The sequence below is a fragment of the Haematobia irritans genome, chromosome 3 (genome assembly GCF_050003625.1).
Source record: "Haematobia irritans isolate KBUSLIRL chromosome 3, ASM5000362v1, whole genome shotgun sequence".
In the NCBI taxonomy this organism is placed as follows: Eukaryota; Metazoa; Arthropoda; class Insecta; order Diptera; family Muscidae; genus Haematobia; species Haematobia irritans.
In genome coordinates, this window is record NC_134399.1 from 190,326,593 (window position 1) to 190,470,771 (window position 144,179).

Sequence of the window (144,179 nt, forward strand, 5' to 3'; positions counted from 1 at the left end):
GGAAAAAAACTTGGCGTTTAGGTGTGGTTCACATTCAACATCGGCCCCTACAATTTAACCACCCTTTATATAAATTGACAAGCCATACATGTTATATTCAAAGTAGGTGAAATCTCACTTATCTTGTAAATATGATAAGAAAATCCCTCCTTTTAGGGTCTGTGCATGTTACTGCTTTAATGGCACATTTATTCACTCGCCAGTGCGTAATTAATGCAAGTCCGTCCTTATATCGAACCTTTTGAACTCATGCCAAAAAATGCTGCACAGCAGCCTCGTTTTGCACTTACTTCTCTACGCAGAGCGAATAATATGGCGGACTTTTGTCTCGACTTTGCTCTGATCATCGATTCTGGTTCTCTTATCTAATTCAAGAGTTGTTGTTGTTGTAACAGTGTATTGTGATTTCATCCATTTTTATGTTATACGCTTTGGTACTTCAGCTTGTGGCCAGATCGAGGAACTCTGCGACTAAGGTGGGATGCGTCCAAAGTGATCTGGCGGTAATTCCGGTTTGGTTTAGCTGGGCAAGAGAAAAGATGACGCGTGTCGTGTGGCCCTTGGTTGCAAATTGGACATACGTCAGATACGCTGCTATCAATCACTGATAAGTAGGAATTGAGGCGGCTGCCTGATCTTAATTGGTCTAAAACTACCCTAGTCTGCCGTGGGAGGTCTCTTTCCGAGAACAGGATTAACCTTGTAGCTTCTCACCGCTTCAGCTACAGTATCCTTACGAATCCTGTTCAAACCTGCCTGGTACGCTGCTTGATCTAGAGGTTCTCTTTTGTAGCGCTGGATCTCGCGCTCGAGATGATGTATATCAACCCTTAGTTCAAGAGTTAATATTGTTGCTATTAACTGTCGATCTTCTAACAGGAAGGTAGGCGTTAAACTTGGGAATAGGAGAGTGGAATTGCTTTCGGAAAAAATGGAGTAAAGTAGGTATCAATCGTCTACTCAAGTTTCCTGGTGTTTGTGGACAGATCTTTATCATGAGACATGATTTCATTATTTGCTGGCGATTTTTGTTTACGTAAGGGAATCTGTATTCCATCTAACAGAGTGTGTTCATACATCCAATAATAGGTTTTCCAAGAAGCTAACGATAATTTTTTTTCCTCCATATTTTAACTGAAGACAGAAGAATAATCGGTCGTTACGATCCTCCTAAATTTTATTATGAAAGTTTATGAAACTTTTGCCATTAGACGACTGGATTGTTTTGGGACAGGTAAGGGAAATCTTTTCGCCTAACATCACAGTCAAACATCATTTACATCTTGATTCATATCATTTTATACAATTATGGTTTTGATAAGATACCAATTCTACGCAAAATAAAAACCAATACTCTTTGTTCTGGTCTTTTTTTCACAATTTATTCACACAACTTAATGCTAATTACAATCGTATTGCATTATTATTATTATTATAAATAATCGTTCTATATGACCGGGTTTATTGGATCGTCCATACGATAATTATTTTTCTAGGTATGTATATATTTATTTATTTTTTTTTTTTTTTGGTAAAGATAGGAAAGTTAGACATAATGATAATTATTTTCGTAAAGATAAGCTATTGTTTGCTATTCATATACAGTGACAAAAGGTGTTTTCTTGTTTTGGTTGTTCTTTTATTTATTTTACTGGAAAAAAGCTAAAGCTACCTTAATAGACATACAAAGAAATAATTTTCTATTGTTCTATTTTGTATTATCTTTTGTTTTACATACAAAAACATTAAAGACAAAAGTTATATGCAGAATAATTATCTTAATAAGAAATTTAACGAAAATTAAAATATAAAATATTAACAAAGAAAAATTCATATAGTAAATGTTATACATATGTTTTATTAATAAGTTATCACATAATTTGTTATAATCTAAATGAAATCCCATATACGTTCTTTCCATTTAATTTTCTTTTCGTTTTGGTTTGCTCTTTGAGAAGTGATTCATACGTTATCATTCAAAAAATATATATACAAAGTAATTTTAGATTGTAAAATTTTGTATACAAAAATTCTAAATTGTTTATAGCAGTGTTTTTTTTTTCTTTGGGGATGGATTCATTGCTTAGCTATGGTATTTTATTTCCCTAGGGAAGCAACTGAAGGACCTTTTTTAATATGAGCCATTCCATAATATTTTGATATTTGCAGAGCGATTTGTTCTGTTTCGGAAGCGCCTTACAACATAGGTTGTACCCATTTTAATGGTCCATAGTTTTTTCATATTTAATTGAAAATTCGGAAAGTAGGCTTTTTTAGTGACATTCTGTGAATGTTAAGTCAGCTGATGGTCTTAGCAGCCAATGCTACTTTTCTTTTTTATCACACATTTACTGTATGATTAAAATAAAAAATAAATAAATAAATAATTCCATTCCATTCTACCATCCAAAAATGCTAAGTCGGCTAAGAGTACTCTGGAATGAGGACATCGATATTTAAGTTTTTAAGTACCCTCGATTTACGTCGTGATTGGTTCCGGAATTTGACGACGTTAATCGAAACGACGTAAACCCAATTAAAAATTGCTAACACCCTGCAAGCATTTGGGTGATTGTTTTATCGTCTTTCGCTAAAATGTCACTACTTCGGATCGCCTGGAAGTTTTCTGGTAGTAAAAAAATCTCAAGCACAACAACAATAAAAACAACTATCGCGTGGGGTGTTTCCGTTTCGAAACTAAATCGACTCTAAAATCTAAACATAGATTCCATACGACATAGCGAATTTTTCCGTAGCATCTCTTTGAGAGTACATGTGTGTAAAAAGCCACTATCAGCCAATGAGCGTGGGTAGCACAGAGAGAGAGCCTCTGACTTGAAAACGAAAGGTTCCGAGTTCAACGCTCGGTGCGGCTGATCATCATATTTATTTTTTAAAAAATAACTATCGCTTTTTTTTACTTCTTTCGGTCATTGGTTTGATTCCCTGAGAACACTATCGCGTAGTGGGACATTTGTTCCCGAACGGGGACACTAACTCGATAAGAAAATGATATCGCCTTTGAAAGTTATATCTTCCAGGGCGAAACTACTTCGATACACTTTCTATAGAAAATGTTTGCAGGGTGCTTACTCCTAAGTCCTAAGTCCTAAGTCCATTTATGTATGTGTGTGCGTGTACATAATAGACAACTCCAAAAATAGAGGTAACTCTTACCGAACAAGTTTGTTGTTCGGCAAGAAGTTTAGAAAAAAAATGTTTCGATGTCATCATCGTTGATATTTATTTTACTTATGGAAGGCATTTCTGATAAAGTGGGCAAAAAAATTGACGACGTAAATCGAATGGCGACTTAAATCGAAGTTTGATGGAAAAATAAACTTGACGACGTAAATCGAAACAACGTAAACCGAGACGACGTAAATCGAGGGATTACTGTATAACAAAAATTTGCTAGTACTTTTAACTGTCAATTTTGCGAACAATGCAAAGTTTCTTAAATAAAATATAAAATGTTACTTCCTCTTTTGTCAACGTCAGCCTAAATATCCACATCGCCCAAAGGATGGTTAAATAACTCTACTTTAAAAAACTGAAATCTACTTGCCTATCAAAGAAATCATTATCTATGACTTCTCGCTTTTTAGTTTGTTAAAAGAAAGTGGTCTGGCACTTTCTGCCATGTTTAAATTTTTCCTTTTATTACAGAAAGTCAGTCCCACACTAATTTCGTAAAAAAAACAAAATCGACTTTTTGTCGTCATTGTTTTAACAGTTTTGCGTCAGTAAATTTCACGAAGTAGAAAGATTGTGAATTTTAGCTCGAATTTTGTCTTATTCAAAAGGCGACTACAAATCTTTTCAAAAAAATAAAAATTTCTCAAAGCAATCGCGAAATCGGTTAATAGCATCGTCAACATCTAAATTTGTACATCTTTCTAAGTCCATTAGTTGGTTTTTGGCCAACATCGATAGATTTTAGATAACATCAAGAATTTTTTTTGACAAATATGTTTTTTTTCGAAAATCTAAGATTCAAAAGTGAAACTCGAATTTTGAATAACTAAGTTTTTGTTTTGATGGAGAAGTTTGGCCTTTATATATTTAAAATTTTGACTCATAGAGATTTGGTTTTTTGAAATCGAATAATCCAATTTCCATATAGGTAAGAGTAGCCTAGTCGCAAGGTAAGCTTCATAAAGCCAAACTTATTCCTTTTGTCAATATCGCCATCGCTTTCGAGAACTGGATACATTTATTGTACTGACCCACATTTACCTGAGCTCCGTTAGTACTACGTTAGCTAACGAACTTTTAAACCGCACTATGGACATATCTGTCATCTTGTCTATATATTGCATATGTCAGTTAGAAACTTAACTGCTGAAAATTTTTCAGTTAAAGTTAACCAGAGAAGATATTTGCAATTTATTTTTTGTTAACTGGCAGTTAAAGCCTAACGGAGCTACATGGCCAATTGGCCGTGAAAGTAATTTGCAGACAACTTCTGTTCGGTTAACTTTAAAGGTGGGTATTAAGATCGTGTTTCTCGAGCCGATAAATTCGAAAATAAATCAGTGAAAAAAGTATAAAATTATACCTCTTTGATGTAAATTTTATTAAAACTTAATGGGGAATACACCAAAGCAACTTGTCACAAAGTTTATATTTTTTAATGGATTATTAGAGAAAAGTAATAGTCAAAAATTGCGATTTTAGCGACTAAACTCGAACTTAATACGTAACATAACTGAAAAATATTTAGCAGTTATTAACGTTGGGAAAATATTACATGCGCTTTGATATGGAGTGGCTCATATTGTTATTATGTGGGTCCAGTTACTTTTTTATGAAATAGACCTGCTATAATTTATAATTAATACGAAAAAATCATATTTTAAACTTATCCTAATCATTTCATTATTGGCACCTCGATCAAAAACAATCACTACTCAAAGACAAAGGCTATCGGTTAATGAAGGTGGGAAATTGGCTTTATACAAAATTGGCCTTATACAAAATGTTTCATTGATTGCACTATGAAATGTTTTAATTGGTATTTTATTTTTATGAAAAACTGAATAAGATATTCCAGCTTGCTCCAAGTAATTTACTGCTTTTAATTGTTTTTATTTGTATATTAATTTGTGAAAATAAACGCGTGAACGATAACTTAAGGTCCCAGCTGCTAATTTCACAACTTTATCATACGATTGTCTTTGCTCAAAGATAAAAAAATCGGAACCACCTCCTCTCTGGTTTACGAAATCGCAAAATACATAAATTTTCCTCAATTCTTATTATCCGAATCACAGTGATACGAATGTTTTTTCATGCTATTCCTATGGATAAAGGATTAAAATTGAATAAATTTCTTGGCAAAAGATTAAATTGTGTAGAAGTTATTGAAAATTTTGCATTTTGCGAATTCGTTACGCACAACAAGGAGTTAAGTATACATCATCTATTCCTACCCGTTATCCATTCTTCATTTATCTCTCTTTACTTTGGTATATGGGACATTATTACTTTAGTAGTTGAGGAAACAGTTGAGACAGTTTTGTTTTTTTTTTTGTTATGCCCATCACACTCACTTTGCTCAACCACAGCATGAACGAGAACCCTCAGGCACTTGGGAATTCATGTCGTCCGTAACATCTTGTGAATCTTCCACTATTAAACGTCTTTGGCCAAATTGTTGATGGGCTGTTGCCCTTTGATTGTTTTTGGATGCATGTTGTACCATAAGTCTTGTCAATTCCATAAATAATTCATCGATGTTTTCATTGTTTTTGGCTGAAGTTTCAAAATAATGAGCACCCACACTTTCCGCGTAGGCGATGGCATCATCTTCGGGCACTGTCCGTTGATCTTCCAAATCGATTTTATTGCCAGCAATAGTTAGGATTATTTCAGAGCCCAACATTCTTTTCAATTCCTTTACCCAATTTTTTACCTTTTGAAAGGAATCCTCATCGGTGATGTCATACACTAGAATAGCACCATGTGAGCCACGATAGTAAATGGGGCCAAGAGCATGAAAACGCTCTTGTCCAGCGGTATCCCATATGTTTAGTTGCACTTTTGTTCCATTGTCAAGGTTAACCTTTTTGGTAAGAAATGACGCCTGCTGCGTACTGATGTGTTGACTATTAAATTTGTCCTCGACGTAACGACAAACAATGGAGGTTTTCCCAACACACCCTTCACCCAATAGGACCACTTTAAAATTGTATTGCGTTGGTTTTTGTTGTTGGTTGGAATTGGACGTCGTCATTTTTGTGTGTAACGATGATTTTGCTAATTTGCTAATCTCCTTGAAGGTTTACATGGATGTTGTAAATATTTGCTTTTTAACTAATTTAATTATTTTTGTATTGCTTGAAGTCTTGTATCTTGTATTTTGACAACAAATAGTGGTCATTGACAGTTGGTTTGTGGGCTAGTGGAGATTTTACCTATGGTGTATGAATAACAACTAATGCAAATGCAACAACAACGGATTTGACACCAAAACAATTTGACAGTTCCCCAGAGACATCTGGTGGCAGATTCATTTATTTAATGTCAACACGAATGTACTTGTTCACTCTTTAATAGATGGCGCTGATTGAAAAATTAATACAATATCAATAGGCCCTACACACCTAACTTGTTTAACAGGAAGATAATCCAACTACCGAGTCGCACCGCCGGTTTTATTTCATCCCAAAATACTTTTTTTACTTATAGGTGGGTACTAAGTTCGTGTTTAGCCGCTAAAATCGCCAAAGTGAAAACTAAATCAGTAAGAAAAAGGCGTAACATTATACATATTTGTTGCGGATTTCATTATAACTTGATGGGGAATAGCCCAAAACAAATTTTCACAAAGTTTGTATTCCTTAAAATTCATTATTAAAGGAAAGTAATCGTTTGCAAAAATGATGCACAGCAGTTTGTATGTAGAATTAATTTTACAGTTGTTGGCATTCTTTTAATTTGATTTTTAAGGACAATAATGTAAGTATTATGATCAGTTTTCAAGCTGGCTTTCATCTTATATAAGCACTTCAAAACTAGTCGTTTTCGCCATAAGGCCGGTATGCACCTCTAACGAAAAATTTCATTCCCATGAGAAATGCATTGCTATTTATGCTAACGAAATTTTCGGTAGCGTTCAATTTCGTAAGCTGGTACGCACCTCTAATGAAAATAACAGGGTTGTCAAAAGCATATTTGGGCAGCAAACATTTAATTTATTACAATCATTGTGTGCGTAAAAGTTTTAAAAGGTCTGTAAATAATAAACAATTTATTTGAGGAATATTTGGAACATATATTAACAATTTTTAAAAGCGATTAGCTGATTTAAAATTTGTGTACACAGCCCTGTTTTTTTGTTGTAGACTTAAATAAATTTTTGCTACCGAAAATTTCGCTAGAGGTGCATACCGGCCTATACTAAAAAACAAGTTCAAAACACAAGTTTTCATTTTGGCATTATGGGCAAAATTTGTTTATAATTTTAGCATTATGGACACAATTTTTTTTTGGTTCTTCTTTTGTTTGAACCCACCACCCTTTGCATGCAAGGCGGACATGCTAACCATTGGTCCACGTGGCAAACAAATGTATGTTTCTGTTAAATAATGTTTTGTTTGCATCGGCTCGTGGGCGCCGAAGGCTATGCTATATAAATATAACTTATAACGATAATTGCCTATTGATGACCATAACAGCTACTTAGCCCAGTGAATAGAGTGTTGGCTTACAAACTGTATGATCCTCGGTTCGATTCTCCGTCCAGGCGAAAGATAACATTTAAAAAATTTATAAAATTGAATAATTTCTTCAACATTATTTGTATTACAGAAAAGGTGCTAAGAATTAAAAAAACTCGTGGAGGTGAGAAAAATGCGAGGGAATATACAATTGGGCAGAAAAAAAATGTTGAGCACAATATTCTTTGGGAGAAAATTTTTCTAAGCAAAATGTTTCCAAACATATTATATGAATAATTTTGTACCTCTTGGAAGACCAAAATTCATCCGATTCAGTTGATATTTGGTACGTGGTGTTAATATATGGCCTCAAACACCAATGCAAAAATTGGTCGAAATCGGTCCATAATTATATATAGCCCCCAAAAAACCGATCCCCAGATTTGACCTCCGGAGCCCCTTGGAAGAGCAAAGTTCATCCGATTCGATTGAAATTTGGTACGAGATGTTAGTATGTGGTATCCAACAACCATGCAGGAATTGGTTCATATCAGTCCATAATTATATATAGACCCCATATAAACCGATCCCCAGATTGGACCTCCGGTGCCTTTTGGAGAAGCAAAATTCATCCGATCTGGTTGAAATTTGGTACGTGGTGGTAGTATATGATATTTAACAACCATGCCAAAAGTGGTCCAGATCAGTCCATAATAATATATAGCCCCATATAAACCGATCCCGAGATTTGGTTTTGGAGCCTCTTGGAGGAGCAAATTTCACCCGAGTATTTGGTACATTGTGTATATGACCGTTAACATCCATGCCTAATTAGGTCCATATCGGTCTATAGTTATGTATAGCCCTCAGATAAATCGATCCCCTATGCATGCAAGGCGGTCCATATCAAATTCATAATTCTATATTGCCCCCATATTTCAATTTTCATGTCGATTCGTAATTATTATTAGACTTACGTATACATAACTTTTTTGTCTAATATATACCACGTATGGACTAACTCACAATTTAGAAAACGATGTTAAGAAGTTTTAAAATACCACAACCCAAGTAATTCGATTGTGGATGACAGTCTCTCGTAGAAGTTTCAACGCAATCCATGGTGGAGAGTACATAAGATTCGGCCGTATATACTTGTTTCAATTACACTTTCCACATAAAACCACGTGCCACGTGCGTGAAAAAATAAATTAACACAAAATCCACTAATTCCGTATTCTCCGTCCATTCCAAGAAACAATCAACACACGACTGACGCGCAAAATGAAAATCGTGTGTACCTGCTCAATGTTTTTATAAAATTATTTTCGCTGCAAAAAAATTAAAAAAATTAAATGGTCACGAAAATAACATACATGGTTTTTTGCAGGGAAAAAGGTATTTTTATAGGTTACGTATAGAAATGTCTAGAACCATTACATGGCCATAAACATGCATAAGCGTAGGAAGGCCTCTGGGGAGGGGGCTTAGACCCCCCCAGAAAAATTTTAGCCCCCCCAGAATTTGAAACTCTATTTATGATTTTCCATTTTTCAATAAATGTCAATAGTTTTTTTAATTTTTATAAAAATTAAACAAGTATATACAATCGCACAAATTTCCGCTAAAGACTTTCATGAACAATCGAATTACTTGGGTTGTGGTAGCAGTTGCCGATGGCAATGTTTGAAGTCAGATATTTATGAAATAAAGCTGTGGTTGAACTTATGATTGATTTAGTTTAGTCATTTTAATTAAAAAAATAGTAATTGATATTAAAACTATTCTTTCATAAATTAATATCTTAATAATGCTGCGAAAAAGCGTTGCCAAAAAAGTAGTGAAAATGTTCTTTTTTGGTCTAGAAGTGGTGCAAAATTGGCGGAGAAGCAATGAATGTAATATGAGCTTGTCATAGGACAAATGTCCACCGTTTCAACAGCCGTTGCAATGAATTTGCATCACTTCTTAAGGTGAGATCCGAATTCAGTGTTTTGAATGTGAATTAAAAATTTTTTTCCCAAATAAATAATTTTTATATTGTTTTTATGATTTTTAATGCATTCTGACGCTTGTTTGAAACGTTTTTCCTGGAATAATTGCCAAAATTATCGATTTTTCTATAATGGATTTAGCAGTTTTGTGGCAAAATTTGAATAATTTGTACCAATTTATTTATTCTTACTCTTTTTTTAAACTATTTGAAAAAAAAAAGAAAACAAAAAATTACACATTAAAATATGAAAAAATTAAGTAAAAGAACTTCCTGTGTAGTTAAAATAATTGAAGACATTTTTGGAAGTACTTTTAAAGTTGTTCCTTTAGAACAACTCAAGTGTGGAACTGGGAAAAGTGTGGAACTACTTTTAGTTGCTTTATTATAAATTGTTTGTCGAGTTATTTTGATGTCTAATTTTTTATTCAATTTTATGAAATAAAACATTAATTGAACCTATAAGTTCAGTCTACAAATTTTAGCTAGGGGGGCTATAGCCCCCCCTAGGAAAATTGTCTAGCTACGCTAATGTAAACATGTAATAGTTCCAGACATGTCTATACGTAAAAATTGGATGGTCAGGTCACAAGATTTTTCCGACCATTTAATGGTCTCAAATTCTATCATTTAAATAATAGAACATGTTTGCGGCATTTGAAACCCTTTTAAATGCTTATTGCCAGCATATATTTTTCTCCGCTCGAAAATTATTTTTACAGAAACAAAATACATGGTTTTCGCAACAATTACATACTCTAGATAAGCATTAAATGGATGCGGCAACCATGTCCAAACATGTTTTTTCTGGGCGTGTAGTTAATCAACTCCATACCATACTGGAATTAATTAGTACTGAATTTTAATGTCATTCAGGATTTTCAACCGAAAAACATACTCTGCAATTATAAATATGTTTATTGTCTCATGCACAAGTACAATTTTGTTCAGTAATACTGTCCTTCGAAAATGCTATTTCGTGTATGTCAAAATATTAGCCTACCCATTAGACATGCATGTGAGACATTAATAAAAAAGTTTACACCATCAATAGTTGTGCATATTATTAAAAACTAAGTTAGTTTTAAAGCATATATCCATTAGTCTCAATTTTTCATTGTATATCCAAAGTGTCGAAAATATCACAGGTATAATTTATGGAATTTTTATTCTCTTTTTGCCGTACACAAGGCAATACACGCATAAATAATTATCATTTTAACAATCCAAATAATCGAAGATGATTCAAAGCTGTTCTCTGTTAAAGCCAAAAGTCTTTAAACCATAGATGGAAAATTCTCAAAATAAGTATTAGCCTATATTTGAAGATAAAAAATCTCAGTTAATTTACAGGTTATTTCTTTAAATCAAATATATTTTTCTTTACTTTGAAGAAAATTTGCCTTACATGCGATTTTAACGGTGGGATGCATATTCCAATGATTCGTGTTCTAAATTTAATTAAAATAAATTTTAAGCAAATATTATTAGCTTACTTTAAAATAAAATTTCTTTATTTTAAAGAAATTTGATTTCGAAATTTGCGTGTCCTAAATATTTGTGTGTCCTCCATATTTTTTTATAACAGATAATTTTCTTCAGTGTACCTAGCAAATGTGAGCAATTTTGTTATTCATTTATAAAACAACCATGTTACCTAAAATGAAGTTCAAAGTGCATATTCGTATGGGACACTATTTAAGGGCCTCACACGCGACATTGGATGCCATACTATTTTTTTTTAATTACGATAATTGGCCGGTTTCTTTTTTGAACTAGATGCAACATATGTATGAACTATCTAGAATATCGTTTCTCTAGCAGCCGAGTGACGCCCAGAGATGGTCTGTATCAAACTTTTTTAGGTTTGCGACTGTCGCAAAGTTGTAAACGTCGTAAACGTCACATACGCATCGTAAATGTAGAAAAAGTAACAAAAGTCGCAAACTGAAAATACTTTAGTCGCGTCAGCTAGGCAGCGAATTCGTTGATATCCAACACGATGGTATGTGTGAAGAAGTTTTATTTCTTAGGAATGGTCATAATTTTCGGTTTTAGTCCCCACATTTTCCCTATTGTCTCCTGGGGGCTAATCACGGCATTCGATATCGAGAACTTTTGATCGAAATCTAAAGTTTTCGGATCGCGGGATTGATCGACAATTTTTTCGATTGGTAAATTGCAATCGTAAAACATTTTTCACTTGTTTTTTACATTGTTTTCGCCATATAGGAATAGTAACTATATTAGTTTTAGTTCGAGTTGTTGCTAATTTGTAGTAAATTTACATATAATTAACATATTTTGAATATTTATGACTAATGCAACTCCAATAAATTAAACAAAAATTGGTTATAGTCGAGTTCGGGAGCGAGCATCATAGCTTGGCAGAGAACTAAAGGGTGATTTGTTAAGAGCTTGATAACTTTTTTTAAAAAAAAAACGCATAAAATTTGCAAAATCTCATCGGTTCTTTATTTGAAACGTTAGATTGGTCCATGACATTTACTTTTTGAAGATAATTTCATTTAAATGTTGACCGCGGCTGCGTCTTAGGTGGTCCATTCGGAAAGTCCAATTTTGGGCAACTTTTTCGAGCATTTCGGCCGGAATAGCCCGAATTTCTTCGGAAATGTTGTCTTCCAAAGCTGGAATAGTTGCTGGCTTATTTCTGTAGACTTTAGACTTGACGTAGCCCCACAAAAAATAGTCTAAAGGCGTCAAATCGCATGATCTTGGTGGCCAACTTACCGGTCCATTTCTTGAGATGAATTGTTCTCCGAAGTTTTCCCTCAACATGGCCATAGAATCGCGAGCTGTGTGGCATGTAGCGCCATCTTGTTGAAACCACATGTCAACCAAGTTCAGTTCTTCCATTTTTGGCAACAAAAAGTTTGTTAGCATCGAACGATAGCGATCGCCATTCACCGTAACGTTGCGTCCAACAGCATCTTTGAAAAAATACGGTCCAATGATTCCACCAGCGTACAAACCACACCAAACAGTGCATTTTTCGGGATGCATGGGCAGTTCTTGAACGGCTTCTGGTTGCTCTTCACTCCAAATGCGGCAATTTTGCTTAGCCATTCAACCAGAAATGAGCCTCATCGCTGAACAAAATTTGTCGATAAAAAAGCGGATTTTCTGCCAACTTTTCTAGGGCCCATTCACTGAAAATTCGACGTTGTGGCTCGTTAGTAAGTCTATTCATGATGAAATGTCAAAGCATACTGAGCATCTTTCTCTTTGACACCATGTCTGAAATCCCACGTGATCTGTCAAATACTAATGCATGAAAATCCTAACCTCAAAAGAATCACCCTTTATATAAAGTGCACATGCTAGATCGATACCCAAGAGTTTGTGATCAACCAATTACCTTACCATTCCGTGACAACATAACGTTTCTGGACCATCTTGTAAAAATAGTGAATGATGAAGGCTTCCATTGGCAAAAAGTTTTAAGACGGCAGACAATTGTAAAGCGAAAAAATTGACTTTGACGTACCACCAAAAATTATTTTCCATTTGAACGCCTCCTTCGTCAGCCGAAATCGTCCATTGAGCCTCCAAAGGTGACTTTCTAACAGTGCACACAATTTCAAACCCATGTACTTACACCAATAACAATGCGCACTTTTATTCCTTATTTGTCGCCGAATTATTTTATATTTATTTCACAAATTTTTGCAGAAACTCACAACGAATGCTGTCAAACTAAATTAAAAAATGTTCAGGATTTCTTCTATTCAAAATTTGGTTTTCTACAGTAGGTTTACGACTTTTGCGACATACGTATTATACCGTCGCAAATGTATGTCGCAAAAGTCACAGTTTGTGACAGGCGAACCCTGGTGACGCCGCGCCGTCAATTAATCAAAAATATTGATTTAAATCAGAAAAATTGTCAAAATTTTGCACTTTTCACCCATAATTGATCAGTAAAAAAATTGCTATAATAATTTTGTAAAAATTTAGCTCCGAAAATTTGAATGAAATGTAAACTTAATATAAGATTTGTTGTACAATTAATCTCATATCCATTCAGATAACATCAAATTGATTTTAAATGTTGTAAATGACCCCTCATTTTTACCAAAAATATACTCAAAAAGTAAAAATATTTCTAAACAAATATAGCAGAATTTTAGTTTTTATTCAATAACACACTAGTATAATCAACCCAAGAAATTGTTTGAGAACAAAATTAAGAGATAAAATTTCTTTTGGCGTTTTGGTAGAAGAATCCCTAAATTTTAAAAATATTGCCTAAATTTTAATTTGTTCAAATTTATTTTTTGGTTTTAGTCCAAAACCCACCATCAATACCTACAAAAAATTTAACTTGACTAAAATCGGACCTCTCGTTCGTTTACACCATCCAAGTAATTTAACCCCATTTTCGACGAAAAAACCTTAAAATTCAAATATTTTTTAAAAATAGTTCTAGTCAAATATAGTATACATTTATTTTTGTATTCGAAGCTTGGAATCATGGACTATTGAAAACAGAAATTAGAATAAAAATCGGAGCACGTATTTTTTTGCCGCTTTCGAAGCACTTTGCGACGGCTTCATTGTCTAGTCACGCTGCCGCAACTAATCACGGTTGCCACAGTTGGTAGAATTCTACCAAAAATGGTAGATTTTTTACTGTATCTAATTATACTGTATGGTAGATTGGTAGAATTCTTGATGTTTTGGTAGATTTTGAAAAAATATTCGTCTGCAACTAAAGGTGAGTACTATGTTCGGTTTTCGGGTTGAACATTACTTTCGCGATTACTTTTCCTGAAATAATCAAAATTATAAATGAAACCAAACATATTCTCATAATGTCTTACCGAAATTTAGAGGAACAAAAAACCGCGAAAATTTCAACTTGAAAAACAAACACAGTACTTCTTTAAGAGGTACACAATTTTTTTATAGAAATCAAAATTTCAACAAAATTTTCGACTAAATTTTCTAGAGAAATAAAATATTTTTTTTTTTTTTTTTGACAAAATGTTCTATAGAAATAACATTTTGGTAAAATTTTCTATACAAAATAAAATTTTAACAAATTTTCTACAGAAATAAAATTTTGAAAAAATTTGTACAAAATTTTCTATAGAAATAAAATTTTGACAAAATTTGATATAGAAAAAATTTTGACAAAATTTGCTATAGAAAAATGTTGACAAAATGTCTATAGAAATAAAATTTTGACAAAATTTGATATAGAAAAAATTTTGAAAAAATTTGCTATAGAAAAATGTTGACAAAATTTTCTATAGAAATAAAATTTTGACAAAATTTTCTAGAGAAATAAAATTTTGACAACAATTTCTAGAGAAATAAAATTTTGACAACAATCTCTAGAGAAATAAAATTTTGACAAAATTTTCAAAGAAATAAAATCTTGACAAAATTTTCTAGAGAAATAAAATTTTGACTTAACTTTCTATAGAATTTTTTTTTTGGCAAAATGTTCTATAGAAATAAAATTTTGGCTAAATTTTTTATAGAAATAAAATTTTGGTAAAATTTTCTATACGAAATAAAATTTTGAAAAATTTTCTATAGAAATAAAATGTTGACGCATTTTCTATAGAAATCAACAATTGAACAGTTTTAATAAAGTAACCGCGAAAATTTCAACTTGAAAAGCAAACACAGTACTTATCTTAAGATGTACAAAATTTTTTCATAGAAATAAACTTTTCGACAAAATATTCTATATAAATAAAATTTTCGACTAAATTTTCAATTTTTTTTTTTGACAAAATGTTCTATAGAAATAAAATTTTGGTAAAATTTTCTATACGAAAAAAAATTTTGACAAATTTTCTACAAAAATACAAATTTGAAAAGAATTTCTATAGAAATAAAATTTTGAAAAATTTTCTATAGAAATAAAATTTAGACAAAATTTTCTATAGAAATAAAATGTTGACAAAATTTGATATAGAAAAAATTTTGACAAAATTTGCTATAGAAAAAATTTTTACAAAATTTGCTATAGAAAAATGTTGACAAAATGTCTATAGAAATAAAATTTTGACAAAATTTTCTATAGAAATAAAATTTTGACAAAATTTTCTAGAGTAATAAAATTTTGACAAAATTTTCTAGAGTAATAACATTTTGACAAAATTTTCTAGAGTAATAACATTTTGACAAAATTTTCTATAGAAATAAAATTGTGAAAAAAATTTCTATAGAAATAAAATTTTTACAAACTTTGATATAGAAATAAAATTTTGACAAAATTTGATATAGAAAAAATGTTGACAAAATTGGCTATAGAAAAAATTTTCACAAAATTTGCTATAGACAAATGTTGACAAAATGTCTATAGAAATAAAATTTTGACAAAATTTTCTATAGAAATAAAATTTTGACAAAATTTTCTATAGAAATAAAATTTTGACAAAATTTTCTATAGAAATAAAATTTTGACAAAATTTTCTAGAGTAATAACATTTTGACAAAATTTTCTAGAGGTATAAAATGTTGACTTAATTTTCTATAGAAATTTTTGTTTTTGGCAAAATGTTCGATAGAAATAAAATTTTGGCAAAAATTTTTATAGAAACGAAATTTTGAAAAATTTTCTATACAAATAAAATGTTGACTTAATTTTCTATAGATTTTTTTTTTTTGACAAAATGTTCTATAGAAATAAAATTTGGTAAAATTTTCTATACGAAATAAAATTTTGACAAAATTTTCTATAGAAATAAAATTGTGAAAAATAAAAATAAAATTTTGACAAAATTGTCTATAGAAATAAAATTTTGACAAAACTTTCTATAGAAATAAAATTTTTACAAAATTTGATATAGAAATAAAATTTTGACAAAATTTGATATAGAAATCAAATTATGACAAAATTTGATATAGAAAAAATGTTGACAAAATTTGCTATAGAAAAATGTTGACAAAATGTCTATAGAAATAAAATTTTGACAAAATTTTCTATAGAAATAAAATTTTGACAAAATTTTCTATAGAAATGAAATTTTGACAAAATTTTCTAGAGTAATAACATTTTGACAAAATTTTCTAGAGAAATAAAATGTTGACTTAATTTTCTATAGAAATTATTGTTTTTGGCAAAATGTTCTATAGAAATAAAATTTTGGCAAAATTTTTTATAGAAATGAAATTTTGAAAAATTTTCTATACAAATAAAATGTTGACTTAATTTTCTATAGAATTTTTTTTTTTGACAAAATGTTCTATAGAAATAAAATTTGGTAAAATTTTCTATACGAAATAAAATTTTGACAAAATTTTCTATAGAAATAAAATTGTGAAAAAAATTTCTATAGAAATAAAATTTTGACAAAATTATCTAGAGTAATAAAATTTTCACAAAATTTTCTAGAGTAATAACATTTTGACAAAATTTTCTAGAGTAATAACATTTTGACAAAATTTTCTTCAGAAATAAAATGTTGACTTAATTTTCTATAGAAATTTTTGTTTTTGGCAAAATGTTCTATAGAAATAAAATTTTGGAAAAATTTTTTATAGAAATAAAATTTTGGTAAAATTTTCTATACGAAATAAAATTTTGACTTAATTTTCTATAGATTTTTTTTTTTGACAAAATGTTCTATAGAAATAAAATTTGGTAAAATTTTCTATAGAAATAACATTTTGACAAAATTTTCTATAGAAATAAAATTTTGACAAAATTGTCTATAGTAATAAAATTTTGACAAAATTTTCTATAGAAATAAAATTTTGACAAAATTTTCTATAGAAATAAAATTTTGACAAAATTTTATAGAAATAAAATTTTGACAAAATTTTCTATAGAAATAAAATTTTGACAAAATTTTCTAGAGAAATAAAATTTTGACAAAATTTTCTAGAAAAATAAAATTTTGACAAAATTTTCTAGAGGAATAAAATTATGACAAAATTTTCTAGAAAAATAAAATCTTTACAAAATTTTCTAGAGAAATAAAATTTTGACTTAATTTTTTTTGGCAAAATGTTCTATAGAAATTAAATTTTGGCAAATTTTTTTATAGAAATAAAATTGTGAAAAAAATTTCTATAGAAATAAAATTTTGACAAAATTATCTAGAGTAATAAAATTTTCACAAAATTTTCTAGAGTAATAACATTTTGACAAAATTTTCTAGAGTAATAACATTTTGACAAAATTTTCTACAGAAATAAAATGTTGACTTAATTTTCTATACAAATGTTTGTTTTTGGCAAAATGTTCTATAGAAATAAAATTTTGGAAAAATTTTTTATAGAAATAAAATTTTGGTAAAATTTTCTATACGAAATAAAATTTTGACTTAATTTTCTATAGATTTTTTTTTTGACAAAATGTTCTATAGAAATAAAATTTTGACAAAATTGTCTATAGAAATAAAATTTTGACAAAATTTTCTATAGAAATAAAATTTTGACAAAATTTTCTATAGAAATAAAATTTTGACAAAATTTTATAGAAATAAAATTTTGACAAAATTTTCTATAGAAATAAAATTTTGACAAAATTTTCTAGAGAAATAAAATTTTGACAAAATTTTCTATAGAAATAAAATTTTGACAAAATTTTATAGAAATAAAATTTTGACAAAATTTTCTAGAAAAATAAAATCTTTACAAAATTTTCTAGAGAAATAAAATTTTGACTTAATTTTTTTTGGCAAAATGTTCTATAGAAATTAAATTTTGGCAAAATTTTTTATAGAAATAAAATTTTCTATACGAAATAAAATTTTGACAAATTTTCTATAGAAATAAAATTTTGACACATTTTCTATAGAAATGAAATGTTGACAATTTTTCTATAGAAATTAAATTTTGACTTTTCTATAGAAAAATTTTTTTTGACAAAATGTTCTATAGAAATAAAATTTTGGCAAAATTTTTTATAGAAATAAAATTTGGTAAAATTTTCTATAAGAAATAAAATTTTGACAAAATTTTCTATAGAAATAAAATAGTGAAAAAGTTTTCTATAGAAATAAAATTTTGACAAATTTTCTATAAAAATACAATTTTGAGAAAATTTTCTATAGGTATAACATTTGTGACACATTTTTTATAGATGTAGAATTTTGACGAAATTGTCTATAGAAATAAAATTTTGAAAAAAAATCTATAGAAATAAAATTTTGACAAAATTTCCTATATAAATAAAATGAACATTTTTCGTTTAGTGTACCAAAAATAACACACCAGTACCAAAAAATGATACAAATGTGCTACGTATTTCTGTGTTTACTGTATCTACTTGGCTCTCTCACATTTTGAAAAAAGGCCCAAATGAATATTCACTCCAGCCCTGTATATTAATGTTCATTGACAGTATAACTAAATGGTTTCATTCTAATATCATCTCTATGTATTGCGTCAGTTTGTCGCAGTGATCGAACGACGATTGATTTTCTTACGATACTTTCAGTTTAAGTTAAAGTATTGAATAAAAAATTTGAAACAGAAATTCTTAAGTGCATTGATTGTTTAACATTTTCATATTGTGAAAGTAATGTTTTTCATTTTTGAAAAGGCGGAGTACATAAATCAAACATTGTCGTGATTATCGTAAGCTCAGTAAGTAATCCTAAATCGCGTTAAAAATATTTGAAATAGCTCTTTAATAGTTTTCTATTTTTACTAAACATACGAAGTGTTTTATATATAAAATGGAAAATGTTCTTACGTATTTATCAAAGCCCATTAATATATATTTTACTATGCTCATTTTCAGTTTTATTGTAAAATGGCAATTGAGCCGCTGCAAATGATGTCACTCGATAGTATGATGTAACATGTAGTGTAATGTAATTTGAACATTTGATCTTAAATGTAAATGAAATGTGCACGTTTACAGAGATTTGAAAACGATTCCAATCCACAATAATTTCTCGTATGAACTCTTTTTGTATTCAAACTTGTGTTTATTAAAAATTGAGGATAGGTACCATCTGGCATAATTTTTCCAGCAAAAAAAAAACATCGCCAAAATAGTAGTGAAAATGTTCTTCTTGTATCCAGAAGTGGTGCATTGTCGCAGAAGCGATGAATTTAACATGGACTTGTCATAGGATGTCCACCATTTCAACAGCCGTTGCATTGAATTTGTATCACTTCTTAAGGTGTGAGCCTAATTCAGTGTTTTAGATGTGAATGAATGAAAAAAATTATGTCAAATAAATATTTTTTATAATTTTTTATGATTTGTAATGTATTATAATGCTTGTCTCAAACGTTTGACCCCAAATATTTTTTTGGAATGGATTTACCATTTGTTTCGACAAAATTTAAATGATTTGTACCACTTTTGTAATTCTTACTTAGGTTTTGAAACAAAAAAATTTAAATTACACATTAAAAAAATGAAAAAAGCGAGTTGTAAACAAAGTTAAAGTAAGGTTGGCTGATAAGTCCCCGGTCTGACACATAGATGGCGTCGCTAGTATTAAATGCATATTATTTTTATATAGTACCAACCTTCAAATGATTCGTGTCAAAATTTGACGTCTGTAAGCTAATTAGTTTGTGAGATAGAGCGTCTTTTGTGAAGCAAATTTGGTTATTGCGAAAAAATGGAAAAAAGGGAATTTCGTGTTTTGATAAAATACTGTTTTCTGAAGGGAAAAAATAGGGTGGAAGCAAAAACTTGGCTTGATAATGGGTTTCCAGACTCTGCCCCAGGGATATCAACAATAATTGATTGGTATGTAATACACCCGAGTTTTTCCATTGATATGTGACAATGGATGAAACATGGCTCCATCACTACACTCCTGAGTCCAATCGACAGTCGGCTGAGTGGACAGCGACCGGTGAACCATCTCCGAGGTTTGGAAAGACTCAAAAGTCCGCTGGCAAAGTAATGGCCTCTGTTTTTTGGGATGCGCATAGAATAATTTTTATCGATTATCTTGAGAAGGGAAAAACCATCAACAGTGACTATTATATGGCGTTATTGGAGCGTTTGAAGGTCGAAATCGCGGTAAAACGGCCCCATATGAAGACGAAAAATGTGTTGTTCCACTAAGACAACGCACCGTGCCACAAGTCATTGAGAACGATGGCAAAAATTCATGAATTGGGCTTCGAATTGCTTCCCCACCCACCGTATTCTCCAGATCTGGGCCCCAGCGACTTTTTCTTGTTCTAAGACCTCAAAAGGATGCTCGCAGGGAAAAAATTTGGCTGCAATGAAGAGGTGATCGCTGAAACTGAGGCCTATTTTGAGGCAAAATCGAAGGAGTACTTCAAAAACGATATCGAAAAATTGGAAGGTCGTTATAATCGTTGTATCGCTCTTGAAGGGAACTATGTGAAATAATAAAAACGATTTTTGACAAAAAAATGTGTTTTTCTTTGTTAGACCGGGGACTTATCAGCCAACCTGTTAACTAGGTCCATATCGGTCTATAGTTATACATGATTGTTTTTTAAAATCTCTTTTTTTTGAAAGTTCGTTTCGGTTGTATGAGAAGACATTGATGGCCTGTTCCTGTATATCGAACGAAAGCTTTCTTTCGTATTCCAAACGAAAGAAAATTGATTTTTGTTCTTTTATTTCGAAAGGCAAGTCACTTGATATTTTGTTGTCGATTAATAAACGAACATATACAATAAGTGTCAAGAAAAAAGTAAAAGCATTGTTAACATTTGAATGAATTCTAAGGCCAAAAATTTAAAAATACTCATTTTTAATAATCAATGTATTCTCATACAAACGAATCGAACTTTCAAAAATAGAAAAACCCAAATTCATTCGAATTCGAGTGACAGCCTTTCTTTCGAACTGGTTTTCGTTCGATATACAGGAACAGGGCATGAATATCAAAAATGAGTATTTTATGGCCTGTTCCTGTATATCGAACGAAAGCTTTCTTTCGTATTCCAAACGAATGAAAATTGATTTTTGTTCTTTTATTTCGAAAGGCAAGTCACTTCATATTTTGTTGTCGAGTAATAAACGAACATATACAATAATGGCCTGTTCCTGTATATCGAACGAAAACTTTCTTTCGTATTCCAAGCGAAAGAAAATTGATTTTTGTTCCTTTATTTCGAAAGGCAAGTCACTTCATATTTTGTTGTCGAGTAATAAACGAACATATACAATAAGTGTCAAGAAAAAAGTAAAAGCATTGTTAACATTTGAATGAATTCTCAGGCCAAAAATTTAAAAATACTCATTTTTAATAATCAATGTATTCTCATACAAACGAATCGAACTTTCAAAAATAGAAAAACCCAAATTCATTCGAATTCTAGTGACTGCCTTTCTTTCGAACTGGTTTTCGTTCGATATACAGGAACAGGGCATTAAAATTTTTGTCCTGAGAATTCATTCAAATGTTAACAATGTTTCTTGACACTTATTGTATATGTTCGTTTATTGCTCGACAACAAAATATGAAATGACTTGTCTTTCGTAATAGAAGAACAAAAATCAATTTTCTTTCGTTTGGAATACGAAAGAAAGCTTTCGTTCGATATACAGGAACAGGCCATTAATGTGTCTTAGTTGGTTCTGATTACCGCCTTCCGGGACGCTCTACATTTATGCTCATATACATAATAATTTACTGACAGTTTATGGAAGGAATTTGTATGGTAACAGTACACTGAAAAAATATTGTCGTGAGGTCAAAGATTTTAAGTCTTTAAAATACGAATGCAAATTTTGCTTAACATAGAAAACGCATTTTCTAATATAAAGTTTTTTTGCTTGTCCAAAAGTCGATAAACTTTTCAATGAAGTAATATTGTCCTTATAATTAAGTGATTTCACTTAAAAATGGGTATCATAACATGAAAGAAATTTTTTTTAGGGTAAGGTCAACTTGACTTCAATAATTCAGAAAAAAAACATTAAATTTAATTAAATTGTCTTTAAATTTGTTGTCTTTTTGCATCTTGACTACAAAGCAAAAAATCGTTCAAATTTTAACATTATTTTAAAGACGTTTTTTACTTGAAACATAGCATAATTTATACTGGAAGTCGAGTCTGAATTTGGAAAATAAAGTTGTCGTTAACTCGTTTTTAAAGGACTTTGATAGCATATGAAGAAAAAAAACTGACAAAAACGAAAAATTAAAATTTGCTTCCTAGAAACAGTACACAAAACCCAAATTTAAAAGAGAATTGTCTCCTAAAAGTATCCTTATTTGTATTCTCCGCTTCTTGGACTCGGAACCAATACAAAAATTTTTAAAGTAAAGAGAAAATCTTTGGGACCGAGCATGCCTTTTTTTCAGTGTAGATTTAACGTTTACGTTAACTTTCATGAATATGGGGATTATACTGAATTTTGTAAATTTTTTCACATGCTTTCATATTTTTTTTATCTACACATTTGCATATTTTTATTTCCAATTGTTTCCCTAGAAAAATGTTAAAATTTACAATATGGCATCTCAGTTATGTACGATTAATGAGATTACCCAATAAACACAGGATGAGCGTTTTTCAAATGCAACAACTTTTCAGTTTGAGGGTAAATATAATTTTCAACATAAATTGAACTTGACTTGAAACAGCTCATCTTCAATATATCTTCAAATTGATTGCGAATTACTTCCAATTTGCCCAAATGTTGATGAAATCTTTGAAAAGGTGTTGAAGATAATATGAGAAAACTTTGACAGAGCACTACGCTAAAATGCAACGAAAAAACCATGTGGTTTTCAATACTTATTTGTGCATCGAAGTTCGTGGTCAATTGGAAGAAATAAAAAAATGGAAAATTTTAGACAAATAACTGAATTTACTCCAAATAATTTATAATAATAGGTAAGTGAAAATAAAAAAACATTAAGGAAGTCACTAAATGTATATCTCTTTGCAGAAAACTAAAATTATGGATTCTACGTTCTTGAAAACATTAAAAAGCTAACCGATGAAAAAATGTTGGACAATTGGCTGTGACTGCTTCAAATGGTTTATAATAATTGGTAAGTCAATATGAACAAGTATATACGGCCGTAAGTTCGGCCAGGCCGAAGCTTATGTACCCTCCATCATGGATTGCGTAGAAATTTCTTCTAAACACTGCCATCCACAATCGAATTACTTAAGTTGCGGTAACGCTTGCCGATGGCAAGGTATCTTAAAACCTCCTAACACCATATTCTAAATTGTATGTAAGTCCATACGTGGTATATATTAAATCAAAAAAGATCGATACAATACGTATATAATTCAGTTTGACAAAGTTGACATAGAATTTTGACAAAATTTTCTACAGAAATAAAATTTTAACAAAATTTTCTATAGAAATAAAATTTTCACAAAATTTTCTATAGAAATAAAAATTTTGACAAAATTTTCTATAGAAAGACAATTTTGAAAAAAATTTCTACAGAAATAAAATTTTAACAAAATTTTCTATAGAAATAAACTTTTGACAAAATTTTCTATAGAAATAAAATCTTGGTAGATTATTTTTGGCTCGAGTGGCAACCATGATTATGAATCGAATAAAATTTGAACAAAATTTTCTATAGAAATAAAATTTTGACAAAATTTTCTATAGAAATAAAATTTTGACAAAATTTTCTATAGAAAAAAAATTTTGGTAGATTATTTTTGGCTCTAGTGGCAACCATGATTATGAACCGATATGGACCAATTTTTGTGTGATTGGACCAATTTTGGTATGGTTGTTAGCGACCATATACTAACACCACATGCCTAATTTGAACCGGATCGGATGAATTTTGCTCCTCCAAGAGGCTCCGGAGGTCAAATCTGGAGAACGTTTTATATGAGGGCTATATATAATTATGGACCGATATGGACCAATTCTGGCACGGTTGTTAAAGATCATATGCTAACACCATGTTCCAAATTACAACCGGATTGGATGGAATTTGCTTCTCTTGGAGACTTGGCAAGCCAAATCTGGGGATCGGTTTATATGGGGGCTATATATAATTATGAACCGATGTGGACCAATTTTTGCATGGTTGTTACAGACCATATACCAATATCATGTACCAAATTTCAGGCGGATCGGATGAAATTTGCTTCTCTTTGAGGCTCCGCAACCCAAATCTGGGGATCGGTTTATATGGGCGCCATATATAATTATGGACCGATGTGGACCAATTTTTGCACGGTTGTTAGAGACCATATACAAATACCATGTACAAAATTTCAGCCGAATCGGATGCAATTTGCTCCTCTTTGAGGCTTCGCAAGCCAAATCTGGAGATCGGTTTATATGGGGTCTATATATAATTATGGACCGATGTGGATCAATTTTTGCATGGTTGTTAGAGACTATATACCAACATCATGTACAAAATTTCAGCCGGATCGGATGAAATTTGCTTTTCTTGGAAGCAAATTTCATCCGGGGATCGGTTATATGGGGGCTATATATAATTATGGACCGATGTGGACCAATTTTTGCATGATTGTTAGATACCATATACCGACACCATGTACCAAATTTCAGCCGGATCGGATGAAATGTGCTTCTCTTAGAGGCTCCACAAGCCAAATCTGGGGATCGGTTTATATGGTGGCTATATATAATTAAGGACCGATATGGACCAATTTTTGCATGGTTGTTAGAGACCATATACCAACATCATGTACCAAATTTCAGCCGGATCGGATGAAATTTTCTTCTTTTTGAGGCTCCGCAAGCCAAATCTGGGGATCGGTTTATATGGGGGCTATATATAATTATAGACCGATGTGGACCAATTTGTGAATGTTTGTGAGAGACCATATACCAACACCATGTACCAAATTTCAGCCCGATCGGATGAAATTTACATCCCTTTTAGGCTCCGCAAGCCAAATCTGGGGATCGGTTTATATGGGGGCTATATATAATTATGGACCGATGTGGACCAATTTTTGCATGATTGTTGGAGACCATATACCAACACCATATACCAAATTTCAGCCGGATCGGATGAAATATGCTTCTGTTAGAGGCTCCACAAGCCAAATCTGAGGGTCCCTTTATATGGGGGCTATACGTAAAAGTGGACCGATATGGCCCATTTTCAATGCCATCCGACCTACATCGGTAACAACTACTTGTGCCAAGTTTCAAGTCGATAGCTTGTTTCGTTCGGAAGTTAGCGTGATTTCAACAGACGGACGGACGGACATGCTTAGATCGACTCAGAATTTCACCACGACCCAGAATATATATACTTTATGGGGTCTTACAGCAATATTTCGATGTGTTACAAACGGAATGACAAAGTTAATATACCCCCATCCTATGATGGAGGGTATAAAAATAAAATCAACATTTTAGAGAAGTCACTAAATTTAAATCTTTTTGCAGAAAACCAAAATCTTTGGATGCTACATTCTTGCAAACATTAAGAAGCTGACCAATGAAAAATGAGTGGCTTATCGACAAGAAAAAGTTTCCAGAAACCTTTCAAAGTGCAATTAATATTATCAGTTTAAAATGGATATTTTGTGAATTCCTTCTGCTGGAAATCTATTCTAACACGTGGTCCAGCACGTTCTAATTTCAAATTTTAATGCTGTTTTATGACACCAACTGGAAGGAAATCGAATTATCAATGCAAAAGTGTTTACAAATAATGTTTAAGATATTTAATGTTTTGTTGTTTTGTTCTTATTTGTTGATATGTTAAATAAGATTATTATTTTTCAATTGGTATTGTAGTGTATTATGTACTGTAGTGTATTATTATATATTTTATTTTGACGAAAATTATACAAAATTCATAGAATTTTGGCTTTGACTTTCAATTTGATGTGGGGATATCATTTATACAAATTTTGGTTGAAAAGTAATTGCAACGATGATAATTTATAATTTGACTCGCATCAAAAATTGTTTGAGAAATTATTGAGTAGCGATGCATTTCAATTTGAGGATAACACTTGAGACATTATTGCTAATGTGTTGAAATTTACTGTTGAGGGTAATGTCTGTTTTTTGTTGAGAACGCGATTTTCTCAACAATTTCTCAACTTGTATATTACCCTAATCCTTTGAAAAAATGTTTGAAAAATTGTTGAAATTTAGCATTTTTCAAACGTTTGTGTTTATTGGGTAGTGATACATCAAATCGTACAATCAATTGTACATTTCATACAAATTTTCTGAGCTAAATTTGTGCAAAATTATTATAGCAGCTTGAAATTGATTGATTGTGGGCGAAAGGTTCGAAATTTTGGCAAAATATACGACAATTATTAATATATTTTTCTGATTTAAACCGATATTTTTGATGAATTGGCGGCTAAATTTGAGTCGACTTGTTCGGCGGCGGCTGAAATCGGTGCGCGACTCGGCGGCTTCATTCTCTGGTATATACCTTTTCTAACGACCCACCTTACTACTATGTGAGTATAAATTTGTATATTTGCATTCTTGTCACTATCGAACTATCGAAAGGATATAAGCAAATAACATTAATTCAAATTGGAACAATTACCACAATTTTCTTGGCGTAACTTTTTTGTTCGTCATCCCAATGGAAATGTCCGCTAAGTAAATAATCAAATGTAATGGCATGACGGAAAAAAGCGAATGCTTAAAGTATAAACCAACAGACCGAAATGTACCAAGACCATTAAGTTCGCCCAAGGAGTGTAACACGTTGGTAGTTTAGGTTATGGTGACTGCGAGATAAATGCCTGGGGGAGGTCACCATGGACAACAAAAGTGTTGTTGCTATTGCTCGTTGCTAACCTATTAGTGAGGGTGTTAGAACGCCAGTGGGGTGAAATTGTTTAGACATTAACATCTACAAGCAAATTGACCGGCAAATAGAATGTGCCACAAAAAAACAGTTGGAAATCATTTGTTTGACCTTCTGAGCTTTGCTATGGCAGTTATTTGTGCCGGTTTTTCTTTTTGGAATTTTTCTTTTATGGCCGGCCTTTTTCCGTTCTTTGGAAGCCAAAGGTTAAAATTAAGTGTAAAGTAAATATTAAGGTTAGTACATGGCAAAAAATAATGATTATCGAAAATAATCTACAAATATTTGCCTATGTACACTGAAAAAAATATTGTCGTGAGGTCAAAGATTTCATGTCTTTAAAATACGAATGCAAATTTTGCTTAGCTTAGAAGACCCATTTATAAAGCTTTTTTCCTTGTTCAAAAGTCGATAAACTTTTCAATGATGTCGTATTATCCTTATAATTAAGTGATTTGACTTAAAATGGGTGTCATAACATGAAAGAAAAAAATTTTGGACTAAGGTCAACTTGACTTTAATAATTCAGAAAAATTCTTTTAAATTAATGAAATTGTCTTTAACTTTGTTGTCTTTTTGCATCTTGACTACAAAGCAAAATATCGTTCAAATATAGGACATATTTTTCAACACATTATTTTAAAAGCCAGTGTAGGCTTTATTTGAACTTTGGTATCTCAAATCCAAGGATTAAATATGTGAGTGACTTTAAACATTACGATGTTACTTTGCACTAAAATTGTTTTTCGTTACTTTATGAGTAAAACCAAAGGCAAACCAAAATAGTAAAGTCGTATGTTTTTGGTATACTAAAGAAAAAGTTTACTTGGATCCAAAGATTTTGACCTTCCCTTAAGGATTTTGGTATTGATTGCGAGCCAAAGATGCGACTTCTTTAAAATAAAGACATTTTTTAACGACATTAAATCTAGGATCAATAAAATTAAAATTAGGATACAGTTCTCATTTATCGAATTTTAGTTTTTTTTTGCGTTATATTAATAAATCTATTCATGTACAAACAAATGCCAGTTTAAAAATCCAAATTATAGCTGATACTTCAAAGTAAAAAATGTTTTCTTAATTCCAAAAAAAAAAAAAAAACTTTAAACCAAAGATGCTAAATCCTCAAAATAAGCCTTAGCCTATATTTGAAGCATTTTTATCATAAATCTAAAGATTCAATATTTCAGTTACTTTAAGGACGATTTCTTTAAATGTTTCTTTAAGTGTTTCTTTACTCCCGAAAAGTGTTTTTTTACTCCCATTGTTATTCTTCAGGATTTTAAAAATGATTTGCATAAGAAAAAAATTCGATGATTATTTATACCAATAATTACCTCTGACGAGAGCTTGCATCGGATGATATTTCAAGCACCCGCCTACTGGTTTTATGTTTTGAAATTTTCATAAATTTTTACGGATTTTCTACAGCAGGGTCTATTCTTTTACTTTTTTAAAAAAAAAACTTGCTAAATATTTATTGGGATTTTTTGTAGGGAATTTTAAATTAAAGTGGGAAATTTTGGGGATGAAAGCGTTCCATTTTGGGTACTTTATTCAATGGAATCGAAATCATATCGTTTCCGAAAACATTTTGAAGCATTTCAGCTACGATTATGTTGGAGATGCTGTACGAGTAGTTTTGTTTAGAAATTATCATTCAGTTTATTTTGGCAATGTCGTCAAAAATCTCAATCAAACTTTATTAATTTTTTTTCAGTGTAATTAGTTGGTTTTCCATTTATTCTCTTTTCCCTTCACATACTTACATGTACTTCCGTCAATAGGTCATTTTGAAAATGTTTTCAAAACATGGCACGCCAAAACTTGTAAGAATCGTTCGCACTTTATTACAGTTGTGTGTATGTGTGAGAGTGTTTTTATATATGGATGTCTACTAATGATTGTCCTTAATCGATATCAGAAATCAACAATTTGACATATACAAAACAATCAGTCCTGGTGTTTACATTTACTATCATTTACTACTACTACCACCACCATCAACTGAATGAGCAACAACGTAGCGACAAGGATATGTATGAATAGATGTGATTTGATTTATTGGTCAACCTACAGACACAGACAGCCTTTATAGTTTGCAACCGCATTGTTTACCTTGGCCTGTTACTTTATTGACATTGGGTGTCAGTAAAGACAACACTACGAGTTCATATACCCACTTTTATATATATTTTTAAAACTATTATGATTATTATGACTTTTTAATTATAGTTTTGCTTTCATTCGTTTTCTTTTTGCCTTTTTTTAATTTTTCTTTCTTTATAAATTACATTCTATAAGGCAACGAGTGTGGGAGAATGAGCACACATCGAATCTGGAAATCCTTATAAATGTTAATAGACTCATGGGGAAATCGGTCTTTTTTTATTGATTGCTACAGTTAATGATTTCAATAGTAAAAAATGATGGAAATATTTTTAGAAAAAAATTATTAAATAAACATTTTATTTTTTTTATTTATTTACTTGCTAGTTGCATGCCAGGCTTTTCGAAAGATGACACGTGTTGATAATTTATTACTTTTTGGAGAAGAAAAAATTAGTTAAAGGGAAAGCTTGACTTGTTGAGAGTTTTGATAAAAATTTTCCATAGAAATACAATATTTTGTATAGAAATAAAATTTTGACAAAATATTCTTTGAAATAAAATTTTGACAACATTTTCTATATAAATAAAATTTTCCATAGAAATACAATTCTCTATAGAAATAAAATTTTCTCAAAATTTTCTTTGAAATAAAATTTGAATAACATTTTCTATAGAAATAAAATTTTCTCAAAATTTTCTTTGAAATAAAATTTTCACATTATGTGTTCTAGACAAACAAAATTTTAACAAAATTTGTTATAGAAATAAAATTTTAACAAAATTTTCTATAAAAATAAATTTTGAAAAAAATTTCTATAGAAATAAAATTTTAACAAAATTTATAGAAAAAAACATTTTGACAAAAAATCTAAGACAAGATAACAATGTCCGTCTGTCTGTTTTACGCTACAATCTTGAATAATGAAGCTATCGTGCTGGAATTTTGCATAAACTCGACTTTTGCAGACAGGTAATGTTCGACTAACCGACGCCCCGATATGGGGTCTTGAGCGTCTAGACATCCCAATTTTTATCAGATTTTCCTGAATTTCAAAATCTATAGGTATTTTGGGAGCATAAATATGTGTGCCGAATTTGGCATGATCTGGTCTACATTTTGATATAGCTCCCATTTTGGGTTCATAAACAGGTGTGCGGAAGATGGTGCATATCGGTCTGTGCTTCGGTATAGCCTTCGCGTGGCCCGAACACCTCTAGGGTTATTGTGGGTCCGTAAATAAGTGTGTTGAATATGGTTTGTATTGGCCCCTGGTATAGCCCCCATATAACCCAATCTCCCAATTTGACTTCTTCTAGACATTCGAATTATTATCTGATTTGCGTGAAATTCAAAATGTAGATGTATTTTGGGTTCTTAAATAAGTGTGCCGAATATGGAATGTATCGGTGCATAATTTGGTATAACCGATCTCCCGATTTGAGTTCTTGGGCTTCCAGACATCCTAATTTTTATCCGATTTGCCTGAATTTCAAAATCTTGAGGTATTTTGAATTCATAAACTAGTGTGCGTAAGGTCGTGTATATCGGTCCAAGTTGCGGTATAGCCCCAATATAGCCCGATGCATAGACTTTGATATTAAGGCAATATTTTTCAGAATGTTTTTGTAGGAATGCACTCATTCAAATTTATTTAACAAAAATTATTTTATACTTATACTAATGTATACTGCAACGTTGAATATTACATATTTCACATATCACGCTTTTTTGCTTGTAATAGGTGCAGCACACTTTTATCAGGTGCAAACGAGAAACACGATACCTTTAAAAAGGCATTTACATTTCTTATGTTTTTGTCGTCTAAATTTGGTAAATGCCTCCGAGGAAGGTTACATTTCATTAACACATTACATTGCAAATGTTAAATATTATGAACAAAGGCAAAACAAAACAAGTAAGGAAAGTCTAAAGTCGGGCGGGGCCGACTATATTATACCCTGCACCACTTTGTAGATCTAAATGTTCGATACCATATCACATCCGTCAAATGTGTTGGGGGCTATAAAGGTTTGTCCCAAATAAAGGGTGGTTAAAATTTCAAGGGCCGATGTTGATTTTGAATAAAACACAAACTATTTAGGAAATTATTGTAATTTTATTATATTATAATATATTGGTATTACTCAATTATGTATGGAACAAAATATCGGCCAAATGGGCGCCGCGACCTCGGTGATACACCTTCATCCGATGGTCCAAATTTTCAATGACGCTGAGGCATAATTGAGGTTCTATGCCGTTAATGTGCCGAATTATCTCATCCTTTAGCTCTTGAATTGTTGCTGGCTTATCGACGTACACCTTTTCTTTCAAATAACCCCAAAGAAAAAAGGCCAACGGTGTCAAATCACATGATCTTGGCGGCCAATTGACGTCGTCATTACGTGAGATAACACGGCCATTGAATTTGTTGCGCAAAAGAGCCATTGTTTCGTTAGCTGTGTGGCAAGTGGCACCGTCCTGCTGGAACCACATATCGTCCACATCCATATCTTCCAATTCGGACCATAAAAAGTTCGTTATCATCTCACGATAGCGAACACCATTCACAGTAACTGCCTGACCGGCCTCATTTTGGAAAAAATACGGCCCGATGATGCCGCCAGCCCATAAACCGCACCAAACAGTCACTCTTTGTGGGTGCATTGGTTTTTCGACAATCACTCTTGGATTCTCATTCGCCCAAATGCGGCAATTCTGTTTATTGACGAATCCACTAAGGTGAAAATGTGCCTCATCACTGAAGACGATTTTCTTCGAAAATTGATCATCCACTGTTGCCATTCCTTGGAACCATTTAACACGTTGTTGGATTGTGCATCTCTCCATGGTTCAAATTGAGTAAGTCTGAAATAGAGAAATGTCAAATAAAATTCGGAAAAAACTTGGCGTTTAGGTGTGGTTCACATTCAACATCGGTCCTTACAATTTATCCACCCTTTACATACATTTAAATATCACTCGATCTGGACAGAACTTGATAGACTTCTACAAAATCTATAGACTCAAAAAGTCGGCTAATGCACTAGGGTGGAACACAATGATAGTAAAAAAATATGGGAAAGATTTAAATATGAAGCAATTTTAAGGAAACTTTGCAAAAGTTTTTTTATGACTTATCGCTCGATATATATTTATTAGAAGTAGAGGAAAATTAGAGTAATTTTTACAACTTTTCGACTAAACAGAGGCGATTTTAAAAGGGAAATGTTCGTATTTTGACCATTTTTGTCGAAATCAGAAAAACATATATATGGGAGCTATACCTAAATCTGAACCGATTTCAACCAAATTTGGCATGCATAGCAACAATGCTTATTATACTCCCTGTGCAAAATTTCAACTAAATCGCAGTAAAAAATTGGCCTCTGTAGTCATATGAGTGTAAATGGGGCGAAAACTATATATGGGAGCTATATCTAAATGTAAACCGATTTCAACCAAATTAGGCACGCATAGCTACAATGCTAAGTCTACTCCCTGTGCAAAATTTCAATTAAATCGGAGCAAAAAATTGGCCTCTGTGGTCATATGAGTGTAAATCGGGCGAAAGCTATATATGGAAGATATATCTAAATCTGAACCGATTTCAACCAAATTTGGAACGCATAGCTACAATGCTAAGACTACTCCCTGTGCAAAATTTCAACTAAATTGGGGTAAAACTCTGGCTTCTGGGACCGTATTAGTCCATATCGGGCGAAAGATATATATGGGAGCTATATCTAAATCTGTACCGATTTCAATAAAATTTGGCACACTTGACTATAGTACTAATTGTTCTTCTTGTGCAAAATTTTAAGCAAATTAGGGTAAAACTCTGGCTTCTGGGAGCATATAAGTCCATATCGGGCGAAAGATATATATGGGAGCTATATCTAAATATGAACCGATTTCTTCCAAAATCAATAGGGATCTATTCTGAGCTAAAACACATACTTGTGCCAAGTTTGAAGTCGATTGGACTCAAACTGCGACCTAGACTTTGATTACAAAAATGTGTTCACGGACAGACGGACATGGCTATATCGACTCAGGAGCCCACCCTGAGCATTTTTGCCAAAGACACCATGTGTCTATCTCGTCTCCTTCTGGGTGTTGCAAACATATGCACTAACTTATAATACCCTGTTCCACAGTGTGGCGCAGGGTATAAAAATTGAATCAAAGATTAAAAACTTTCATTAATTTAAAAATTCATTATTTTAAAGAAATTTGTTCATAATATTGTGTACATTGCGTGTTCTAAAGCTAGGTTGCATAGACTTTGATATTAAGGCAATATTTTTCAGAATGTTTTTGTAGGAATGCACTCATTCAAATTTATTTAAAAAAATTATTTTATACTTATACTAAGGTATCTTGCAACGATGAACATTACATATTTCACATATCACGCTTTCTTGCTTGTAATAGGTGCAGCACACTTTTATCAGGTGCAAACGAGAAACACGATACCTTTGAAAAGGCATTTACATTTCTTACATTTTTGTCGTCTTAATTTGCTAAATGCCTCCCAGGAAGGTTACAATTCATTAACACATTACATTGCAAATGTTAAAAATTACGAACAAAGGCAAAAAAAAATGAAATAAATGTCATAGATGTAGGGAAATCTATCTTTTTTGTTTTCACATATTTGGTTTTTTGTTTCGTTTAAAATTACGTCTTTCGTTTGTGCCACAATTCGTGCATGAAGAAAAAAAAAAAAACAATAGAATCGTGGTGAAATTATGTCATCATGGTAGTAAGAAGCTTAGCTAATTTTACTTCTCATGCTATATAGAGATGAATCTTAAAATCTATTATACGTATGATCTAAAAAAAACAAGTAAGGAAAGTCTAAAGTCGGGCGGGGCCGACTATATTATACCCTGCACCACTTTGTAGATCTAAATTTTCGATACCATATCACATCCGTCAAATGTGTTGGGTGCTATATATAAAGGTTTGTCCCAAATACATACATTTAAATATCACTCGATTTGGACAGAATTTGATAGACTTCTACAAAATCTATAGACTCAAAATTTAAGTCGGCTAATGCACTAGGGTGGAACACAATGTTAGTAAAAAAAATATGGGAAACATTTAAATCTGAAGCAATTTTGAGGAAACTTCGCAAAAGTTTATTTATGATTTATCGCTCGATATATATGTATTAGAAGTTTAGGAAAATTAGAGTCATTTTTACAACTTTTCGACTAAGCAGTGGCGATTTTACAAGGAAAATGTTGGTATTTTGACCATTTTTGTCGAAATCAGAAAAACATATATATGGGAGCTATATCTAAATCTGAACCGATTTCAACCAAATTTTGCACGCATAGCTAAAAAGCTAATTCTACTCCCTGTGCAAAATTTCAACTAAATCGGAGCAAAAAATTGGCCTCTGTGGTCATATGAGTGTAAATCGGCCGAAAGCTATATATGGGAGCTATATCTAAATCTGAACCGATTTCAACCAAACTTGACACGCATAGCAACAATGTTAATTCTACTCCCTGTGCAAAATTTCAACTAAATCGGAGCAAAAAATTGGCCACTGTGGTCCTATGAGTGTAAATCGGGCGAAAGCTATATATGGGAGCTATATCTAAATCTGAACCGATTTCAACCAAATTTGGCACGCATAGCTACAATGCTAATTCTACTCCCTGTGCAAAATTTCAACCAAATTGGGGTAAAACTCTGGCTTCTGGGACCGTATTAGTCCATATCGGGCGAAAGATATATATGGGAGCTATATCTAAATCTGAACCGATTTCGATAAAATTTGGCACACTTGACTATAGTACTAATTGTTCTTCTTGTACAAAATTTTAAGCAAATTAGGGTAAAACTCTGGCTTCTGGGGCCATATAAGTCCATATCGGGCGAAATATATATATGGGAGCTATATCTAAATCTGAACCGATTTCTTCCAAAATCAATAGGGATCTATTCTGAGCCAAAACACATACTTGTGCCAAATTTGAAGTCGATTGGACTAAAACTGCGACCTAGACTTTGATTACAAAAATGTGTTCACGGACAGACGGACAGACGGACAGACGGACAGACGGACAGACGGACATCGCTATATCGACTCAGGAGCCCACCCTGAGCATTTTTGCCAAAGACACCATGTGTCTATCTCGTCTCCTTCTGGGTGTTGCAAACATATGCACTAACTTATAATACCCTGTTCCACAGTGTGGAGCAGGGTATAAAAATGCGGTTTCTTTGAAATAAATACATTATTTAGGATGCTATATAACTTTATATCTATACTGATCTAATATGAAAGATTATGCAACATAAATTTTAGGACACACAATTTACCCGACATTAAGAACAAATTACTTTAAAATAAAGAAATTTTAACTACAAGAAGGTTCATAATATTTTCTTCAAAAATTATTTTCGTTAATTTTAAATTGCGCCCTTTCCCTAAAGTCGTATGTCTTTAAAGTAAGGTGAATTTTCCTTAAAGTAAAAATACTTTTTTTTTGCTTGAAAGAAATTATTTTAGCTGCAATATTTGGATTTTGCTTAAAAATGTTTCAAATATAGGCTAAGATTTATTTTCAGGATTTTTCATCTTTGGTTTAAAGTTTTGTTTTGTTTTTTTTTTGTTTTTTTTTTTTGTTTCGAATTAAGAAAACATTTGTTAACTATTTCTTATGAAGTTAGATTGGCTTTAGTTTTATTAAGTTTTATTTTTTAATTGGAGGTTATAATATATTAATATTTTCAAAACACTCCGGAATTCACATCTATGGGCTTGTGGGCTATACCTAAAAGTGGTTTGATATAGTCCATTTTCAATACCATCTGACCTACATCAATAACAGCAAATTCTATCAAGATTCAAGTCAATACCATTTTTCGTTAGTAATTTATACAGACGGACGGACCGGCATCGCTAGATCAACTCATCATTTCACCATGCTTCGGAAAGAATATACTGAGACCAATATTTCTATGGGTTACAAATATAATGACAAAGTTAGCATGCCTTTATTCTATGGTGGAGAGTATAAAATGTATTGGTTCTCCTGTTTTTATAATTTTATAATTTAATCAATGAACGTCCACATTTTTATACCCACCACCTTAGATGGTGATGGGGGTATAATACGTTTGTCATTCCGTTTGTAACATATCGAAATATCGATTTCCGACTATATAAAGTATATATACTTTTGATCTGTGAGAAATTCTAAGACGATATAACATAACCATGTTCGTCTGTCCATCTGTCTGTCTGTTGTAATCACGCTACAGCCTTCAATAATGGCGCTATCGTCCTGAAATTTTGCACAGATTCGTGTTTTGTTTGTTTGAAGATGGACTATATAGGTCCAAGTTTTGATATAGTCCCCATATAAACCGACCTCCCAATTTGCCTGAAATTGGAAATCTAGAGGTATTTTAGGACCATAAAAAGGTGTGCCGAAAATGCTGCCTATCGGTCCATGTTTTGGTGTAGCCCCCATATAGACCGACTTTATTTCTTTAGCTTTTAGATACCGACTTTATTTCTTGAGCTCTTAGATACTGTATTTATTATCCGATTTGCCTGAAATTTGAAATCTAGAAGTATTTTATGACCATAAATAGGTGTGCCGAAATTGGGGTACACCGGTCCATGTTTTGGTTTAGCCCCCATGTAGACCGATCTCCCGATTTTACTTTGCTTGAAATTGAAAATCTAGAGCTATTTTAAGATCATAAATAGGTGTGTCGAAAATGGGGTGTATCGGTCCATGTTTTGGTGTTGCCCCCATATAGACCGATCTCTCGACTTTACTTCTTGGGCTTCTAGAATCCATAGTTTTTATCCAATTTTCCTGAAATTGGAAATATAGCGGTATTCTAGATAGGACCATCAAAAGGTATGCCGAAAATAGTGCCTATCGGTCCATGTTTTAGTGTTGGCCCCATATAGACCGATCTCCCGACTTTACTTCTTGGGCGTCTAGAATCCGTAGTTTTTATCCAATTTGCCTAAAACTAGAAATCTAGAGGTATCTTAGGACCATAAAGAGGTGTGTCGAAATTGGTCCATGTTTTGGTATAGCCCCCATATAGACTGATCTCCCGATGTTACTTCTTGGGCTTCTGGAATTCGTAGTTTTTAACCAATTTGTCTGAAAATTGAATTCTAAAGATATTTGAGGATTATTAAAAGGTGAGTACTGGTCCATGTTTTGGTATAGCCCACATATAGATCTACACAGTCTCACATAAGTTTACATACCCTTGAGGTTTTTCTTTATAACTAAACATGTTTCTTGTTGTTGTTTATAATCCAGACTAAAAAAATCTTCTTGAAAATTGACAGATACTTTGTTTTTCAAATTAATTTGCAAAATCTAAAGCATATATATGCATATTTTATTATATTTTATTAATTAAAGAAAATACAATTTCTTAAACCGTATGTAAACTTGTGTAAGACTGTGTACCTCCCGGTTGACCACAAATAGGTCAACCGAATATGTTGTGTGTCGACCCATATTTTAGTATAGCCCCCACATAGACCGATCTCCCGATTTAAATCCTTGGGCTTCTGTCCTACAGTAGTTTTTATCCGATTTGCCCGAAAATGTAAATATACTGGTATTTTAGACCCTAAAAAATCTGTATCGCATTTTTTTACCGGTCCATTTGCTTAGGCATCGATATAGACCGATTTAACTTCTTACATCGAAAGAAAAACTATTTTGCTTCGGAATGAAATTTTAGACAAACGAAATTTTCCGTTTCGTTAAAGTATATTCGTTTAGAGCAAAATCTGAATTTTTGATATGCGATTCAAAGATTTTCTCTACACTCATAGAAAAAATCATGCACGGCGTGCTCATTTCAAAACGATTCGTTCATGAAAGTGAATCAACACACATGTGGTGTCAAACTGTGAACAGGCGGTGTCAATCTGACAACGATAAAATGACACCATGTGTTGTCAAAACAACAACCAGAGTTCATGTTCTGGTTACGTTATGGTTACGACTTTATAAACAAAATTAAAAAAAAAAAGATTTCCGCTAGCGTGACTCGAACCTGTGTTTTCTGCACCATACGCGTTAACAGTCGCCTTAGCACATTGCACCACCGAAGGAGTTGTCATAATAAAGTCTAACGATTATTTTAAGACTTTTCATGGCCAAAGAAAAACGAATGCCGTTCATGAAATCGTGAACGCCCGTGGACGAAATTGTGAACATTCCGTTTTGATTTTTGGTGAATGTTTCCGTTTCATTTTGTCACCGTCCCTTCATAACTATGGAACGTAATTTTTTCTATTAGTGTAAAATTTGTGTCAAAAGAAAACTTTGCTAGTCTAAAATAGCGTTCCTCAGAAAACTCTTTTTTCAGTGTATAGCAGACGCACTGATCATGAAAATTGCTTAAATAATGGCAGAAAGAATCTACAGATTTAAGATTTCAAATCAAGGCGTTATTTCACCATTTACACGATATGTTTATGATATCTCTAAAACTCAAACAAAATTGGTTCTTATAAATCCAGAATCTGATCTAGTCTTCATAGGTGGAATATTTAAATTTATCTTCGGGAAGCGAACTGGTTGAACTGATTTGCTTGGGAGAATATTTGTCATCAAACTCCCTGAAATTCTATATATTATCAAGTAACCCGCTACGACGAAGAGTTTTCAAAGTAAACTATTATATTTGATTCATGGTGGTGGGTATTTAAGATTCGGCCCGGCCGAACTTCCTGCTGCATATACTTGTTTTGATTGTTCACGTCCTTCTTTTTAATGGGAATTATTTTGGTAATATTTTTCTGTGTATCTATAAGTAACAGGTTGGCTGATAAGTCCCCGGTCTGACACATAGATGGCGTCGCTAGTATTAAATGCATATTATTTTTATATAGTACCAACCTTCAAATGATTCGTGTCAAAATTTGACGTCTGTAAGTCAATTAGTTTGTGAGATAGAGCGTTTTTTGTGAAGCAACTTTGTTATTGTGAAAAAAATGGAAAAAAAGGAATTTCGTGTTTTGATAAAATACTGTTTTCTGAAGGGAAAAAATACGGTTGAAGCAAAAACTTGGCTTGATAATGAGTTTCCGGACTCTGCCCCAGGGAAATCAACAATAATTGATTGGCATGCAAAATTCAAGCGTGGTGAAATGAGCACGGAGGACGGTAAACGCAGTGGACGCCCAAAAGAGGTGGTTACCGACGAAAACATCAAAAAAAAAAAAAATCCACAAAATGATTTTGAATGACCGTAAAATGAAGTTGATCGAGATAGCAGAGGCCTTAAAGATATCAAAGGAACGTGTTGGTCATATCATTCATCAATATTTGGATATGCGGAAGCTCTGTGCGAAATGGGGGCCCGCGAGCTCACATTTGACCAAAAACAACAACGTGTTGATGATTCTGAGCGGTGTTTGCACTCGTAATACACCCTAGTTTTTCCGTCGATAGGTGACAATGGATGAAACATGGCTCCATCACTACACTCCTGAGTCCAATCGACAGTCGGGTGAGTGGACAGCGACCGGTGAACCGTCTCCGAAGCGTGGAAAGACTCAAAAGTCCGCTGACAAAGTAATGGCCTTTGTTTTTTGGGATGCGCATGGAATAATTTTTATCGATTATCTTGAGAAGGGAAAAACCATCAACAGTGACTATTATATGGCGTTATTGGAGCGCTTGAAGGTCGAAATCGCGGCAAAACGGCCCCATATGAAGAAGAAAAAAGTGTTGTTCCACCAAGACAACGCACCGTGCCACAAGTCATTGAGAACGATGGCAAAAATTCATGAATTGGGCTTCGAATTGCTTCCCCACCCACCGTATTCTCCAGATCTGGCCCCCAGCGACTTTTTCTTGTTCTCAGACCTCAAAAAGATGCTCGCAGGGAAAAAATTTGTATGCAATGAAGAGGTGATCGCCGAAACTGAGGCCTATTTTGAGGCAAAACCAAAGGAGTACTACCAAAATGGTATCAAAAAATTGGAAGGTCGTTATAATCGTTGTATCGCTCTTGAAGGGAACTATGTTGAATAATAAAAACGAATTTTGACAAAAAAAATGTGTTTTTATTTGTTAGATCGGGGACTTATCAGCCAACCTGTTATTGAGTAATTATTGTTTTATTTTTTTATTTACTTTTTTACTGTGTTTGTATGTCTTTTTATTTGATATTGCCTTTCGATTTTTTTATTTTATCAAATTATGAATTTTCAACACTTCTGACTTTCAAATGTATAAAAAGTAAATGAACAATAGTTATGGAAATCTTTGTTCGAAATGAGAAAATGTTCTTTAGTTATATAGAAATGTTTAGTGACCTCCTGCTGTTCGAATGACACTGGTTGATTGACCAAATAAAAGAATAGAAAAAAAATCAAACAAAACGGTGTCACATTTTGAACTCGGCATGGCAATGAAACATGTAAAATTTGATTAGCATCAATACACCAACTAAAAAAAACCAACTCATTTTTTTCTCGACTCTTGTCGCAAAAAAGATCCCCCATGCTCTGCACTTGAATCTCGAGGTGATGGAGGTTTCATTAATTTGCCGGACATTCAATTAATTCAACCAACTGACGAGATCATTGCTTTCATTTGGAGAATATGATCATCGTTGGCAATTGATGATGTCCATGATGATCATACACCCTCAAAAAAAAATCGCTTCTTTAACATATGTTCCAAACATATTTTGCAGGAAGCACATATATTATTGCATACTGCCGAAACATTAATATGTTTGTTTTATGTGAACATATTATATGTTTCGAAGCAATTTGAGCCAAAAATATTATATGCTTGGAAGAATTTTTCCCAAACACGATTGTGCTCATTCCCTAACATACTCGTATTTCACTTCCACGAAATTTTTTAGTTATTGGAACCTTTTTCTGTACTACAAATAATGTTGAAGAAATTATTCACTTTTATAAATTTTTTAAATTTTACCTTTCGCCTGCACGGAGAATCGAACCGAGGACCATACAGTTTGTAAGCCAACACACTATCCACTGGGCTACGTAGCTGTTATAGTCACCAGTAGATAATTATCGTTTTAAGTTACATTTATATAGCATAATTTGCAGCGCCCACGAGCCCATGCAAACATAACATTATTTAACAGAAACATACATTTGTTTGCCACGTGGAGCAGTGGTTAGCATGTCTGCCTTGCATACAAAGGGTCGTGGGTTCAATCCCTGCTCCGACCGAACATTTTTTTTTGTTTTTTTTTAATTTACACATTTATATTTATACTATATTATTTTTTTTTAAATGAAACTTCGAAATGTGTGTTATTAAAGATTTATAGTCAGTAACAGTGCTTGATATAAACGAAATTGACTGATTTTTGGATAAAATATTATTTTTTATTGCAAAAATAACAATTTTTTAATAAAAAACTGTTTTTGTACAAAACTTTAAAATTTGGAAGGAATTCAAAAACTAACAAAAGAAGAACGTGGAGTCGAGTATAAACATACATACATAATTTTATAATATAAACATAAATTTATTTAGACGTGAACAGTTTTTTACTAGCATTTAACACCATCGCTCTAAAATTCCTTTTATTTTTCTTTAATAATTCATTTTAAAGAAAATAAACTTTTTAAATTGTTTTAGCTGTAAAACTCGAACTTAATGCCCGCTTTTATATTTGATGGTGTCCGTCAACTCCTCGTGGACTACTTTTTAATAAAGAGGAACTAAAGTTTGTTTTTTTACATTTTACTGTGTAATTTTTCACTATTTCCTCCTTATTTCATTTTACTGTCCCAACTCTAAAAAGAGTATAGTGCCCTTTCGTTATTTTTATGAAGACCCCTGATTTATTTTAACGAAAAATTGTGCCCATAATGCCAAAATGATAAACAAAACACATGTTCACACATGCATAAAATGCTGCTCTCAAGGCGAAAACATATGCAGTTTGTTTTTCAAATGTTCTCTTGGTTCCGAATGTCTATTCTCTTTATTCAAATTAAGTAATATTTAGACTTAAGCATATCAAATTTTTAGCCTTATCATAAAACAGTTTTCCGAAACAACATACAAGCGGTTTCACAGAAATTGTTCTCTTTTCATTCTCTCGCTTTGTTATGTTGATATCTTTCGTCAACCCTCCCGGTTTCCATCTCTATTTCTTTCTCTATACTCTCTTTTTGTCGCTCTCTGAATAAAATATCACAACATATATATGTTTACTCGAAATTTGTTAATTTATATATGTTTACATTCACACATATTATTTTTATGCCCTAAACATAATATATTCTAACATATTAACATAGATGTCCCAAACATTTAGTGTTAGTTTAGGAACATTACATGTTCGCACTTAAATATATTGTGGTTTAAAATCGTGCCCGAAACACATTTTGTTTATATCGGAACATATGAAAAACATATTTTTCTAACAGTGTAGACAATTATTTTCCCACAGTAAACAAAAAAAGAAAAAAAAAAATAGGGGGCGGTTGGGGGACAATATCACAGTACAAACCCGGCGAGAATGGAATATGTATCTCAAAGTGATTGAAAGTGCTCTAAAACCCAACAAAGTGTTAGTTTTTCTAAATGAATCTATTGCTTGTGCATAGAGAATGGCTTTGTAAACAATGGATAATTATTGCGATAATTAGTAATCCACCCATTTACTCGGAATAATTTTGTGAAAAACAAAAAAACTCAAAATTAAATAAACAAATAAATGTAAAATTTGCAAATATCCTAAAGTCAGTCAAAATATTGATGATGTGTGATAGGGAGCGGGGGGCGTAATAATTGAATGGACTTGGCATTCATACTTATACCATTACAGAAGTTTGTGTATGAATGAATGTGTGTGCACATTCGTCTACTAGAGAATGTAGATGGCGTTGTTTGTTGATGTTGTTGCCAGTCTGGTTTCATGTGACATTCGTACACTTAAACGATCTAAACACTACAGCAATTTCTGGATACGATGACAGTTAAAAAAGTTTTGTCATCTTTATATTATCTGTACACAGAGAAGAACGAATAAGATGGGGTGATTATATTTAGTACTGTAGTATGCGTACTAAATTTGAAATTAACACAAAATTAAAAAAATAAATCGGAAACAAACAGAAACACTAAAGTTCGAATCGAGACAACTCTTATTTTATAAATTTTTAGCTAAACTGCATCGACAAAAGGTGATATGACAAAAATAAATAAATATTTTCGAAACATTTATAAGACATAACTATTTCTGTTTTTCACTTGTTAAAGAAAAACTTGTATATTGTAAAATTTACTGCAAATGCATCCATCATGAACTTCGTATGTCACTAAAGACATTATTGCAATTTTGAACTCCAATTTTTTTCTTAAAACTACAAAATTTTCTTTAGCAAGTAAAAAAAAACTTTATGTCTAATAAATTTTCTTGAATTTGTCGAAAAATATTTACTTATTTTTGTGATATTGGCATGATGCCAGCGTTTATAATACTTATTTAAAATTTTCTAAAATATTCAAAATTTTCCAAAATTAACCAAAAGTTTTCTTCCTGGTTTCACTGTTTTTCTGTGTAAATCCATTATAGAAAAATTGACAATTTTTGGAGGTCAAACGTTTCAAAAAAAAAAAAAACGTAAGAATGCATTAGAAATATTACAAAATATTTATTGTGGGCAATGGTGGGCATCCGTCCTACACTGAAAAAAATACCACCAACATTTAATCAATTAAAATTTTAATTCAATTGTAAAAAATATTGAATTAAAAATTTAATTGGTTCAACACATTGTTTAATTGAAACAAAATTCAATCACAAAAATAAATTGTATAAATTAATTTTTTAATTGGAACAATATATTTCTTAATTGACTTTTTTTAATTGAATTTATACTATCATTTCTGTAACTGAAGACATTTCAATTCAAAATTAATTGGGTCAATAATTTCGTCAAAAAAATAGTTTTTTTCCTGTGTATAACAAGCCCGTATTAAATTCATCGTTTCTGAGCCAATTTGGTACCACTTCCGGATCCAACGAGAACATTTTCACTACTTTTTGGGTGATACTTTATTTCATATATTTATATATCACGAACAATTTTCCAATTAAAATCTTAATTGAGTTTTAAAAATATTCAATTAAACATTTTATGGAATTAACAATTTTTTTAACTGAAATAAAAATCAATCACACAAATTAATAGTATCAATTAATTTTTTAATTGATACTATAATTTCTGTGAAGACATTTCAATTAAAAAAATAATTGGATCAATTAATTTCCAGATTGAATCAGAATTTTTTTTGTGTGTGGAGTACAAATAAAATGCAAATTTAACAGATACTAAAAAGTAATAAATGTTTTCTTAATAAAAAAAATCTTTAAATCAAAGATGCAAAACCCTCCATATAAGTAGTAGCCTATATTGGAAGTTTTTTATTTTTAAAGTAAAGATTTAATATTTTAGTTAATTTAAATATAAGTTCTTTAAATAAAAGAAAATTTTTAAATTGAGGAAAATGTGACTTACTTCAAAGGCATATGACTTTAACGCAGAGTCGCAAATTTTAATGATTAGTGTCCGTAATTAAATGATAAAAAATTTAATTAAATGTTTATGAACATTGTTATAAGCAGGGCTGTGGAGTCGAGCCAATTTTGCTCGACTCCGATTCCTACTCCAGCATTTTTCATCAGCTCGACTCCGACTCCGGAGTCGACTCCGGGTAATATAACTGAATCCCATTTTAATACCACTAATTTTTAGTTCTATTGTGGGGGTACCGTAAGTGGATCGAAAAAAGGTCTTAATTTCACATTAGTCTTAATTTCACATTCATTGAAAAATTTGAAAATTTGAGCCATTTCTACAAGTTTTCGACTTAGCAGCGAGTAACAGTGAGCAGATTTTTTTTTAATTTTTGTCTATTAAATAAAATTTTGCAAAATTTTATATAGAAATAAGATTCTGCAAAATATTCTACAGAAATAAAATTTTGACAAAATTTTCCATAGAAATAAAATTTTGACAAAATTTTCTATAGAAATAAAATTTTGACAAAATTTTCTATAGAAATAAAATTTTGACAAAATTTTCTATAGAAATAAAATTTTGACCAAATTTTCTAATAAAAAAAATCTATTACTATAAAATTTCGGCAAAATTTTCTATAAAATAAAATTTTGACTTAAATTTTTATAGAAATAAAATTATCAATAGAAATAAAATTTTGAAAAAATTTTTGTGTAACAAACAAAATTTTGCAACATTTTCTATAGAAATAAAATTTTGCAAAATATTCTATAGAAACAAAATTTTTACTCAATTTTCTATAGAAATAAAATTTTGACTAAATTTCCTATAGAAAAAAATATTTCTGTAGTAATAAAATTTTGAATAAATTTTTTATAGAAATAAAATTTTGACAAAATTTGCTATAGAAATAAAATTTTGACAACAATTTTTATAGAAATAACATTGTGACAAATTTTTCTATAAAAAACGACTTTGAAAAAATTTTCTGTCAATATTCCACATATGTAACAGGTTGGCTGATAAATCATCGGTCTGACACCTAGATTGCCTCGCTAGTATTAAATGCATATTATTTTTATATAGTACCAACCTTCAAATGATTCGTGTCAAAATTTGATGTCTGTAAGTCAATTAGTTTGTGAGATAGAGCGTCTTTTGTTAAGCAACTTTTGTTATTGTGAAAAAAAAGGAATTTCGTGTTTTGATAAAATACTGTTTTCTGAAGGGGAAAAATACGGTGGAAGCAAAAACTCATTATCAAAATTAGTTTTCGGATTCTGCGCCAGGGAAATCAACAATAATTGATTGGTATACAAAATTCAAGCGTGGTGAAATGAGCACGGAGGACGGTGAACGCAGTGGACGCCCAAAGAGGTGGTTACCAACGAAAACATCAAAAAAAATCCACAAAATGATTCTGAATGACCGTAAAATGAAGTTGATCGAGATAGCAGAGGCCTTAAAGATATCAAAGGAACGTGTTTGTCATATCATTCATCAATATTTGGATATGCGGAAGCTCTGTGCAAAATGGGTGCCGCGCGAGCGGCCAAAAACAACAACGTGTTGATGATTCTGAGCGGTGTTTGCAGCTCGTAAAAGCCCGAGTTTTTCCGTCGGTATGTGACAATGGATGAAACATGGCTCCATCACTACACTCCTGAGTCCAATCGACAGTCGGCTGAGTGGACAGCGACCGAAGCGTGGAAAGACTCAAAAGTCCGCTGGCAAAGTAATGGCCTCTGTTTTTTGGGATGCGCATGGAATAATTTTTATCGATTATCTTGAGAAGGGAAAAACCATCAACAGTGACTATTATATGGCGTTATTGGAGCGTTTGAAGGTCGAAATCGCGGCAAAACGGCCCCATATGAAGAAGAAAAAAGTGTTGTTCCATCAAGACAACGCACCGTGCCACAAGTCATTGAGAACGATGGCAAAAATTCATGAATTGGGCTTCGAAGTGCTTCCCCACCCACCGTATTCACCAGATCTGGCCCCCAGCGACTTTTTCTTGTTCTCAGACCTCAAAAGGATGCTCGCAAGGGAAAAAATTTGGATGCAATGGTTGAGGTGATCGCCGAAACTGAGGCCCCTTTTTAAGGCAAAACCGAAAGAGTACTACCAAAATTGTATAAAAAAATTGGAAGGGCGCTATGATCGTTGTATCGCTCTTGAAGGGAACTATGTTGAATAATAAAAACGAATTTTGACAAAAATAAAAACGAATTTTGGGAAAAAAAAATGTGTTTTTCTTTGTTAGACCGGGGACTTATCAGCCAACCTGTTATATGGCCTTAAAATAAAATTAAAAAAAAAAAAAAATAATAATTTCGATTGTTCGAAATATTGCAAATAAATTGATATGGGCATTAAAATGGATCGATCCAGCCCATCTGCTTGTCTAACATTCTAGGAAACATAAAAAGATAGCCGTAATTGGAAGTTGATTTTCATTTACAATCATTCTGTACATTAATCGAATGAATAACGCAATGGAAACTAATTTGCGTAAAAACTTGCTTAGTTACAAAAATGTGAAGTGTTTTTGTAAAAAATTTGGTTTAGCCGGAGTCGAGCAAAATTTTTACGACTCCGACTCCAGCAAAATCTTCAGACTCCGACTCCGGCTCCGGCTCCACAGCCCTGGTTATAAGTGAATTATATTTTTATTTTGAAGAAACTTGTCCATATATTGTGTTAGCTGAGTGTCCCAAAATTAGGCATGACATATGCCATATGTCATATACATATGTATATATATATATATATATATATATATATATATATATATATATATATATATATATATATATATATATATATATATATATATATATATATATATATATATGTTTTTGGCTTGTCAATGAGAAAATATTGTTGGCTTAAATCTAAAACCCCATACACATTACACATTCAAAATCTACTTTAACTAGATTTCAACTGTCAGTTGCCTTATAACAATGGGATTTCAAATCCACTTTTAGTAGATTTCGAGCCTAATGTGAATGAGCTATAATTTTCTTTGTTCTTTATCCTGAAGTCTACATCCTGAAATCTATTACACCGTAGGACCAATATTCCAAGCCATTATGAAGTATCCTCGAATCTATCCCAAATGACCCTCGTAAACATATACGATAAACTCGAGAATATACTACATGCAACAAAGACAGCCTGCCAAGCGAATTCAGTCGTTTTGTTTGTCCGTCCGCCCATTCATTCACTCATTCATTCATGCCCTTACTCACTTCACTTTCTTTTCGTCGTTTGTTTTGTTTTTGTATATACTGTTTTTTACTATTTTACTGAATGCGTGACTATGTTTGTGTGTGTGTGTCTGTGGGTTTATGGATATGTGCAAGTATTCTGTTTTGGACCTCGTCAGTCTGTTGTGGCATGCCGATTAGTAAGCGTTTTAACGTTGAAGAGTTAACTAACGGGCAACAATTAAGAGTTCTCCTCCAATATTTTAGTTTTACTTTTGGGTTTTTTGTTTCGTTTCATTTTGTTGTTGGTGTTGGTGTTACGGTCGTGTTGCTCATATCGGCTGATTTTCACGCAAAGCATTTATAAAGCGTCGAGGACACCGGAAACAGGATACGAAAGCAACGGGCAACAAGCGGTGGCCGGCAAACGTTGACCATCGATCTAATGGTGTGCCATTTTAGCTGACTTACAAATGGATTTAATAGTTGGACGTCCTACATAAAACACCGATACGAGTATGATTTATGAAAATAACATGAAATTGCAAATTACATGAAGTGATATTTGTTTAAAAAAAATACGGTTATATTGTCAAAAACAAAAACATGTTTCTTTTGTAAATAGTATTGCTACTTACTTGTTTGTGTTGTTGTGTTGGTTGTGGTTTTTGTTGCTGGTGGTGGTGGTGCTGCTGCTGGTTATTACGTTTCATTTCACCATAAAAAAAAACACAGCGCATCATATCAATGAAATTTTCATAATTTTGCCAAGTTAATTATACACTGAAAAAAAATTGAATACTTTACGGAATGCAAAACACATGTGGTTAAAATGAAGTTTTATCCACATCATATTTGTTTGATTTAAAAAAAAAAAAAAAAAACAAAACAATATATGAACGTATAAACGGAATATGGTATTAGGAATTTATATTAAAAAGAACCTCAGATGTCCTCCACACTGAAAAAAAATATTTACGTGATATTAAAGATTACGCAACCTCAATTTTAGGATGTGAAATTTATACACTATTAAGGACAAGTTTTTTTAAAATAATGATATTTTAATTAAAAGAAAGTTTATAATCTTTGCTTTAAATTTTTTTTTCATTAAATTTAGGACACCCTTTTTGAAAATTTGCGTCCCTTCGTTAAAGTTGCATGTCTTTAAACTAACAAAAATTTTCCTTAAAGTAATGAAACACATTGTTATAAAGAAATCGTCCTTAAATTAACTGAAATATTGCATCTTTAGATTTAAGATAAAAACAAATCTAAATCAAATATAGGCTAAGACTTATTTTGAGGATTTAGCATCTTTAGTTTAAAGTTTTTTTTTGGAATTAAGAAAATATTTTTTACTTCAAAGTATCCGTCATAATTTGGATTTTTAAACTGGCATTTGTTTGTACGTGAATAGCTTTATTAATATACCGGAAAAATAGAATGAAAATTCGATAAATCCTAATTTTAATTTTATAGATCCTAGATTTAAAGCCAGATAGGTCGCAAAAAAAATTTCCTTATTTTAAAGAACCCGCATCTTTGGCTCGGAATCAATACTAAAATCCTTAAAGGAAGGTCAAAATCTTTGGAACCAAGTAAACTTTTATTATTTTGGCATTGATTCTGAGCCAAAGAAGGAATGTATTACACTAACATGCATAGGAGTAATATGACCACGTCAAACATGTTTCAAGGGCAAAATGTTATTTTTGGACGGGTTTTGGACGACTCAAAAAACAAGTTTACTTGGATCCAAAGATTTTGACCTTCCTTTAAGAATTTTGGTATTGATTCCGAGCCAAAGGTGTACGGGCGAGAAAGACTGTTTTCCATATGTTTGGATGTAAAAATTATATGTTTGGAACTCAAATTTTTTAACACAATATTTTCAAGTGCAAGCATATAACGTTCATAAACTAGCATAACATGTTTGGAACATATATGTTAATATGTTAGAACATATTACGTTTTCGACATAAAATGTTTGTAAATATAATATGCTTAGATGCAAACATATTTACATATTTTAATATAGAAATAGCCAATAAACATATATGTGTTTAGAAAGAGACACCTAGAGAGTATGCTGCAAGTAAAATAATGGAAGTAACCAATTGGCGCCTTAACAATATATCCTCACAAAGAAAATATCAAAGGTAAAACATAATACGTTTGAACAATACACATAATATTTTGTTTGGATCAATCCTGAAAATATATATGCTTGAAGCATGAAGCATATATATGCTTGAAGCAAATGAGTTTGGGGTATATGTTACAGAAGCGATTTTTTGAGGGTGTGTGACTTCTTTAAAATAAGGATTTTTTTAGCGACATCTGGCTTTAAATCTAGGATAAATAAAATTAAAATTATGATACAGATCTCATTTATCGAGTTTTCATTCTATTTCAAGCTATTCACGCACAAACAAGTGCCAGTTTATAACGGATACATCAAAGTAAAAAATAGAATAAATCTTAGCCTACATTTATCTTAAATCTAAAGATTTTAGATAAAAACCTACGGTTTCTTTAAATCAAACACACAAAGATCGGTGAACATTTTATTTCACGTTCGGGACTGGTCAATTGGTCGCCTAGATCTTGCGATTTAAGCTTCTTAGACTACAAGTCCCCTTCAATTGACACATAAGAAGACAACATTGTAGTATTTATTTGTAAGATACACACCGAAGTGTTGCAAAGAGCTGGCCCCCGTCCTGCCCCCCAGCTGGCTACACCGAAAAAAAGTAAATTGTTTTATAGGAAGAATGAATTAACTCGTGCGAAAATTTAACTAAATTGTACTCCATATTTTGTAGCACTTCCTAGAATCCCCCATCGAGTTTTTCCAACTTCCGATGCAGTCCTTTTGGACAAGTCCACAAACATTTCTTCTAAAGAGCATCGCGGGATCCCCCAATGATTTTTTTCCACTTCCGATGCAGTCCTTTTGGACAAGTACACAAACATTTCTTCTAAAGCGCATCTTGGGATCCCCCAATGATTTTTTTCTACTTCCGATGCAGTCCTTGTGGACAAGTATTAGAAAGAACGCAATCAGGCTATTTTAAGTGCAAATTTTGAACAATTAAATTTTACAAAATAATAGAAAACTAATAAAAAAAATTAATAAAAAAAGTAAAAAAATAATAATAAAAGAAAATAAATTTCATCCCCGCTGGGATTTGACTTTTTCGCTTCCATGGAAGTTCTTTTGAGAAGGTTTTGCAAATTACGAGAATTTTTAATTTTTTTGTTGATTTTTAATGGAAAAAATATATTTATACGAAAATATATGCCGAAAATAAAAAAAAACGATGCATAACATAAAAAAATATTTTTTAGAAAAATGTTTGATACAAAAATTGCCGCTGGTGAGATTTGAACTTGCGTTTCTTATTTTTTCGTTCATACTAATAAAGAACATCTCGAGAAGCAATTAGAATGTTATTCCTTGGTGTCGTATTACGTTCATATCACAAACATTTGAATTGACATTTCGACGCTTTATGTTCAATGGCGTTTGTGGCTGAGTGTGCTAAGGCGTTCTGTTATGGTGCCTGCAAACCCCTGCTCGGAGCGAAAAAGTTTTCAAATTGTAAAAATTAGATAATAGGAAAACAAGCTTAGCTTCATACATGAAATTTTTAAATTAATGTAACTTAAAATTGAATTAAATAAATAATAAAAAAAAAAATAATAAAACATATGGATGAAAAAAAGTGAAATTGGTTGAAAACAATTTTTTTTCGCTTTTTAAATTCCTTCATTCAATTTAACTTCCAGGGCACAACTTCTAAAGCAATGCAAAGGATCCAAAAAGGGAGTACTTCCGTCCTATGACAAGCCCATGTAAAATTCATGATCCAAGTTCGCACTACTTCCGGATCACAGATTGGGGATCCAAACTACATTTTTGGAAGCTCTTTTTTGCTGGGATATCTTTCTGTGTGTTGAAAATATATGCACTAACTTATAATACCCTGTACCACAGAGTTGCGCAGGGTATAATTAAGCAAAAATTACAAAAAGGTTTTTTAATTCGTAATTTTAAAGAAATGTGTGTATGTTTATATTAAGTCAGCATCAATATTTTTTCAGTGCGGAATCAATATCAAAATCCTTGAAGAAAGGTTTAAATCTTTGGATCCAAGTAAATTTTTTTGTTTAGTGTATAAATCTCTATTTTAAAGAAAATTAGTTGTTTGTTTGACTATAGTAAAAACAAGAGTTATACACTGAAAAAAATAGTGAACACCAAAAAGAAAAATTTTGGTTAATTTTAGTAAGTGATTATTTTTAGAAAATTTTAACTCCACCGAAAAAAATTTCACAAAAACTTTTCCAAATAAAATCTTAATTGAGTTTGAAAAAATATTCAATTACAAATTTAATTGATTCAACACATTTTTTAATTGAAACAAATATCAATCACACAAATTAAGAGTATCAATTAATTTTTTAATTGGATCAATTAATTTTTTAATTGATATTATCATTTCTGTGATTTCATTTCAATTAAAAAATTAATTGGATCAATTAATTTCGTGATTGAATCAGTTTTTTTTGTGTGTAAACAAAAATTAGTAAATATTTTTCGACAAATTCAAAAAAGTTTATTAGACATAATTAATTTTTATTTCACTTGTTAAAGAAAATTTTTTAAATTGAAGGAACAATTGGAGTTCAAAATTCCAAGTATGTCTTTACATTTCAATTAAAAAATTAATTGGATCAATTAATTTCGTGATTGAATCAGAATTTTTTTTGTGTGTAAACAAAAATTAGTTAATATTTTTCGACAAATTCAAAAAAGTTTATTAGACATAATTAATTTTTATTTCACTTGTTAAAGAAAATTTTGTAAATTGAAGGAACAATTGGAGTTAAAAATTCCAAGTATGTCTTTAGTGCCATGCGAAGTTCAAGATGGGCGCATTTGTTGTAAAATTTACAAATTTAAAGAAATAATGAACTATTTTGTGAGAATTACGAATGTAGCAAATCTTTATGCTTCATAATAATATTTTCCCGTTTTTTTTAATTCATTTAACTAACGTACTCAAAAAATTATTAGAGTAAAGGAAAATTTATCCAAAATAATAATTCCATGAATTAAAATAAAGTTAAATTGGCTTTAGTGATATGGAGGGTTCACTTTTTTTGAGTGTAGTAAAACAAATAATCAATATCAAAATCATTAAAGTTGAGCTACATACCATGCGTTAATGCGTCCGCTGATTAAAGAGTTGAATTTTCTCTATGAAAGCAAAAGTTTTTTTTAGAGTGCTTCAAACGCACGGATTAACGCATGATATGTAACTCAACCTTTAGTGTAAATACAATATCTTTGGAGCCGCACTGTTTTTTTTTCAGTGTAATAATTCGAAATTCAAACCAGTTGCAATGAGTCGTCCCAAAATTGGACACTTTGAAAACCGGACACAGTGGACAGTTTGCTGGAGTCGATTGCTATATTAACACATTAAAATTAGCCTCTAATAACACTGAAAAAAATGTTTACGTGATATTAAAGATTTCGCAACCTAAATTTTAGGATGCGAAATTTACAAAATATTAAGGACAAATTTCTTTAAAATAATGAAATTTTAATTAAAATAAAGTTTATAATCTTTGCTTCAAATTTTTTTTATTAAATTTAGGATACCAATTTTGTAAATTTGCGTCCCTCCGTTAAAGTCGCATGTCTTTGAACTAAGGCTAATTTTACTTAAAATAAAGAAACACATGTTTGATTTAAAGAAATTGTCCTTAAATTAACTGAAATATTGAAACTTTAGATTTAAGACAAAAACGCTTCAAATATAGGCTAAGACTTATTTTGAGGATTTAGCGTCTTTGGTTTAATTTTTTGTTTTTTTGGAATTAAGAAAACGTTTTTTACTTTGAAGTATCCGTTATAATTTAGATTTTTTAAACTGACATTTGTTTGTACGTGAGTTCCTTTATTAATAAACCGCGAAAAGAGAATGAACATTTCATAAATGAGATCTGTATCCTAATTTTAATTTTATTGGTCCTAGATTTAAAGCCAGATAGGTCGCTAAAAAATGTCTTTATTTTAAAGAAGCCGCATCTTTGGCTCGGAATCAATACCAAAATCCTTAAAGGAAGGTCAAAATCTTTGGTTCCAAGAAAACTTTTTTTGAGTGAACTGGACACCTCTCAAATGTTGACAATATTTAGGAGACAGTGTGTGTCCACATTTCAGAGGTTTTACTGTATTTGAAATTTGTCAAAATTATTTTTTCCTTAGTGTATTTAATACTAGAGCTGTTGAAAATTTCTGTAATAAATAGAGTGTACAAACAGTGAAGTAAATAGATCGTACACTGAAAAACAAAGCATGTCTGGTTCCAAAGATTTTGTCTTTACATTAATGATTTTGGTATTAATTCCGAGCCAAAAAAGCGGAGAATTGAAGTAAGGATACTTTTAAGAAAGAATTATCTTTTAAATTTAAGTTTTGCGTACTTGATTCTAGGCAACAAATTATAATTTATTCGTTTTTTCTGTTTTCTTTTTTTTCTTCACGTGCTTAAGTATTTTAAAAGCGTGTTAACGACAACTGAAATTTTCAATTTTAGTTTCGACTTCAAGTAGAAATTTTGCTATGTCTCAAATAAAAATCGTCTTTAAAATAAAGTGTTGAAAAACGTCTCCTATTTTTAAACGCTTTTTTGCTTTGTTGTCAAGATGTAAAAAGAAAACAGATTTAAAGACAATTTCTTTAATTTTGAAGAATATTTCATAATAATTAAAGACAAGTTAACCTTAGTCAAACAAAATTTTCTTTTATTTTAAGATACACATTTTCAATTTGAATCACTTAATTACAAAGAAAAAACGACTTTATAGAAAAGTTCATCGTCTTTCGGGCAAGGTAAAAAACTTTATATCAGAAAAATGCATCGCATTCGTATTTTAAGGACATGAAATCTTTGGTCTCACTATCACTACAATATTTTTTTCAGTGCATAAAATGCCAACTCAAATCCCAGGTTCATAATCACTGGAAATTCAAACCTGTTATTTGAAATTTGTCATAACTAGTTTTTTTCTTCAGTGCATTCAATACTGGAACTATTGAAAATTTCATCATAAGCAAAACAAAACCAACAACAACACACAACCCCTTTTCGCGGCACCTCTCAAAAATACGCTATACAAAAGAACGACCTAAGCCAAAACAAGCATCTCCGCATTCAAATGATTCATTGTAGCGAATGACTTCACACTATTAGGGGGCAAAAAAAAAAACGAAAAATTGAAACAATTCTGGCGAATTTCGCAAAAATAAAAACAAACACTCAACAGCAAAACACAACGCGACAAACCACAACCCCTTAAGTTGAGTGGTGGTTGTGTATTGGCACTCGCCTGTTGTAGAAGTCATAAAATCAAAAGTAATAAAAATTTGACTCAATATCATCATATCGAAGGAATTGATTTTCACAATATTCCAACGCAGATCATAAACCGTGGAACGTAGTTTATCAAAGGGCCAATTAAAAAACAAAAACAAAACATTCTTGTGGTGGTGAAGGTGACTTTGAAGAGACTTTGTGATAATGGTGTTTATCTTTGATTTACTGAAACCCTTGTTGGTCTATGGATTTGTGGTGGTTTTCACAATTTTGACTCACATATTCAAAACCATCGTTTATCAAGTGCATTCAATAGATTTGTGAAGCTCAGATAGTATACGACGCAACGATGTCATCGCGGCCTACTCACCCAACATGCCGGGAGTGTTCGTTTAGATAAAAAAAAAGATAATTTTGCTGTTATCGGTGTGAAATTATAAAGAGCAGATAAAAAACATGTTTTCGAAAAGTATTAAGCGAATGAAAAACACATGGCGAAAGGTAAATAAATTCTGTCGTAATAAATAATTTGCAATGTGTTATTGTTTATATCCAATATTAAGTGTTGACGTCTTTTGATATGGTAAGATAATAGTTTTTCGTTTGACATTAGTCATTTAGACATTTGTTTGGAATATTTCCAAATGGAAAAAAGCTTTGAAAGTTTTTAAATAAATTTGTTTTAACTGATAATTGTAACAAAAAAAAAATCAGAAACTTATTTTGGGCTTGTTCGAAGCCGAAAATTTTTACTATGGTGAGGCAAAATTGCTACTTTCCTTTCCTCGTCTCTTTAACAACTAAAACATTTTTTGTGTTAAGATAATCGAGACATGCCAACCAACATGATGTAAATGACAAGAAAATTTATTTTATTATGTCACCTCGATTTACGTCGAATTTTTACCAATCTTTAGGTTAGGTGGCAGCCCGATGTATCAGGCTCACTTAGACTATTCAGTCCATTGTTTACCAATCTTAGTAAAAAGTTACGGTTTCGATCAGGGCCTTTATACAAACAATTTTGAAATATTCAATTTGCTTTAAAATTATGACAGAAAAGTCTCGAAACTCGGTCCTTATAATTGCTGGTAAGGCATATGTAGTAAGGTAGTTTCGCCAATCGTCATATGGAAACTTTGAATGTCAGTCAAATTGACTGACATAAAATAATTTTATTTTGAATTTTTATTTGTCACAATTGTCACTTAAACATTGGCGTAGCTAGCAACATTTTCGTAAGTGGTAAAAGTTACAATGTGTGCTCATTGTTAAGATACCTCAAACAGAAAAAAAAATAATTTTTTGTAGATGGGAAGAAACTAGAATATTTAATGCAATGGTATATAATAATAGTTTGAAAAAGTACTGCATGGTATTTGCAAGGAGGAGATGACAAAGACATAAAACTCTTTTAGCTACGCCTTTGCCATTAAGCAAATACTGAAAATCAAAGTTCGGCCAAAATGAAAAAAATTTAATCACCTGATAGCTTGAAACTACCTTCCTAAATATGCGTTCGGTAAATACTTTTGTTTTAACTACCCAGCAAAAAAAGCGTCGCCAAAAAAGTAATAAAAATGTTCTTTTTGGATCCGGAAGTGGTGCAAAATTGACGCAGAAGCTATGAATTTAACATGGGCTTGTCATAGGACGGAAGTCCTCCATTTCAACAGCCGTTGCACTGAATTTGCATCACTTCTTTAGGTGTGATCCGAATTCAATGTTTTGGATGTGAATTAAGAAATTTTGTGATATTTTGACAAATAAATAATTTTTTATGAGTTTTAATGCATTCTTACGCTTGTGTGGAACGCTTCACACAAAAAAATATTTTTCTGATTCAATCACGAAATTAATTGATCCAATTAATTTTTTAATTGAAATGTCTTCAATCACGAAAATGATAGTAGCAATAACAGTTTTAATTGGGCATAGAAAAAATCCTTGATTAAAAAATTAATTGATGTCATTAGCAACTTTCAACTAATTTTTTAATTGATTCAATTAAAAATTTAATTGATTTTGAATGCAAACCCCAATTAATTTTTTATTTAAAAAGGTAACTATTTTCAACTACACACAAAAAAATATTTTTCTGATTCAATCACGAAATTAATTGATCCAATTAATTTTTTAATTGAAATGTCTTCAATCAAGAAAATGATAGTATCAATCACAGTTTTAATTGGGCATAGAAAAAATCCTTGATTAAAAAATTAATTGATGTCATTAGCAATTTTCAATTAATTTTTTAATTGATTCAATTAAAAATTTAATTGATTTTGAATGCAAACCCCAATTCAGTTTTTATTTAAAAAGGTAACTATTTTCAACTACTTTCTGAATTGGCTTAGAGTTTTTATTTTGATTAAGAAATGTTCATCACTTTTTTTAACTGACTTAGTCTTCTGAATTTGATTAAAAAGTTAATTCTATCAATTAATTTTTTAATTAAAAATTTTAAAATTTTCAATCATTGACTTAATTAGCCTAATGTTTCTATCTTGATTAAAAAGTTAATTGTATCAATTAATTTATCAATTGAAAAAACATTCAACTTCAATTAACTTTTTAATTGGAAATATTCTGGTGATATTTTTTTCTGTGTTGGCATCAAATATTTTAAAAAATTCGCAATTTCTTCAGATTAGATTTGGCATTTTTTTCGACAAAATTGAAATGATTTGTACCATTTTATGAATTTTTACTCTGTTTTTAATCTATTTGAAACAAAAAAGTTAAAATTACCCATTAAAAGTATAAAAAACCAAGTTAAAAAAGTTGAATTAAAAGAACTTGCTGGGTAGTTAAATGATTGGGAGTGCATCTTCTGGAAGTGCTTTTAAAGTTGTGCCTTGGGAAGAACTTCCAAATTTTTTTGCTGTGTAACAATTGGGACAAAAAAAAATTAAAAATATTTTCGGCCGTTTTGCTATGGTTAGAAAAAATTGCTAGTTGCCTTTACTCATTTTTAATAAATAAAACTCCTTTTTTGTTTTAAGATAATAAAAACATAGCAATCCAAATGATGTGGTAAATATTAAGAATTTTCAACAAATGTCAAATTTCTTTTAACAGGTTGGCTGATAAGTCCCCGGTCTGACACATAGATGGCGTCGTTATTTTTATATAGTACCAACCTTCAAATGATTCGTGTCAAAATTTGACGTCTGTAAGTCAATTAGTGAGATAGAGCGTCTTTTGTGAAGCAACTTATGTTATTGTGAAAAAAATGGAAAAAGGGGAATTTCGTGTTTTGATAAAATACTGTTTTCTGAAGGGAAAAACTACGGTGGTAGCAAAAACTTGGCTTGATAATAAGTTTCCGGACTCTGCCCCAAGGAAATCAACAATAATTGATTGGAATGAAAAATTCAAGCGTGGTGAAATGAGCACGGAGGGCGGTGAACGCAGTGGACGCCCGAAAGAGGTGGTTACCGACGAAAACATCCAAAAAATCCACAAAATGATTTTGAATGACCGTAAAATGAAGTTGATCGAGATAGCAGAGGCCTTAATGATATCAAAGGAAGGTGTTGGTCATATCATTCATCAATATTTGGATATGCGGAAGCTCTGTGCAAAATGGGTGCCGCGCGAGTTCACATTTGACCAAAAGCAACAACGTGTTGATGATTCTGAGCGGTGTTTGCAGCTGTTAACTCGTAATACACCCGAGTTTTTCCGTCGATATGTGACAATGGATGAAACATGGCTCCATCACTACACTCCTAAGTCCAATCGACAGTCGGCTGAGTGGACAGCGACCGAAGCGTGGAAAGACTCAAAAGTCCGCTGGCAAAGTAATGGCCTCTGTTTTTTGGGATGCGCATGGAATAATTTTTATCGATTATCTTGAGAAGGGAAAAACCATGAACAGTGACTATTATATGGCGTTATTGGAACGTTTGAAGGTCGAAATCGCGGCAAAACGGCCTCATATGAATAAGAAAAATGTGTTGTTCCACCAAGACAACGCACCGTGCCACAAGTCATTGAGAACGATAGCAAAAATTCATGAATTGGGCTTCGAATTGCTTCCCCACCCACCGTATTCTCCAGATCTGGTCCCCAGCGACTTTTTCTTGTTTTCAGACCTCAAAAGGATGTTGGCAGGGAAAAAATTTGGCTGCAATGAAGAGGTGATCGCCGAAACTGAGGCCTATTTTGAGGCAAAACCGCAGGAGTACTACCAAAATGGTATCAAAAAATTGGAAGGTCGTTATAATCGTTGTATTGCTCTTAAAGGGAACTATGTTGAATAATAAAAACGAATTTTCACAAAAAAATGTATTTTCTTTGTTAGACCGGGGACTTATCAGCCAACTTGTTATTATTACGCTCATCTCGATTTACGTCAAATTTTTAACAACGCCAGTAAAAAGTTTCGGTTTCGTATAGGTCCTTTATACAAAAAATTTTTAAATATTCAATTTACTTTAAAATGATGATGGGGTGGGAACCGTATCATATTTAATAATTGTATTGTTTTGAAAGAAAAAAAAAACGCTTGAAAAACGTGCAGCGAAAACGTTTCGGAGCAACGAATTTCATAAATTTTTTGGGGGGGAGGGGGGCGAAGCAAATTGGGTTGGGAAGCTCTGTTCTAAACTTTTATCACCCAAATTTTTTTTGTTAAAAAATTTTTATTTTATGCAATAAAAAAATAATTTTTTACCATTTCATTTATATCAAGCACTCTTCTTTTCTCACTTTAAGTCTTTAATAAGACACATTTTGAAGTTTCATAGTAAAAATTTAATATAGTAGTGATGTAATGTCGAACATATTTTCGGAATCTTCCGATCACACACACAAACAAATATTTTTTGTCTTCAATCATTGATCCATTTAAAAAATTGATCCATTTAAAAAATTAATTGATACAACTAATTTTTGTGATCGATTTTTGCTTCATTTACAAATTTTGTTTAATCAATTACATTTTTAATTTAATATTTAAATTAAAAATTTTAATTGGAAAAATTTTTGTGATATAGTTTTCTGTGTATTTGAAATAGATGTAAAAAAAACATTTGTGTTCGGTTGAAGCAGAGATTGAACTCACGACTGCAAAGCGGGCATGATAACCAACTAAATGTATGTGTGACCAACTAAATGTATGTTTCTGTTAAATAAAGTTTCTTTAATCGGCTAGTGGGCGCCGAAAACTATGCTATATAAATATAAATTTTTGGCAATAGCGATAACTGTCTGTTAATCACAATAACAGCCCAGTGGACAGTGTGTTGGCTTACAAACTGTATGGTCCGCGGTTCGATTCTCCGTCCAGGCGAAAGGAAAAATTTTAAAAATTCATAAAATCTAATAAATTTTTCTAGATTGTTTGTACACTGAATAAAATATCACCAACATATTTTCAATTAAAAAGTTTATTGAAGTTGAAAATTTTTCCAATTAAAAAATTAATTGATACAATTAACTTTTTTATCAAGATAGAAACATTAAGCTAATTATACCAATGATTAAACATTTTAAATTTTTTAATTAAAAAATTAATTGATAAAATTAACTTTTTAATCAAATTCGGAAGACTAAGTCACTTAAAAAAAGTGATCGACATTTTTTTAATTTTTAACTAAAAAATTTATATCAAATTATCCATTTTTAATCACTAAAAACAATAACCCACATTTTCATGAAGCTCCGTTAGTGCTACATTAGCTAACGAACTTTTAAACCGTGTTATCCACATATCTGTCATCTTGCGTATATATTCCATATGCCAGTTAGAAACTTAACTGCTGAAATTTTTTCAGTTGAAGTTAACCGGAGAAAAGATATTTTAATTTTTCTGTCTGTTAACTGGCAGTTAAAGCCTAACGGAGCTACATGAAAATGGTCGTAAGTCAGTTAAGAAAGTAATTGAAAATAGTTACGTTTTTAATGGAAAAAAATAATTGAGTTTTGCATTCAACATCAATTAAATTTTTAATTGAATCAATTAAAAAATTAATTGAAAATTGCTAATAAAATCAATTAATTTTTTAATCAAGCATTTTTTAACATCCAATTTAAACTGTGATTGATACTATCATTTCCGTGATTGAAGACAGTTCAATTAAAAAATTAATTGGATCAATTAATTTCGTGATTGAATCAGAACAAAATTTTTTGTGTGTATTACAAAATTAGAATTTGAATTCATCGCTGTTGCTTTTGTTATAAAATATTTTTTTCAAATGAACTGTCAATCAATAAAATCTATTCGAGTAAGAAACTTGAGTTTCAACGAATAATAATTTTGGCCTCCATAATTGGCGTAAAACTTTCAACGCCTACAGGTGACATTTCTGAGGGTTTCAAAGCTTATCTAAGTGGTTTCACTGCAATGTGGAACGGCGTTCGGACTCGGCTATAAAAAGGAGGTCCCGTGTCATTGAGCTTAACATGGAATCGGGCAGCACTCAGTGATAAGAGAGAAGTTCACCAATGTGGTATCACAATGGACTGTATAGTCTAAGTGAGCCTGATACATCGGGCTGCCACCTAACCTAACCTAACCTTACCTACAGGTCAGCCTGTGGACCTGCAAGTTTGTATATATGTTGATATCTTTATCAAATCAAAAGAATTACTTCCAAATCCGTCCACGACATTACAATCGGCGACTCTTGAGGTTTGGAATGACTTTTCATTGATGAAAAGTACCATATATCGTGTAACGGACCATTTTCATGCATGCGAAGTAACTCCTTGGCTTTTTTTAGTCTAAATGTTTTTTTGTGCATCGGTGAGCTCTAACACATTTTGGAACTTTAATGGCAATACGGTAACGAGAAATGGTACTAGAAACAAAAGATTTACGCACATTTAAATGGTAACGATAGCTACTTATGGTTTAGCAGTCACATATAAGGCAATCACACATGAATTTCATCTCGAATAACTTAATTTTTCCAAGTTATAGATCCAAATGCTTTTGTAAGCTTGTGAGAAATAAAATGAGCTGTCACTGGAAAAAAAATTTCAGCTGTCAGACGATCGGTTTAAAAGAGATAGCAACCTTAATTTGGTTGCCATACAAATTAGGCACACTGTAATGGATTCACTAAGATTTGTAATGAGAATCAAGAAGTTGGCTCTCAGATGCTTGAAAAGATGGTCGAAGCTTGGACCTGTAGAATGCAAAATAGTCGTGGTGGCCATATGTCCAATATTATATTTAAATGTTAAATGACAAGAAATTATCTACCAAATGAAAAACAAGTATATACGGCCGTAAGTTCGGCCTGGCCGAATCTTATGTACCCTCCACCATGGATTGCGTAGAAACTTCTACGAAAGAGTGTCATCCACAATCGAATTACTTAGTTTGTGGTATCTTAAATCTTCTTAACATCGTTTTCTAAATTGTGTGTTAGTCCATACATGGTATATATTAGACAAAAAAGTTATGTATAGGTAAGTATACAAATAATTACGAATCGATATGGACTTTTTGCACGATTCGTAGAGAGCCAGAATTGAAATGTGTGTATATACAATTATGAACTTGATATGGACCAATTTTTGTGTGATTGGGGATCGATTTATCCGAGGGCTATATATAACTATAGACCGATATGGACCTAGTTAGGCATGGTTGTTAGCAGCCATATACTAGAACAATGTACCAAATTTCAACTGACTCGAATGAAATTTGCTCCTCGAAGAGGCTCCAAAACCAAATCTCGGGATCGGTTTAGGTTAGGTTAGGTGGCAGCCCGATGTATCAGGCTCACTTAGACTATTCAATCCATTGTGATACCACATTGGTGAACTTCTCTCTTATCACTGAGTGCCCGATTCCATGTTAAGCTCAATGACAAGGGACCTCCTTTTTATAGCCGAGTCCGACGGCGTTCCACATTGCAGTGAAACCACTTAGAGCTTTGAAACCCTCAGAAATGTCACCAGCATTACTGAGGTGGGATAATCCACCGCTGAAAAACATTTTGGTGTTCGGTCGAAGCAGGAATCGAACCCACGATCTTGTGTATGCAAGGCGGACATGCTAACCATTGCACCACGGTGGCTCCGGTTTATATGGGGGATATATATGATTATGGACTGATATGGACCACTTTTGGCATGGTTGTTAAATATCATATACTACCACCACGTACCAAATTTCAAACAGATCGGATGAATTTTGCTTCTCCAAAAGGCACCGGAGGCCAAATCTGGGGATCGGTTTATATGGGGGCTATATATAATTATAGACTGATATGGACCAATTCCTGCATGGTTGTTGGATACCATATACTAACATCACGTACCAAATTTCAACCGAATCGGATGAATTTTGCTCTTCCAAAGGGCTCCGGAGGTCAAATCGGGGGATCGGTTTATATGGGGGCTATATATAATTATGGACCGATGTGGACCAATTTTTGCATGGTTGTTAAAGACCATATACTAACACCATGTACCAAATTTCAGCCGGATCGGATCGAATTTGCTTCTCTTAGAGCAATCGCAAGCCAAATTTGGGGGTCCGTTTATATGGGGGCTATACGTAAAAATGGACCAATATGGCCCATTTGCAATACCATCCGACCTACATCAATAACAACTACTTGTGCCAAGTTTCAAGTCGATAGCTTGTTTCGTTCGGAAGTTAGCGTGATTTCAACAGACGGACGGACATGCTCAGATCGACTCAGAATTTCACCATGTCCCAGAATATATATGTTATACTTTATGGGGTCTTAGAGCAATATTTCGATGTATTACAAACGGAATGACAAAGTTAATATACCCCCCATCCTATGGTGGAGGGTATAAAAAAAAATTGGCCATTTCATAATTTGGCATGTGTTTTATTTAAATTTCAAATCAGCAAGTTCTTAGAAAAACACCCATTATATACCCAGCAATAAAATTGGAAGTTCTTCCAAAGGCACAACTTTAAAAGCACTTCCAAAGGATGTACTTCCAAAAGATGTTCTTTATTTGAATTACACAGGGAGTTCTTTTCATTCAATTTTTTAAAATACATTTTTACATTTATTTTTAATGGGTAATTTTAACATTTTTATACCCACCACCATAGAATGGTGACGGGGGTATAATAAGTTTGTCATTCCGTTTGTAACACATCGATATATCGATTTCCGACTATATAGAGTATATATATTCTTGATCAGGGAGAAATTCTAAGACGATATAACGATGTCCGTCTGTCTGTCTGTCTGTTGTAATCACGTTACAGTCTTCAATAATGAAGCACTCGTGCTGAAATTTTGCACAAACTCGTCTTTTGTCTGCAGGCAGGTCAAGTTCGAAGATGGGCTATATCGGTCCAGGTTTTGATATAGTCCCCATATAAACCGACCTCCCGATTTGGGGTCTTGGGCTTATAGAAATCGTAGTTTTTATCCAATTTGCCTGAAATTTGTAATCTGGAGGTATTTTATGACCATAAAAAGGTGTGCCAAAAATGGTGAGTATCGGTCCATGTTTTGGTATAGCCCCCATATAGACCGATCTCCCGATTTTATTTCTTGGGCTTATAGAAACCGCAATTTTTATTCAATTTACCTGAAATTGGAAATCTAGAGGTACTGTAGGACGACAAATACGTGTGCCAAAAATTGTGAGTATCGGTCCATATTTTGGTATAGCCCCCATATACACCCATCTCCCGATTTTACTTCTTGGGCTTATAGAAACCGCAGTTTTTATTCAATTTACCTGAAATTTGAAATCTAGAGGTATTGTAGGACCACAAATATGTGTGCCAAAAATTGTTAGTATCGGTCCATGTTTTGGTATGGTCCCCATATAAAAAGACGTCCCGATTTGGGGTCTTGGGCTTATAGAAACCGTAGCTTTTATCCAATTTGTCTGAAATTGGAAATCTAGAGGTATTTTAGAACCATAAAGAGGTGTGCCGAAAATGGTGAGTATCGGTCAATATTTTGGTATAGCCCATATAGACCGATTTCCCGATTTTACTTCTTGAGCTTCTAGAATCCGAAGTTTTTATCCTATTTGCCTGAAATTGGAAATCTAGAGGTATTTTCGGGTCATAAAGAGGTGTGCCGAAAACGGTGAATATCGGTCCATATTTTAGTATAGCCCCCATAAGAACGATCTCCCGATTTAACTCCTTGGGTTTCTAGAAACCGTAGTTTTTATCTGATTTGCCTGCAATTGTAAATATTCTGGTATTTTAGGTTCACAAAAACGTGTATCGGATTAAGTTTTTATCGGTCCATTTGGTAATGCCTCCATAGAGACCGACTTCACTTCTTGAGGGTGTAGAAGGCGCACTGATTATGAAAATTGCTTGAAACTCAATGTAAAATTTCCAGATTTTACTTCTACAGATTTTAGATTTCAAATCAAGACGTTATTTTATAATTTTCTTGCACACTTACAAGAGATGTTAACGATTCCTCTAAAACTCGAACAAAAATGGTTCTTATAAATCCAGAATCTCATATAGTCCTCATAGGTGAAATCCTTAAATTTATCTTCGGGAAGTGTCCTCAAGTCCCCAAGCCCTCCTGACATTTCAAAGGAAACCCTAATATTTGGTTCGTGGTGGTGGGTATTTAAGATTCGGCCCGGCCGAACTTACTGCTGTATATACTTGTTTTAAAGATAAAAACAGAGTAAAAATGAATAAATTGGTACAAATTATTTAAATTAAAAAAATGCTGAATTTATCTACAACAAGTAAGGAAAGTCTAAAGTCGGGTGGGGCCGACTATATTAAACCCATCACCACTATGTATACCAACATCTTAACACTTTCAAATTTGTTAGGTGCTATATAAAGGTTTATTTTCCCATATACAAATATTTAAATATGAACCGATTTGGACAATTTTTTTTAAACTTTCACCAAATGACTAGACTCAAACTTTAAATTGGTTAATGACCGGAATGGACCACAATGTTAGTAAAAACATATTGGAAATATTTAATTGTATAAAATTTCGCAAACCTTCATTTATGATTTATAGGTCGATATATACGAATTAGAATATAGGTAAATTTGAATCATTTTTGCGAGTTTTAGACTTAAGAGTGACGACTTTACAAGGAACATTTGGGTATTTTGGCCATGCTAAAATCGCCATTGGCCATTGCTAAATTCGGGCTTTGTCTAATTCTCAGCTGATTTTGATAAAATTTGGCACACATTGCTAAAATTTTAATAGAACTCTCAGTGCAAAACATCAACATCAGAGAACTGCAACCGGTGGCTTTTTTCCGTATTGCAATCTTACCAACAAAATGTCGGTGGCAGTGAGTAAGACACCAATTACCATGCGATCTTTTACATTGACACAAATGCGAGAATAAAAACACCAATAGTATATAGCAATGTCCCCGTATGCAGTGTCTTGCAATCTTAAACCAATCGACATCGTAACAACGCTGGGTAAACAAAAAACGAGGTTGGCACTTAAGTGTGATTGCACTCAACAACAACAATTACTAGTAGTTGGCATTAGCTCAAGAGAATTGAGAGAGTACCAAATAAGAGAATACCAAACTGCTGAGATATGGGTAACCAATTTGTGTGATTGCTTTACTACGGTGTTTTAATTTCGAAAATGTTGATTCAAATTTTACGTAACTCAGGGTAAAATTTTGGCCTCTGGTGTTATAGTGTAGATCGGGCTGTATATGGGGGCTATATCTAAATCTGAACCTATTTAAACCGAATTCGGTATGCATACTTATAATGTTAGTTCTGCTCCTTATGCAAAATTTCACGTAACTCGGAGTAACCCTTTGGCCTCTGGGGCCATAGGAGTGTAAATCGGGTGAAAGCTATATATGAGAGCTATATCTGAATCTGAACCGATTGGACTGATATTTTGCAAAATTTACGAGACTCACAAAATATTCGATTATACGAAGTTGGAAGAAGATCGGTTGATAAATAAGTAATTTATGACCAGATCGGTTATAAATATATATGGCAGCTATATCTAAATCTAAACCGATTTTTTCCAAAATATATAGGGATCGTCTTTGAGCCGTAAAAGGATCCTGTGTCAAATTTGAGGACGATCGGACTTAAACTGCGACCTGGACTTTGCACAAAAAAATACATCAACAGACACACAGACGGAGGGACATCGCTAAATCGACTCAGAATTTAATTCTAAGACGATCGGTATACTAAAAGATGGGTCTATGACTACTCCTTCTTGGCGTTACATACAAAGTCGGTTCACGCCCCTTTGTACAATCCCGCCCATATTTGCAGCATAACTTCGAAAATTCACACCAAAGCGACAATCAAAATTTTGTTGAAATACATGCAATAGGAAACAAAATAATTGAGTTTTTATTTGCGATTTGTAAGGGAGGTATCACGCCCCTTTGTCCGAGCAAATATTTTTTGAGCCATAAACCACCTCGGACGTCCTGAGAAGACCATACCAAAGTTTCATCATAATCTGATTAGTGGTTTAGGAGCGCATCGAGCACATACAAACACACATTCATTTTTATACCCTGCGCCACACTGTGGAACAGGGTATTATAAGTTAGTGCATATGTTTGTAACACCCAGAAGGAGACGAGATAGACACATGCTGTCTTTGGCAATAATGCTCAGGGTGGGTCCCTGAGTCGATATAGCCATGTCCGTCTGTCCGTCCGTCCATCCGTCCGTCCGTCTGTCTGTGAACACCAAAAAAAGTGATGTAATTTCAGTGTAACGGCTGTCGAAATGGAGGAACCGTCCTATGGCAAGCCCATGTTAAATTCATCGCTTCTGCGCCAAATTTGCACCACTTCCGGATTACTTTTTTGGCCACGCTTTTGCTGGGTACTTTATGAGGTTTTCGATGTGTTACAAACGGAATGAAAGAGTTAATATACCGCCATCCTTGGTTAGGTTAGGTTACGTGGCAGCCCGATGTATCAGGCTCACTTAGACTATTCAGTCCATTGTTACACCACATTGGTGAACTTCTCTCTTATCACTGAGTGCTGCCCGATTCCATATTAAGCTCAATGACAAGGGACTTACTTTTTATAGCCGAGTCCGAACGGTGTTTCACATTGCAGTGAAACCACTTGGAGAAGCTTTGAAACCCTCAGAAATGTCACCAGCATTACTGAGGTGGGATAATCCACCGCTGAAAAACTTTTTGGTGTTCGGTCGAAGCAAGAATCGAACCCACGACCTTGTGTATGCAAGGCGGGAATGCTAACCATGGTTCCTAATCCTAAGGTGGAAGGTATATAAATGTCGGTTTTGTGGATTACAAAAAGGCCAAATCGGTTTTTAGATTTTTTAGGATATGTAGTGGAGTAGTGGAAAATTCGATTTTCGTTTATTGTATCTCTATAGGGTGTCTTACTGCCTCTTCATGAAACACAAAATCGACTCGGGGCGAATCGTGCGTCTAGATTGAAACTAAAATAATTTTAGATCTATTTGCTAGAAAATAATGAAATTTGTCATGAACTCATTATTTTTGATTTACTATCGAACACCGAAACAATTGGTATTCCACAGACTCTGGTTTTCGAGATATCAATATGGGATTTTTGACAAATCGTTCGTCTCGAGGCGAACGAAAATTACACGAACAGGCACTTATTCTTTGTTATACTGTAGAACCTTTCATTGTCGACCTTTACTTCCATGACAATTTTAAGTAAATAAAAATTTCGTTGCTCTATTTTCAGTTATTTGACTCATAACTAAGCCCATGATTGATAGAGGACGCTGATATCTATCTACCTACCTGATGACTATAGACGCCCATAGCAGTAAAAGCTAACATGTTAATAGAGGCAACATCGATAAGAAATCATCGTTGGAAGTGGAACGACATGGATTTGAATAATAATGGCAAAATGCACTAACTCAGGTTGTGTGGAAAGGCGACAAATGAATGAATGAATGTCCCAATCACTGTTCATAAAACTCACCCACTCACTCATTCACTTGGACTCCCCCAATTAAATATATGACTCGAGAAATTACAACTCATTTCGTATCGATATAGAGTTGGTGGCTAGAGGAAGAGCAGTATGAGATACTCGTAGTTTCTCTAGGTCTTACAGGGATCCCGGTGTAGTGGACAATCTATAACAAATACTTAACAATGTGCTGATAATTTTGACAATGAAAATTACTAGCAAAGTGTAATGGGGCTAGTTTTATTCACTGAACTGTCTATAGTTCGGTCTCATTAGGCAACCGCCCATTGAGGGGTGGGTGGGTGGTGCATGTGTTTGTATGGGTGTGAAGCGGACATAATTAACATCGCTGGCGTTGGCTGTAGACTCTTTTGGCCAAGTACATTTCAGTTATACGTATTCACTGGCCATGTATGCCTCGTCCCAAGGAGAACCATTGTTACGGAAAAACTCAGGTGCTGCTACGGTTTTGACAAATGGCAGCAGCCATACTCGTGTAAATCTTGTGGATATGGAGCGTATCGAACAAATGCAACAACGAAGATGTAAAATGAAATGGTTTCTCATTTTGTTGGTGGTAATGAGTATAACGGGATTTTTAACATGGCTCTATATTGATCATACAGTTCCGGAATTTAATCAATATCGTTTGGTGAAAAGTTTTGAAAATCCCACGGAATCCAGTGATAACAATTATGCCGATCAATTACGAATTATTTTACTTTGGAATAGTTTCTTTGGTGATAAACGTTGGTCTCTACCCGATGATCTATTGGATCCTTCGTACTTTCGCAAGGATATCCTGTGTCCTGTAAGCAATTGTGTCATTACCAATCGCCGAGATTTATTTCCCCGCCTCGATATGTACGATGCCATATTATTTCATACAGCTCAACCTTTTTCTGTGATAAATCCAGTGCCTTCTCAGCGTAGCTGGCGTCAATTATATGTTTTTGCTTTGATGGAACCACCCGGCGAAACGAAACACATACTCTCCGATGAAAATGATTTCTATAATTTGACCATGACATATCGTACCGATTCGGATATTGTATGGGCCTATAATTGGTTTGTGGATAAGACAACAAATATGCGTATATTACCCTGGGAATATCCTCAATGGCGTCCAGTGCCCAATGTTTATAATAACACTGAGATTTGGAAGGCATGGTCATCGAAAACTAAAATGGCCGCTTGGTTTGTCTCACACTGTGAGACTCTATCGAAGCGTGAACAATTGGCAGCGGAATTACAAAAATCTATCGATGTCGATATCTATGGAAAATGTGGAGGATTTAGGTAAGCAAAATTACGGTGGGGTAATAATAAATATTTTTTACTATTACACGCAAAAAAAAATCTCTAGTCTCAAATGAAATTGTAGATCAAAGATATTGGTTAGGACTTTTTTTGGGAGGTAACAAACGTTTGTTTGGATGAAAAATGTATTATTTTTTTAATAAAAGCAGACGTTTCAAAAAGAAAGTTTACTTGGATCCAAAGATTTTGACCTTGTTTTAAGGATTTTGGTATTGATTTTGAGCCAAAGATGCGGTTTCTTTAAAATAAGGAAATTTTTTTGCGACCTATCTGGCTTTAAATCTAGGATCAATGAAATTAAAATTAGGATACAGATCTCATTTATCGAATTTTCATTCTATTTTTCCGGTATATTAATAAAGCTATTCACGTACAAACAACTGCCAGTTTAAAGATCCAAATTATGACGGATCGAATTAAAAAAATATTTTCTTAATTCCAACAAAAAAAAAAAAACTATAAACCTGAAAATAAATCCTAAAAATAAGTCTTAGCGTATCTTTGAAGCGTTTTTATCTTAAATCTAAAGATTCAATATTTCAGTTAATTTAAGGACGATTTATTTAAATCAAAAATGTGTTTCTTTACTTTAAAGAAAAATTGTCTTAGATTAAAGACATGCAACTTTAACGAAGGGGCGCAAATTTTCAAAATGTGTGTCCTAAATTTAATGAAAAAAAAATATTAAAAGCAAATATTATTAACTTTCTTTTAATTAAAATTTCATTGTTTTAAAGAAATTTGTCCTTATTAGTGTGTAAATTGCGCATCCTAAAATTGAGGTTGCGTAATCTTTGATATCACGTAAATATTTTTTTCAGTGTAGGATGTAAAAACAATTATACGGCAAATTTTATCTTCATATTCATCACTCTCACTTTTACATTTCTTTAGCTCTCCCACACCTTATCATTACCCACATTTTTTCTATAGAAATAAAATTTTGACAATTTTTTCTACAGAAATAAAACTTGGGCAAAATATTCTAAAGAAATACAATTTTGACAAAATTTTCTATAGAAATACAATTTTGACAAAATTTTCTATGGAAATAAAATTTTCACAAATGTTTCTAAGAAATAAAATTTTGACAAAATTTTCTATAGAAATAAGATTTTGACAAAATTTTCTATAGAAATAAAATTTCACAAAATTTTCTACAGAAATAAAATTTTCACAAAATATTCTAAAGAAATAAAATTTTGACAAAATTTTCTATAGAAATAAAATTTTGACAAAATTTTCTATAAAAATTTCACAAAATTTTCTATAGAAATAAAATTTTGACACAATTTTCTATATAATAAAATTTTGACAAAATTTTCTATATAATAAAATTTTGACAATTTTTTTACAGAAATAAAATTTGGAAAAAGTATTCTAAAGAAATACAATTTTGACAAAATTTTTTATAGAAATAAAATTTGTTGTTTTTTAATTTCAGCTTAAAACCATACATTGACTAAAATACAAGTGTAGCTTAACCAACAGAGGAATATAATGTTTGTCAAACTTATTTGGGCAAAGCCCTATAGACTGTTGTATGGACGCACGTTTCGGAATTACCACATTCCTCATCAGCATCCTCTATTTGCAGCAAAACTATCAACCAATTATCAGAATAAATTCAGGCAGTTCATTAAACCCAACAATGAACCACACTTGAACCTTCCGAAAAAGGTTTTGTATTATAGCCGGCTTATGCCGAAATATAAATAAAATTTTGACAAATGTTTCTAAAGAAATAAAATTTTCACAAAATTTTCTATAGAAATACAATTTTCACAAAATCTTCTATAGACATAAAATTTTGACAAAATGTTCTATAGAAATAAAACTTGGACAAAATATTCTAAAGAAATACAATTTTACAAACTTTTCTATAGAAATAAAATTTTGACAAAATTTTCTATAAAAATAAAATTTTGACAAATATTTCTATACAAATAAAATTTTGACAACATTTTCTATAGAAATAGAAATTGTATAGAAATAAAATTTTCGCAAAATTCTCTATAGAAATAAAATTTTGACAAAATTTTCTATAGAAATAAAATGTTGACAAAATTTTCTATAGAAATAAAATTTTGACAAAATTTTCTATAGAAATAAACTTTTGACAAAACTTTCTATAGAAATAACATTTTGACAAAATTTTCTATAGAAATAAAATTTTAACAAAATTTTCTATAGAAATAAAATTTTAACTAAATTTTCATTGGAAATAAAATTTTGACGAAATTTTCTATAGAAATAAAATTTTGACAAAATTTTCTATAAAAATAAAATTTTGACAAAATTTTCTAGAGAAATAAAACTTGGACAAAATATTCTAAAGAAATACAATTTTGACAAAATTTTCTATAGAACTAAAATTAGGACAACATTTTCTATAGAAATAAAATTTTGACAAATGTTTCTATACAAATAAAATTTTGACAAAATTTTCTACAGAAATAAAATTTTCACAAAATATTCTAAAGAAATAAAATTTTGACAAAATTTTCTATAGAAATAAAATTTCACAAAATTTTCTATAGAAGTAAAATTTTGACAAAATTTTCTATATGAATAAAATTTTGACAGAATTTTTAATAGAAATAAAATTTTGACAAAATTTTCTATAGAAATAAAATTTTGACAAAATTTTCTATAGAAATAAAATTTTGACAAATTTTTTTTACAGAAATAAAATTTTGACAAAGTATTCTAAAAAATACAATTTTCTATAGAAATTTTCTAAAAAATCTTCAAAAGAAATAAGATTTTGACAAAATTTTCTATAGAAATAAAATTTCACAAAATTTTCTATAGAAGTAAAATTTTGACAAAATTTTCTATATGAATACAATTTTGACAAAATTTTCTGTGTGAATAAAATTTTGACAGAATTTTCTATAGAAATAAAATTTTTACAAAATTTTCTATAGAAATAAAATTTTGACAACATTTTCTATTGAAATAAAATTTTCTATAGAAATAACATTTTGACAAATGTTTCTATAGAGAAACAAATTTGACAAAATTTTCTACAGAAATAACATTTTGACAAACTATTCTAAAGAAATAAAATTTTGACAAAGTTTTCTATTGAAAATTTTCTATAAAAATTTTCTATAGAAATAAAATTTTGACAAAATTTCTTCTAGAAATAAAAGTTTGACAAAATTTTATTTAGAAATTAAATTGTTACAAAATTTTCTATAGAAATCAAATTTTGACAAAATTTTCTATGGAAGTAAAATTTTGACAAAATATTCTATAGAAATAAAATTTTGACCAAATTTTCTATAGAAATAAAATTTTGACAAAATTTTCTGTAGAAATAAAATTTTGACAACATTTTCTATAGAAATAAAATTTTGACCAAATTTTCTATAGAAATAAAATTTTGACAAAATTTTCTGTAGAAATAAAATTTTGACAACATTTTCTATAGAAATAAAATTTCACAAAATTTTCTATAGAAATATAATTTTGATAAAATTTTCTATAGAAATAAAATTTTCTATAATAATAAATTTCTGACAAAATTTTCTATAATAATAAATTTCTGACAAATGTTTCTATAGAAATAAAATTTTGACAAATTTTTCTATAGAAATAAAATTATGACAACATTTTCTATTGAAATAAAATTTTGACAAAATTTTCTATAGTAATAAAATTTTGACAAAATTTTCTATAGAAATAAAATTTTGACAAAATTTTCTATAGACATAAAGTTTTGACAAAATTTTCTAAAGAAATAAAATTTTGACAACATTTTCTATAGAACTAAAGTTTTGACAAAATTTTCTATAGAAATAAAATTTTGACAAAATTTTGTATAGAAATAAAATTTTGACAAAATTTTCTATAGAAATAAAATTTTGACAAAATTTTGTATAGAAATAAAATTTTGACAAAATTTTCTATATAAATAAAATTTTGACAAAATTTTCTATAGAAATAAAATTTTGACAAAATTTTCTATAGAAATAAAATTTTGACAAAATTTTCTATAGAAATAAAATTTTAGCAAAATTTTCTATAGAAATGAAATTTTGACAAAATTTTCTATGGAACTAAAATTTTGACAAAATATTCTATAGAAATAAAATTTTGACAAAATTTTCTACAGAAATAAAATCTTGACAAAATTTTCTGTAGAAATAAAATTTTGACAACATTTTCTATAGAAATAAAATTTTGACAAAATTTTCCACAGAAATAAAATTTTGACAAAATATTGTAAAAACATAAAATTTGTGCAAAATATTCTAATGAAATAAAATTTTGGCAAAATTTTCTATAGAAATAAATTTTTTACAAAATTTTCTATAGAAATAAAATTTAGACAAAATTATCTATAGCAATAAAATTTTGACAAAATTTTCTATATAAATTACATTTTTACAAAATTTTCTACAGAAATAAAATTTTACAAAATTTTCTAAAAAAATAAAATGTTGAAAAAACTTTCTATAGAAATAAAATTTTGACAAAATTTTCTATATAAATAAAATTGTCACAAAATTTTCTATATAAATAAAATTTTGACAAATATTTTCTATAGAAATATAATTTTGACAAATGTTTCTATAGAAATAAAATTTTGAAAAAATTTTCTATAGAAATAAAATGTTCACAAAATTTTCTATAGAAATAAAATTTTCACAAAATTTTCTATAGATATAAAATTTTCACAAAAATTTGTATAGAAATAAAATTTTGACAAAATTTTCTATAGATATAAAATTTTCACAAAAATTTGTATAGAAATAAAATTTTGACAAAATTTTCTATAGATATAAAATTTAGAAAAAATTTTCTATAGAAATAAAATGTTGACAAAATGTTCTATAGAAATAAAATTTTGACAAAATGTTCTATAAAAATAAAATTTTCACAAATATTTCTATAGAAATAAAATTTTGACAAAGTTTTCTGTAGAAATACAATTTTGACAAAATTTTCTATACAAATATAATTTTCACAAAATTTTCTATGGAAATAAAATTTTGACAAAATTTTCTATAGAAATAAAATTTTGACAAAATTTTCTATAGATATAAAATTTTCACAAAATTTTCTATAGATATAAAATTTTCTATAAAAATTAAATTTGGACAAAATTTTCTATAGAAGTGAATTTTTGAAAAAAAAAATTATTGAAATAAAATCTTACAAAATAGTCATTTTATCGGTGTCAGATTGACACCACATGTGTTTTGATTCACTTTTATAAACGGATCGTTTTGAAACATGCACGTCGTTCTTGATTTGTCCTATGGATGTAGTCTGTTAAAAAAAGCGGTATGCGACGGCAACATTATCCGATTTTCCACCAAAGAATTATAGTTGATTTTAATTTGGCAACCACTGCTAGCCGTCGTGGTATTCCATCGCGTATTTGGGGCTTCTCATAACTATAAGGGAAAGTGGTATAAAATGCCACTGACGGACCTATCATTTCTATACTCTCTTGATATTAAAATCTTATTTGATCTAAACATTTACTGAAATACAATTATCTGAATAATCTTTCAGTGAAAATATTCCAAAAGTCGTTTTGATTCCGCTGCTTAAAATACATTAGGCTGCTAAGAGCTTGTCTCAGACTGATTCATGGGGTCCTGTCTAGAGGGTTGTCCTAAAAAATTGCCCCAGGCCGAGTCCTTTGGAATGAGTTCTAGTCACACCAGGGACTGGTGCTGGGGTTGATCCATTTCCCTTAGGGAAGAAATAGTAGTAAATAAAATTTTCGCTTATCGCTATGTTTACACCATCGACGTTATTTGCATCGTATATTATTTCTTTATTGTATATATTTTTGTAAAATCTTTAAAACTAAATTTCTTTTCACTCAATCTCATTTCAGTTGCCAACAGGGTTCCCCAGAGTGTGATAGACTGTTGGATGAGGAATACAAATTCTATTTTTCATTTGAAAATTCCCTTTGTGTTGATTACATCACAGAAAAACTCTATAGAATAATGAAGCGAAACATTATTCCTGTGGTTTATGGTGGAGCAAATTACAAACAATTCCTGCCTCCTCATTCGTACATTAATGTAGAAGATTTTGCTACACCCGCTGAACTCGCCCAATATCTGAAGTATGTGTCTGAAAATGCAGCCGAATATATGCGTTACTTTTGGTGGCGTGAATATTATGAACTGCGATTTTATTCACCATTTTGTGAATTATGTCAGCGATTACATGAGCCGCAGTATTTTTTGAAATCACAAAGTTATAGCAATATTGAAAAATGGTGGTTACAGGGCACTTGTCGTTTTAAGTCGCAAATTGTATTTTAGTCTATAAGAATGTGATTGCAGCAAAGAAATTAAAATTTAAACTATTTTCTACTAATATTAATTTATTTTTAAAATAATATGTAAATAAGAAAAAGATAAATAGATAAATGTACGTCCATTTATATTTCAAGAAGTACTTGACAAAAATGTATTTTTCTAATCAACTAAATTCACAATTTCTCAATTACTTAGTTGTTATACTTATATGTATATATAACTTGTGATATCTATTAATTAATTACTATTCGATTAATAAATAAAAAATGGAAAATCATTGTAAATAGTATTTGTGTATTAATTTCTATTTACTCAAACAATAATACTTTACATAAGTCCCTGATAAGTCCCCGGTCTGACACATAGATGGCGTCGCTAGTATTAAATGCATATTATTATACCCACCACCATAGAATGGTGACGGGGGTATAATAAGTTTGTCATTCCGTTTGTAACACATCGAAATATGGATTTCCGACTATATAAAGTATATATATTCTTGATCAGGGAGAAATTCTAAGACGATATAACGATGTCCGTCTATCCGTCTGTCTGTCTGTCTGTCTGTCTGTTGTAATCACGCTACAGTCTTCAATAATGAAGCAATCGTGCTGAAATTTTGCACAAGCTCGTCTTTTGTCTGCAGGCAGGTCAAGTTCGAAGATGGGCTATATCGGTCCAGGATTTGATATAGTCCCCATATAAACCGACCTCCCGATTTGGGGGTCTTGGACTTATAGAAATCGTAGTTTTTATCCAATTTGCCTGAAATTTGAAATCTGGAGGTATTTTATGACCATAAAAAGGTGTGCCAAAAATGGTGAGTATCGGTCCACGTTTTGATATAGCCCCCATATAGACCGATCTCCCGATTTTACTTCTTGGGCTTATAGAAACCGCAGTTTTTATTCAATTTACCTGAAATTGGAAATCTAAAGGTATTGTAGGACCACAAATACGTGTGCCAAAAATGGTGAGTATGGGTCCATATTTTGATATAGCCCCCATATAGACCGATCTCCCGATTTTACTTCTTGGGCTTATAGAAACCGCAGTTTTTATTCAATTTACCTGAAATTGGAAATCTAAAGGTATTGTAGGACCACAAATACGTGTGCCAAAAATGGTGAGTATGGGTCCATATTTTGGTATAGCCCCCATATAGACCGATCTCCCGATTTTACTTCTTGGGCTTATAGAAACCACAGTTTTTATTCAATTTACCTGAAATTGGAAATCTAGAGGTATTGTAGGACCACATAATCGTGTGCCAAAAATTGTGAGTATCGGTCCATATTTTGGTATAGCCCCCATATAGACCGATGTCCCGAGTTTACTTCTTGGGCTTATATAAATCGCAGTTTTTATTAAATTTACCTGAAATTGGAAATATAGAGGTATTGTAGGACCATAAAGAGGTGTGCCGAAAATGGTGAGTATCGGTCCATATTTTGGTATAGCCCCATATAGACCGATTTCCCAATTATACTTCTTGGGCTTCTAGAATCCGAAGTTTTTATCCTATTTGCCTGAAATTGGAAATCTAGAGGTATTTTCGGGTCATAAAGGGGTGTGCCGAAAATGGTGAGTATCGGTCCATATTTTAGTATAGCCCCCATAAGAACGATCTCCCGATTTAACTCTTTGGGTTTCTAGAAACCGTAGTTTTTATCTGATTTGCCTGAAATTGTAAATATTCTGGTATTTTAGGCTCACAAAAACGTGTATCGGATTAAGTTTTTATCGGTCCATTTGGTAAAGCCTCCATATAGACCGACTTCACTTCTTGAGGGTGTAGAAGGCGCACTGATCATGAAAATTGCTTGAAACTCAATGTAAAATTTCCAGATTTTACTTCTAAAGATTTAAGATTTCAAATCAAGACGTTATTTTATAATTTTCTTGCACACTTACAAGAGATGTTAATGATTCTTCTAAAACTCAAACAAAAATGATTCTTATAAATCCAGAATCTGATATAGTCCTCATAGGTGAAATCTTTAAATTTATCTTCGGGAAGTGTCCTCAAGCCCTCCTGAAATTTCAAAGGAAACCCTAATATTTGGTTCATGGTGGTGGGTATTTAAGATTCGGCACGGCCGAACTTACTGCTGTATATACTTGTTTTTATATAGTCTGTAAGTCAATTAGTTTGTGAGATAGAGCGTCTTTTGTGAAGCAACTTTTGTTATTGTGAAAAAAATGGAAAAAAAGGAATTTCGTGTTTTGATGGGAACTATGTTGAATAATAAAAACGAATTTTGACAAAAAAAAGTGTTTTTCTTTGTTAGACCGGGGACTTATCAGCCAACCTGTTATATGGGAGCAATATCTAAATCCGAACTAATTTCGATGAAATTTGGCATACTTAAAGGGTGGTCAATTGGATTACTTTGTAGCAAATTTGAGGCGGAAGAACGACACATACTAAATTTCATCAAAATTTTCATCCTGCGGACAACAAATACATGGACGGGCGGACACCAAACGTTAGATTGACTCAGGAGGTGATTCTGAGTCGATCGGTATATATATTTTATGGGGTCTAAAATCAATATTTCTGGTAGGAAAATTTTTTGGCAGATCAAAGTTATTATAGTTCGTGTCCATTATAGCAAAATTTCATTTTTGCATTCGAAGCTCGATAGCTTTCGAAGCACTATGCGACTGCGCATCAAATGCTCCATCCCCTTAGTCCAATTTTGATACACTCCTTCCAATATTTCGGCCGGTATCTCACGAATAAATATTTCAATGTTGTTTTCCAATGTGAAGCGGGTTTGTCTGTATAGGCATAAGCATTAACATAGTTCCACAAAAAAATAGTCTTAAAGCATTCAATCGCATGATCTAGACGGACAATTGACCGGTCCCGAACGTGAAATAAAATGTTCATTGATCACGCCTTTCAATAACTCAATTGTTACGTGTGCTGTGTGGCAATTTTATTACTGAAACCACATACCATGCAAGTTAAGCTCTTGCATTTTGGGCAAAAAAAAGTTGGATATCATCTCACGGTAGCGCTCACCATTGACAATTATGATTCCCATCATCTTTGAAGAAGGCGCAATGATGTCATCAACCAAAAATAGATTTGGCATGCGGATCCTCTTGGACGAGCAAAATTCATTCGATTCGGCTGAAATTTGGTACGTGGTGTTGGTATATGGTCTCTAACAACCATGAAAAAATTGGTCCATATCGGTCCATAATTATATATAGCCCCCATATAAACCGATCCCCAGATTTGACCTCCGGAGCCTCTAAGAGAAGCAAATTACATCCGATCCGGTTGAAATTTGGTACGTGTTGTTAGTATATGGTATCTAACAGCCATGCAAAAATTGGTCCATATCGGTCCATAATTATGTATAGCCCTTATATAAATTGATCCCCAGATTTGACCTCCGGAACCTCTTGGAGGAGAAAAATTCATTCGATTCTGTTGAAATTTGGTACATTGCGCTATTATATGGCCGCTAACAGCCATCCAATCGGTCTATAGTTATATATAGCCGATCGCCAACACACAAAGATTGGTTCATGTCGCCAAAAATAATCTACCAAAATTTTATTTCTATAAAAATTTTTGTCAAAATTTTATTACTATAGAAAATTTTGTGAAAATTTTATTACTATAGAAAATTTTGTCAAAATTTGGAGCGATATGGAAATGATCCATATGGACCGATATGGATCAATCCCATATCGGTCCATAATTATATGTTGCCCCCATATAGACCGATCCCCATATTCGACCTCCGGAGCCTCTTGGAAGACCAAAATTCATCTGATTCAGTTGAAATTTGGTACGTGGTGTTAGTATATGGTCTCTAACATATATACAAAAATTGGTCCATATCGGTCCATAATTATATATAGCCCCCATATAAATCGATCCCCAGATTTGACCTCCGGAACCTCTTGGAGGAGAAAAATTCATCCGATTCTGTTGAAATTTGCGCTAGAATATGGCAGCTAACAACCATGCCAGAATTGGTCCATATCGCTCTATAGTTATATATAGCCGATCCCCAATCTCACAAAAATTGGTCCATATTGTCAAAAATAATCTACCAAAATTTTATTTCTATACAAATTTTTGTCAAAATTTTATTACTATAGAAAATTTTGTCAAAATTTGGACCGATATGGATCAATTCCATATCGGTCCATAATTATATGTAGCCCCCATATAGACCGATCCCCATATTTGACCTCCGGAGCCTCTTGGAAGACCAAAATTCATCTGATTCAGTTGGTACGTGGTGTTAGTATATGGTCTCTAACATATATACAAAAATTGGTCCATATCGGTCCATAATTATATATAGCCCCCATATAAATCGATCCCCACATTTGACCTCTGAAACCTCTTGGAGGAAAAAAATTCAATGAAATTTGGTTTATTGCGCTACCATACCATATCGCTCTATAGTTATATATAGCCGATCTTGGGGATCACACAAAAATTGGTGCATATCGGTTTCATTAATCATGGTTGCCACTCGAGCCAAAAATAATCTTCCAAAATTTTATTCCTATAGAAAGTTTTGTCAAATTTTTATTACTATAGTTTTATTACTATTATTGTTACTATTGTCAAAATTTTATTTTTATAGAAAATTTTGTCAAAATTTTAGTTCTATAGACAATTTTATCAAAATTTTAGTTCTATAGAAAATTTTGTCAAAATTTTAGTTCTATAGAATTTTTTTTCCTATAGAAGTTTTTGTCAAAATTTTAGTTCTATAGAAAATTTTCTATAGAAATAAATTTTTGACAAATTTTTCTATAGAAATAAAATTTTAACAAAATCTATAGAAATAAAAATTTTCAAAATATTATTTCTATAGAAAATTTTGTCAACATTTTATTATATAGAAAATTTTGTCAAAATTTTATTTATTTATATAAAAAATGTTGTCAAAATTTTATTTATATAGAAAATTTTGTCAAACTGAATTATATACGTATTTAATCGGCCTTTTTTAGTTTAGTATACACCACGTATGGATCAAGACGATGTTAGATAGTTTTAAGATACCTTGCCATCGGCAAGTGTTACCGCAACCCAAGTAATTCGATCGTGGATAACAGTCTTTAGTAGAAGTTTCTACGCAATCCATGGTGGAGGGTACATAAGATTCGGCCTGGCCGAACTTACGGCCGTATATAAATATTTTTGGTTATCTCCATCAAAAACACCACCCAGCAAAAAAAAGCGTCGCCAAAAAAAGTAATGAAAATGTTCTTTTTGGTTCCCGAAGTGGTGCAAAATTGACGCAGAAGCGATGAACTTAACATGGGCTTGTCATAGGACGGAAGTCCTCCATTTCAACAGCCATTGCAGTGAATTTGCATCACTTCTTTAGGTGCGATCCGAATTCAATGATTTGGATGTAAATGAAAAAATTCTGTGATATTTTGTCAGATAAATCATTTTTATAATGTTTTATAATTTTTAATGGATTCTAACGCTTGTCGGAAACGTTTGACTTCAAATATTTTCAAAAATTCACAATTTTTTCAGATTGGATTTAGCATTTTTTTCGACAAAATTTGAATGATTTGTACCATTTTATGAATTCTTACTCTGTCTTTAACCTATTTGAAACAAGAAAAGTTAGAATTACCCATTAAAAGTATGAAAAAACCAAGTTATAAAAAATTGAATTAAAATAACTTCCTGGGTAGTTAAAATAAAGAACATCATTGGAAGTGCATCTTCTGGAAGTGCTTTTAAAGTTGTGTCTTTGGAAGAATTTCCAAATTTTTTTGCTGGGCACCTCTTCAGTTTGCGTATATCCCTAACCAAAATCAATTTTTAATTTTATTAGTCTTATATTGTTATAAGATAAAAACAAAATACTCTCTTATCAGAATAATAAAATATTCAATTATTTAGACAATAGTAATTGTTCCGATTATTGATTAATAGCACGTAATTAAGTGTAATCGTTTAATATGATGGACAGACAGACGGGCTCTTTTGATTAAGTGATGTGAAGTGTTGAACAAGCATTTATGATAGATTAGAAGATTAGGATTTATCTATATATGGCCAAATCACTGAAACCAACCTGATTTTATGTTTTAGATATGATTCATATTGTTAAACCCATCTGTTTAACCTATATCAATGCAGATAAAATAGAAGAGGTAGAGGTATCAATACTATAAAAACAAAATTTTTGTTCTCTAGACGTTAAAAATTTTATCTTTCGGTAGTACCTGAAGTATAGATTTCTATACCCTGCGCCACACTGTGGAACAGGGTATTATAAGTTAGTGCACATGTTTGCAACACCCAGAAAGAGACGAGATAGACACATGGTGTCTTTGGCCAAAATGCTCAGGGTGGGCTCCTGAGTCGATATAGCCATGTCCGTCTGTCCGTGAACACATTTTTGTAATCAAAGTCTAGGTCGCAGTATTAGTCCAATCGAATTCAAATTTGGCACAAGTATGTGTTTTGACTCAGAATAGAACCCTATTGATTTTGGAAGAAATCGGTTCAGATTTAGATATAGCTCCCATATATATATTTAGCCCGATATGGACTTATATGGCCCCAGAAGCCAGAGTTTTACTCTAATTTGCTGAAAATTTTGCACAAGAAGAACAATTAGTACTATAGTCAAGTGTGCCAAGTTTTATTGAAATCGGTTAAGATTTAGATATAGCTCCCATATATATCTTTCGCCCGATATGGACTAATACGGTCCCAGAAGCTAGAGTTTTACCCCAATTTGGTTGAAATTTTGCACTAGGAGTACAATTATTAGTGTAGTCAAGTGTGATAAATTTTATTGAAATCGGTTCAGATTTAGATATAGCTCCCATATATATCGTTCGCCCGATTTACACTCATATGACCACAGTGGCCAATCTTTTACTCCGATTTAATTGAAATTTTGCACAGGGAGTAAAATTAGCATTGTAGCTATGCGTGCCAAATTTGGTTGAAATCGGTTCAGATTTAGATATAGCTCCAATATATAGCTTTCGGCCGATTTACACTCATATGACCACAGTGGCCAATATTTTACTCCGATTTAATTGAAATTTTGCACAGGGAATAGAAGTAGCATTGTAGCTTTGCGTGACAAATTTGGTTGAAATCGGTTCAGATTTAGATATAGCTCCCATTTATATATGTTTTTCTGATTTCGACAAAAATTGTCAAAATACCAAAATTTTCCTTGTAAAATCGCCACTGCTTAGTCGAAAAGTTGTAAAAATGACTCTGATTTTCCTAAACTTCTAATGCATATATATCTAGCGATAAATCATAAATAAACTTTTGCGAAGTTTCCTTAAATTGCTTCAGAATTAAATGTTTCCCATATTTTTTTACTAACATTATGTTCCACCCTAGTGCATTAGCTGACTTAAATTTTTAGTCTATAGATTTTGTGGAAGTCTATCAGTCCAGATCGAGTGATATTTAAATGTATGTATTTGGGACAACCTTTATATAGCCCCCAACACATTTGACGGATGTGATAATTTAGATGTACAAAGTGGTGCAGGGTATAATATAGTCGGCCCCGCCCGACTTTAGACTTTCCTTACTTGTTTGTTACAAACTTGTTATTTTTGCAATAAAAAAAATAATATTTTATCCAAAATCTCAGTCCATTTCGTTTATATCAAGCACTGTTTCTGGCTGTAAATCTTTAATAACTTATAACGATAATTGTCTACTGGTGACTATAACAGCTACGTAGCCCAGTGGATAGTGTGTTGGCTTATAAACTGTATGGTCCTCGGTTCGATTCTCCGTCCAGGCGAAAGGTAAAATTTAAAAAAATTATAAAATTGAATAATTTCTTCAACATTATTTGTATTACAGAAAAAGGTGCCAAGAACTAAAAAATTTCGTGGAAGTGAAAATTATGTGGAGGAATGAGCACAATCTTCTTTGGGGAAAATTCTTCCAAGCATATAATATTTTTGGGCTCAAAATGCTTCCAAACATATAATATGTTCACATAAAACAAACATATTAATGTTTCGGTAGTATCGAATAATATATGTGCTTCCTGCAAAATATGTTTGGAACATATGTTGGAGAAGCGATTTTTTTGAGGGTGCACACATTTGTAACCGTCCCCCTTTTTTATAATTATACCCGCTGGGCCCGGTCCGCGTTGCTGGCCGCAAGAGTTATTCTTACCTAGAGCCACCGTGGTGCAATGGTTAGCATGCGCGCCTTGCATACACAAGGTCGTGGGTTCGATTCCTGCTACGACTGAACATCAAAAAATTTTTCGGCGGTGGATTATCCCACCTCAGTAATGCTGGTGACATTTCTGAGGGTTTCAAAGCTTCTCTAAGTGGTTTCACTGGAATGTGGAACGCCGTTCGGACTCGGCTATAAAAGGAGGTCCCTTGTCATTGAGCTTAACATGGAATCAGGCAGCACTCAGTGATAAGAGAGAAGTTCACCACTGTGGTATCACAATGGACTGAATAGTCTAAGTGAGCCTTATACATCGGGCTGCCACATAACCTAACCTAACCTAACCTACCTAGAATTAAATTTAAATATACAAAAAACAAGAGAACACAATACGAATTGAATAGTCCGCAGAACACGTCTTTATCCTTCAAATACAATACATAAACTGATTAATCTTTACTCGTTTCTCTTCGCATAAAATCGTTCGTTCGTAAGAAGTCGTGATAAAAAACAAAACACAAAAAGCTCTTGCTTACAAAAGTGCAACTTGGTAAGCGAAGGAGGAAGCACCAGCATACTATAGTGCAACGAAATTGCGCTAATTTCAGCACTTTCATATTTTAACAAATTTTTGTCGGGCGTTCAATAAAAAATTATTAAGTGCGAAGTAGCGCTGAATTCGGCACTTACAATTTTGCGCAGAATAGTAGTGTCTACAGTATGAACACTGATATATAAGTGCTTCCAATTTTATAATTATTTTTTGCTGCACAGAAAAAAATTTTACGGAGATTTTTCCAATTAAAATTTTAATTGAGATTTAAAAAATATTCAATTAAAAATTTAATTGATTTAACAAATTTGTTAATTGAAACAAAAATCAATCACAAAAATTAATAGTATCAATTAATTTTTTAATTTATACTATCATTTCTGTGATTGAAGACATTTCAATTAAAAAATTCAATTAATCAATTAATTTCGTGATTGAACCAGAAAAAAAATTTTTTGTGTGTGGGTAAAGAATCAGTATATTTGGTTCAGAATCATTTCAAAAATCCTTAAAGCGAGGTCAAAATCTTTAAATACAAGTACTTAGGGTCCAAGTACTTGTATTTAACGATTGATCCAATTAATTTTTAATTGAAATGTCTTCAATCACAGAAATGATAGTATCAATTAAAAAATTAATTGAAGGTCAATTAAAAAATAATTGATCCAATTAAAAATTAATTGATACTATTAATTTTCGTGATTGATTTTTGTTTCAATTAAAAAATTTGTTGATTCAATTAAATTTTTAATTGAATATTGTTTAAAACTCAATTAAAATTTTAATTGGAAAATTTTTCGTGAATTTTTTTTTTCTGTGTAGTGAGGAAAAAAAGTGTTTCGAAGCTTTTCTAAGTGGTTTACCTGCAATGTGGAACGACGTTCGGACTCGGCTATAAAAAGGAGATCCCTTTCCATTGAGCTTACAATAGAATCGGGTAGCATTCAGTCATAAGAGAGAATTTCACCACTGTGATATCACAATGGACTGAATAGTCTAAGTAAGCCTGAAATATCGGGCTGTCACTATACCTAATAACCTAACCAATCCTTGCTTTGAGTTTGGCAAGAGAAACACAGGGTGTTCAATAGTCTATTTTAATAGGCTATTTTAAATATTATACTCACCACACATAGACTGAGTACTGGAAACAGTGTTGCCAATTTGGTGCTTTTAGCACCAAATTTAGTGCTTTATGATTTCTAAAAAGCACCAAATTGCCTTTTTGGTGCCTTTTCAAAAAAAGCACCAAATTGGTGCTTTCTGGCATTTTCATTTAGTGCTTTTGGTTCTTTTTTTATTTTGAACAGTATTAAGTTTAATTGATACAAAAATTTTGATTAGACTTTCAAGATCTTCGGCTCTTGAAAGTCTAATGAAAATTATTGCCAAATATAGAATTTGATTGTTATGAAGTTGGTATTGATTATTTTTTAATTAATATTGTTATTTAGGGTATTCTGTAGGAAAGTCGAGCGATGAGTGTCGAATTTTTGAATTTGGTAAAGATGTCATTAAAAACGTTTGTATTAAATCCACAAAAGCACGCACAACTGAAATAAGCAATAGACTCCTTCCATATATTAATATTTTGAAAGTTGAAAAACATCACTGATCAAAATGAAATGGACGAAAGCATTAAAACTGATTCGATCGAAAATCGAAATTTTCGATTTTGTGGTGGAAGGTGGTATGTTAGAATTAATATTATATTTTTTGGTGCTTTTTGACCTTGGGGAGTTGGCAACACTGACTGGAAACAAATTAGCAGCAACTAGATGGCGCCCATATATGGTATATTTTTGTTTTCACTGTTGCCAAAATATATACATTTGAGAAAAAATGTCTAAATAAATTTAAATAATTTTAGCTAGATTCTGAGATATATTCATATATGAGTTGTACACTCCAAAAAAAGGGGAACTCTCTAGTTACAAAAGTCAATTTAAAATTTTCTTGACTTTAATAATTTATTTTGTACGTTATTTAAATTAACAAAAAGATGATAAAGAATCATACACAAATGAAGCATAAAGATTTACTAACTTTGTATATCCCACAAAATAGTTCAGAATATGTTAAAATTTTTAAATTTTACCGATTTCAAGACTTGGTGAACTTCGTATGGCTCTAAGGATATTTTTCAAGTTTGAACTGAAAACAATCAATTGCGTCCAATAAATTTTCTTGAACTTGTCTAAAAATATTTACTTATTTTAGTAATACCGGCGTGTGATCGTTTGTTATACAGTTTCGTTAAAATTTTCTAAAATTAACATTTTCTTTCCTATGGATTCACTGTTTTTTGTGAGTTCACTGTATATTCGCTACCACAAAAACGCTACCACAAAAATGTTTTAGTTGCAAAAATGGTTACACTGCTCACAAGTTATTTTAATACTTAATTAATAATATTAAGCTTTATAGAATTATATAAAAGTTCATTTACTTTGAAAATAACGGTTATTTACTACAACTACCCCAGACATGCGCATTAAACATTTACCGGCAAATTTTGTACAATACTCTTAACTGTGTAACAACCATGAATTAATTATTAGTCCTTTACCAATGACATTTATCAAACACTTGATGTTACCCTTCCAAAGTTCCAAACTTTAAGGACGGTCATGCGCTTTACGCCAAACCCACTCGCAATGTAAATGTCAAATGTCACCTGAGGTATTTTGGCAAAGAAATTTGTTGTTAAATGTCAGATAATGGGAAAATTCAGTGAAAAACAACACATTGTAAATGTCAAATCTCAGTAACCTCCTAACAGTAAAAGGGATGTCAAAGCTTTTTGCCATAGGAAAACGAAAGCTTTTTTCTTCAAGCCTATACAAGCAGAAAAATTTTTCATCATTCAGTTGAGAATTTTCATATACGTGATACGTAACCAAAGTGTGTTGTAGATGCAAAGAAAAAAAAAAAAAGAATGTAAAAGAAAAGTATAAAATTATTTGGAAAAAATTGTAAAGTGAATAAAATTTGGGGAAAATTTAGTGACTTTTTATTATTAAATACAAAGAGAGACGTAAGTTGGATAGTTTTTTGAGCCAGAAAAGCAAGAAAATATCAACAAATTTCTTGATAAGATTTTTTAAGGCCATTCAATTTCTGGCCATGGACATTTTTTTGAATTTTTTTTTATTTCCTCTCAAATTCCTATGAACAAACACTAAGAAATTATGGGAAAAATCTATTTCGAAAGATGCTTAGTTACAAATTTTTTGCCTATTGAATAATAATTGATAGCCAAATAAAAAGGAAAAAATTATTTCATAAAAATTCGTAGTGGATAGTTGGAAAGTGTAAAAAATCGATTTTTCCCCATTTCATATCTGTGTGTGCGAACGAATATAGATTTTCCTGTATCTGCTGGTGCTGCTGCTGTAACATCGCCGTAGTAGTTAAGAGCGAGAGTGTGCTTTTTTGTAGCTGCGTACTTTTTGCATTCGTTTTCGTTTGAATTGCTCTCTCGCTCTGAATTTCGCATTAACACTCTCTTCGACCCTACCGTTACCTTCATTTTTGCTTACTATCGAAGTAGCGGTATATTGTATTTTTGTTTATTAGAATGGCACAGTCATCTCAGCATGTGACGTTAAAGCACCCCAGCTAAAGGCAATGATGAATGTAGTGGTGATGGCAAGCGAGGTCGATGTGTTGAGTATCTAATAAATGAGGAGAGAGAGAAAGAGAACAAGATTGTATGGATAATTTCAAAAACACATGTTAAAGTAATAGAAAAATACCTCACCACCAAATCACCAGGGTGAATTTATGTGAGAGGTGAATTTATTGTTTACAAATCATCATTGCTTTTAGAAAAAAAGTGTCGGTGCAGGGATGGAGAACAAGGAAGAGAGAGTGCTAAGCAAGTAAATAGAAGGAAGATTATTGGTTTGGCATGTGTGTAACGGTATTTTATGGTTTGTATTGACAATCGCTTTTGGTGAGTTGGCTAAAAATAAAACCCTCAAAACTTCCTTTCACCATCACATTGTGTGTCCGTACCCCACTCAAGACTGTCTAGAAGTCTTCGTAATTATCCTTTGTTCCCATAATAAGAAATGAATGTAACCCCTCAATTAAATGCATAGCAATGCAAATCATATCAGCTTTTTTTATATCTAGTATGTTCGTTATATTGAACTATTAAGACCACTTTATATCCTTGATAATTTTCTATTCTCTTTTTCCTTTTATGTTTATTCTCCACCTTCTCCCACCCCCCCAACTATAGACCGTTTTTCGATGTCTCCTCAATTAGAGAATGCTTAAATTACCCAAAGGTTTAAAAAAGAAAAAGAAGAAGTCCAAAAAGGATCAAGAGCTTTTCACAGAAGAAGAACTAGCAGAGTATAAACGCCAACTAAAGGCCAAGCAGGAAGCTGCTGCTGCTAAATCAGATGCTGGCGAATCAGATGCAGCATCCGATGTTGAAGGTTTAGCACCAACAGCTACAACATCCAATACTGCTTCGACCTCTGAGTTTGCGCAAGTCAACACCACATCGACTTCAGCTGAAGGAGCATCAGCGAATAGCACTACAAGCCAGGAAGAAGCTGGTCAAGCGAACGGTTCGCAGGCTGCAAAAAGCTCAGAAGACGACGAGTGGGCTAAATTTAAGGCCCTTACATCCAAGGTTGATACAGTCCTTCATAAGACCCAAGACGAATTAGATCACATCAAAAAGGAATCATTCTATCAACGTCTTCCCTCAGCCGCCGAAAAGAAACGTCAAGAAGAGGAGGAGGCTGCTCGTCGTGAGGCTGAACGTTTAGAGGAGGAAAAACGAAAGGCTGCTGAATTAGAGGCTCAACGTGATAAACTTGCCGAGGCTGTAGTTGAACTTTCCGAATCGGAAGGTGAAGACGAGGCTGAGGTTGATGACATATTCGTTACCGAATACGTCGATGCCATTACCAGTGGAGAAATCCAACTAGCTGTTGTACCCGATTCTCCTGTTCTAGACTTTGACGACGGTCCCGATCCCTTTGATACTGCCTACGCTGAAAAGGTTATTGTAGGAGCCGATAAGGCCAAGGGTAACAAGAAACTCGTTAGTCTTGGGGCAGCTGTTGAAGTATTATCGGGGCGTGTAGAACGAGAGAAGGCCTTAGAACTTGCCAAACCCAAGCGTAAATTACGCAAGGGAATTAAAAATCTCTTGCTCAGCGAATCGGTTGATCTAGCCGATGCTGATGAAGAGGATTTAATTGCTCCCGAGCCACAGATAAATCTTTTGGACGAACTTTTGGATGATGTTCCAGATGCTCCTATTGATTTAAGCGTTTCCTTGCATTTGAATTTTATACAACCCGAGAAACCCCCATCGGACGCAGAAGACGAGGCTGAAGCTGAGCCGGCTTTACCCGATCTTTCAGAATTTGATACTCTCAAGGATCCTGAAGACGACGAGTTTGCTGAATTAGCCGCAGAATCTCTAAATAAAAAGGAAGAAGTTACAGTTATCAAGGAAATACCACTTCCGCCAGCGGAGGTGCTAACAGAACTTGCAGCAGCCGATTGGGCTGAGTTTGAGCAATTACCAGAAGAATCAGGTGAGTAACAGAAAGTGAATTTGTATTTGATGCTCCTTATTAGAATGCTCTTCTTCTTCAGGAAAACCTAAACGTCCACCACCACCAGATCTTGTTCCAGGAGCGATTTATATAAGTGACGACGAAGACGATAATCAGGACGACGATCCTTTCAATACCAATTACGCCGAAGTTGTAATCAAGAAAACTACAGTCCTAGAGGAAGACGACGATTTTGATCCTAGAGCTGAAGAGAAGGCAGGCCCACCACCTCGACCACCACTACCACCAGTCGTTGCTAAACTTTTGGAGAAGGTTGAATCAGAAGACTTTGATCCATTTGACACCTCAGTAGCTGGAGTTATTATAAAGGCTTCGAAAACCACCTTAAAACAATCGTTAAGTGATCCAGACTTTGATCCTAGGGCAGACGAAGAACCTGCTAAACCCGCAGCAGAACCACCACCAAGACCTCCAGCAATACAAACAAATCCCGAGGAAGAATTCGATCCCGTTAGACGGAAATCTTCATTAAGTTTAAGTTTGAAAAACAAAGCGGTTGGCTTTTTGGTGCCCAACCAAGATTTATTGGGTGCCGCAGAAGGTGCTGGCAACAACAAAAAGCCCCTCACGCCCTACTACGCCCCATCTGAGGAGTCGTTTAGTGAACATCAGTCAGAAGATCCATTCGATACCTCATACGTACCCGAGGCCAAACCAACAGAGGTTGAGTTAAAACACTTAGAAAACGATCTTCTATCGAATCCTACACTCAAACATAGTATTTCGGATCCAGATTTTGATCCAAGGGCACCTCCCACACCAGTACCTGCTGAGGATCTCCTTGCAGTAAAGGAAGATATTGCCATAAAGGTTTTAACCCCAGCTCAGGAGAGTAAGGATTTACCCGACGACGAGTACGTAGATCCTTTCGATACTTCTATTGCAGCTAATATCCAACCCGGTCAAGCGGAACTCAAACTTTTGGAAAACGAATTCTTGCCCGAACGAAAATCAAATACACCAACGGGAGTGCTTGATACACAAACCGACGCTCAGGAATTGGGATTGGGTGATAAGGTTCTTACACCTCAACTACCGCATAAGCAAATAGTTGTACCTCAGGAGATTGATCCCTTTGACACTTCTATTGCTGAGAATTTACAACCAGGAGAAACAGAAATTAAACTTTTAGAAAGTGAACTTATAGAGAAGTAAATTTCAGAGGACCAAGAAAACCGTACACTAAAGCAAAATGGCTAATCCCTTCTTAATGGATGATGATATTGGAGGTGTGGGAGATGATGCCACAGTTAATCCATTCCTCATACAATCGGCAAGTACAGATGGGGGAGAAGATAATCCATTCGCTGCTGATTCGGCAGTAAATCCCTTCGCTTTTGGCGATGATGCAGAGGCAGAAGGCGAAGCCCATGTGGCTGACATTGATCCAGCAATGAGCTTTTTTGGTACCACTATAGAAGCAGAAGATGATGTTCTTAGCATTAAATCTACTGCTGAAGAGGATGATGATACCAAAAAGGGTCCACCACCTAGACCAGTGCCTCCACAAACTCAGGAGCTTATCAACACAGTATCCAATCAAATGGATGAGACGAGTTCAGAATTATTGGGACGTATTCCGGCGACGCGATCGCCTAGTCCTGTCTCAATGAGGGATTTACACTCACCTAGTCCTACACCCGATAGTGGTTTGGCTGATCTTCTGGACTGTTCCGATAGTGGATCTTCAGCGAATGCCGTAACAGATAATCCCTTCGGAGTGCCAACTGGTTTACCCAATATTCAAGGTACTTCTCCGGTACCTCCACCAATCAAGCAACAACCTCCTAGACCTCCACCACCTAGACCTGCTCCTCCTCGACCAACACCACCCAGTATGCCGGGGCAACAGCCACATCCTCCACCTCCGCCAAGACCTGCACCGCCTGCTGTATTAGCTCAAAATGAGACTGTGGCTACAGAAGCTGCAGTTCCAACATCAGAATCCGATGATCTATTTATGTTTGGCACAGCTCCACCACCCAAACCTCCACCTCCAAAGACCAAGGAGGACATTTTGAGCTTATTTGATAAGCCTTCACAACCAGTGGCCAAACCAGATCTGCTAAGTGACGATTTACAATTAGATCCATCTGCCGCAGAACCCGAAGTGGAATCAACAGAAACCATAGAGGATCCCATTTTCAATTCCGTTTTGACACGACCCGATGATAGCACGCATAACATAACATCAGAACCCCAATCTGCCCAGGCACATCAGGCAAATGCCAATCGTATTGCCCCACAAGAACTGAGCAATAAACAACGAGCTCCTACTCCAGATATAGAAATAACAACAGTTGAGGATTTGCCACGATCCGACGATGAAGAAGAAATGGAACCACAGACACAGCCTTCGAAAACCGATGATGAACCCGCACCCGTAGATACTGATGATGACCGTCAACCTAAAGTGGAGCCTCTAAGAGATGTGCCTGTTATGGTAATTGAAACTGAGCCCACACCCCCAGCTGAAGATGAAGACGAGGATAGATCAATAGTACCTAAAACCACAGAGTCAGATCAAAGTCCTCCCACAGAATCGGCACAAACAAATACAGCAGCCGATGAATCGGGTGTCGATTTTGGAGAGTCCGAATTGCATTTCGAAACCAAAGAATCGGCCGTTGAAGAAATGGATACGGGCTTGGATTTTGCTCCACCCAGTGGTACGGGATCGGCAAATCCATTTGCCAGTCCTGATGAGGAAGAAGAAACCTTTCCTCCAGCCGGAACGGTTACGAATATATTTGCTGCTGATGATGATGCTGCAGTTGAAGCAAATATATTCACCACTATGGCTGCAACAACAACGGCAGCTGAAAATATATTCACCTCTATGGCTGATACAACAACGGCAGCTGAAAATATATTCACCTCCATGGCCGACAATGCACCAGTAAGTATGGCGGAAAATATATTCACCTCCATGGCAGATGATGCCGCCGTCACAGCAGCAGAGAATATATTCACCTCTATGGCTGATACTGTAACTACATCTATGGCTGAAAATATATTCACCTCTATGGCTGATACTGCTTCAATTCCTGCGGCAGCTATAAATATATTTGCAGCAGATCCCGAACCTGAAGTTGAGCCAACACAATCCTATGGAACGAATATATTTGCCGAACCTGATGAGTTTGATGCTTTTGCTGCTAAATTTGAATCGGTGAAAAAGGATAACATTAGTATTTTGGATGGCTTTGGAGGAGGAGCGGGATCTGGAGCAGTAACACCTACAACAGCAGATGGTGAGAAAACATATAAAAATTTCATATAGAAATTATTGGGGTCTAATCGTATTTTTCTTTCAGCTTGGGGTGATAGCGCCTTTGGTACTCCTAAATCGGGAGTAGATGCCTTTGGCGACTCCGCAGATGGCTTTGGAGGTGAAGATGATGAATTCTATGCTATGAAGGCTCCCATACGTTCTGAATCGGTTGAATCAGTGGAAAAAGATTTTAATGTTGTTATTCGACCCAAAACTGAGGGAGCAAGTACCGTAGCTCCCCATTTGGCTCCTCCACCTCCCACAAGAGGTATTCCCGCAGGTCAACACGATGAAGATTCCACAGCTGTAAATCCTTTCGAAGATCCCGGTTTCCCTGGAGCCGGCGAAGTAGATCCCACACTAAAACGCACAGACTCCCAAGATACGCCACAAACACCGCTCTTCGATGAGGATGTCTCACAGCCACTCGAAGAGTTCCCACGTCTGCATTATGTTGGACCCGGCTGGGAAATGCAATTGCGGCAGCCAAATAAAAAGAAAATCACTGGCCAAAGGTTTTGGAAGAAGATTTTCGTGCGTCTGGTTATACAAAACGATATACCTGTGGTACAATTGCTCAATCAAGCAACCGATAAACAGCCATTCCAGGAATTGCCCCTGCAGCCATCATATTCCGTTTCCGAAATTGGGGCCCAGCAATATGACCAATTTGGTAAAATATTCACAATGAAACTCCAGTATATATTCTACAAGGAAAGGCCTGGTGTGAGACCCGGCCAGGTGACAAAAGCCGAACGTATAACGAATAAGCTCACAAAATTTGCACAATATGCCATAGCAGGAGACTACGAGGGCGTCAAAGAATTCGGAAGTGATCTTAAGAAATTGGGATTGCCAGTCGAACATGCCCCACAATCATCGCAGCTCTTTAAGGTTGGCTCAATGAACTATGAGGATATGAAACAGTTTTCGATATGTATCGAGGAGGCCTTATTCCGTTTGCCTGCCCTAAGGGAAAGAGCCTTGACCTACAAAATGGAGGAGGTACAGGTCACCGCTGTCGATGAAATCGTTGTGGAGCAAGATTTTGAGGGAAAAATATTGAAACAAATTGCTCGTGTGAGAGTATTCTTTTTGGCTTTCCTAACGGGTAAGTTGATAATGATCATGATGATAATGAGGATCTCGATTCATCCTTCGATTTGGTAATCTTCTTAGGTATGCCCATGATTGAATTGGGTGTCAACGACATGTGGCGTCAGGGTAAAGAGGTTGTTGGTCGTCATGATATCATCCCAGTAGCCACCGAGGAATGGATTCGTCTAGAAGCTGTTGAATTTCATAGTGTGGTATGCCAGGATGAATATGAAAAATCCAGACTTATAAGGTACGTATATTTCACATAGATCCAAGAGACTTCTTTGAACAATCTTTGTTTTCAGATTCCAACCTCCTGATGCAAACTATATAGAATTGCTGCGCTTCCGCGTCAGACCGCCTAAAAATCGTGAACTTCCTTTACAACTCAAAGCCCAATGGATTGTTACGGGCAATAAAGTGGAATTACGTGCTGATATATTAGTACCCGGTTTTACTTCACGTAAACTAGGTCAAATACCTTGTGAAGATGTTTCTGTACGTTTCCCCATACCGGAATGTTGGATCTATCTATTCCGTGTGGAAAAACATTTCAGGTAAATTCAAAGAAGAAAGAAAATTGATTGATCATTGTGGGGAATGTAAGTGTGAGACCTTATTTATTATGCGGTTAACAGCGATTAATATTTATAGGAAGGTTGCTATTTATGTTTTTTGGGTCTATGATTGGAAAATTGTATTTTATCTTTGGGTATAATTTTGGTTGTTTCGTTTTTTATACATTCTACGTAGGATTTCGAAAACAATAATAGTTGCTAAGAGAAGTTTTAAAGTAATTTCTCTCTTAATCTAGTTGGGGGGTAATATGTCCGATTTTAGTCCAATTTTGTATGCCCTGTACAAATGGGAACCTGTATACCATATATGAGTCTTTCGATTTCACTTTTTGAGTCCGTATTTTTTTTTGCTTCAAAATTTTGAAATTGTTGTTTAGTAATTTTGAAATTGGAAATGCAATGATTAGCATGCACGGTTGCTACTCGAGCCAAGAATTTTCTACTAAAATTTGGAGAAAGCTTTAACAAAAATCTACCAAACAAAAAATCAGATTTTGCAAAAAATTTATTTCTATAGAAGGGTAGGTTAGGTTAGGTGGCAGCCCGATGTATCAGGCTCACATAGACTATTCAGTCCATTGTGATACCACATTGGTGAACTATATTTCTATAGAAAATATTGTCAAAATTTTATTTCCATAGAATATTCTGTCAATTTTTTTCTATAGAAATATTTGTCAAAATTTCATTTCTACAGAAAAATTTGCAAAATTTCAATTCTATAGAAAATTTTGTCAAAAATTTATTTCTACAGAAAATTTTGTAAAAATTTTATTTCTATAGAAAATTTTGCTAAAATTTTATTTCTATAGAAAATTTTGTCAAAAATTTATTTCTACAGATTTTCTTTTAATTTTATTTCTATACACAATGCTGCCAAGATTTTATTTCTTTAGAAAGTTTTGTCAAAATTTTATTTCTACAGAAAAATTTGCAAAATTGTATTTCTATTTGTAGAGTTTGTACGGCTTGTTGTAATAAAACAAAATAAAATCTTAGTTTTTTATAGTGTTTTATTTTTAATTCTTTCCAATATTTCGAACACCATCGTTGTCCGTCTTCAGGGAAATTAAATTTTTAATAAGACAAAGTGACTGGCTCGCCACTGCTTTTAAGTTTACACTCACTTACTTATTTCTATAGAAAATTTTGTCAAAAATTTATTTCTATAGAAAATTTTGTCAAAGTTTTATTTCTATAGAAAATTTTGCCAACATTTGATTTCTATAGATTTTTTTTTAAATTTTATTTCTATACACAATGCTGCCAAAATTTTATTTCTTTAGAAAATTTTGTCAAAATTTTATTTCTATAGAAAATTTTGTAAAAATTTTATTTCTATAGAAAATATTGTCAAAATTTTATTTCTATAGAACATTTTTTTCAAAATAATATGTCTATAGAAAATTTTATTTATATAGATATTTTTTTTTTAATTTTATTTCTATACACAAATCTTCCAAAATTTTATTTTTTTAGAAAGTTTTGTCAATATATTTTATCCACAGAAAATTTTGTCAAAATGTTATTTCTATAGAAAATTTTGTCAAAATTTTATTTCCATAGAAAATTTGTCAAAATTTTATTTCCATAGAAAATCAAAATAATATGTCTATAGAAAATTTTATTTATATAGATTTTTTTAAATTTTCTTTCTATACACAGTTCTTCCAAAATTTTATTTTTTTAGAAAGTTTTGTCAAAGTTTTATTTCTATAGAAAATTTTGCCAAAATTTTATTTCTATAGAACAATTTTATTTATATAGATTTTTTTAAATTTTATTTCTATACACAGTTCTTCCAAAATTTTATTTTTTTAGAAAGTTTTGTCAATATTTTTTATCCACAGAAAATTTTGTCAAAATTTTATTTCTATAGAAAATTTTGTCAAAATTTTATTTCCATAGAAAATTTTGTCAAAATTTTATTTCCATAGAAAATCAAAATAATATGTCTATAGAAATTTTTATTTATATAGATTTTTTTAAATTTTATTTCTATACACAGTTCTTCCAAAATTTTATTTTTTTAGAAAGTTTTGTCAATATTTTTTATCCACAGAAAATTTTGTCAAAATTTTATTTCTATAGAAAATTTTGTCAAAATTTTATTTCCGTAGAAAATTTTGTCAAAATTTTATTTATATAGAAAATTTTTTCAAAATTTTATTGCTATAGAAAATATTTTCAAAATTTTATTTCTATAGAATATTTTCAAAAATCACCATTTTATGTTTTTCAAAATCAGTTCAAGTAGATTTATGATTTTGAGCATGCTCGACTAATAGACTTTTGATACTACGCAAAATCGACTAATGGACCAAAATCGTTATTTTTAAAAACAACAAAAAGTCAAGTAGATTTATGATTTTGAGCATGCTCGACAAATAGACTTTTGATACTACGCAAAATCGACTAATGGACCAAAATCGTTATTTTTAAAAACAACAAAAAGTCACCTTTGAAAGGTAACGAGAATGGGATGTTAATCGTTTTGTCGACCGTTAATTCGTTTTTTAATGTTGAGCAAAATTCGATGTTTGGTGAAAATATCGAAATTTATTTTGTCTAAATTTCGATATTTTCACCAAACATCGCATAGAAACGTGCATGGAAATAAAATTTTGACAAAATTATCCATAAAAATAAAACTTTGACAAAATTTTCCATGGAAATTAAAATTTTGACAAAATTTTCCATAGAAACAAAATGTTGACAAAATTTTCCAAAGAAATAAAATTTTGACAAAATTTTCCATAGAAATAAAATGTTGACAAAATTTTTTATAGGAATAAAATATTTAAAAAATTTTCTAGAGAAATAAAATTTTGACAAAATTTTCCATAGAAACAAAATTTTTATACAATTTTCCATAGAAATAAAATTTTGGCAGAGTTTTCTATAGAAATAAAATGTTGACAAAATTTTCTATAGAAATAAAATTTTGACAAAATTTTCTATAGAAATAAAATTTTGACAAAATTTTCTATAGAAATAAAATGTTGACAAAATTTTCTATAGAAATAAAGTTTTGACAAAATTTTCTATAAAAATAAAATGTTGACAAAATTTTTTATAGAAATAAAATGTTGAAAAAAATTTCTAGAGAAATAAAATTTTGACAAAATTTTACATAGAAACAAAATTTTGATACAATTTTCCATAGAAATTAAATTTTGACAAAATTTTCCATAGAAATAAAATTTTGACAGAACTTTCTATAGAAATAAAATGTTGACAAAATTTTCTATAGAAATAAAATTATTACAAAATTTTCTATAAAAATAAAATGTTGACAAAATTTTTTATAGAAATAAAATGTTCAAAAATTTTTCTAGAAAAATAAAATTTTGACAAATGTTGCCATAGAAACAAAATTTTGATACAATTTTCCATAGAAACAAAATTTTGATACAATTTTCCATAGAAATTAAATTTTGACAAAATTTTCCATAGAAATAAAATATTTACAAAACTTTCTATAGAAATAAAATGTTGACAAAATTTTCTATAGAAATAAAATTTTCTAGAGATATAAAATTTTGACACGCTGTGGAAAATTTCGAAAAATAATAATAAGTTTTACTACAAACAAATAATTTTTTGTAATAAAAATAAGTTAGATTTAGCGTTTGTTTAACTACTGATTCTTTTCGGTGTACGAAACATTTCGTACACATAGACCTAATAAATGAGGAATTTATAAAATTAATATAAAATTGAGTTCATAATTAAATCGGTCTATTCGCCAGATGAAATTTTGACAACATTTTCCAAAGAAATAAAATTTAGACAAAATTGTCCATAGATAAAAGATTTTGACAACATGTTCTATAGAAATAAAATTTTGACAAGCTGTGAAAGCAATAAACCCCCATGTTCCGATATTCGAAAAGCAATAAACCCCCATGTTCCGATATTCGGAATCGCAAAAATTTATTTTTTTTTCTACGAAAAAATAGATATACTCTTGGACTTTAACACAATTTTAGTTTGAACTTCTAATTCATGAGAACTATATTACCAAGATTTAAGTTAATAGGGGTCAGGTTAACAAATTATGACCAAATGACAAATGACAAAAACAAGTTAAATTTTGTATTAGTTTAACTACGGACTTTTTACGGTGTACGAAACATTTCGATGTAATTCTAAACATCGAAATGTAGACAAAATAAATGAGGATTTTATTAATTAATATATAATTGGACTTTAATACAATTTTAGTTTGAACTTCTAATTCATGAGAACTATATTACCAAGATTTAAGTTAATAGGGGTCAGGTTAACAAATTATGACCAAATGACAAATGACAAAAACAAGTTAAATTTTGTATTAGTTTAACTACGGACTTTTTACGGTGTACGAAACATTTCGATGTAATTCTAAACATCGAAATGTAGACAAAATAAATGAGGATTTTATTAATTAATATATAATTGAGTTCATAATTAAATCAGTCTATTCGCCAGATGAGTGCTAAAACTATTGCCTTACTGCGATATAACAAAAATTTTGTATTAACATTTTTGACATCCATTTTCGTACTATATTTTTGAAACTATTATTTCTTAACAGATGTAGTAGTAGACATATAAATGATTTACCCCCATTTTCATGAAGCACCGTTAGTGCTACGTTAGGTAACGAACTTTTAAACCGTGATATCTACACATCTGCCATCTTGCGTATATATTCCATATGCCAGTTAGAAACATAACTGCTGAAAATTTTTCAGTTAAAGTTAACCGGAGAAAAGATATTTTCATTTTTCTTTCTGTTAACTGTCAGTTAAAGCCTAACGGAGCTACATGAAAATGGCCGTTAATATAATATAATTCCTACATATAAGATTTTATGTTATCTTATATTATTATTTCTATAATATACAATATAATAATTTATAAAAATATTTTAAAAAATTTTGTTTTTTAAATTTGCGATCTAGTTTTGGTTTACGTCTATATATGTATCTTTCAACTATCTATCTTTTTCTATAACAATACAAAACTATAGATACTAAAAATTACAATAACATTAATACAAGCATTAAAACATTAATACATACATATACATACATAATTAGGTAATCACAAATTTTTCTTCAATTTTCTCGCCCTATGCATAGTATTTCAACGTCATCGTGGCCAAATATGAATTCAAGGTAATATTTTTTCAAAACTACTTTCCTTCATAGGAAATTGATTCAATAATTAAAATTAAAATAAAAAAAATCTAATTTCAAGAGATTTCCCGTTAAGATTGTCTAGTAGAATTCATTGAACCCAATTTCGATCAATCTATTTCCAAATCTTAAAAGCATTACAAAATATAATCCCTACTTATGACAACAGTCACATTTTTGGATTCCTGATATCAAATAAAAAAATGTTTTTTTTATTTTTTTTAGATTTGTATACTATATTCGCGTAATAATATGGCTATAGCAGCCAATGAGTTGATATTATTTTCCCAATAGAGGCGATAGAAATACTGTTCCACCATATGTAAACAGTCCATAAATCGCACTCCCTAGAAAAGCACGGTAGCAATTTATTTGAAATTTGAGTAGATTAGGGTGGTTCTCTTGATTGTTTTGTAGTTTGGGTGGGAATATAATATATATTTCGATTTCCATTACCTTTTCCAGTACAAAAATTATTCAGATGAAGTAAAGAATTCCATGTCGCCACCATTTCTCATTTTCATAATTTGATCATGAAAACTACGAATCATGGGATTCATCATAGGATTTTGTCATTACTTTTTGTAAAACATAAAGCTACAGCCTTCAATGATTGAGATTGCTTGCTTTTTCAAATGCGAAAATGACCACCCAATTTGTTGCATTATCCACCATCTATCATAAGGTGGGTGTATACTAAAATATTGGCCTTAGTATCTACATTGTTATTAGTAATGAATAACTATTCTATATACCTGCATTCGTCCTTTGAAATTCAGTAAAATATTTTTTAGTATAATAGGTCTGCCAATTTTGCCAATGATCGGATCAAATTTATTTATAGCCCCCTTTTAGATTTTTGGAGTAATTTCAAAAAAGTGGCACACAATCAGCATACGTGTTTTTCATCGATAGTTAATCCTTCATATCGAGTATGCATCGAGTAGTAAAAGAAAACAGACCTGTAAGTTCGGTTTTAGCATATAATCGAACTTATAGGTTAATCATATCGATAATTTTAACGAGATCCGAGGTCATGGGGTGTCAAATGGAGAACAAACGGTGCCAATGTGACAACGATAAAATGACATCATGCGTTGTCAAAAAAACAATTAGCGTTCATGGTCTAAAATCAAAATGGTTACAAATTTATAAAAAACTAGTAAGGAAAGTTTAAAGTCGGGCGGGACCGATTATATTATACCCTGCACAATTTTTTAATCTACATTTTCGACACCATATCACATCCGTCAAATGTGTTGGGGGCTATATATAAAGGTTTGTCCCAAATACATACATTTACATATCACTCGATCTGAATAGAATTTGATAGACTTCTACAAAATCAAAAGACTCAAAACTTAAATCGGCTAATGCACTAGGGTGGAACACAATGTTAGTAAAAAAAATATGGGAAACATTTAAATCTGAAGCAATTTTAAGGAAACTTCGCAAAAGCTTAATTATGATTTATCGCTCGATATATATGTATTAGAAGTTTAGGAAAATTAGAGTCATTTGTACAACTTTTCGACTCAGCAGTGGCGATTTTACAAGGAAAATGTTGTTATTTTGACCATTTTTGTCGAAATCAGAAAAACATATATATGGGAGTTATATATAAATCTGAACCGATTTCAACCAAATTTGGCACACATGACTATATTACTAATTGCACTCCTAGTGCAAAATTTCAATCAAATTGGTCCAAAACTCTGGCTTCTTGGGGTCATATAAATCCTTATCGGGCGAAAAATATATTTGGAAGCTATATCTAAATCTGAACCGATTTCAATCAAATTTGGCACACATGACTACACTACCAATTGTACTCCCCGTGCAAAATTTTAAGCAAATCGGCATAAAACTCTGGCTTCTGGATCCATATAAGTTATATCTATATAGCTATATCTAAATCTGAACCGATTTCTTCCAAAATCAATAGGGTTCTATTGTGACCCAAATTAGGAACATGTGCCAAATTTGAAGGCGATTGGACTTAAATTGCGAGCTAGACTTTGATCACAAAAATGTGTTCACAGACAGACGGACGGACGGACAGACGGACATGGTTATATCGACTCAGGGACCCGCCCTGAGCATTATTGCCAAAGACACCATGTGCCTATCTCGTCTCCTTCTGGGTGTTACAAACATATGCACTAACTAAACGCTACCATGACTCGACCCTGGATTGCCTGCACCATACATGATATGGCAAAAGAAAAATAAAAGCCGTTCATGACATCGTGAACGCCCGTGGACGAAACCGTGATTTTGCGTGAACGTTTCCGTTTCATTTTGTTACCGTCCGTTCACGATTTTGGAAAGTAATTTTTAGTGACATAAAGTGGTTTACTAAGAGGAGACTTTAAAGTGACACAAAAAGTATCATACGCAGTAATAGGTGGTACACTAATTTCAAACAATTAGCACACTTTTCTTTAAAGGAAAAATTTTGGGGTTGACTACGAAGAGACTTACTGAAAAGTGGCACAAAAAGTGTCACTCGAAAGTGGCACAATAATTTAAAAAATGGCATAATATTTATAAATGCAATAAAAATCATACAATTGAATAAAATATGGCACAACATTACCAAATGGTAGCATAAAAGTGTAAAAGTATGGCCTTCAACCGCACACAAAAAAAAAAAAATAGCACAAAAAGTGGCATTCGCAACATAACAGGTTGGCTGATAAGTCCCCGGTCTAACAAAGAAAAACACATAGTTCCCTTCAAGAGCGATACAACGATTATAACGACCTTCCAATTTTTTGATACCATTTTGGTAGTACTCCTTCGGTTTTGCCTCAAAATAGGCCTCAGATTCGGCGATCACCTCTTCATTGCAGCCAATTTTTTTCCCTGCGAGCATCCTTTTGAGGTCTGAGAGCAAGAAAAAGTCGCTGGGGGCCAGATCTGGAGAATACGGTGGGTGGGGAAGCAATTCGAAACCCAATTCATGAATTTTTGCCATCGTTCTCAATGACTTGTGGCACGGTGCGTTGTCTTGGAGGAACAACACTTTTTTCTTCTTCATATGGGGCCGTTTTGCCGCGATTTCGACCTTCGATAATCGATAAAAATTATTCCATGCGCATCCCAAAAAACAGAGACCATTACTTTGCCAGCGGACTTTTGAGTCTTTCCACGCTTCGGAGACGGTTCACCGGTCGCTGTCCACTCAGCCGACTGTCGATTGGACTCAGGAGTGTAGTGATGGAGCCATGTTTCATCCATTTTCACATATCGATTAGAGGTGTGCACGTTAGAGGTGTGCACGTGACACGAAAATTTTCGGGAGTTACACTAACAGAAACGGCGTGAGTGTGCGTTAACGTGATTAACCAATCAAATGTCGTGCGTGAGCGTGAATCACGAAAATGATATTGTCGTGAGTGTGCGTGAGTAACGAATTTATGAAAATCACGCTAACGAAAATAATCCCACTTACGAACATAAAATGCTTTCGAGTTGAATTCATTTATATTTGTAGTGACATCCTAGTTTTATAACGATCTCGATTTTAATCATACTCATGTTTTTAGTCAGGTTCTATAGGTAAATTACTCATAAAATTATTCGTGAGTCACGAGATTTTACGTAAGTCACGACATTTAAAAGATTTTCGTGCGTGTGAATACAAATTTTATTTTCGTGAACATGCGTGAGTCCTATGAAAAAATATCGTGCCTGAGTGTGCGTGAATAAGATTTCTCCGTCGTGAGTGTGCATGAGAGTGAGCAAAATATTACTCGCGTGCACACCTCTATTATATGTTAATGCACCGATCAAAAAGATCCGGGATCAAACCAGTGATGCCATGCGTAGGGAAAAATCCTTTTTTGTAGGGATTTTTTCCTAAAATTACATCTGTAGGAAAAAAGGGACAGATTTTTCATTTTTTTCTACAAATGTAGGGAATTTTTCCAATTTCCAGAGTTTACTACATTTTGCAACAAGAAGAGTACTTTTCCTTAATATTCCAGATATTTGAAGATCCAAAATATATGGTAGTCAAAGCTTCAACGAATGGAATACGCAATTCACCGTTAACGATGTTATTGTAATGATTTTATTTAGAAAAGTTCAGCGGTAACGTTAAAAGATGTTTTGCATTGGTGTTTAATTACAAATGCGTAAATAGATATCATTTGCAGGAACGAACGCTTCGATTAAGGTTCATAAACAGGTGATGGCTTCCTCAACTTGGTGCCTCTCAATATTTTCTAATACAAAGATCACTTGCAATACTTATTCGAGCCTATTGGACAAGAAGATTAAGGGAATTAGTACTATTACTGAAAAGAACTTGTCCAATAAGCTCGAATAAGTATTGTAATAATATTTAGTTTAAATGACTTGGACATTAAGCCGGCCTGCATTGGTGTCAGTCTAACATAAAAATAGTAAATGTAGGATTTTTATTCCGGAATATCTTCAAAAACTACTTTACAACTTATACATTCACAACAGTTTTTAATGTTTTAGAAAAATGTCGTCTTGTGAAGAAAATAAAACCATTCCAACAAAATTTAGAAAATAGCCTTTTTGACCAAATTGGCTCAGTGTTGAGTTAAAGGGATGGTTAGAGGCGGTCGAAAATGACGATTTTAAATACCATTGCTTGTGGAAAGTTCGTAAATTGTAGAAATCTGACCTGAAGAAACACGCGGCCATTAAAGTCCACAAGAAAAATGTTGGTAGTGTTAAAAATGAGCAATGATGTTGCAATGTTCGAAATCCGAATAAAAATGTCAATATTCATATTATTGAACATTTGGTCCTTTTATTGAAGGATATAATCCCTGACCATTAATTTTAAAGAAATTGAATTCAATATAAAATATTTGTTATTTTCTTGCCAAATTTGTTTGAATTTAGTACCGTAGGGAAAATGTAGGGAAAAAAATGTTGGGCGTAGGGGAAAAAAGGGAATTTTTAGGAACCACGTAGGGAATTTTCAAAAAACTTCCTGGCATCACTGAATCAAACTGTACAAAAATATCACAGCATGGTAAAAAGGTGGCACAAAAACTGTAAAAAGTATGACTTTTAGTGTCACAAAATTTTTTTTTTTGTGGGTAGGGGTAGGGTAATGCTGCGTACAGTCTAAAACTCCAACATGTTTGGCAAGTCGGCTTACAGCCTTCCAGTTCTTTTCACTTTGCATTATCTTGTGGAATACGTTTCTCGGGGCGTTTTCTCCGCCGCTATGCCAACCGTCTACATCATCTGTGATCTTTTCGTAAATGAAGTTGCCTGAGTTGGATTTTCCCATACGGTACATGTACTTTCGAAAGTTGTCGTAGCCACAGAGCATCTGAGTTATGTAGTATGTCACTTCCCCACATCTTCTCTCTCGCCATAGTTGTATGACCATCCATCGGTCCTTTTGTCTCGTTTCTCTATTGTTCTTGCCATTTATCCCTGGTATCTTGTTGGAGATCCCGTATCAAGTTTGTCGCACCTAGTTGGATTACTTTCTTCCGCTCAAGTAACTAGGGGTCTATCTGAATCGTTCCTGCTTATATAAATGGGGCTTCCCCTGATACTGTGGGGTATACTGAAGTGATTCTCAGTGGCACAAAAGTGGACTAACAATAAATTGATCGTAAGGTGTGCACAAAAACATAGCCTAACAATCAGTTTGTCTATATTTTATGAAAAATTAATCCTTGAAGCAGACAGTTCTGGAAAGAGTCCGATTTACTTAGTACAGAGAAATTAATTTTCATATTTTCGTGTGGCAGAAATTTCCTCTTCAAAAAAGCTATGATACGAGTAGGAAAATGTGCTAAACGACTATAGGCCGATTATATGCTAACGCACTGTTAAGCCCATAATTTCAATGGAATTCGGAGAAAATGTAAAAAAAAAAATATTGCACTAAAAAAGGAATTTATTAAAAACGTGGCACAATATGGCCAAAAGTGCACAAAGTATGGCCTTTAGTAGCAAACATGAAAAGTGGCACAAAGGTACAATCACCTCAAAAAAGTGGTGATAAAGCGACCTTCTGGACGACATAATTTTGAGTCTATAAGAAAGTTACAAATATTTTAGAATTGTTACGCAGAAACAAATTTCACGAAAAATTTTCCAATTAAAATTTTAATTGAGTTTTAAAAAATGTTCAGTTAAAAATTTAATCGATTCAAAAAATTTTTTAATTAAAACAAAAATTAATCACAAAAATTAATAGTATCAATTAATTTTTTAATTGGATCAGTTAATTTTTTAATTGGATCAATTAATTTTTTAAGTGACCTTCAACTAATTTTTTAATTGAAACTATCATTTCTGTGATTGAAGACATTTCAATTAAAAAATTAATTGGATCAATTAAATTCGTGATTGAATAAGAATTGTTTTTGTGTACTAACTAACTAGTCTCCAACATTGTCTCTATTCTAACTCGATAGACTTTACCACGTGATGCTCCAAAGTTTTACGAATATATCATCCTCCAATATAGACTTCCATGGCGGCAATTCCTGACTGATATTTATGTGCATTGTAAGTCCTTTGTAAGTTTGGAAACAAAAAGATGTAACGCAGGACCACATTTATCTAATACGGGGGATGAGGCAGCACTTCATAGTCCACTTGGAAGGAGTCGAGGCGAAAGGTGTATGTCGGGCGTCATCATAGTGAAAGAGAACTTTTTCCTTGTCCACGTGGAGTCAGTTTTTCTTCAGTTTAGGATCGATAGACCCCGTGATTTGTCATAGCAGTAGAGCCCCCTATACAAACTTTGGCTCAAATTTTACTTAGAAAACAATATCTATAAAACAATTTAATTCAAGTAAAACCAAAACTTATGACTTATGACCACAAATGCCTTACAAAATACAAAAAGCAAACACTTTTCTTCCTTTAACATACTTCTATTCTTTATGACAAATATCTCTATCCTTTTGTAAAATTTCCAACTTTAAATTAAATAAAAATTTAAAAGCTATGGCAAAGGAAATCTTCAATTTAGATATTTTTATATATATATAAGTATAATATTTGTAATTATTTTAAAGTTAAGTTTTTATTTCATACCATTTACTATAAATTTTTTAGCTTATTGCATCAAATTAAATTTCTTCATATACTATTTTTTCTATCGTTATCAATTGTATAAATTTATTTTTGGCTCTGCCTGTATAAATGTTTCAAAATATTTTTATGTTACTTTTTATTCGTAATTTATATATATTTTATATTTATAATTTTTATAATTAATATTTTATTTTCAGATATGGTTCGGTGAAATCAGCTCACAGACGTACAGGTAAAATTAAAGGCATTGAAAGAATATTGGGTGCCGTCGATACTCTGCAAGAATCATTGATTGAGGTAACCTCTGGCCAAGCGAAATATGAACATCATCACAGAGCCATAGTTTGGCGTTGTCCACGATTGCCAAAGGAGGGACAAGGTAAGTGGAACAATCAATATTAATAGGAAATGTACTAGAAGAGATCCTAACCAATCTAAGGATTATATTGGAGGGTAATATTAAGGAAAGACAGAGCAATACATATAAATGTTTATACCCTGCGCCACACTGTGGAACAGGGTATTATAAGTTAGTGTATATGTTTGCAACACACAGAAGGTGTTGCAAAAAAGACAGATGGTGTCTTTGGCAATAATGCTCAGGGTGGGTTCCTGAGTCGATCTAGCCATGTCCGTATGTCCCTCCGTCCGTCCGTCTATCTGTGAACAAATTTTTGTGATCAAAGTCTAGGTCGCAGTTTAAGTCCAATCGCCTTCAAATTTGGCACATGTTCCTAATTTGGGTCAGAATATAACCCTATTGATTTTGGAAGAAATCGGATCTGATTTAGATATAACTCCCATATATATCTTTCGCCCGATATGCACTTATATGGACCCAGAAGCCAGAGTTTTTCCCTGATTTGCTTGAAATTTTGCACAAACATAACACTTGATCGTATAGTCAAGTGTGCAAAATTTGATTGAAATCGGTTCAGATTTAGATATAGCTCCCATATATATCTTTCGCCCGATATGGACTTATATGGCCCCAGAAGCCAAATTTTTGGCCGAATTTGGTTGAAATTTTGCACTAGGAGTACAATTAGTAGTACAGTCAAGTGTGCAAAATTTGATTGAAATCGGTTCAGATTTAGATATAGCTCCCATATATATCTTTCGCCCGATATGGACTAATATGGTCCTAAAAGCCAGAGTTTTGGCCCAATTTGGTTGAAATTTTGCACAGGGAGTAGATTTGGCATTGTAGCTATGCGTGCTAAATTTGGTTGAAATCGATTCAGATTTAGATATAGCTCCCATATATATCTTTCGTCCGATATACACTTATATGGACCCAGAAGCCAGAGTTTTGGCCCAATTTGGTTGAAATTTTGCACTAGGAGTACAATTAGTAATATAGTCATGTGTGCCAAATTTGATTGAAATCGGTTCAGATTTAGATATAGCTCCCATATATATGTTTTCTGATTTCGACAAAAATGGTCAAAATACCAACATTTTCCTTGTTAAATCGCCACTGCTTAGTCAAAAAGCTGTAAAAATGACTCTAATTTTCCTAAACTTCTAATACATATATATCGAGCGATAAATCATAAATAAACTTTTGCGAAGTTTCCTTAAAATTGCTTCAGATTTAAATGTTTCCCATATTTTTTTACTAAAATTGTGTTCCACAATAGTGCATTAGCCAACTTAAATTTTGAGTCTATAGATTTTGTAAAAGTCTATCAAATTCTGTCCAAATCGAGTGATATTGAAATGTATGTATTTGGGAAAACCTTTATATAGCCCCCAACACATTTGACGGATGTGATATGGTATCGAAAATTTAGATCTACAATGTGGTGCAGGGTATAATATAGTCGGCCCCGCCCGACTTTAGACTTTCCTTACTTGTTTTTTACTAAAATTGTGTTCCACCCTAGTACATTAGCCAATTTAAATTTTGAGTCTATAGATTTTGTAAAAGTCTATCAAATTCTGTCCAAATCGAGTGATATTTAAATGTATTATTGGGACAAAAACCTTTATATATTGCACCCAACACATTTGACGGATTTGATATAGTATTGAAAATGTGGATTTACAAAGTGGTGCAGGGTATAATATAGTCGACCCCGCCATACTTTAGGCTTTCCTTACTTGTTTATATTGAATTTTTAGAAAATGTTTGCCAAAATTTTATATCTATAGAAAATTTTGCCAAAATTTTTTATCTATAGAAAATTTTGCTAAAATTTTATTTCTATAGAAAATTTTGCCAACATTTTATTTCTATAGAAAATTTTGCCAACATTTTATTTCTATACAAAATGTTGCCAACATTTTATTTTTACAGAAAATTTTGTTTCTATAGAAAATTTTGCCAAAATTTTATATCTATAGAAAATTTAGCTAAAATTTTATTTCTATAGAAAATTTTGTCACAATTTTGTTTCTATAGAAAATTTTGCCAAAATTTTATTTCTATAGAAAATTGTGCCAAAATTTTATCACTATAGAAAATTTTGCTAAAATTTTATTACTATAGAAAATTTTGCCAAATTTTATATCTATAGAAAATTTTATTTCCATAAAAAATTTTATATATATAGAAAATTCTGTCAACATTGTATTTCTATAGAAAATTTTGCCAACATTTTATTTCTATAGAAAATTGTGCCTAAGTATTATTTTTATAGAAAATTTTGTCAAAATTTTGTTTCTATAGAAAATATTGCCAAAATTTTATTTTTATAGAAAATTGTGTCAAAACTTTATTTCTATAGAAAATGTTGCCAAAATCTTATATCTATAGAAAATTTTGTCAAAATTTTATTTCTATAGAAATTTCTTCTAAAATTTTATTTCTATTTTTGGCAAAATTTTATTTCTATAGAAAATTGTGCCAACATTTTATTTCTATTTTTGCCAAAATTTTATTTCTATAGAAAATTGTGCCAAAATTTTATTTCTATAGAAAATTTTGCCAAAATTTTATTTCTATAGAAACTTTTGTCAAAATTTTGTTTCTATAGAAAATGTTGCAAAAATTGTATTTCTATAGAAAATTGTGTCAAAATATTATATCTATAGAAAATGTTGCCAAAATTTTATTTCTCTAGAAAATTTTGTCAAAATTTTATTTCTATAGAAAATTTTCCCAATATTTTATTTCTATTGAAAATTTTGCCAACATTTTCTTTCTATCGAAAATTTTGCCAAAATTTTATATCTATAGATAATTTTTCCAAAATTTTATATCTATAGATAATTTTGCCAACATTTTTATCTATAGAAAATTTTGCAAAAGTTTATGTCAATAAAAAATTTTGCCAAAATTCTATTTCTATAGAAAATTGTGCCAAAATTTTATTTCTGTAGCAATTTTGTCAAGATTTTGTTTCTATAGAAAATTTTGCCAAAATTTTATTTCTATAGATATCTATAGATAATTTTGCCAAAATTTTTTATCTATAGAAAATTGTGCCAAATTTTTATGTCAATTAAAAATTTTGCCAAAATTTTATTTCTATAGAAAATGTTGCAAAAATTTTATTTTTATAGAAAATTGTGTCAAAATTTTATATCTATAGAAAATGTTGCCAAAATTTTATTTCTCTAGAAAATTTTGCCAAAATTTTATTTCTATAGAAAATTTTCCCAATATTTTATTTCTATTGAAAATTTTGCCAACATTTTCTTTCTATCGAAAATTTTGCCAAAATTTTATATCTATAGATAATTTTTCCAAAATTGTATATCTATAGATAATTTTGCCAACATTTTTATCTATAGAAAATTTTGCCGAAATTTTATGTCAATAAAAAATTTTGCCAAAATTTTATTTCTATAGAAAATTGTGCCAAAATTTTATTTCTGTAGCAACTTTTGTCAAGATTTTGTTTCTATAGAAAATTTTGCCAAAATTTTATTTCTATAGATATCTATAAATATCTATAGATAATTTTGCCAACATTTTTTATCTATAGAAAATTTTGCCAAAATTTTATGTCAATAAAAAATTTTTCCAAAATTGTATTTCTATAGAAAATTTTTCCAAAATTCTATTTCTATAGAAAATTGTGCCAAAATTTTATTTCTATAGCAACTTTTGTCAAGATTTTGTTTCTATAGAAACTTTTTTTCAAGATCTTGTTTCTATAGAAAATTGTGTCAAAATTTTATTTCTATAGAAAATTGTGTCAAAATTTTATTTCTATAGAAAATGTTGCCAAAAATTTATATCTATAGAAAATTTTGCTAAAATTGTATTTCTATAGAAAATTTTATTTCTATCGAAAATTTTGCCAAAATTTTATTTCTATAGAAAATTGTGCCAAAATTTTATTACTATAGAAAATTTTGCTAAAATTTTATTACTATAGAAAATTTTGCCAAATTTTATATCTATAGAAAATTTTGCTAAAATTTTATTTCCATAAAAAATTTTATATATATAGAAAATTCTGTCAACATTGTATTTCTATAGAAAATTTTGCCAACATTTTATTTCTATAGAAAATTGTGCCTAAGTATTATTTTTATAGAAAATTTTGTCAAAATTTTGTTTCTATAGAAAATATTGCCAAAATTTTATTTTTATAGAAAATTGTGTCAAAACTTTATTTCTATAGAAAATGTTGCCAAAATCTTATATCTATAGAAAATTTTGTCAAAATTTTATTTCTATAGAAATTTCTTCCAAAATTTTATTTCTATCGAAAATGTTACTAAAATTTTATTTCTATAGAAAATTGTGCCAACATTTTATTTCTATTTTTGCCAAAATTTTATTTCTATAGAAAATTGTGCCAAAATTTTATTTCTATAGAAAATTTTGCCAAAATTTTATTTCTATAGAAACTTTTGTCAAAATTTTGTTTCTATAGAAAATGTTGCAAAAATTGTATTTCTATAGAAAATTGTGTCAAAATATTATATCTATAGAAAATGTTGCCAAAATTTTATTTCTCTAGAAAATTTTGTCAAAATTTTATTTCTATAGAAAATTTTCCCAATATTTTATTTCTATTGAAAATTTTGCCAACATTTTCTTTCTATCGAAAATTTTGTCAAAATTTTATATCTATAGATAATTTTTCCAAAATTTTATATCTATAGATAATTTTGCCAACATTTTTATCTATAGAAAATTTTGCAAAAGTTTATGTCAATAAAAAATTTTGCCAAAATTCTATTTCTATAGAAAATTGTGCCAAAATTTTATTTCTGTAGCAATTTTGTCAAGATTTTGTTTCTATAGAAAATTTTGCCAAAATTTTATTTCTATAGATATCTATAGATAATTTTGCCAAAATTTTTTATCTATAGAAAATTGTGCCAAATTTTTATGTCAATTAAAAATTTTGCCAAAATTTTATTTCTATAGAAAATGTTGCAAAAATTTTATTTTTATAGAAAATTGTGTCAAAATTTTATATCTATAGAAAATGTTGCCAAAATTTTATTTCCCTAGAAAATTTTGCCAAAATTTTATTTCTATAGAAAATTTTCCCAATATTTTATTTCTATTGAAAATTTTGCCAACATTTTCTTTCTATCGAAAATTTTGCCAAAATTTTATATCTATAGATAATTTTTCCAAAATTGTATATCTATAGATAATTTTGCCAACATTTTTATCTATAGAAAATTTTGCCGAAATTTTATGTCAATAAAAAATTTTGCCAAAATTTTATTTCTATAGAAAATTGTGCCAAAATTTTATTTCTGTAGCAACTTTTGTCAAGATTTTGTTTCTATAGAAAATTTTGCCAAAATTTTATTTCTATAGATATCTATAAATATCTATAGATAATTTTGCCAACATTTTTTATCTATAGAAAATTTTGCCAAAATTTTATGTCAATAAAAAATTTTTCCAAAATTGTATTTCTATAGAAAATTTTTCCAAAATTCTATTTCTATAGAAAATTGTGCCAAAATTTTATTTCTATAGCAACTTTTGTCAAGATTTTGTTTTTATAGAAACTTTTTTTCAAGATCTTGTTTCTATAGAAAATTGTGTCAAAATTTTATTTCTATAGAAAATTGTGTCAAAATTTTATTTCTATAGAAAATGTTGCCAAAAATTTATATCTATAGAAAATTTTGCTAAAATTGTATTTCTATAGAAAATTTTATTTCTATCGAAAATTTTGCCAAAATTTTATTTCTATAGAAAATTTTGCCAAAATTTTATTTCTATAGAAAATTTTCCCAATATTTGACTTCTATCGAAAATTTTGCCAAAATTTTATTTCTATAGAAAATTTTGCCAAAATTTAATTTCTTTACAAAATTTTGCCAAAATTTTATTTCTATAGAAAATTTTGTCAAAATTTTGTTTCTGTAGAAAATTTTGTCAAAATTTGGTTTCTATAGAAAATGTTACCAAAATGTTATTTCTATAGAATATTGTGTTAAAATTTTATTTCTAAAGAAAATGTTGCCAAAATTTTATATCTATAGAAAATTTTGCTAAAATTGTATTTCTATAGAAAATGTTATTTCTATCGAAAATTTTGCCAAAATTTTATTTCTATAGAAAATTTTCCCAATATTTTATTTCTATCTAAAATTTTGCCAAAAGTTTATTTCTATCGAAAATTTTGCCAAAGTTTTATATGAACATGTTGCCAAAATTTTATTTCTATAGAAAATTTTGCTAAATTTTGCCAAAATTTTATGTCTCTAGAAAGTTTTGTTAAAATTTCATTTCCATAGAAATTTTTTGCCAAAATTTTATTTGTATAGAATATTTTGCGAAAAATTTTATTTCGGTAGAAAATTTTGCTATAATTTATTTTCTGTACAAAACGTTGTCAACATTTTATTTCTATCGAAAATTTTGCCAAAATTTTATTTCTATAGAAAATTTTGTAAAAATTTTATTTCTATAGAAAATTTTGTAAAAATTTTATATCTGTAGAAAATTTTGTTAACATTTTATTTATATAAAAAATTTTTGGCTAAATTGTATTTGGCTAAATTGTATATTTTGCAACTTCTTTTGTATAAGGAATAATACTATATAAAAAATTTCCCATTACCTTATGAGAAATTAATGTATACATGAACGTTTTTTCGATACTTTTATTGCTGGGTGTGGGTAGCGGCGAAGACGGTCTTTACCACGGGTTCAATGCACATGTTGCCTAAATGAGTACCCACTCAACTAAGGATTTTGAAGCATAGACGTGTACACATAAAGAACAATTTTGTCAAAATTTTATTTCGATAGGAAATGTTTGTAAAATATATTTTTTAAAGAATATTTTGTCTAGATTTTTTTATATAGACAATTTTCTGAAAATATTATTTTTATAGAAAATTGTACCTCTTATTTGGAGAGAAAGATTTTGCAAAATCTACCGAAACATCAAGAACTTTAACAATTTTACCAAACACTATAAAATCTACCACTTTGGGTAGAATTCTACCAACTGTGGCAACCGTGGATCCAATACTCTCACGCAGATCTATAATATAGGCCTTGAAAATGCACTTTCGCCAGTGTTGAAACATGTACTTCACAAATTAAAAAAAATAAATAAATAAAATCCAATTTCGCCATTGTCCAATTGTAATACAGTGAAACCTTTCAAACTTGAACACTCTGAAAATCGGACACCTCCCAAACATGGACAGTTGTCTGGGAACCTTTGCTATATTAATACATAAAATTTAATCTCTCAAACCTGGAAACCTCTCAAAGCTGGTCAAAATTTAGGCGATCATGGGTGTTCACCTTTCAGAGGTTTCACTGTAATTGTAATAATATTTAGAATAATTTGAGCCTAAAAATCGCCTGTAATGATATCGAACCGACATAACTCATTTTTATTACTAAATCATTTTAGGTGCTTATACAACACATCAATTGGTATGTCGCATGGCCTTAACATCATACGATCAAATACCCAGCGAATTAGCACCATACGCCTTTGTGGAGTTCACTATGCCAGCGACACAAGTATCACACACTACCATAAGATCCGTAAGTGTCCAAGAGTCCGATTCAGATGAGCCACCAGAGAAATACGTAAGATATTTGGCTCGACATGAATATAAGTAAGTTAATACAAAATTTATGTTTTTTCGGGGTGGATAAAATTTGTATATATTTTTTTTTTAAATTTTCAGGGTTGGCATTGAAACCACACATGGAGAATCAACAAATGCCTATTTAGCTGCTACAAGACCCATACGAGAAGAGCCAGCACCAAAAGCTGCAGCCTCGCCTGTACCGCCACCAAGCGATTCAGATTCAGATTCGAATTAAATTTAGGTAATGTGAAAAAGTTAATAATAATCATAGCGAATTAGATTGAAAAACAAACCTAAAAAAAGAAACCAACACAAAAACGAAATAAATAAATTCCAAAAAGAAAAGAAAAAGACATTCAGTATTTTGTTGCTTATCAAAGGAAATTCTCTTATTTTTGTTAAAAAAAAAATCCAAAATATCCTCAATCACCAACTCACAGATATATACTCATGATAAAGAAACCAAATAAATCAATAAAATGAACTCATTAATCAATAACGTAATATATTCATATAGCGCATATATATACAAAACAACAAATGCTAATCGATATTTATAAAATAAGCTTATATTAAATTAAACAAACTAAAGTTCCAAAAGTAAAAAAAAAAGTATAAAAAACTAATTGTTAAATGTTCAAAATGATTATAAAATAAAACAATTAAAAAAAAAATAATTCTCCTTATCTAAAACTTCCTTTCTAAAGGTGGGTACTATGTTTGGTGTTTCAACCAAAACTTTAAATTAAATGTGTAAATGTGAAAACTACATATACACAGAATAAATATCACTATAAATTTTCCAATTAATATTTTAATTGAATTTTGAACAACTTTTAATGAAAGGTGCAAAAATATATATCAAAAATTTTATCACCAAAATTTTTCCAATGAAAATTTTAATTGAATTTTGAAAAATATTTAATTAAAAATTTAATTGACTTAACAAATTTTGCAATAAATACAAAGAAAAAAGAATCACAAAAATGAATTGCGACAAAAACTAAAAAAAAATAAAATTTTGCCAATTAGTATTTTAATAGAATATTGAAAAACTTTTAATTAAATTAATTAATTCAATGCATTTTTTATACCAATAGGTTAAAGTGGCAGCCCGATTAAGATTCACTTATACTATTCAGTCCATTGTGATTTTATACCAATAAAATATCACGAAAATTTTTCCAATTAAAATTTTAATTTTGAAAAATATTCAATTAGATATTTAGTTGACATAAAAAATGTTGTAATTGAAAATAATCAAAATTACAAAACTGAATTGGACAAAATTTTAAATGAAAATTAAAAAAAAAATATATACCAAAAAAAATGTTTGTAATAAAAATTTTCATTGAATTTTAAAAAATGTTCAACTAAAAATTTAATTGAAATGTTGTAATTAATACAAAAACAATAAAAATTACAAAAAAAAGTGAACTGCGAAAAAAACTTTTTACTTTTATTATTATTTTTATGTACTTATTGTACCAAAAAATATTCAATTAAAAATTTTGTTGAATCAAAAATTAAAAAAAAACACACACACACACAAATTAATTACGTCAATTATTCTTTTAATTGTCGTTGCTAATTGATAGAATCTGATTGAGCAAATTTCTTTAAAAATGTATTTTTATCAAAAATTAATATCATGACTGTAGATAAAACAAAAAATATTTTATCGATTTTTGATGACGATTGTAGTTTGATGAAATCTTGCCAAAACTTGGACGGATAATTTTTATGGCATTATTTGCATGCAATTTTATCTTTTTAAAAATTAATTGATTTAGAAAAGTGCTAAAAAGCTGCTTTCTGTTATTAAAACCACACATAGTACCCACCTTAAGGCAAAAAATTCATTTTTTCAACATATTGAAAATCATTGCATATTATTAGTTTTAAATTGAAAGGAGAGAAGAAAATTTGGAAATGTTAATTACAAAACAGGTATTTATTTAAGTACACAAAAAAAAAACGGATATATTTTGTTAAATATCACATATAATCGCTCAGATTCAATATTTTTCAAAAATTTCAATTTCAAAACGACAGAATTTGGTTTATATTAGAAAAAATAACTAAGATCATATAAAAAATTTCTGACTTGCAAATATTCAATCATCTATGAGAAGTGCATTTAAACATCAATGCTTTTTTCGATTCTTTCTTTGCTGTATATAGATAGCGGCCAACCCCAAATCGGAAGGTCGGTTTATATGGGGACCATACCAAAACTTGGACCGATGCTCACCATTTTTGGCATACCTCTTTACGATTTCCAATTTTAGGTAAATTGGATAAAAACTGCGGTTTCTATAAGCCTAAGTAATAATATCAGGAGATCGGTCTATATGGGGGCTATACCAAAATATGGACCGATACTCAGAATTTTTGGCACGTGTATTTGTTGTACTCCAATACATCTAGATTTCCAATTACAGGAACATTGAATAAAAACTACGGCTTCTATAAGTCCAAGAAGTAAAATCGGGAGATCGGTCTATATAGGGGCTATACTAAAACATGGACCGATTCTAACTATTTTTGGCATGCCTCTTTATGGTCATAAAATTCCTCAGGCAAATTGGATAAAAACTACGATTTCTATAAGCCCAAGACCCAAAATCGTGAGGTCGATTTATATGGGGACTATATCAAAACCTGGACCGATATAGCCCAACTTATACCCGTCACCATTCTTTGGTGGTGGTGGGTATAAAAAGAAAAATATATCACCAAAATTTTTCCAATTAAAATGTTAATTGAATGTTAAAATAATATTAAATTAAAATTTAATTGGTCCAACATTTTTTTGTTTTTAAATTAAAACAAAAATCAATTACAAAAATATATTGGAACAATTAATTGTTTAATTGTCTTTAGTGATTGACTCTAACATTTCTGTGATTGAAGACAAAAATCAAATGGTATTTCGATCTACAGCATAGTACTGCAAGCGAAAGTCTGGGGGATGTGTTAAATGACTCAGAATAAAAAGCTCTGATTAAATAAGACACAAGAAAAAAAAATAATAAAGCCTAAAATGTTAAACAATATTAATTATTACTTCAATTTCGGACGTCAACTACACAGAAAAAAATTATCACCAAACATTTTCTAATTAAAATTTTAATTGAATGTTAAAAAATATTCAATTAAAAATTTAATTGGTCCAACATTTTTATACCCTTCACCACTACTGTGGTACAGGGTATAATAAGTTTGTGCATTTGTATGTAACGCCAAGAAGGAAAAGTCTGGGACCCATCGTTTAGTATACCGATCGTTTTAGAATTAAATTCAGAGTCGATATAGCGATGTCCGTCTGTCTGTCTGTATATGTAATTTTGTGTGCAAAGTACAGGTCGCAGTTTAAGTCCGATCGTCCTCAAATTTGGCACAGAGTTTTACATTGGCTCAAAGACAATCGCTATTGATTTTGGAAAACATCGGTTCAGATTTAGATATAGCTGCCATACATATTTATCACCGATCTGGTCATAATTGACGTATTTTCTCAAAATTTCGGCCAGCTAAATATTTTGGGGCTTTCGTAAGATGTGCAAAATATCCGCCAAATCGGTTCAGATTTAGATATAGCTCTCATATATAGCTTTCGTTCGATTTGAACTTATATGGCCTCAAAAACCAGAGTTTTGCCTTGATTCGCTTCAAATTTTGCACAAGGAATACATTTAATAGTATCATTAAGTGTACCAAATTTCGTTGAAATCGGTTAAGATTTAGATATAGCTTCCATATATATTTTTTGTCCGATTTTGACTTACGTTTAAGAGTATAATTCAGTGTGCTAAATTTGGTTAAAATCGGTTCAGATTTAGATATAGCTCCCATATATACCTTTCGTCCGATTTCGACTCATATGGCCTCAAAAGCAAGAGGTTTGCCATGATTTGCTTCAAATTTTGCACAAGGAGTACGTATGAGTAGTATCGTTAAGCGTGCTAATTTTGGTTGAATAGCTCCCATATATATCTTTCAGCCGATTTACACCCATATGACCACGGAGGCTAAAATTATTCTCCCATTTATGTTTTTTGCTGAGATAGCAGGATTATTATTCTAACTATGCCTGTCAAATTGGGTCAAAATCGGTTTATATTTAGATATAGCTCCCATATATATATATGTACGCCAGAGTAGGGGAAATATGGTAGAATGTTTCATATTTTGGACCCATTTTCAATTGGAGTTTCCTCCAATTGATTCGATAGATTCCACAGAGAATACATTTAATATGCTATTTAAGTGTGTCATCTTGATCTAATATGGGCAAAATACCCAAATTTTACACAAAATTCTGTGATGATTTCCCCATATCGTAGTCATATCCTACACACTGTAATGCCAAACTTTTCACAGAATGGTCGAATTTTCAATAAACCTCGGACTTGTGGAAATATCGCCCGAATTGCCCAAATAATATATCACAACCCACAATTGACCACATATCTTGGCGAGATTTAACCAATATGCTTGTAAAATCGCCACTGCTGAGTAGCAAAAATTGTAAATATTACTCTAATTGTCCTATATCTCGAATACATATGTATCGCCCGATAAATCATAAATGCTATTTTGTACAATTGCATCAAAATTGCTCTAGCTTTATATTTCCCATATTTATACCCTTCACCACTACTGTGGTACAGGGTATAATAAGTTTGTGCATATGTATGTAACGCCAAGAAATAGTGGCCATAGACCCATCTTGTAGTATACCGATCGGCTTAGAATTAAATTCTGAGTCGATTTAGCGATGTCCGTCTGTCTGTCTGTCCGTCCGCCTGTCTGTATATGTAATTTTGTGCACAAAATACGGCTCGCAATTTAAGTCCGATCGTCCTCAAATTTGGCATAGGACCGTTTCTTGGGACAGAGACAATCGCTATTGGTTTTGGAAAAAAATCGGTTCAGATTTAGATATAGCTGCCATATATATTTTTATTTCCGATTTGGTCATAGTTAGCGTGTTTTATATAGCTTTCAGATGGTAATACAAATTTTGGTCTACATAATGGTGAAGGGTATAATATAGTCGGCACCGCCGGACTTTAGACTTTACTTACTTGTTTTAATTGAAACAAAAATCAATTACAAACATTTATTGTATCATATATATTTTTGTAATGGGAACAATTAATTTTTTAATTGATTTTTTTTAATTGACAAAAGCCAAATGGTATTTAGATCTACAGCATTACACTGCAAGCGTAAGTCTGGGGGATGTGTCAAATGGCTCAGAATATAAAGTTCCGAGGAAACAAGACACCAAAAAATTAATAAAGCCTGAAATAAATCAAAAAAATATTGCATTGTAAAATAAAGTCATAACGTGAAATAAGACCCCAAATATAAATCCTTTAAGATAACAGGAAAAAATCTCAATATCTCTCATTACTATGAAATTACAAATTTCTTCGATGGATTTGGGCTTCAAATTTAGCTAGCACCAGGAATTATGCAATAAACTAAATATTTGTGAGTGGTCATCCTTTATATTTTGATCATTGATTTCACCATAAATTAGACCTCGATGTAGACAAAATTGCCAATTTTTCCGTACACTTGTTTTGGGGCTTTATTTCGTTTTATTTTTGGGCCTTATTTTACTAGAAAATTCTCTTATTATAATATTTTATAATATTTAAAATTTTTGAATATAATTAGATATTACACTGAAAAAAGTTTGAACGTTTAAAAAATTGTGTCTTTGGACCAATGATTTTGGCATTGATTGTGAGCCATAGAAGAGGAGAATTAAAAAAAAAAATGGAGCCAAACCTGGTATACACGCAAAAAAATAATTCTTTCCTCCCAAACGAAATTTTAGACAAACAAAGTTCGTTTCTCATTTGCTTTTCGTTGAAACGAAGTATATTTGGAAAGGTATATACTTTTTGTGATAAACGTTTATTCTTTTCCTGAATGTAGAAATAATTTCATAAAGACTAACTCAAAAAAAATTTTTTTTTGGGCTAATTGCATTTTCCTTCACATCTTTCTCACTTCCACGAAGTTTTTTAGTTCTTAGCACCTTTTTCTGTAATATAAACAATGTAGAAGAAATTATACGATTTTATAAATTTTTAAATTGTTTTTTTACCTTTCACCTGGACGGAGAATCGAACCGCGGACCATGGAATTTGTAAACCAACACACTATCCACTGAGCTATGTAGCCGTTATTGTCATCAATAGACAATTATCCATATAAGTTATCCATATAAGTTATATTAAACAAAGCTTATTTAACAGAAAAATACATTTAGTTGGGCACCGTGGAGCAGTGGTTGCTACGTCCGACTTGCATGCCAGGGTCGTGGGTTCGATCCCTGCTTCGACCAAAGTTTTTTTCTTTTATATATATTCCATATATGGTCGGAAGTTTCCGAAAAAATGTTCAACATTACATTCTACTATATTAAATTTGATGAACTTTAAAATGTGTCTTATTAAAGACCTAACGTCAGAAAAGAACAGTGTTTGAGATAAACGAAATGGACTGTGTTTTTGGTTCAAAAATAACTTTTTTTATTGAAAAAATAAAAATTTTGTAACAAACGAATTTTTTTAAAAGTGTATATTTTTCGAAGCAATTCAAAAAACTCTAACAAAAGAAAAACGTTTTCGGTACACGTTTTCCAAACGGTTTTTTTCTTTGCGTGTAGCTCAATTTTCCAATAGCCTTCTTCGATAACTTTGACTGCATCTCTCACTATAATATACAATTTTATTTTAGATACACATACGTGAAAAAAGTCCTTAAAAAATTGTGAATTAAGGGAAATTTTCTATCGATTTTTTTAAGGAAAATTCATAGCGATAAAAAGAAATTTGTTTGAGAGCAAATTACTATTTTTTATAATTATAAGACATTTCACGATTTTCTCATAAATTTAAAAGAAAATTCAGAACTGATTGATTATATTCATATTTAACATTATATTTAACTCTTTAAAAGTTGATACTATCATAAAAAAATCTAAAAAAAAAATAAATACTAAACATTAAATAAAATATTTATACATAAAATTTACATACTTAGTTGACAATAACATTATTTAGAGATTTATGTATGTGAAGGAAACCAAAGATATATACACATTTGCTTAATTTACTATCAACCAAATGCCACATACTCATACACACATACACAAAATACATCTAAGCCAGGATATATGTACACAAGGACATATAATAACCAAAGATATGTGACATACTAGAAAAGGATAACAATAGCAAAAGAGATATACATACAGCCTTCGTTAATTAATAAAATGGCCCGTGATAAGTCATAACATTTTTTTTATACAATTTCATTTTATACAGGACAAATTTTCAAATATTGCTGAGAGACTTCTTCTAGTAAAAAAAATATTCACCAAATAGGAAATTTAAATATTTTATCAACGAGCAAAACAAGTATATACATTTACATATTTTAATGTTAACGGGCTAATTTTTCTTTTAAACTAAACAAGGAAATGCAATAGATCACTGTAGCAAAATATAAGCACATTGTATTTATTTAATTGAAATTTGTATACAAAAAAATGTAACCCTATTAAATGTTGTGGACTTGAGTCATTTTTGTTTGTGAACGAAAAATTTGTAGTCCACATCAAAACCAAAGATTAACGAGTTCAATCTAGTCATTATTATTTAAATTAAAATAGAAAAGTTAAGACTATTATATGGAGGTATAACATTTTCTACATAATTATATACATATATCTCATAACTAATATTAATCGTACATTCAAACATGTATCCAATTAGTGTGAAGAATGTTTATGAAATATTTTTTTTACTTTCCAAACGATATTATTCGCGTATGAAGATTTTTCCTAAAAATACTGAAATGTATTATATTTATAAGAATGGAGCAAATGTTTTTTTTTTATATTTGGATATTTATCTTCTGTTTTGGTTTTTGGGAGCCATCGTGGTGCAATGGTTAACATGACCGCCTTGCATATACAGGGTTGTGGGCTCGAACCCAGTTTCGACAAAAAGTTTTTCAGCCGTGGATTATCTCACCTCAGGAACGCTGGTGATATTTTTGAGTGTTTGAAAGCTTCACTAAGTGGTTTGACTGCAATGTGGAACGCCATTTGGACTCGGCTATAAAAAGGAGGTCCTTGTCATTGAGCTTAACACAGAATCGGGCAGTACTCAGTGATAAGAGATAAGTTCATCACAGTGGTATCACAATGGACTGAATATTCTAAATGAGTCTGAAATATCGGGTAAGCTAACATATCTTGTGTTTATTATAGAAGGATGAGTTTCGAAGGATCAGACGGTAAGAACAGGTGTTAACGCCGTTAGTACACACAACAAGTATATACAGCAGTAAGTTCGGCCGGCCCGAATCGTAAATACCCACAACCATGAACCAAATATTAGGATTTCCTTTGAAATTTCAGGAGGGCTTGAGGACTTGAGGACACTTCCCGAAGATAAATTTAAAGATTTCACCTATGAGAACTATATCAGATTCTGGATTTATAAGAACCATTTTTGTTTGAGTTTTAGAGGAATCGTTAACATCTCTGTAAGTGTGCAAGAAAATTATAAAATATCGTCTTGATTTGAAATCTTAAATCTTTAGATTTTCACACGAGAAGTAAAATCTGGAAATTTTACATTGAGTTTCAAGCAATTTTCATGATCAGTGCGCCTTCTATACCCTCAAGAAGTGAAGTCAGTCTATATGGAGGTATTAACAAATGGACCGATAAAAACTTAATCCAATACACGTTTTTGTGAGCCTAAAATACCAGAATATTTACAATTTCAGGCAAATCGGATAAAAACTACGGTTTCTAGAAACCCAAGGAGTTAAATCGGGAGATCGTTCTTATGGGGGCTATACATGGACCGATACTCACCGTTTTCGGCACCCGAAAATACCTCTAGATTTCCAATTACATGCCTAAAATACAGGTCTAAAATACCAGAATATTTACAATTTCAGGCAAATCGGATAAAAACTACGGTTTCTAGAAGCCCAAGAAGTAAAATCGGGATATCGGTCTATATGGAGTCTATACCAAAACATGGACCGATACTCACCATTTGTGGCACACATCTTTATGGTCCTGAAATACCTATAAATTTCCAATTTCAGGCAAATTGTATATAAACTAGGGATTCTATAAACCCAAGATGTAAAATCGGGAGATCGGTCTATATGGGGGCTATACCAAAACATGGAACGATACCGACCATTTTCGGCACACCTTTTGATGGTCCTCAAGATTTTCAATTTCAGGCAAATTTGATAAAAACTACGGTTTTTATAAGCCCAAGACCCCAAATCGGGAGGTCGGTTTATATGGGGACCATACCAAAACATGGACCGATGCTCACCATTTTTGGCACACATCTTTACCGTTCTAAAGTACCTCTCGATTTCCAATTTCAGGAAAATTGGATAAAACCTGCGGTTTCTATAAGCCAAAGAAATAAAATCGGGAGATCTGTCTATATGACACAGGTATTTGTGGTCCTACAATATCTCTAGATTTCCAATTTCAGGTAAATTGAATAAAAATTGCGGTTTCTATAAGCCCAAGAAATAAAATCGGGAGATCGGTCTATATGGGGGCTATACCAAAACATGGACCGATACTCACCATTTTTGGCACACCTCTTTATGGTCACACCTTTTTTTGGTCATTTCAAATTTCAGGCAAATTGGATAAAAACTATGATTTCTACAAGCCCAAGACCCCAAATCGGGAGGTCGGTTTATATGGGGACTATATAAAAACCTGGACCGATATAGCCCATCTTCGAACTTGACCTGCCTGCAGACAAAAGACGAGTTTGTGCAAAATTTCAGCACGATTGCTTCATTATTGAAGACTGTAGCGTGATTACAACAGACAGACGGACAGACAGACGGACATCGTTATATCATCTTAGAATTTCTCCCTGATCAAGAATATATATATTTTATATAGTCGGAAATCGATATTTCGATGTGTTACAAACGGAATGACCAACTTATTATACCCCCGTCACCATTCTATCTATGGTGGTGGGTATAAAAAATGTGTTTTGATTCAATCACGAAATTAATTGATACAATTAATTTTTTAACTAAAAAAAATTTTCAATCGCATAATTGATAGTAGCAATCACAATTGGGCATACAAAAATATGTGATTAAAAAAATTAATGGTTTGATTTGAAAAATTCAATTCATTTTTTTAATTTATTTAATTAAACATTTATTTAATTTCGATAGGAAAACTTTATCAGTTGTTTAATAGATTTAATCAATTATTTAGTTAAACTTCAATCCAATTTTCAATTATCTGTTTAATTAAATCAGTTAAACAATTAATTGAGTTTTGCCAAAGACAACGATTACATTTTTTAATAAAAATGTTAATTGGAACAATTAATTGTTTAATAATTCTTAATTGACTTTGTTCTTTTATTTTGATTAAAAAATTGATTGCATCAATTAATTTTTGTTTATTTAAAAATAAAAAAATCGATAATTTTTTAATTAACTTCCCAGTTTGATTAAAATGGAGATTGTTTCAAGAAATTTTTTAATTAAAAATTTAAAATTTATCAGTCAATAATCTAATTGACGTAGGGCCATTGTCATGTAGCTCCGTTAGGATTTAACTGTCAGTTAACAGAAAGTAAATTGCAAATATCTTCTCTCCGGTTAATTTTAACTGAAAAATTTTCGTCAGTTAAGTTCCTAACAGGCCTATGGAATATAAAGACAAGATGATAGCTTCGTCCATAATACGGTTTAAAAGTTGGTTAGTTAACGGAACACTAACGGAGCTTTATGAAAATGGGTGTTAATGTTTCTAGTTTGATTAAAAAGTTAATTGTATCAATTATTTTTTTAATTGAAAATGTTTTCAGATTCAATAAACTTTTTTATTGGAAATATTTTGGTGATATTTTTTTCTGTGTAATAAATATTAATTTTCGTGCTTACACTGAAAAAAATATTGTCGTGAAGTCAAAGAATTCATGTCTTTAAAATACGAATGCAAATTTTGCTTAACATAGAAGACGCATTTCTCTAATATAAAGTTTTTTTCCTTGTCCAAAATTCGATAAACTTTTCAATGAAGTTGTATTGTCCTTATAATTAAGTAATTTGACTTAAAAGTTGGCATCATAACATAAAAGAAAAAAATTTTGGGCTAAGGTCAACTTGACTTTAATAATTCCGAAAAATTCTTTAAACTTAATGAAGTTGTCTTTAAATCTGTTGTCTTTTTGCATCTTGACTACAAAGCAAAAAATCGTTCAAATATAGGACTTGTTTTTCAACCCGTTATTTTAAAGAAGTTTTTTACTTGAAACATACTGGAAGTCGAGTCTGAATTTGCAAAATAAAGTTGTCGTTTTTAAAGGACTTTGATAGCATATAAAGACAAAAAGCTGAAAACACGAACAATTAAAATTTGCTTCCTAGAAGCAAGTACACAAAACCCAAATTTAAAAGAGAATTGTGTCTTAAAAGTATCCTTATTTGTACTCTCCGCTTCTTTGGCTCGGAATCAATATCAAAATTTTTGAAGTAAAGACAAAATCTTTGGAACCGGGCATGCTGTTTTTTTCAGTGTACTTTGATAAAAAGTTAATTGTATCAATGTTTTTTTTAATTGAAAATGTTTTCACATTCAATTAACTTTTTTATTGGAAATATTTTGGTGATATTTTTGTCTATGTAATAAATATTAATTTTCGTGCTCACACTGAAAAAAATATTGTCATGAGGCCAAAGATTTCATGTCCTTAAAATACGAATGCGAATTTTTCTCAGCCTAAAAGACGCATTTTTCGCAAGGATTACTCTTTGCCCGAAAGACTATTAGCTATTCAATGAAGACGTTTTGTCCTTATAGTTAAGCGATTCAACCCAAAACATGGTGTCGCCACATGCAAGAAAATTTTGTTTGACTAAAGTCAACTAGATCTTAACAATTCTGAAAAAAAATTCAAAATTAATGATATTATATATTTGAAAATTTTATTAGTTTTAGTTCAGTTTTATTTTGAAAATTTCATCATATTTACCAGCAATCCACATCTAAACCGATCTAAAATATAGCAATACTTGTATCTGTGTGTACAAGCAAATCGTACATATAAATTAAAATGTTATTAATATAGCAAATTATGCAAAACAATAATACCACCATCAGATTCAAGCATAAATACTTTCAAATCACTAATTCTTAAAAATCTCTTCGAATGTCTTTTTATATAAACAATTTTGTTCAACTAATCATTGACATGTGTAAAATCAGTCAGTATTTAATAAATATTTGATGTGAATGTATTTTTGATTGAATTTAAATAAAATATTATATTCACCAACTAATAATCATTATTCACAATTACATACATATTAAACTAAACCAAACCATATACATATATATATATAAATTAATTAAAAATAATTTGTTAAAATGAAAAAAAAACGTTAGAAAAATAATATTACTATTAAATATTATTGTATATTATTTTAAATGTTATTTATTGTAAAACGAATTTAAGTATAACGTTATGCATTATATCACAAAATAAAAAAAACCCAGAAAACTAAAACCCAAAAAAAAAAAAAAAAAAACAATATGCTAAAGACTTTCTCTCCACTCATAACAATAAAGCTGTTCTAGACAAAATAAAAATAAAAATTAACAAACAATCTTAAAAATTTTTACCCAAAATTCCATAGCAAAACAAAGGAACACAAAAAAAGCAAATCAATCTAATATCTGTCAACTAAATGCAATATCACAAGCAAGTAATATGAATAACTTAAATTATGTAAAAAATCTAAACTACAAAAAAATAAAACCATTTACAGAAAAGTCATCATAAACATCCTTTACAGATAAAAAACATAAATAATAACCTAATAAAGAAATGAAAAATAACCTAACCTACTGTACTATTATTAAAATTTCAATAATTTATGTTTTAAGTTTATTCGGCATAATGTATGATGGCAAAGCAAATATTTAAGTGAATTATTTAAAAAGAAAAATTTTGAACAAAATAAAACTGACAAAACTGAAAACATATGTTATACATAGTATTTATGAAATAATAAGATAAAAATAAAAAATAAAAAAACATTTAAAAAAATGAAAAAAAAAACAATATACATACTATACATATTACATACAATATAACATTAAAAAAAGCAAACCTAAATAAAAACTGAAAAAAAACATGAATATTATGATGATTATTACAAATAAATAGTTAATTGATGAAATATATTTTAGAGTTTTCCTTTATTTTGGGGTTATATATGCCAATGAAGGATTTTTAGAATATGTTACAATTTATTCCGAAAAAAATAACCACTACTTTTTCACATCTTTCAGACAACAACGAATATCGCAATAAAAAAACGACTCGTCTTTTAAATCAATCGGCGAATAGATCCAAATGAAGTGGACTTCCCATTTGAGTGTTATCAAATAAGTTTTTACAGAGTTTGCAATATATGACAGTGCCTTCCCAAATATTGTGCCGAGGTTGAGACATGACAGGGTAATCATATGATTTGTTTCACTTGCAATTGTCGTTGTAAATCTACTTTTCATTACCACACGCAGAGAAGAAACATGATTGTCACAATCATATTTGAAGAGCAAAATACATACAATTTTCTGAATTGGTTTCGATTATAGCGACCAAATAGCCAGAAAGTATTTGTCACGGCCTTTCCCCTGATAGCAAAATATCCTGGGCAGGTTTGCCCAGTGACCCGATTTTATAAAAATTAAGGTCCATTAGTGCGGTTTTATTTCTACAATATCACAATTGTTATTGTGTTTTTGATCTATGTGACTAGAGGTGTGCGCGTGACACGAAATTCTCGTGACTCGTGTGATTCACGCGTGAATCACGTGAGTCATGAACAAAATCCAAAGCAACTCTCGTGAATGTGCGTGAATGGGACTAAAATAAATATGTCGTGCGTTAGAAATAAAATCGGTTCGTGAATGTGCGTGAATAAAATCTCTGCAAAATCACGCTCACGAAAATAATCACGATTTAATTCACAATCGTATGTTAACTGAAATTAATTTATATCTCTCGAAATGTATTCTATTTTTGAATTTTGTTACCTTTGCTGATTTCCATTTGGAAAATATCGTGAGTCTCGTGAATTTGTCGTGAATCACGTAAATTGTCATGAATCGTGTGTGAACGTGAGTCTTTAAAAGTAGTTCGTGCGTGAGTAATAAAAATTTAAGTTGGCTAATGCACCAGGGTGGAACACAATTTTAGTAAAAAACAAGTAAGGAAAGTCTAAAGTCGGGCGGGGCCGAATATATTATACCCTGCACCACTTTGTAAATCTACATTTTCGATACCATATCACATCCGTCAAATGTGTTGGGTGCTATATATAAAGGTTTGTCCCAAATACATACATTTAACTATCACTCGATGTGGACAGAATTTGATAGACTTTTACAAAATCTATAGACTCAAAATTTAAGTTGGCTAATGCACTAGGGTGGAACACAATTTTAGTAAAAAACAAGTAAGGAAAGTCTAAAGTCGGGCGGGGCCGACTATATTATACCCTGCACCACTTTGTAGATCTAAATTTTCGATACCATATGTATTTTTCCCAAATACATACATTTAAATATCACTCGAATTGGACAGAATTTGATAGACTTTTACAAAATCTATAGACTCAAAATTTAAGTCGGCTAAAAAAATATGGAAAACATTTGAATCTGAAGCAATTTTAAGGAAACTTCGCAAAACTTTATTTATGATTTATCGCTCGATATATATGTATTAGAAGTTTAGGAAAATTAGAGTCATTTTTACAACTTTTCGACTAAGCAGTGGCGATTTAACAAGGAAAATTTTGGTATTTTGACCATTTTTGTCGAAATCAGAAAAACATATATATGGGAGCTATATCTAAATCTGAACCGATTTCAATCAAATTTGGCACACATGATTATACTACTAATTGTACTCCTTGTGCAAAATTTCAAGCTAATCGGGATAAAACTCTGGCTTCTGGGTCCATATAAGTGCATATCGGGCGAAAGATATATATGGGAGCTATATCTAAATCGGAAGCGATTTTAACCAAATTTGGCACGCATAGCAACAATGCTAAATCTACCCCCTGTGCAAAATTTCAACCAAATTGGGCCAAAACTCTGGCTTTCAGGACCATATTAGTCTATATCGGGCTTAAGATATATATGGGAGCTATATCTAAATCTGAACCGATTTCAATCAAATTTTGCACACTTGACTATACGACTAAGTGTTATGTTTGTACAAAATTTCAAGCAAATCGGTATAAAACTCTGGCTTCTGGGTCCATATTGGTGCATATCGGGCGAAAGATATATATGAGAGCTATATCTAAATCTGAACCGATTTCTTCCAAAATCAATAGGGTTCTATTCTGACCCAAATTAGGAACATGTGCCAAATTTGAAGGCGATTGGACTTATATTGCGACCTAGACTTTGATCACAAAAATGTGTTCACAGACAGACGGACAGACGGACGGACGGACAGACGGACAGACGGACATGGTGATATCGACTCAGGGACCCACCCTGAGCATTATTGCTATGTGTCTATCTCGTCTCCTTCTGGGTGTTACAAACATATGCACTAACTTATAATACCCTGTTCCACAGTGTGGCGCAGGATATAACAAGTAAGGAAAGTCTAAAGTCGGGCAGGGCCGACTATATTATACCCTGCACCACTTTGTAGATCTAAATTTTCGATAACATATCACATCCGTCAAATGTGTTGGGGGCAAATATACATACATTTAAATATCACTCGATCTGGACAGAATTTGATAGACTTCTACCAAATCTATAGACTCAAAATTTAAGTCGGCTAATGCACTAGGGTGGTGGTGGAACACAATGTTACTAAAAAAATATGGTAAACATTTAAATCTGAAGCAATCTTAAGGAAACTTCGCAAAAGTTTATTTATGATTTATCGCTCGATATATATGTATTAGAAGTTTAGGAAAATAAGAGTCACTTTTACAACTTTTCGTCTAAGCAGTGGCGATTTTACAAGGGAAATGTTGGTATTTTGACCATTTTTGTCGAAATCAGAAAAACATATATATGGGAGCTATATCTAAATCTGAACCGATTTCAATCAAATTTGGCACACATGAATATATTACTAATTGTACTCCTAGTGCAAAATTTCAACCAAATTGGGCCAAAACTTTGGCTTATGGGACCGTATTAGTCCATATCGGGCGAAAAATATATATGGAAGCTATATCTAAATCTGAACCGATTTCAATCAAATTTGGCACATATGACTATATTACTAATTGTACTCCAAGAGCAAAATTTCAACCAAATTGGGCCAAAACTCTGGCTTTTAGGACCATATTAGTCCATATCGGGCGAAAGATATATATGGGAGCTATATCTAAATCTGAACCGATTTCAATCAAATTTTACACACTTGACTATACTACCAATTGTACTCCTAGTGCAAAATTTCAACCAAATTTGGCCAAAAATCTGGCTTCTGGGGCCATATAAGTCCATATCGGGCGAAAGATATATATGGGAGCTATATCTCAATCTCAACCGATTTCAATCAAATTTTGCGAACTTGGCTATACGACTAAGTGTTATGTGTGTACAAAATTTCAAGCAAATCGGTATAAAACTCTGGCTGCTGGGTCCATATTAGTGCATATCTGGCGAAAGATATATACGGGAGCTATATCTAAATCTGAACCGATTTCTTCCAAAATCAATAGGGTTCTATTCTGACCCAAATTAGGAACATGTGTCAAATTTGAAGGCGATTGGAATTAAATTGCGACCTAGACTTTGATCACAAAAATGTGTTCACAGACTGACGGAAGGACGGACGGACAGACGGACAGACGGACATGGTTATATCGACTCAGGGACCCACCCTGAGCATTATTGCCAAAGACACCATATGTCTATCTCGTCTTCTTCTGAGTGTTACAAACATATGCACTAACTTATAATACCCTGTTCCACAGTGTGGCGCAGGGTATAAAAATCGCTTCTGTAACATATACCCTAAACACATTTTGCTTCGTTTGTATTGTTCAAACATATTATGTTTCACCTTAGGACATACACTGGTAGTAAAAAATTTGAATGAAATTTTCTTTGTGTGGATATATTTTTAAGGCGCCAATTGATTACTTCCATTATTTTACTTGCAGCATACTCTCTAGGTCTCTCTTTTTAAACAGATGTATGCTTATATGCTATTTCTAAGTTAATATATGTTTGCATCCAAGCATATTATATTTAGAAACATTTTATGTCCCAAACATGTTATGCTAGTTTATAAACATTATATGCTTGCACTTAAAAATATTGTGTTAAAAATTTTGATTGCAAAACATATAATTTTTACACCCAAACATATGAAAAACAGTCTTTTTCGTCCATGCAGTTTTTGGTCGCCTTAACATAACTCAATTAACCCATTCGGTGCGCGGTTAAATCTGTCTGGTTTGTGTCTTATATATTTACAATTTATCTTTACGCATATAGTTGGGTTTTCCCTTAATTTCATGATAGCGATCTTGTAATATTAGTTGGCGCCCATCATTAATGGTTTTCAGAACAACAACGGATTTTGGTCGACCTTCACGAAATTCGTCTTAGAGTGAACTACACTGGTCCTTGAAGGAGTTTCATCGCCAAAAAATTAATTAAATTGATCGATTCACTGTTGTTGAGTTAATTCATGTCTAAAATTATGAAAATGAATCGCACGAAAATGTTGACGATTTAATTCTATTTTCTGAGAGATTAAGTTGCTGTAAACAACACAAATAACGCTTGTAGGTCAAAACGTTCTCAAACATGTGAAACTTTACTATAGAACTGTTAGTTGGTAGATAGCAATACTATGGTGGCGACCTAACCTAACCTAACCTATGGTGGCCCAATCACGAAATATAAAAGGGAAACCTTTTGACAGATAAAATTCTGAATTTACCAACATTTCCAAGTTTTTAAATTTCATTTTCCATAGATATCCATAGAATAGTTTTATTTGTATTGAAATTTAAATGCCAAAGAAACACAATGTCCTTATAAAGATTATTTTTGCACTTGGATTTTTTGTTTGTTTTATTTTTTATGTATGTAGATATTACCAAGTTTAAACTTCAATGATAAATTGTATAAACTTTGGCGTAGACATGTTAAACTTGCACACTTCAATTGCATAAGAATATACGGCATCCTATACCATGACATATATTTCCTATATGAGGTTAAGAAAACTCCAATATCCATAAAGACCTCTTTCTAAGCATAGCCTTACAATGTCCATTGAAATGAAAAATTTGAGTTTAGCTCCTGTTTTAGTACTGGCAATTTATTGTTTCTGTTGCTGACGATAATATCCTGAACGAGACCCCATTGCCATTATACTGGAATTTTTTGTCAGTTTCTCGTTTTTTTTTTTGTGGTGGGGGTAAAGAAAATATGATAAAATTTGTATTTGGTTTTCGTATAAATGTAAGAATAGCTTTGGTGGTTTTATTTTTTCATTTGCTTGCGAAAAACCTTTTTATATGCTGCAGATTTGAAAATTGTCTTCATCAGGTTCTACTATCACTAAATGGAAGCATCATCATTTACGCCAACCTCCCATTCCCCCTCTCCCAACAAAATATCCATTTCATATCGAATGCTACGGAAATTTTGTATTCCTTGTAACAGTCTCATTGCAACCACATGTATGTTATAATAAAGGTTGGTTTTTTGTAAAAAAAAATTAAATTTGAAATGTTTGGTTCAGATAGGTGTGACGGAAATTTGAGTTTTGGATAAAAACAAGGGGAAAATTAATTTAAGAAGAGAATAGAAAAAAAAAAAACAAGTATATACGGACGTAAGTTCGGCCAGGCCGAAGCTTATGTACCCTCCACCATGGATTGCGTAGAAACTTCTTCCAAACACTGCCATCCACAATCGAATTACTTAAACCTTACCTCTTAAAACCTCCTAACACCATCTTCTAAATTGTATGTAAGTCCATACGTGGTATATATTAAATCAAAAAAGATCGATCTAATACGTATAAAATTCAGTTTGACAAAATAGACATAAAATTTTGACAAAATTTTCTACAGAAATAAAATTTTAACAAAATTTTCTATAGAAATAAAATTTTCACAAAATTTTCTACAGAAATAAAAATTTTGACAAAATTTGCTATAGAAAGAAAATTTTGACAAAAATTTCTACAGAAATAAAATTTTAACAAAATTTTCTATAGAAATAAACTTTTGACAAAATTTTCTATAGAAATAAAATCTTGGTAGATTATTTTTGGCTCGAGTGGCAACCATGATTATGAACCGATATGGACCAATTTTTGTGTGATTGGACCAATTTTGGTATGATTGTTAGCGACCATATACTAACACCACGTGCCTAATTTGAACCGGATCAGATGAATTTTGCTCCTCCAAGAGGCTCCGGAGGTCAAATATGGAGAATGTTTTATATGGGGGCTATATATAATTATGGACCGATATGAACCAATTCTGGCACGGTTGTTAAAGATCATATACTAACACCATGTTCCAAATTACAACCGGATTGGATGAAATTTGCTTCTCTTGGATACTTCGCAAGCCAAATCTGGGGATCGGTTTATATGGGGGCTATATATAATTATGAACCGATGTGGACCAATTTTTGCATGGTTGTAGAGACCATATACCAATATCATGTACCAAATTTCAGGCGGATCGGATGAAATTTGCTTCTCTTTGAGGCTCCGCAACCCAAATCTGGAGATCGGCTTATATGGGGTCTATATATAATTATGGGCCAATGTGAACCAATTTTTGCATGGTTGTTAGAAACTATATACCAACACCATATACCAAATTTCAGCCGGATCGGATGAAATTTGCTTCTCTTTTAGTCTCCGCAAGCCAAATCTGGGGATCGGTTTATATGGGGGCTATATATAATTATGAACCGATGTGGACCAATTTTTGCATAGTTGTTAGAGACCATATACCAACACCATGTACCAAATTTCAGCCGGATCGGATGAATTATGCTTCTCTTAGAGGCTCCACAAGCCAAATCTGGGGATCTGTTTATATGGGGGCTATATATAATTAAGGACCGATATGGACCAATTTTTGCATGGTTGTTAGAGACCATATACCAACATCATGTACCAAATTTCAGCCGGATCGGATGAAATTTTCTTCTCTTTGAGGCTCCGCAAGCCAAATCTGCGGATCGGTTTATATGGGGGCTATATATAATTATGGACCGATGTGGACCAATTTTTGCATGGTTGTTGGAGACGATATACTAACACCTTGTACCAAATTTCAGCCGGATCGGATGAAATATGCTTCTCTTTCAGTCTCCGCAAGCCAAATCTGGGGATCGGTTTATATGGGGGCTATATATAATTATGGACCGATGTGGACCAATTTTTGCATGGTTGTTGGAGACGATATACTAACACCTTGTACCAAATTTCAGCCGGATCGGATGAAATATGCTTCTCTTTCAGTCTCCGCAAGCCAAATCTGGGGATCGGTTTATATGGGGGCTATATATAATTAAGGACCGATATGGACCAATATTTGCAGGGTTGTTAGAGACCATATACCAACATCATGTACCAAATTTCAGCCGGATCGGATGAAATTTTCTTCTCTTTGAGGCTCCGCAAGCCAAATCTGCGGATCGGTTTATATGGGGGCTATATATAATTATGGACTGATGTGGACCAATTTTTGCATGGTTGTTAGAGACAATATACTAACACCTTGTACCAAATTTCAGCCGGATCGGATGAAATATGCTTCTTTTAGAGGCTCCACAAGCCAAATCTGAGGGTCCCTTTATATGGGGGCTATACGTAAAAGTGGACCGATATGGCCCATTTTCAATACCATCCGACCTACATCGATAGCAACTACTTGTGCCAAGTTTCAAGTCGATAGCTTGTTTCGTTCGGAAGTTAGCGTGATTTCAACAGACGGACGGACGGACATGCTTAGATCGACTCAGAATTTCACCACGACCCAGAATATATATACTTTATGGGGTCTTAGAGCAATATTTCGATGTGTTACAAACGGAATGACAAAGTTAATATACCCCCATCCTATGATGGAGGGTATAATAAAACACACACAACAGTACACTTAACAAAAAAAATATATATTCCTCCGGAACGAAATTTTACACAACCGAAATTTTCTTTTCCTACAAAGTTATTTCTTTCTTAGCAAATATGTCGAATTTTATGACAAGTGATTTAACAATGGTCTGTAATCAGGTTTGTTTGCTTTAAAAGAATATTATGTACGGTAAAAAGAAATGTTTGTCTTAAATTTCGTTACTGACAAAACATCTCTTTTTTTCTGTATATACGAGTATATGCAGTAGAGCGTTCGGTCAGGCCGAATCTTATGTAACCTTCACCATGGATTGCCAATAAAGTTCTACTAAAGACCGTTACTCACAGTTGGTTTACGTGGAGTATTTCTACGGGAAATGGATCAATCCCAGGATCGGTACACGATTATTCCCTGGTTTATATGGACCAGTTCCACTTCAGGTCAAAAAGTATGGAAAGTATCGTATCGATCATTTTAACACGAGTTTGCCATTGACGGTGAAATATACACTGTAGGATAGACATGGACGTAGTCAAAGTATACATCCTGGACATTATAAATGCTGCGATAAACTGGAATATGGAAACATTTTCTATAGAAATAAAGTTTTGACAAAAATATCTATAGAAATACAAAATTTCTATAGAAATAAAATTTTGCAAAAAATTTCTATAGAAATAAAATTTTGCAAAAATTTTCTATAGAAATAAAATTTTGCGAAAATTTTCTATAGAAATAAAATTTTGACAAAATTTTCTATAGAAATAAAATTTTGCGAAAATTTTCTATAGAAATAAAATTTTGCAAAAATTTTCTATAGAAATAAAATTTTGCGAAAATTTTTGATAGAAATAAAGTTTTGACAAAATTTTCTATAGAAATAAAATTTTGATAAATTTTTCTATAGGAATAAAATTTTGATAAAGTTTTCTACACAAATAAAATTTTAAAAAATTTTCTATAGATATAAAATTTTGACAACATTTTCTATAGAAATAAAATTTTGACAAAATTTTCTATAGAAATAAAATCTTGAAAAAAATTTCTATAGAAATAAAGTTTTGACAACATTTTCTATAGAACTAAAATTTTAACAAATTTTTCTTTAAAAATAAAATTTTCACAAAATTTTCAATAGAATTAAAATTTTGACAAACTTTTTTGTATAGAAATAACATTTTGACAAAGTTTTCTACAGAAATAAAATTTTGAAAAAATTTTCTATGGATATAAAATTTTGACAACATTTTCTATAGAAATAAAATTTTGAAAAAAATTCCTATAGAAATAAAATTTTGACAAAATTTTCTATAGAAATACAATTTTGACAAAATTTTCTATAGACATAAAATTTTGACAAAATTTTCTATAGAAATAAAGTTTTGACAAAATTTTCTATAGAAATAAAATTTTGATAAAATTTTCTATAGAAAAAAAGTTTTGATAAAATTTTCACAAAATTTTCAATAGAAATAAAATTTTGACAATTTTTTTTGAATAGAAATAAAATTTTGATTAAATTCTCTATAGAAATAAAATTTGTTAAATTTTTCTATAAAAATAAAATTTTCAATAGAAATAAAATTTTGACAAACTTTTTTGTATAGAAATTAAGTTTTGACAGAATGTTTATAGAAATAAAATTTAGACAAAATTTTCTATAAAAATAAATAAGTAAAATTTTGATAAATTTTTCTATAGAAATAAAATTTTGAGAAAATTGTCTATAGAAATAAAATTTTGATAAAATTGTCTATAGAAATAAAATTTTGACAAAATCTTGTTTAAAAGTTTAGGCAAATTATTCTATAGAAAGAGAAAATGGAAATAAAATTTTTAGAACATTTTCTATAGAAATAAAATTTTGACAAAGTTTTCTATAGATACAAAATTTTTACAACATTTTCTATAGAAGTAAAATTTTAACAGCATTTGCTAAAGTTATAAAATGTTGACAAAATTTTCTATGGAAATAAAATTTTGACAAAATTTTCTATAGAAATAAAATTTTGCAAAAAATTTTCTATAGAAATAAAAATTTGACAAAATTTTCTATAGAAATACAGTTTTGACAACATTTTCTATAGTAATAAAATAAATAAAGGTTTGACTCAAATATCTTTGGAAATAACATTTTGACAAAATTTTCTATAGAAATAAAATTTTGACAAAATCTTGTTTTGTCAAAAAATAATTTGTCAAAAGTAAAGTTTTGACAAATTATTCTATAGAAAGAGAAAATGGAAAAAAAATTTTTAGAATATTTTCTATAGAAATAAAATATTGACAAAGTTTTCTATGGATATAAAATTTTGACAACATTTTCTATAGAAGTAAAATTTTGACAACATTTTCTATAGTTATAAAATGTTGACAAAATTTTCTATTGAAATAAAATTTTGACAAAATTTTCTATAGAAATAAAATTTTGACAAAATTTTCTATAGAAATACAATTTTGACAACATTTTCTAAAGTAATAAATATTTGACAAAATAAGATTATTTGTTTGGTAGTTTCATGGTAAAATTTGATCCAAAGTGTGGTAGATTGTTTTTTGCTCGTGTGGTAACCGTGGGGTCACGGGGGACTCATCGCATTTTTCTTTCCTTTTCTTGTTTCTATATATCTCGTCATTCCACAATCATGTCTAAAATCCCTGTTATATATGATACAAAATACGAGCATGTGACTGTATTTGGTACTTATCCTGCCCCCTCCACTAAAAGCCAGAGTCCTGGAAATTGAGAACATGAATGTTTAAAAGAATATTATGCGTATGCAGAGTAAGGATTTGAAAGGGATTTAGCATTGGATTTGTGTTTTTCGACTTTTAAAATAAATGTACATTTATGTTTTAACATTATGTGAGGTCGGTAGGTCGGTTGGTCGGTAGTCTTCCTGAAGCACTTTTGTCCGGAGGTTATTATGTGGTCTTCGCAGCATTAGTGTACTCTCGAATACCAGTTACCACCTCATTCACTCCACTCTACTCTGGATGCATACAAAATGACACGTTGTGCGTGGAATATGCTTTTGGATTTTCGGCAAAAAGCAAGAGAGCTTTGTGGAAACGAGAACGAGAAGCCAGAGGATTTTGCATTTAATACTGTAAAGTATTTAATATATTTCCTGTTTATGTTTTTCCATTTGTTTCCTGTCTGTTGGAAAATTAAATGTAATTAAATTAAGTATATATGTAATTTGAAAAATGACATAGATGGATATTTTGATAAAGGGGACGCAAGGGATTTTGATAAAGGGGATGTTTAGATGAATGAAGGAATGACAAATGAATGAGTGAAGGATTTTACCAAAATAATCAACGGTTTGAAATATCATTTATTTTTTGTTTTACCAAAGGCAAAATTTAATTTAATTTTAGTTTATGTGTAATTTCTAGCTGGAGTAGATGTGTGAGTTTTTATGTGAATATGTTAAAAAAAAAAAAAAAAAAAACAAGTAAGTAAAGTCTAAAGTCGGGCAGGGCCGACTATATTATACCCTTCACCACTATGTAGACCAACATTTGTGTTACCATCTCAACTACTTCAAATTTGCTGGGAGCTATATAAAGGTTTGCATTTCCAGATACAAATACTTATAATGGAGACAATTTTTTGTACTTCTACAAAATCTCTAGAATTAAAATTGAAATCGGTTAACGCCCTGGAATGAAACACAATGTTATTATAAAATAAAAAGATATGCGACATATGAAGCGAGAGAAATTTTAATGCATTTGTAGAAAAGAGCATTTATGATTTACCAGGCGATACATATGTATTCGAGATATAGGACAATTTGAGTAACATTTACAATTTTTGCTACTCAGCAGTGACGATTTTACAAGGATATTGGTTAGATCTTGCCAAGATATGTGGTCAAGTGTGGGCTGTGATATATTATTTGGTCAAGTCGGGCGACTAGTAGGAAACTATCCAGTCAATTGGAGGAAAATCCCATTGAAAATGGGTCTAAAATATATAGTCTACCATATTTTCCCAACTCTGGTGTACATATATAACCTACCTAACCTACCTAACCTACATATATATGGGAGCTATATAATCTGAACCGATTTTGAGTAAATTTGATATGCTATCTCTGCTAAATTTCACGTAAATGGGAGAATAACTCTTGAGTGTAAATCGGGCGAAAGATATATATGGGAGCTATATCTAAATCTGAACCGATTTCAACCAAATTTGGTACACTTACCGATACTATTAAACGTACTCCTTGTGCAAAATTTGAACTAAATCACGGCAAAACTCTAGCTTTTGAGGCCATATAAGTGCAAATCGGACGAAAGATATATATGGGAGCTATATCTAAATCTGAACCAATTTCAATCAAATTTACCAAGCATTGGTAGAATGTCAATTCTACTCTCTGTGCAAAATTTCACGAAAATCGGTAGTAAACTATTGCCTCTGTTGCCATATGAGTCTAAATCGGACGAAAGATATATATGGGAGCTATATCTAAATCTGAACCGATTTGGATAATATTTTGCAAGTTTTGTGAGACTCATAAAATATTAGGATGTACGGAAGTTGAAGAACATCGGTTGATAAACACGCCAATTATAACCAAATCGGGGATAAATATATATGACAGGTATATCTAAATCTGAACCGATCTGAACCAAAATCAATAGCGATCGTCTTTGTTCCCCAAAACGACCCTGTGCCAAATTTGAGGACGATCGGACTTAAAATGCGACCTGTACTTTGCGCACAAAAATACATGAACAGACAGACAGACAGACGGACGGACAGACAGACAGACGGACATCGCTAAATCGACTCAGAATTTAATTCTAAGACGATCGGTATACTAAACGATAGGTCTCAGACTTTTCCTTCCTGGCGTTACATACAAATGCACAAACTTATTATACCCTGTACCACAGTAGTGGTGAAGGGTATAAATATGGGAAACATATAAATCTGAAGCAATTTTAAGGAAACATCGCAAAAGTTTATTTATGATTTATCGCTCGATATATATGTATTAGAAGTTTAGGAAAATTAGAGTCATTTTTACAACTTTTCGACTAAGCAGTGGCGATTTAACAAGGAAAATGTTGGTATTTTGACCATTTTTGTCGAAATCAGGAAAACATATATATGGGAGCTATATCTAAATCCGAACCGATTTCAACCAAATTTGGCACACATGACTATATTACTAATTGTACTCCTAGTGCAAAATTTCAACCAAATTGGGCCAAAACTCTGGCTTCTGGGTCCATATAAGTCCATATCGGGCGAAAAATATATATGGAAGCTATATCTAAATCTGAATCGATTTCAATCAAATTTGGCACACATGACTACACTACCAATTGTACTCCTTGTGCAAAATTTCAAGCTAATCGGGATAAAACTCTGGCTTCTGGGTCTATATAAGTGCATATCGGGCGAAAGATATATATGGGAGCTATATCTAAATCTGAACCGATTTCAACCAAATTTGGCACGCATAGCTGCAATGCTAATTCTACTCCCTGTGCACAATTTCAAACAAATTGGGCCAAAACTCTGGCTTCTAGGACCATATTAGTCAATATCGGGCGAAAGATATATATGGGAGCTATATCTAAATCTGAACCGATTTCAACCAAATTTGGCACGCATAGCTGCAATACTAATTCTACTCCCTGTGCAAAATTTCAAACAAATTCGGCCAAAAATCTGGCTCCTGGGGCCATATAAGTCCATATCGGGCGAAAGATATATATGGGAGCTATATCTAAATCTGAACCGATTTCAATCAAACTTTGCACACTTGACTATACGACTAAGTGTTATGTTTGTACAAAATTTCAAGCATCTCGGTATAAAACTCTGGCTGCTGGGTCCATATTAGTGCATATCGGGCGAAAGATATATATGGGAGCTATATCTAAATCTGAACCGATTTCTTCCCAAATCAATAGGGTTCTATTCTGACCCAAATTAGGAACATGTGCCAAATTTGAAGGCGATTGGACTTAAATTGCGACCTAGACTTTGATCACAAAAATGTGTTCACAGACAGACGGACGGACGGACGGACAGACGGACAGACGGACACGGCTATATCGACTCAGGGACCCACCCTGAGCATTATTGCCAAAGACGCCATGTGTCTATCTCGTCTCCTTCTGGGTGTTACAAACATATGCACTAACTTATAATACCCTGTTCCACAGTGTGGCGCAGGGT

General features: G+C 31.6%; 4 protein-coding genes across 8 annotated transcripts; 3 read left to right on the forward strand and 1 right to left on the reverse strand.

Moving 5' to 3' along the window:
- Positions 1 to 1,356: 1,356 nt before the first annotated feature.
- On the reverse strand, positions 1,357 to 6,461 carry Rab21 (RAS oncogene family member Rab21). The gene has a single exon (XM_075300835.1). The coding sequence runs from the start codon at positions 6,236 to 6,238 to the stop codon at positions 5,561 to 5,563; it is 678 nt and encodes a 225-aa protein (XP_075156950.1). The 5' UTR covers positions 6,239 to 6,461; the 3' UTR covers positions 1,357 to 5,560.
- A 12,603-nt stretch (positions 6,462 to 19,064) lies between these two features.
- FucTC (alpha-(1,3)-fucosyltransferase C) lies at positions 19,065 to 77,460 on the forward strand. Of its 4 annotated transcripts, none has more exons than XM_075300836.1 (4): positions 48,424 to 48,762; positions 55,500 to 56,144; positions 69,321 to 70,856; positions 76,741 to 77,460. In XM_075300836.1, the coding sequence occupies exons 3-4, from the start codon at positions 69,967 to 69,969 to the stop codon at positions 77,177 to 77,179; spliced, it is 1,329 nt and encodes a 442-aa protein (XP_075156951.1). In that variant the 5' UTR covers positions 48,424 to 48,762; positions 55,500 to 56,144; positions 69,321 to 69,966; the 3' UTR covers positions 77,180 to 77,460. The 4 variants fall into 4 exon arrangements, with proteins under 4 accessions (XP_075156953.1, XP_075156951.1, XP_075156952.1 ...); XM_075300837.1 differs by having other exon boundaries at positions 55,748 to 56,144; XM_075300838.1 differs by lacking the exons at positions 48,424 to 48,762; positions 55,500 to 56,144 and adding an exon at positions 19,065 to 19,233.
- Positions 77,461 to 88,806: 11,346 nt separating this feature from the next.
- On the forward strand, positions 88,807 to 92,687 carry stnA (stoned A). The gene is made up of 3 exons (XM_075300842.1): positions 88,807 to 88,957; positions 90,170 to 91,490; positions 91,552 to 92,687. Exons 2-3 carry the CDS (start codon positions 90,200 to 90,202, stop codon positions 92,685 to 92,687), a joined length of 2,427 nt encoding a protein of 808 aa, XP_075156957.1. The 5' UTR covers positions 88,807 to 88,957; positions 90,170 to 90,199.
- On the forward strand, positions 92,581 to 117,072 carry stnB (stoned B). 2 transcript variants are annotated; one of them, XM_075300840.1, is made up of 8 exons: positions 92,581 to 94,786; positions 94,850 to 95,917; positions 95,986 to 96,154; positions 96,210 to 96,461; positions 101,612 to 101,647; positions 108,922 to 109,103; positions 116,533 to 116,743; positions 116,816 to 117,072. In XM_075300840.1, the coding sequence occupies exons 1-8, from the start codon at positions 92,725 to 92,727 to the stop codon at positions 116,952 to 116,954; spliced, it is 4,119 nt and encodes a 1,372-aa protein (XP_075156955.1). In that variant the 5' UTR covers positions 92,581 to 92,724; the 3' UTR covers positions 116,955 to 117,072. The 2 variants fall into 2 exon arrangements, with proteins under 2 accessions (XP_075156955.1, XP_075156956.1); XM_075300841.1 differs by lacking the exon at positions 101,612 to 101,647.
- Positions 117,073 to 144,179: the final 27,107 nt, after the last annotated feature.

Bases quoted from the DNA above. Each gene is read 5' to 3' on its own strand.
- FucTC (XM_075300838.1), top strand. From the start codon at position 69,967: ATGTATGCCTCGTCCCAAGGAGAACCATTGTTACGGAAAAACTCAGGT. The intron at 70,857-76,740 runs GTAAGCAAAATT...ATCTCATTTCAG, and splicing joins GGAAAATGTGGAGGATTTAG to TTGCCAACAGGGTTCCCCAG.
- stnB (XM_075300840.1), top strand. From the start codon at position 92,725: ATGGCTAATCCCTTCTTAATGGATGATGATATTGGAGGTGTGGGAGAT. The intron at 96,155-96,209 runs GTACGTATATTT...CTTTGTTTTCAG, and splicing joins GAAAAATCCAGACTTATAAG to ATTCCAACCTCCTGATGCAA. The intron at 109,104-116,532 runs GTAAGTGGAACA...AAATCATTTTAG, and splicing joins ATTGCCAAAGGAGGGACAAG to GTGCTTATACAACACATCAA.
- stnA (XM_075300842.1), top strand. From the start codon at position 90,200: ATGCTTAAATTACCCAAAGGTTTAAAAAAGAAAAAGAAGAAGTCCAAA. The intron at 91,491-91,551 runs GTGAGTAACAGA...CTTCTTCTTCAG, and splicing joins GCAATTACCAGAAGAATCAG to GAAAACCTAAACGTCCACCA.
- Rab21 (XM_075300835.1), bottom strand. From the start codon at position 6,238: ATGACGACGTCCAATTCCAACCAACAACAAAAACCAACGCAATACAAT.